General features: G+C 43.0%; 1 protein-coding gene across 5 annotated transcripts; it reads right to left on the bottom strand.

The window, feature by feature from the left end:
* Window positions 1-1,729: 1,729 nt before the first annotated feature.
* Window positions 1,730-100,941, bottom strand: LOC117402051 (mitochondrial adenyl nucleotide antiporter SLC25A23-like). Of its 5 annotated transcripts, none has more exons than XM_059008235.1 (10): window positions 100,069-100,933; window positions 65,744-65,867; window positions 64,284-64,371; window positions 63,517-63,628; window positions 60,577-60,735; window positions 24,458-24,610; window positions 24,011-24,118; window positions 23,606-23,773; window positions 22,001-22,151; window positions 1,730-2,519 (listed from the first exon to the last, which is right to left on the bottom strand). In XM_059008235.1, exons 1-10 carry the CDS (start codon window positions 100,309-100,311, stop codon window positions 2,335-2,337), a joined length of 1,491 nt encoding a protein of 496 aa, XP_058864218.1. In that variant the 5' UTR covers window positions 100,312-100,933; the 3' UTR covers window positions 1,730-2,334. The 5 variants fall into 5 exon arrangements, with proteins under 5 accessions (XP_058864218.1, XP_058864217.1, XP_058864220.1 ...); XM_059008234.1 differs by having other exon boundaries at window positions 65,744-65,870; window positions 100,069-100,932; XM_059008237.1 differs by lacking the exon at window positions 100,069-100,933 and adding an exon at window positions 71,505-71,778 and having other exon boundaries at window positions 65,744-65,870.
* Window positions 100,942-112,997: the final 12,056 nt, after the last annotated feature.

Genomic DNA, 112,997 nt, shown 5'->3' with positions numbered 1-112,997 from the left:
TATGTGCTAGTGATGCATGTGCTAGTGATGCATGTGCTTGTAATTTATGTGCTAGTGTACGAGTAATGCATGTGCTAATAATGTATGTGCTAGTGATATATATGCTAGTGATTCATGTGCTAGTGATGTATGGGCTAGTACCTTCACCTGCATCTGAGTGTTACTGGACACAACTAGGTTCATACTTCTGAGTCTAAAACATTTTTCATAAATGTTTAAAAACATTGAAATATATATTTTAGCATATGTTCACACACAACAGTATCTCTACAATCCAGGCCGATTCATTTACAGTCTTTTCCATATAGTATGCAATGCTGTACACATTCAGTCTTGTAGTTTAAATGTGTTTAAACATTTAGGAAAGTGAACAGAAGCCAGCACCACTAGAGAGCACTACAGCATGTAAGACTTTCTCTACTGCTCTCTTAACCCTGATATGAACCCTGACACAGCAGAAGCAGAAGGGGCAGAGACAACGGCCAGATGAGACCAAATCCTGAGCAAGAATAACTCATGCAGCTGTGATGATCTGAGAGCACTGTGCACTATTTCTCTAGTGACCAGTGGGTGATGCCAGAGAGCTTCCGCCACACTGTAGAATTCATATCTAGCACATTCATAACTACTAAACACTCAATAGTGCTGAATTTAGAAATACTAAAAGAAACAATGTATTTGAAACATGTAGACACTGAGAAAGTCTTTTCAGTTTCTTTTAGGATTTATATTTCTCTATCACAGATCCCCTTACACTGTATCTGAATTGTATTCAGTGAGTCATTTAAGTAAGTCACCTAGTCCTAATTAATAACTAACTATACACAGTTCAAGGATGATTGCATGATTTAAGAGTCTTAAATTAGCATTTAAGAATATCATAAACAGAGAGCTCCCCACCTAGTGGTCACTGTAAAAACAGAAACTTTGCCAATGTAATTAACAGCTCCCCCTTGTGGTAAATCACAGTATAGTAACACAGCTGCTTATTAAAAATTTGAAAACACGTCTTACCTGTGTGTACATGATATGAATTACATGATATGAATTAATACACTGCTTGCTAAGGATAGAAATGTATTTGAATAATCAATAGATATTTACATATTCCCACATGATTCTTGCCACACACCGGTTTGAAACATGTTTCTAACCGGACACATGCTGCAAGCACTCTATTATAACACACACATACTGCATATACACACAAAACCTGAGACAATAAAATAATGCCTGTCTCTGTGTTAATTTGCACTGGGTCTGGTCAGGATTTTGCAGCATTGAAGATTTTTTTTGCTGTAGACACCAGATTTGTTTTTCACACAATGCACCGTTTGGAACTTAACAAAATCAACAAATAAATAAATAAACATACCGTTAAGGATCTGCTCCTAGTGGCTGATGAGTTAATGACACTAAACCAGTGCAAGACACATGCTTCTCCACTGCAGAGCTGGCTCTTTAGGATTGGCAAGATGTTCATTTTTTAACCGCCAAATATGGCTTCCTCTCCCCATTATTATTTTTGTTGGGGGGTGTTGCATGCTGGGAGTTGTAGTTCCAAGTCGTAGCCTCCATCTTGGTCAGAGTGGTTAGGGACTTTCAAATATAGCACAGTCCAATAAATCGAATGTAACTCAGCAGATCAAATCGGATCCATTTTTACACACACACACACATTATATATATATATATATATATATATATATATATATATATATTTTTTTTTTTTTTTTACAGTCTATACAGTGAATCAGTATCATTTTGTTCATATTTCACTAGTTTGATTAACAGTACATTCTACAGCTATGACCAAAAGTTTTCCATCACCCTATATAATTAACTTTTGCTTGATAAAGTCAAAATGAATCCTGCTGAATAATGTTACATTAACATATTGAATTACATACCGCTTTGCCCATATATTTAACAAAAAACGGACAAATTGAAAAATGTGACATTTCAAAATCTAACACAAAATACTGTACTACTATTACGGCTCCCCGCTAGTTTCTTTGACTACACAATGTTAAATACAATATCTAAATTATGTTAATTTCTTCAATCCTAAAATCCCAGGTGATGCAAAACATTTGGTCATAGCTGTGCTTTAAGTCCTATGGTTTATGTATAAGAGCCCTTCACTGATTCACTGTTTCCAGTATAGTAAAATAAATAACTCTTTACTAAAAAAATTGAGTGTGGTTGTGCGCTTCGGTTTGATAAAGCTGAGAAACTGTCTCCCTGTGTCGGCCATGTTGGCTCCAGGTCTCCTATAGCTCCCCACACAGCTCCTCCACCGAACTGCAGCCTGAATGGAGCCGGTTTCCTCTTTCACTTGGAGGCCACCCCCAGCACCCTCTTCATGTTCTCGTAAACCACGTAGCTGATGCTGACGGCTGGGATGACCTTCATAAAGTTGGGGGCAATGCCCCTGTAGAGCCCTGGTACCCCCTCTCTGGAGACTATGTGTTGGAACAGAGCAAACATGGAGAGCTGGGGTGCCCCCTCCACTGTGGCTGCAATGCACAGAGGGGTACAGGTCAGTACAGGGCCGCCGAGAGCCGTCACGGGCCTCGGGGAAGGATTGGTTTGTCCCACTGCCGCCCCCGCACCCCCCCCCCCCCACCCCCCACAGGACTACATTCATCCGACTTTGTAGTATACTGTAGTCTAAACCAAGCTTCTAAACCAAGCAATGATACTTGCAACCTTAGCAGTGTCTGAGGAAGATCATTTCAACCGATACAGTATTTTGATAATGGATTTGAATTTTGAAAAAAATACGTAAAAATTGCTATGCCTTTTTTTCAGCTTTTTGGTGTAGTAAAATATGAAATGCGAAAGTTCAAATCATTGTGTGGCGTTGGGCCCCGGGGAAATTTCCCCGTCCTCCCCGCCATCTCGATGGGCCTGGGTCAGTATAGAGAGAGAGAGAGAGACACACACAGGGGGGTACAGTTCAGTATAGAGAGAGAGACACACAGGGGGGTACAGGTCAGTATAGAGAGAGAAACACAGGGGGGTACAGGTCAGTATAGAGAGAGAGACACACAGGGGGGGTACAGGTCAGTATAGAGAGAGAGACACACAGGGGGGTACAGGTCAGTATAGAGAGAGAGGCACACAGAGGGGTACATGTCAGTATAGAGAGAGACACACAGGGGGGTACAGGTCAGTATAGAGAGAGAGACACACAGGAGGGTACAGGTCAGTATATAGAGAGAGAGACACACAGGGGGGTCAGTATATAAGAACACAAGAACCTAAGAACATAAGAAAGTTTACAAACGAGAGGAGGCCATTTAGCCCATCTTTCTCGTTTGGTTGTTAGTAGCTTATTGATCCCAGAATCTCATCAAGCAGCTTCTTGAAGGATCCCAGGGTGTCAGCTTCAACAACATTACTGGGGAGTGGTTCCAGACCCTCACAATTCTCTGTGTAAAAAAGTGCCTGTGACGGGGTACTGCCCCGTCTTTATGATCATGGTTGGGACTGGCAGGGAGGGGGTTAAAATTCCTCCCTGCTAGAAAAACATGTGAGAATGTGGCTGGAGCCCTAATTGACTAATCAGCAATTATTGAATAATTGGGCTCCAGCCACAGGGGATAAAAGCCAGGGGAGAGGCCCTGGCTAGGAGAGAGAGTAGGGGAAGGAGAATTCTAGAAGCAGGAGTGTGTTTGTATGGGCTGTTTTTCTGTTCCAGTGAAGGCAACGCCCAGCCTGGAAACTTTATTTTGTAAGTTTTTGTTTTGTGTTTGTATTTTGTGTTTGAAACCTTTTTGATTGGCCCTTGTGCTGGTTTTTTTGTATTTTTGTTTATTAAAAACTTTATTTTTGAACTTTATACTGTCTCTGAGTCTCAAACCTCGGTCCATCCTGTCACAGTTGGTGTCAGAAACGGGATAGCGCCACCTGGAGGCTCAGAGCAGTATCTTTTTTTTTTTCTTGAATTTTGGGAGGTTTTTTTTGTTTTTTTTTTGGTAAATGGGGAAGAAGAGCAGACAGCGGCAAAGGCAGGAGATGCAGCAGCCGAAGAAATGTAGGCTGCTGCAACAACAGCCACCCCAGCTGGAGGACCCAGCGAGCCTCTTCCCGTGGTGTTCCTGGTGCGGGAAGGAGGATCATCGGTGGAGGTCCTGTCCAGATGGGCTACCAGCTGACTGGTGTGGGTACTGTGAGGTGGATGGCCACAACTGGGCAGGATGCCCCCACAATCGGGACCAGGAGCAGCTGCAAACCCCGTCCTCGGCAGCCACCCCACCACTTCCTACATCACCGCCTTCACCACCATCCCAGGAAATATGGGACTGGTTGATGCACCCTGAGGCGGACCTCTTCCACGACCTCCCCATAGTTATCAACACGCTGTGGTGTCGAGATGGGGGGAGGTGGGAAAAGTGGGAGGAACAGCATCACCCGGCGTCCTTCGCAGAGCTGGCCCTGATGGTCGTTAATTACCTGGCGGTAGATATGGGAGATGCCCCAGTCATTCCAATAAAGAAGGTGGAGCTGCCGTCCCGAGAGCCAGAAGGGGAGGAGCTGCCGTCCCGAGAGCCAGAGAGGGGTGAGCTGTCGTCCCGAGAGCCAGAGAGGGGTGAGCTGTCGTCCCGAGAGCCAGAGAGGGGTGAGCTGTCGTGCCGAGAGCCAGAGAGGGGTGAGCTGTCGTCCCGAGAGCCAGAGAGGGAGCAGCCGTTGTCCCGAGAGCCAGAGAGGGGTGAGCCGCTGTCCCGAGAGCCAGAAGGGGAGGAGCCGCTGTCCCGAGAGCCAAAAGGGGAGGAGCCGCTGTCCCGAGAGCCAGAAGGGAAGGAGCCGGCGTCCCGAGAGCCAGAAGGGATGGAGCCGGTGTCCCGAGAGCCAGAAGGGGAGGAGCTGCCGTCCCGAGAGCCAGAAAGGGAGGAGCTGCCGTCCCGAGAGCCAGAAGGGGAGGAGCTGCCGTCCCGAGAGCCAGAAGGGGAGGAGCTGCCATCCCGAGAGCCAGAATGGGGGCCGCTGCCGTCGCCCAGAGAGGGGGAGCCCGAATGTCCACAGCCCGAGAGGGAGGAGCCCGAACGTCCACAGCCCGAGAGGGAGGAGCCCGAACGTCCACAGCCCGAGAGGGAGGAGCCCGAACGTCCACAGCCCGAGAGGGAGGAGCCCGAACGTCCACAGCCCGAGAGGGAGGAGCCCGAACGTCCACAGCCCGAGGGGGAGGAGCCCGAGCGGGAGGAGTCGGTGCGTCCACGGCCCGAGCGGGAGGAGTCGGTGCGTCCACGGCCCGAGCGGGAGGAGTCAGTGCGTCCACGGCCCGAGCGTGAGGAGTCGGTGCGTCCACGGCCCGAGAAGGGGAAGCCCACAGGCCTAGGGCTGAAGGGACCTGTAGGGGAAGAATACAGGCTGTTTCCGCCTCCGCCCGCAGAGGGAGACGAGCCGCCGTTACCGCCTCCGCCCGCAGAGGGAGACGAGCCGCCGTTCCCGCCTCCGCCAGCAGAGGGAGACGAGCCGCCGTTCCCGCCTCCGCCAGCAGAGGGAGACGAGCCGCCGTTCCCGCCTCCGCCAGCAGAGGGAGACGAGCCGCCGTTCCCGCCTCCGCCAGCAGAGGGAGACGAGCCGCCGTTCCCGCCTCCGCCAGCAGAGGGAGACGAGCCGCCGTTCCCGCCTCCGCCAGCAGAGGGAGACGAGCCGCCGTTCCCGCCTCCGCCAGCAGAGGGAGACGAGCCGCCGTTCCCGCCTCCGCCAGCAGAGGGAGACGAGCCGCCGTTCCCGCCTCCGCCAGCAGAGGGAGACGAGCCGCTGTTCCCGCCTCCGCCAGCAGAGGGAGACGAGCCGCTGTTCCCGCCTCCGCCAGCAGAGGGAGACGAGCCGTTGTTCCCGTCTCCGCCAGCAGAGGGAGCCGGGCCGCCGTTCCCGCCTCCGCCGCCAGAGGGAGCCGGGCCGCCGTTCCCGCCTCCGCCGCCAGAGGGAGCCGGGCCGCCGTTCCCGCCTCCGCCGCCAGAGGGAGCCAGGCCGCCGTTCCCGCCTCCGCCGCCAGAGGGAGCCGGGCCGCCGTTCCTGCCTCCGCCGCCAGAGGGAGCCGGGCCGCCGTTCCCGTCTCCGCCTCCCGAGGGTCCGCTGCTGCTGCCGTCGCCTCCCGAGGGTCCGCTGCTGCTGCCGTCGCCTCCCGAGGGTCCGCTGCTGCTGCCGTCGCCTCCCGAGGGTCCGCTGCTGCTGCCGTCGCCTCCCGAGGGGTACTGCCCCGTCTTTATGATCATGGTTGGGACTGGCAGGGAGGGGGTTAAAATTCCTCCCTGCCAGAAAAACATGTGAGAATGTGGCTGGAGCCCTAATTGACTAATCAGCAATTATTGAATAATTGGGCTCCAGCCACAGGGGATAAAAGCCAGGGGAGAGGCCCTGGCTAGGAGAGAGAGTAGGGGAAGGAGAATTCTAGAAGCAGGAGTGTGTTTGTATGGGCTGTTTTTCTGTTCCAGTGAAGGCAACGCCCAGCCTGGAAACTTTATTTTGTAAGTTTTTGTTTTGTGTTTGTATTTTGTGCTTGAAACCTTTTTGTTTGGCCCTTGTGCTGGTTTTTTTGTATTTTTGTTTATTAAAAACTTTATTTTTGAACTTTATACTGTCTCTGAGTCTCAAACCTCGGTCCATCCTGTCACAGTTGGTGTCAGAAACGGGATAGCGCCACCTGGAGGCTCAGAGCAGTATTTTTTTTTTTTCTTGAATTTTGGGAGTTTTTTTTTTTTTTTGGTAAATGGGGAAGAAGAGCAGACAGCGGCAAAGGCAGGAGATGCAGCAGCCGAAGAAATGTAGGCTGCTGCAACAACAGCCACCCCAGCTGGAGGACCCAGCGAGCCTCTTCCCGTGGTGTTCCTGGTGCGGGAAGGAGGATCATCGGTGGAGGTCCTGTCCAGATGGGCTACCAGCTGACTGGTGTGGGTACTGTGAGGTGGATGGCCACAACTGGGCAGGATGCCCCCACAATCGGGACCAGGAGCAGCTGCAAACCCCGTCCTCGGCAGCCACCCCACCACTTCCTACATCACCGCCTTCACCACCATCCCAGGAAATATGGGACTGGTTGATGCACCCTGAGGCGGACCTCTTCCACGACCTCCCCATAGTTATCAACACGCTGTGGCGTCGAGATGGGGGGAGGTGGGAAAAGTGGGAGGAACAGCATCACCCGGCGTCCTTCGCAGAGCTGGCCCTGATGGTCGTTAATTACCTGGCGGTAGATATGGGAGATGCCCCAGTCATTCCAATAAAGAAGGTGGAGCTGCCGTCCCGAGAGCCAGAAGGGGAGGAGCTGCCGTCCCGAGAGCCAGAGAGGGGTGAGCTGTCGTCCCGAGAGCCAGAGAGGGGTGAGCTGTCGTGCCGAGAGCCAGAGAGGGGTGAGCTGTCGTCCCGAGAGCCAGAGAGGGAGCAGCCGTTGTCCCGAGAGCCAGAGAGGGGTGAGCCGCTGTCCCGAGAGCCAGAAGGGGAGGAGCCGCTGTCCCGAGAGCCAGAAGGGGAGGAGCCGCTGTCCCGAGAGCCAGAAGGGAAGGAGCCGGCGTCCCGAGAGCCAGAAGGGATGGAGCCGGTGTCCCGAGAGCCAGAAGGGGAGGAGCTGCCGTCCCGAGAGCCAGAAAGGGAGGAGCTGCCATCCCGAGAGCCAGAATGGGGGCCGCTGCCGTCGCCCAGAGAGGGGGAGCCCGAATGTCCACAGCCCGAGAGGGAGGAGCCCGAACGTCCACAGCCCGAGAGGGAGGAGCCCGAACGTCCACAGCCCGAGAGGGAGGAGCCCGAACGTCCACAGCCCGAGAGGGAGGAGCCCGAACGTCCACAGCCCGAGAGGGAGGAGCCCGAACGTCCACAGCCCGAGGGGGAGGAGCCCGAGCGGGAGGAGTCGGTGCGTCCACGGCCCGAGCGGGAGGAGTCGGTGCGTCCACGGCCCGAGCGGGAGGAGTCAGTGCGTCCACGGCCCGAGCGTGAGGAGTCGGTGCGTCCACGGCCCGAGAAGGGGAAGCCCACAGGCCTAGGGCTGAAGGGACCTGTAGGGGAAGAATACAGGCTGTTTCCGCCTCCGCCCGCAGAGGGAGACGAGCCGCCGTTCCCGCCTCCGCCCGCAGAGGGAGACGAGCCGCCGTTCCCGCCTCCGCCAGCAGAGGGAGACGAGCCGCCGTTCCCGCCTCCGCCAGCAGAGGGAGACGAGCCGCCGTTCCCGCCTCCGCCAGCAGAGGGAGACGAGCCGCCGTTCCCGCCTCCGCCAGCAGAGGGAGACGAGCCGCCGTTCCCGCCTCCGCCAGCAGAGGGAGACGAGCCGCCGTTCCCGCCTCCGCCAGCAGAGGGAGACGAGCCGCCGTTCCCGCCTCCGCCAGCAGAGGGAGACGAGCCGCCGTTCCCGCCTCCGCCAGCAGAGGGAGACGAGCCGCTGTTCCCGCCTCCGCCAGCAGAGGGAGACGAGCCGTTGTTCCCGTCTCCGCCAGCAGAGGGAGCCGGGCCGCCGTTCCCGCCTCCGCCGCCAGAGGGAGCCGGGCCGCCGTTCCCGCCTCCGCCGCCAGAGGGAGCCGGGCCGCCGTTCCCGCCTCCGCCGCCAGAGGGAGCCGGGCCGCCGTTCCCGCCTCCGCCGCCAGAGGGAGCCGGGCCGCCGTTCCTGCCTCCGCCGCCAGAGGGAGCCGGGCCGCCGTTCCCGTCTCCGCCTCCCGAGGGTCCGCTGCTGCTGCCGTCGCCTCCCGAGGGTCCGCTGCTGCTGCCGTCGCCTCCCGAGGGTCCGCTGCTGCTGCCGTCGCCTCCCGAGGGGTACTGCCCCGTCTTTATGATCATGGTTGGGACTGGCAGGGAGGGGGTTAAAATTCCTCCCTGCCAGAAAAACATGTGAGAATGTGGCTGGAGCCCTAATTGACTAATCAGCAATTATTGAATAATTGGGCTCCAGCCACAGGGGATAAAAGCCAGGGGAGAGGCCCTGGCTAGGAGAGAGAGTAGGGGAAGGAGAATTCTAGAAGCAGGAGTGTGTTTGTATGGGCTGTTTTTCTGTTCCAGTGAAGGCAACGCCCAGCCTGGAAACTTTATTTTGTAAGTTTTTGTTTTGTGTTTGTATTTTGTGTTTGAAACCTTTTTGTTTGGCCCTTGTGCTGGTTTTTTTGTATTTTTGTTTATTAAAAACTTTATTTTTGAACTTTATACTGTCTCTGAGTCTCAAACCTCGGTCCATCCTGTCACAGTTGGTGTCAGAAACGGGATAGCGCCACCTGGAGGCTCAGAGCAGTATTTTTTTTTTTTCTTGAATTTTGGGAGTTTTTTTTTTTTTTTTTTTTGGTAAATGGGGAAGAAGAGCAGACAGCGGCAAAGGCAGGAGATGCAGCAGCCGAAGAAATGTAGGCTGCTGCAACAACAGCCACCCCAGCTGGAGGACCCAGCGAGCCTCTTCCCGTGGTGTTCCTGGTGCGGGAAGGAGGATCATCGGTGGAGGTCCTGTCCAGATGGGCTACCAGCTGACTGGTGTGGGTACTGTGAGGTGGATGGCCACAACTGGGCAGGATGCCCCCACAATCGGGACCAGGAGCAGCTGCAAACCCCGTCCTCGGCAGCCACCCCACCACTTCCTACATCACCGCCTTCACCACCATCCCAGGAAATATGGGACTGGTTGATGCACCCTGAGGCGGACCTCTTCCACGACCTCCCCATAGTTATCAACACGCTGTGGCGTCGAGATGGGGGGAGGTGGGAAAAGTGGGAGGAACAGCATCACCCGGCGTCCTTCGCAGAGCTGGCCCTGATGGTCGTTAATTACCTGGCGGTAGATATGGGAGATGCCCCAGTCATTCCAATAAAGAAGGTGGAGCTGCCGTCCCGAGAGCCAGAAGGGGAGGAGCTGCCGTCCCGAGAGCCAGAGAGGGGTGAGCTGTCGTCCCGAGAGCCAGAGAGGGGTGAGCTGTCGTGCCGAGAGCCAGAGAGGGGTGAGCTGTCGTCCCGAGAGCCAGAGAGGGAGCAGCCGTTGTCCCGAGAGCCAGAGAGGGGTGAGCCGCTGTCCCGAGAGCCAGAAGGGGAGGAGCCGCTGTCCCGAGAGCCAGAAGGGGAGGAGCCGCTGTCCCGAGAGCCAGAAGGGAAGGAGCCGGCGTCCCGAGAGCCAGAAGGGATGGAGCCGGTGTCCCGAGAGCCAGAAGGGGAGGAGCTGCCGTCCCGAGAGCCAGAAAGGGAGGAGCTGCCGTCCCGAGAGCCAGAAGGGGAGGAGCTGCCGTCCCGAGAGCCAGAAGGGGAGGAGCTGCCATCCCGAGAGCCAGAATGGGGGCCGCTGCCGTCGCCCAGAGAGGGGGAGCCCGAATGTCCACAGCCCGAGAGGGAGGAGCCCGAACGTCCACAGCCCGAGAGGGAGGAGCCCGAACGTCCACAGCCCGAGAGGGAGGAGCCCGAACGTCCACAGCCCGAGAGGGAGGAGCCCGAACGTCCACAGCTCGAGAGGGAGGAGCCCGAACATCCACAGCCCGAGGGGGAGGAGCCCGAGCGGGAGGAGTCGGTGCGTCCACGGCCCGAGCGGGAGGAGTCGGTGCGTCCACGGCCCGAGCGGGAGGAGTCAGTGTGTCCACGGCCCGAGCGTGAGGAGTCGGTGCGTCCACGGCCCGAGAAGGGGAAGCCCACAGGCCTAGGGCTGAAGGGACCTGTAGGGGAAGAATACAGGCTGTTTCCGCCTCCGCCCGCAGAGGGAGACGAGCTGCCGTTTCCGCCTCCGCCCGCAGAGGGAGACGAGCCGCCGTTTCCGCCTCCGCCCGCAGAGGGAGACGAGCCGCCGTTCCCGCCTCCGCCAGCAGAGGGAGACGAGCCGCCGTTCCCGCCTCCGCCAGCAGAGGGAGACGAGCCGCCGTTCCCGCCTCCGCCAGCAGAGGGAGACGAGCCGCCGTTCCCGCCTCCGCCAGCAGAGGGAGACGAGCCGCCGTTCCCGCCTCCGCCAGCAGAGGGAGACGAGCCGCCGTTCCCGCCTCCGCCAGCAGAGGGAGACGAGCCGCCGTTCCCGCCTCCGCCAGCAGAGGGAGACGAGCCGTTGTTCCCGTCTCCGCCAGCAGAGGGAGCCGGGCCGCCGTTCCCGCCTCCGCCGCCAGAGGGAGCCGGGCCGCCGTTCCCGCCTCCGCCGCCAGAGGGAGCCGGGCCGCCGTTCCCGCCTCCGCCGCCAGAGGGAGCCGGGCCGTCGTTCCCGCCTCCGCCGCCAGAGGGAGCCGGGCCGCCGTTCCCGCCTCCGCCGCCAGAGGGAGCCGGGCCGCCGTTCCCGCCTCCGCCGCCAGAGGGAGCCGGGCCGCCGTTCCCGCCTCCGCCGCCAGAGGGAGCCGGGCCGCCGTTCCCGCCTCCGCCGCCAGAGGGAGCCGGGCCGCCGTTCCCGCCTCCGCCGCCAGAGGGAGCCGGGCCGCCGTTCCCGCCTCCGCCGCCAGAGGGAGCCGGGCCGCCGTTCCCGCCTCCGCCGCCAGAGGGAGCCGGGCCGCCGTTCCCGTCTCCGCCTCCCGAGGGTCCGCTGCTGCTGCCGTCGCCTCCCGAGGGTCCGCTGCTGCTGCCGTCGCCTCCCGAGGGTCCGCTGCTGCTGCCGTCGCCTCCCGAGGGTCCGCTGCTGCTGCCGTCGCCTCCCGAGGGTCCGCTGCTGCTGCCGTCGCCTCCCGAGGGTCCGCTGCTGCTGCCGTCGCTTGGGGTCTTCGGGGATCCTGCTTCGCCTGGGGTCGCTACACTGTGGCCGGAGCCCCACGGAGGGGAGTTGCTGACCATGAAGAGGGGGAGGGAGGTCAGGAGACCAGCTCCCCCAGCTGCACTTTCGCGGCAAGATGGTGTGTGGCCGGAGCCCCGGAAGAGGGAGCTGCTGGCCACGAAGAATTGGGTGGTGCCGGACGTCCCACCATGGCCACCCCCATGGACACTGTGCTTCCCCCTCTTCTGGGACTGAGACTGAGGGGGGAGGTGGCCATTTAGGCCATGTTGTGCTTGGCACAAGGGGGGGGATATGTGATGGGGTACTGCCCCGTCTTTATGATCATGGTTGGGACTGGCAGGGAGGGGGTTAAAATTCCTCCCTGCCAGAAAAACATGTGAGAATGTGGCTGGAGCCCTAATTGACTAATCAGCAATTATTGAATAATTGGGCTCCAGCCACAGGGGATAAAAGCCAGGGGAGAGGCCCTGGCTAGGAGAGAGAGTAGGGGAAGGAGAATTCTAGAAGCAGGAGTGTGTTTGTATGGGCTGTTTTTCTGTTCCAGTGAAGGCAACGCCCAGCCTGGAAACTTTATTTTGTAAGTTTTTGTTTTGTGTTTGTATTTTGTGTTTGAAACCTTTTTGTTTGGCCCTTGTGCTGGTTTTTTTGTATTTTTGTTTATTAAAAACTTTATTTTTGAACTTTATACTGTCTCTGAGTCTCAAACCTCGGTCCATCCTGTCACAGTGCCTCCTATTTTCTGTTCTAAATGCCCCTTTATCTAATCTCCATTTGTGACCCCTGGTCCTTTTTTCTTTTTTCAAGTCAAAGTCGTCCCACGGGTTGACATTGTCTATACCTTTTAGGATTTTGAATGTTTGAATCAGATCGCCGCGTAGTCTTCTTTGTTCAAGACTGAATAGATTCAATTCTTTTAGCCTGTCTGCATATGACATGCCTTTTAAACCCGGGATAATTCTGGTTGCTCTTCTTTGCACTCTTTCTAGAGCAGCAATATCCTTTTTGTAACGAGGTGACCGGAACTGAACACAATATTCTAGGTGAGGTCTACATTACTTCCCTTGATTTAAATTCAACACTTCTCACAATATATCCGAGCATCTTGTTAGCCTTTTTTATAGCTTCCCCACATTGTCTAGATGAAGACATTTCTGAGTCAACATAAACTCCTAGGTCTTTTTCATAGTTCCCTTCTTCAATTTCACTGTCTCCCATATGATATTTATAATGCACATTTTTATTGCCCGCATGCAATACTTTACACTTTTCTCTATTAAATTTCATTTGCCATGTGTCTGCCCAATTTTGAATGCTGTCTAGATCATTTTGAATGACCTTTGCTGCTTCAACAGTGTTTGCCACTCCTCCTATTTTTGTGTCGTCTGCAAATTTAACGAGTTACAGAGAGAGAGACACGCAGGGGGGTACAGGTCAGTATAGAGAGAGAGAGACACACAGGGGGGGTACGGGTCAGTATTGAGAGAGAGAGGCACACAGGAGGGTACAGGTCAGTATATAGAGAGAGAGACACACAGGGGGGTACAGGTCAGTATAGAGAGAGAGACACTTAGGGGTACAGGTCAGTATAGACACGCACGCACACGTGCACACACACACAGATATAGTTGACATGTGATCGTGGAGATTTAGTTATATATTAAATTATTTTACACGTCAAAATGTTGTCAATCTTTAATCAAAATTAAAATGCTTCAGTAATATAATCTAATGACATGCTGCATCCATAATATTAGTATGACAAGGTCGTATTTTTACATTTTAATATTAGCATAGCTGTAACTTTATTACAGTTTAGACATGGCAAAACGTACGCCTACCACTGTCAGTTTAAAAAAAAAAGTATAGGCCCTATACAGTACATTGTTTTGTGTGCATGTCTTAAGCATTAACATTTATTGTTACACATACAATTATGTTTATTTAAAAAAGGTTTAAAAGTGTTTTTTTAATTGGGATAGGGTGAAGAAAATTAACCAGAAATGGCCAGACAAAAGTTTAGTTCAATATACTGTATCTCTTTCTCATTTTATGGTTGTGCACTATGGGAATTTACCATTTTTAAAATCATGCTGATATACAGTAGCCTACATACACTGTATGATCTCTCTTTCTTACAATAGCTAGGTTGGTTGGTATTGAACTACAGGTACCTCTTTCTTACAATAGCTAGGTTGGTTAGTATTGAACTACAGGTACCTCTTTCTTCCAATAGCTAGGTTGGTTGGTATTGAACTACAGGTATTTACCACAGTTTAGCAAAGGCATTAACTCTTTAGTTTTTATCTCATTCATGTATTGTTTCTTCCCAAACTTGTAATTGAAATACATGCATGATGATAACCAGTCTCCTGTTCGTTTTCTGTCCTAATTATACAAAGTACTGTATGTAAAAATAAATGAAACAACAAAGCACATAATACAAAATAATAATAATACTGTATAAGCAACACTTTTCAAGTACATCGTGTGATTGATCTGCACCGTGGCCTAGTTAGTAACGGCAGCATGGGGGGCTCCCGAGTGGCGCATCCAGTAAAAGCACTCGCTAGAGTGCAGGATGCGCTTTATAGCCTGCACGTCGCCGGTTCGAGTCCAGGCTATTCCACAGCCGACCGTGGACGGGAGCTCCCAGGCGGCGGCGCTCAATTGGCCGAGCGTCGCCCGGGGGGAGGGAGGGTTAGGTTGGCCAGGGTGTCCTCGGCTCACCGCGCACCAGCGACCCCTGTAGTCTGGCCAGGCGCCTGCGGGCTTGCCTGGAAGCTGCCCAGAGCTTCGTTCTCCTCCGACGCTGTAGCTCTGAGGCGGCTGCACGGTGAGTCTGCAGAGTGTAAAGAAGCGGGCGGCTGACAGCACACGCTTCGGAGGACAGCGTGTATTCATCTTCGCCCCTCCCGAGTCATCGCAGGGGTGGTAGCGGTGAGCTAAGCCTAAAAATAATTGGGCATTTCAAATTGGGGAGAAAATAATAAAAACTAATTGGCAACGACTACATTTAAAAAAAAAAAAAGTAATGGCAGCATGGAGCTCAATTTTTTCCATGACTGGAAAATCACTCGTATACCTGTCCATACTAGTTAACGTTTATTACACAAACAGAAATACACATTAATATCACAGGCTACTTACAAATTTAATTTTAAATGATGTATTTGTTGCTAATATATATTACATTCCCTTATCTAGCGTCATACTGTCGAATATATCCAATCTACTTACTAATATAAATGATACTTACAAAATTTATTTGAAATTATTTATTTTTTGTTAGGCTATTATATATCTGATCTACAGGGATATTCAAATTCTCTCTAGGGTCATACTCTCGAAGAACTCATTTATAGAAATTATACTTACAAAACTCATTTAAAATTATTTATTGTCTGTTAATATATCCGATCAATTTATTTCCTGGGCTCGATTCACTTATTTCCCAGCTTAAACTCGTAGACATTAGAAATAATGGAGCCTCCCCTTTAAATTCTAGTGCTTGATCAGCTTATTTCTCAGGACACCGGCAGGATCAGAGTCGGATCAGCGCTTGATCTAATGATGTTTTAAAACGGAGGCATTATTTGAAGACGAAGACCAGAGCGTGTGTTTCGTGATCGATAAAATCAGATTTACTGATTTTTTGTATGCATGTTTGCATCACATCCTGTTGCAGATTAGGACTATTGTAATATTAATTTTTATAAAAATAAAAAAAAAACACCAGTTTGGTACAATTTAAAAACACACTGCTAAACGAGCCAAACAGCGAAGCGCCAAAATATGTAACAGTTCTAAAGAAATAATTGAATCCATATTTTTTTAAAGCTTTGTTTTAATTTTTTTTTCTTCGTCAGTAAAAATATATACTGGAATTAATTTAATTCAGTTGCCCCTAATACACAAATACATGTTATCTTGTTCCATTACGATGACAACAGTGATGTAACTGAACCACGAGGATTGTGTTGTAACAGCTATGTGAAAGACATACCGATGTCCCAGGAAATAAGTTGATCGGGAAATAAGTTGATCAAGCTCTAGAATTTAAAGGGGAGGTTCCATTGTTTCTAATGTAAACAAACCTAGGCCAGGAAATAAGTAGATCGAGCCAGGAAATAAGTTGATCGGATATATTAATGAACAATAAATAATTTAAAATTAATTTTTGTAAGTATAATTTATATCAATTAGTAGATCGGATTTATTCAGCAGTATGCTGCTAGATAAGATGATGTGAATATTGCTTTAGATCTGATATTAGCCTAAGAAAAATGCATAATTTAAAATGACTTTTTGTCACACGGCTGGCTGAGTGGTGACGTCAGAACCAGGAAATGAATAACACAGACAGATGAAATGAAATGATGAAAGCGCATGCTTGCGTCGGTTTATTATAAAATAAAAAGGTTTTAACAAAACACAGGACACGGCACTTGAGCCAAAATAAATAGACGAACAAAATGATAAAGCAGTAAACGAACAGACAAACAAACATGGTGAGTGAAATAATACTTCTTCTTCTTATTATTATTATCTTGGTTTCTTTTCCTTTCTCCTTCTCCACACCCGTTCTCCACTCACCGAACACACAACCCCGAGTGAGTAAAACGTGCATCTATATATACTGTTGTGCTGGGATTCAATTACTAATTAATTATTCACTTGAATCCCAGCACGTGAATTAATTACGTGCAACCTCGTGCTCACATATTAAATACTTTAAATGCACGTGAAGTGATGTGCAATCCCGTGCCTAAATACAACTATACATTTTAAATAATTTGTGCTGCACACACCCATTTATATCCTGTGCAGCCATCTCTATACGCCAACATTAACACACCACACACAACATATAACACAGAAATGCACACAGGGGCGGAGCACATTGCCACACTTTTGTACGTATAGTACTGTGCAAAAGTTTTAGGCAGGTGTGAAAAAATGCTGTAAAGTAAGAATGCTTTCAAAAATAGACATGTTAATAGTTTATATTTATCAATTAACAAAATGCAAAGTGAGTGAACAGAAGAAAAATCTACACCAAATCAATATTTGGTGTGACCCACCCTTTGACTTCAAAACAGCATCAATTCTTCTAGGTACACTTGCACACAGTTTTTGAAGGAACTCGGCAAGTAGGTTGGCCCAAACATCTTGGAGAACTAACCACAGTTCTTCTGTGGATTTAGGTAGCCTCAGTTGCTTCTCTCTCTTCATGTAATCCCAGACAGACTCGATGATGTTGAGATCAGGGCTCTGTGGGGGCCATACCATCACTTCCAGGACTCCTTGTTCTTCTTTACGCTGAAGATAGTTCTTAATGACTTTCGCTGTATGTTTGGGGTCGTTGTCATGCTGCAGAATAAATTTGGGGCCAATCAGATGCCTCCCTGATGGTATTGCATGATGGATAAGTATCTGCCTGTACTTCTCAGCATTGAGGAGACCATTAATTCTGACCAAATCCCCAACTCCATTTGCAGAAATGCAGACCCAAACTTGCAAGGAACCTCCACCATGCTTCACTGTTGCCTGCAGACACTCATTCGTGTACCGCTCTCCAGTCCTTCGGCGAACAAATTGCCTTCTGCTACAGCCAAATATTTCAAATTTTGACTCATCAGTCCAGAGCACATGCTGCCATTTTTCTGCACTCCAGTTCCTGTGTTTTCGTGCATAGTTGAGTCACTTGGCCTTGTTTCCAAGTCTTCCATGAAGGCCACTTCTGACCAGACTTCTCCGGACAGTAGATGGGTGTACCAGGGTCCCACAGTTTTCTGCCAATTCTGAGCTGATGGCACTGCTGGACATCTTCCGATTGCGAAGGGAAGTAAGCATGATGTGTCTTTCATCTGCTGCAGTAAGTTTCCTTGGCCGACCACTGCGTCTACGGTCCTCAATGTTGCCCGTTTCTTTGTGCTTCTTCAAAAGAGCTTGGACAGCACATCTGGAAACCCCTGTCTGCCTTGAAATTTCTGCCTGGGAGAGACCTTGCTGATGCAGTATAACTACCTTGTGTCTTGTTGCTGTGCTCAGTCTTGCCATGGTGTATGACTTTTGACAGTAAACTGTCTTTAGCAACCTCACCTTGTTAGCTGAGTTTGATTGTTCCTCACCCAGTTTTATTCCTCCTACACAGCTGTTTCTGTTTCAGTTAATGATTGTGTTTCAACCTACATATTGAATTGATGATCATTAGCACCTGTTTGGTATAATTGTTTAATCATACACCTGACTATATGCCTACAAAATCCCTGACTTTGTGCAGGTGTACCTAGAAGAATTGATGCTGTTTGAAGGCAAAGGGTGGTCACACCAAATATGGATTTGATTTAGATTTTTCTTCTGTTCACTCACTTTGCATTTAGTTAATTGATAAATATAATCTATTAACATGTCTATTTTTGAAAGCATTCTTACTTTACAGCACTTTTTCACAACTTTTGCACAGTACTGTATAATTTACATTAACATGTAGATCGGATATATTCGACAGTATTATGCTAGATAAGGGAATGTGGATATCGCTGTAATATATATTAGCAGCAAATAAATAATTTCAAATGAATTGTATGATTGTACATTTCTGATTGTGTATTTCTGTTTGTGTAACAAACGTTAAACTAGCAAAATGTGTTACGTATTAATGTTATTTTGCATTTTTGGAGGTGTTTTTGTTTTGGGAAGCACTACAGTATGGACAGCAGGTAGTAAGGTTACAGCTATACTAATATTAAAATGTATAAAATACGACTTGCCCTGCTAATAATATGATGGATGCAGCATGTCATTATATTACTGAAACATTTTAATTTTGATTAAAGATTGACAACATTTTGACGTGTAAAATCATTTAATATATAAATAAATCTCCGTGATCACACAAACTACATCAGACTGATACTGATGTTATAGAAGCATAAAAAGACAGAGGTTTAAAACAGTTTACCATAAAAACAGTCGTCGATTGCACATTTTAACACACTTTAAAGTTCATACGAAAAGACAGTGGCACGAACAGAAACTCCAAGGACTGCCTGTGGGGTGTTTCTGTGTGAATGGGGTTTAGTGTCTCTGTGTGAGTGGGGTTTAGTGTCTCTGTGTGAATGGGGTTTTAGTGTCTCTGTGTCAATGGGGTTTAGTGTCTCTGTGTCAATGGGGTTTAGTGTCTCTGTGTGAATGGGGTTTTAGTGTCTCTGTGTGAGTGGGGTTTAGTGTCTCTGTGTGAATGGGGTTTTAGTGTCTCTGTGTGAGTGGGGTTTTAGTGTCTCTGTGTGAATGGGGTTTTAGTGTCTCTGTGTGAATGGGGTTTTAGTGTCTCTGTGTGAGTGGGGGTTTAGTGTCTCTGTGTGAATGGGGTTTTAGTGTCTCTGTGTGAATGAGGTTTTAGTGTCTCTGTGTGAGTGGGGGTTTAGTGTCTCTGTGTGAATGGGGTTTTAGTGTCTCTGTGTGAATGAGGTTTTAGTGTCTCTGTGTGAATGAGGTTTTAGTGTCTCTGTGTGAATGGGGTTTTAGTGTCTCTGTGTGAATGGGGTTTAGTGTCTCTGTGTGAATGGGGTTTTAGTGACTCTGTGTGAATGGGGTTTAGTGTCTCTGTGTGAATGGGGTTAGTGTCTCTGTGTGAATGGGGTTTAGTGTCTCTGTGTGAATGGGGTTTTAGTGACTCTGTGTGAATGAGGTTTTAGTGTCTCTGTGTGAATGAGGTTTTAGTGTCTCTGTGTGAATGAGGTTTAGTGTCTCTGTGTGAATGGGGGTTTAGTGTCTCTGTGTGAGTGGGGTTTTAGTGTCTCTGTGTGAATGAGGTTTTAGTGACTCTGTGTGAATGGGGTTTTAGTGGACTCTGTGTGAATGGGGTTTTAGTGACTCTGTGTGAATGGGGTTTTAGTGACTCTGTGTGAATGGGGTATTAGTGTCTGTGTGTGCAGAGAAATGTGATGATCAACTATACTAAGTGGACCAGTAACTGGGGTGGCAGAGTTTTATAGCTCTGGGTGGAACATATCATAAGGTGACCGCTGGGTGAAGCACAATGACCTGTACTTAACCTGTGGTATATATCATAAGGTGACCGCTGGGTGAAGCACAATGACCTGTACTTAACCTGTGGTATATATCATAAGGTGACCGCTGGGTGAAGCACAATGACCTGTACTTAACCTGTGGTATATATCATAAGGTGACCGCTGGGTGAAGCACAATGACCTGTACATAACCTGTGGTATATATCATAAGGTGACCGCTGGGTGAAGCATGATGAGCTGTACTTAACCTGTGGTATATATCATAAGGTGACCGCTGGGTGAAGCACAATGACCTGTACTTAACCTGTGGTATATATCATAAGGTGACCGCTGGGTGAAGCACAATGACCTGTACTTAACCTGTGGTATATATCATAAGGTGACCGCTGGGTGAAGCACAATGACCTGTACTTAACCTGTGGTATATATCATAAGGTGACCGCTGGGTGAAGCACAATGACCTGTACTTAACCTGTGGTATATATCATAAGGTGACCGCTGGGTGAAGCACAATGACCTGTACTTAACCTGTGGTATATATCATAAGGTGACCGCTGGGTGAAGCACAATGACCTGTACTTAACCTGTGGTATATATCATAAGGTGACCGCTGGGTGAAGCATGATGAGCTGTTTGATGGAAATTGTTTTATGGCCAATTTCATAAGAATAGATAAAAGGTAACAGTTAAGGGGCTGTGACAGAGAGCAAATGAATCAGAGTCAACAATCCTGACCTGTGAGGGCACGGTATAACAGGAACAGTGTGCCCCGGACTGGATAGTTTGATAGTTCATTCCAGGGTCAGTCGGAAGTCGGCCATCCAAAAAGGGGAAGATAACGAAATGGTGAGTGTTTCTATTTGTTTTGTTAATCACTCCATTTGTATTTAGTAGACGGCTAACAACTGGGAGCTTTCGCTGTTCCAGCCAGCATTAAAAACCCAGATTCCAAATACTGCACTAGTCACAAAATGTATTCACCATCAGCACTGGAGCACCGCGAGAAAGGACGCAGAGCCGTGCCTGTATTCTTGTGTTATTATTTCAGGACTGAAACCCTGTTTTGCTTACCTGTGCAACTACACATTGCTTTGTAGTTCCCAGCATTATTATTTAACTTTGCCAAACCATGAAAACAATTAAAGAACTGTTGGGACCGTGAACACTGTTTGTTGTTGTTTGAGCACTGCATCACCTGCGCACTACAAGGTTAGTATATGGTCAGCCAGTCAGGGTAGTTATGAGACACGCTGAGCTCCTATCCACCACCTGAAGGAGTCATATACCGATGCCTGGTTAACTTTCAATTATGAGTCATTTGAGTCTTACTCATACTTTATTAATAATCATTGATAATGACAACCGAATTAATGTTGTAATTGTAAGAGATTGAGTTTCATAACACGTGTCTCAGTGTGTGTATGTCAGTGTCTCTGCGTCTGTGTGTCAGTGTCTCTGTGTCTGTGTGTGCGTCTGTATGCCAGCGTCTGTGTGTCTGTCTCTGCATGTCTGTCTGTGTGTCAGTGTGTGCCTCAGTGTCTGTGTCTCAGTGAGTCAGTGTCTGTGTCTCAGTGTCAGTGAGTCAGTGTCTAAATATCTGTGTCTCAGTGTCAGTGTCTCTATGTCTCAGTGTCAGTGAGTCAGTGTCTCTGTGTCTCTCTCAGTATATGTGTCTTAGTGTCTCTGTGTCCATAGGCGGCGAGTTATATGTGCCTGTGGTGCCCGTGCTCCACCAATATTGAGGTACCTCGTTACAAAGGATATTGCTGCTCTAAAAAGAGTGCAAAGAAGAGCAACCAGAATTATCCCGGGTTTAAAAGGCATGTCGTATGCAGACAGGCTAAAAGAATTGAATCTATTCAGTCTTGAACAAGGAAGACTACGCGGCGATCTGATTCAAACATTCAAAATCCTAAAAGGTATAGACAATGTTGACCCAGGGGACTTTTTTGACCTGAAAAAAGAAACAAGGACCAGGGGTCACAAATGGGAGACTAGATAAAGGGGCATTCAGAACAGAAAATAGGAGGCACTTATTTACACAGAATTGTGGGAGTCTGGAACCAACTCCCCAGTAACGTTGTTGAAACTGACACCATGGGATCCTTCAAGAAGCTGCTTGATGAGATTCTGGGATCAATAAGCTACTAACAACCAAACGAGCAAGATGGGCTGAATGGTCTCCTCTCGTTTGTAAACTTTCTTGTGTTCTTATGTGTCTGTGTCTCAGTGTCTCCGTGTCTGTCTCAGTGTCTGTGTCAGTCTCAGTATCTGTGTCTGTGTCTCAGTGTCTTTGCGTCTCAGTGTCTGTGTCCCTGCTCACCTTGCGCCTGCATCCTGGTGCGGATCAGTGCGAGGGGGTAGCTTGCGAGCTGTCCGCAGGTACTGGAGGTCGTTCCACAGGCTAACAGAACCAGGATCCCTGGGTCAGGAGAGTTGTGGCTGTAGTTCTGAAGCCAGGCATTCTTTAGGGTCTGAGAGAGAGAGAGAGAGTGAGAGTGAGAGTGAGAGTGAGAGTGAGAGAGAGAGAAAGAGAGAGAGAGAGAGAGAGAGAGAGAGAGAGAGAGAGAGGTGTTAGTCCAATGGATGACTTGGGCCCTGCAGGGCCAACTATTTTAAAAAGCTTTTACTCAGTCTTTAAGTACTGCTTTAAAAAAAAATAGTATAATGTCTCACAAAGGTTGAACCAAACAGCTAAATTAAATATTGTTTCAAGTCCTCTTAAAACACTCTGCATGTGTTTTGTTTCTTAGCATCAACATGATTTTTTTTCCTTCCTTCCAAGAAATTCCTTTAAAAAATAGAAATCGCTTTTAAAATATTGCCCATATGTCGCACTGAGCTCCCCAATGAGACTATTTTGCATTAGGAGTGCAGTATCCCATTTAAATGAGTGCTGTATCCCATTGAAGTGAGTGCTGTATCCCATTGAAGTGAGTGCTGTATCCCATTAATGTGAGTGCTGTATCCCATTGAAGTGAGTGCAGTATCCCATTGAAGTGAGTGCAGTATCCCACTGAAGTGAGTGCTGTATCCCATTGAAGTGAGTGCTGTATCCCATTGAAGTGAGTGCTGTATCCCACTGTAGTGCAGTATCCCACTGAAGTGAGTGCAGTATCCCATTGAAGAACATAAGAAAGTTTACAAATGAGAGGAGGCCATTCAGCCCATCTTGCTCGTTTGGTTGTTAGTAGCTTATTGATCCCAGAATTTCATCAAGCAGCTTCTTGAAGGATCCCAGGGTGTCAGCTTCAACAACATTACTGGGGAGTTGGTTCCAGACCCTCACAATTCTCTGTGTAAAAAGTGCCTCCTATTTTCTGTTCTAAATGCCCCTTTATCTAATCTCCATTTGTGACCCCTGGTCCTTGTTTCTTTTTTCAGGTCAAAGAAGTCCCCTGGGTTGACATTGTCTATACCTTTTAGGATTTTGAATGTTTGAATCAGATCACTGCATAGTCTTCTTTGTTCAAGACTGAATAGATTGAATTCTTTTAGCCTGTCTGCATACGACATGCCTTTTAAACCCGGGATAATTCTGGTTGCTCTTCTTTGCACTCTTTCTAGAGCAGCAATATCCTTTTTGTAACGAGGTGACCAGAACTAAACACAATATTCTAGGTGAGGTCTTACTAATGCATTGAAGGCTCTCAATAGGTTTGATGAGACCACCAGGGGCTACTCTTTGGTAGAAGACAGTACAAATAAGCAAAGAGCAAATAAACTGTTCAAGCATACACAACTGGAGCTGTGTTGTGTACAGTCTGTATAACCCTCGCTCTCTTTCCTTTTTAATGTCTTTGCTGCTATGCAGTCAGCTTACTTAATTTTAGCAAACCAAACTTATTTTATGTTACCAGTCTTACTCTTTGCATGTATTTTTTTGTACAATTCTATACGGTCTCCCTGTAGGGGTTTTGGGGCGCACCTCATACACGGCCAGGTCGATGCCTGCGTAGGGGATGATGCCCAGCATGTTGGGGACATACCCCTTATAGAACGCCCGCACCCCCTCTTTGCGCAGGATCTGTCGAGCACAGTCCCACATGCCAGAGTACTGGCCAGTCTTACGCAGGGTCAGACGTGTCTTCAACACCTGGGAGAGGACAGGGAAACCAGCAATTATTAACAGCCATTATAGCAATAACTAACAAATATTACCGATGACTAACAATGATTAACAATAAATAAGATGCTTACCATTTACAGCATTTATATGCACTAGAAATTCGTCCTTTTGTAATTGACAGACAAGACAAAGTTATCTCTCTATCCTCCATGGGGTAGATGATAGACAGATAGACAGACACAAGGCTGGCTGCCTCTCTCTTACCTCCATGGGGTAGATGATGGTCTGTGCTGTGGCCCCTGCCAGGGACCCCGCAACAAAGCGCTCCTGCACCCGCAGCGTCCCCTCGTTGCCTCTGATCGCTCTCTTGATCTGCACAGAGAAACATGCAGAGACACAGAGAGCTCAGAATAGCACAGGGACACAATACAACACAACACACCACAGCACAGCACAACACAACACACTCCTGCCCTGCCCTGCCCTGTAGCACAGGAGCATCTTACAGTGTGTTCGTTTAAGATTATTTATACAGATCCTAAAAAAGCCTCTGTAAACTCAATGACAAACATTTTGACTTTAAAAGTCTTTCCTCAATGTGCTCAACAACTTTCTTTTATAACCCTGTATAACATCACTCTGTTTCACTCATTGGGTTAATTCAGGGTCTGTGAACCCCCGGGAGCTGCAGCTCTGTCGAGGGCCACTCACCTGCTCGTAGGCCATGAACTTGATGGCGGACTCGGGTGCGATTTTGAGAACGTTGATTCCGTTCCCCCGCCACAGCGAGCGTAAGCCCCCCTCCGCAACCATCCCCCGCAGACCCCTCAGCACATGCAGGCTGCGATCCCTCGAACCGTGAACCTGGAGAGGAGGGGGAGCAGTGTAAACGAGTCACTACAGGAGTCAGAAGAAATTCTAATTCAAATAGTCTTCATGGCATGACAAGTCATACAAGCATTGCAAGAGTTATGGTAGCAAATGTACAGAAATATTAGACATTATATACACAGTGCCGTGAAAAAGTATTTGCCCCGTCTGATTTTCTGCATTTTTGCATATTTTTGACACTGAATGTTATCAGATCTTCAACCAAAACCTAATATTAGATAAATGGGACCCTGAGTGAACAAATAACACAAAAATTTGATACAAGAAAGTTATGCAACGCCCCAGTGAGAAAAAGTAATCGCCCCCTTAGACTCAGTAACTGGTTACTCCACCTTTAGCAGCAATAACTGCAACCAAACACTTCCTGTAGTTATTGATTAGTCTCTCACAGCGGCGTGGAGGAATTTTGGCCCACTCCTCCATGCAAAACTGCTTCAACTCAGTGACATTTGTGGGTTTTCGAGCATGAACTGCTCGTTTCAGGTCCTGCCACAACATCTCAACATCTTTAGGTCTGGACTTTGACTAGGCCATTCCAAAACTTTAAATTTCTTGTTCTTCAACCATTCTGATGTAGACTTGCTTGTGTGATTGGGATCATTGTCTTGCTGCATGACCCAGCTGCGCTTCAGCTTCAGCTCACGGACGGATGGCCTGACATTCTCCTGTAGAATTCTCTGATACAGAGCAGAATTCATGGTTCCTTCAATGATGGCAAGGCATCCAGGTCCTGATGCAGCAAAGCATCCCCAAACCATGATACTACCACCACCATGCTTGACCGATGATATGAGGTTCTTACTGTGGAATGCAGTGTTTGGTTTTCACCAGAAATAACGGGGCCCATGTCGGCCAAAAAGTTCCACTTTTGACTCATCTGTCCATAGAACATTGTTCCAGAACTCTTGAGGATCATCCAGGTGCTTTTTGGCAAACTTGAGACGAGCATTCCTATTCCTGGGCTGGGACTGTGAACCGGGACTTTGGGGACTAAGAGGGGAGGTGGCCGAAAAGGCCATGCATGCTGCGCACAAGGGGGGGCATGTGTGGCGGAGTGTCCCGCCCCAATATATATATTTGGCACTGTTTTGTTATTGTTTGTATTATTGTTTTTTTTTTCGTATTTGTTTTTGTTTTTAAATTTTATGCATCCTTACTAAACTCGTACAGACTGTGGCCGAGGGGTAATAAGATAATTAACAGCTGTAGAATATAAAAGCCTCCAGCTGTCCGCGCTAAATAGGAGAGTGTACAGAGGAGAGTACGGGAGAGCGAGCAAGGAGAGCAAAAAAACAACTGTCAAAAACAATTGCTATATTTAAATATACGTCTTTCTGTTTATTTGTTTGGCCAATGTGCCTTTTTGTTTTGTAGTGTTTCGTTTTGTTTAAATCTTTTGTTTTGCTATAACTTAATAAAAACACTGAGCGCCGTAGCACGGCAGTTTCATCTGCCATTCATTGTTTGGTTTCTGTTACTTCCTGGTTCGTGACGTCACCTCACACGCCACTCAACTGCACTCAGCCACAGGGGGGCAATAACTTTTTCACACCTGAAGATTGCATGTTTGATTACCTTGCACACCAAACAAATGAAAGAAGCACCAAACTTTGGTGTCATTTTCCTCTCAGACTCCCTCTATATACTACTAAAACCCACAAAAAAATCTGACCAAATACAATGTGAAAAAATGCAGAAAATCAGACAGGGGGCAAATACTGTGTGTGTGTGTGTGTATATATATATATATATATATATATATATATATATATATATATATATATATATATATATTAGTGACTTTGCCACTTTCTGGGATCTTGACCGCTGTCTTCTAGTGTAAATGAGATTGGATAATGTTTTGTTGGGCAATTTTTTGTTGTGCACAGTTTCCTAGTAACTGAAAACATTGTATTCTGGGAAATGTAGTTGTTAGTGGAAGTTTTAGGGGAGGCAGACAAACTGTGCAGCAAAATTGCTATTTTTACATTTTTTAACGTGTAAAAACGGCAGGTACGCCTCTTATCTGGACCGTTGCATGCGAGTACACACTTATGAAGATGAAATTTTGCAAATCAAAGGTACACAAACAGTGTGTAACGTGCGTACGGCTGCGGTGCGAATGACCGAATCTATCAGGTGAGATACATAATTCAACAATGGAAATTTATCAGGCTAATAAGTTTGTTTCTGTCAACCCAGTCATATACAATTACTCTATGTCAATAGATGATTACCATATACTTCTGCCCTTCTCTGCACAACAAAAAATATTAAAACTAGTTCTAATTTTCAAGTTTCAAACTTGCACCTAGCAGTGTCTTACTGTAGTTGTTGTAATATTGTTTTGGTTGTTGTTAAGGAGGTATCACATTCATTTTTAGCTGTCGAAATCCACCCAAGGAGGACAACGCAGCTCTCGGGCAACTTACAGGCAAGCCCGCAGGCGCCTGGCCAGACTACAGGGATTGCTGGTGCGCGGTGAGCCAAGGACACCCTGGCCGACTTAACCCTCCCTCCCCCCGGGCGACGCTCGGCCAATTGTGCGCTGCCCCCTGGGAGCTCCCGTCCACGGCCGGCTGTGGAATAGCAAGGACTCGAACCGGCGAAGTCCAGCCTATAGAGCGCATCCTGCACTCCACGCAGAGCGCCTTTACCAGATGCGCCACTTGGGAGCCCCATAATTATATTATAATTATGTTATATGACTATAGTAATTGCTATTTACACATATTGTGCACTCAGCCGTGGTGTTCGTTAAGTCCCTCAGCGGCCTTGTGTTCACTCTCAGGCTGCTAGCTTCGTTGAAGTTGAAAATAAAAATATATTTTTTATTATGAAAATTATAAATAATTACAGTAATCAAGTGTTTACTGTTTTGTGTGAGTGTAACAGGGAGAGACCTGGACTGGCCGTCTGACGCATGCACGATGCTGCAGGAAGAGGGCGGCAGTCCCGTGGGGTCTGCCTGCCAGTCATAGCGGTGACACGGAGAGGTGGGAAAGAGGGTGTGTGTGCTTTTCCCCTCTCTGAGTGGCTGGGAGGCGGACTTTAATGGGATTGTTAACCTATAAAGTAACACTCTGTTGTTTCCTCAGATCTGCCCCTTTAAACTGGAACAGCGAGCAAGGCGGTCTCGCGTTGACTACCGAAAGACGGGAGGATAACAAACGCCCGGAAAGAAAAATCAAAGAAAATAATTTTAAAGAAAGAAAGGGAAAAGTGGTGGATCGTTGGGCAGCCCCAGTGTTGTTGTGCAGTGAGTTGGAGACAGCAGAGTGTAGGACGGAGTCCCGGGTCGTACGGGTAGCGGCGACTGGGGAGATTCACGCTGCGAAGTGCAGCACATTTATTTTGTAGTTTTTCCTTACTGTGTTTTATTTTCCCTGTTTCTTTTTGCCTTTTCGTTTTTTATAATTTGTGAGCACCTGCGAGTGCCGGACTGTACCTGAGTACCCTGCCGTGGTATTCTCCGTTGGTTCTGGATACCATAGCTGGTAGCCAGACCACGGACCACAAGCGCCCTCTACGGGCTCAAAGAAATCAGTGCACCAGAGAACAAAAGAAAAATAATAAAACCGAGCACCTGTGTGGTGTTATCAAATACCATTTCTGTCTCCCGTGTCAGTGAATACCCGCACCCTCCCACAGTGAGAAAAAATAGTTTTTCGGTGTGTATTTTTCTGTTTCTTTTCACAGAAATTTTAGTGCACCTGTTGGACCGGGACGAGCACTTCGGGTTAAAACTGCTTGCAGTTTTCTCCCTCAGTGTCTCGTTGCCACATTAGTTCTGCTTGCAGTTTTCTCCCTCAGTGGCCCTGTCCACACTATGCCTTTAAACCGTATTAGTTGCATTTAAGCCGGCTTAAAAGTGCTAAATACGGTTTGCGTCCACACTACGCAGCATTTAATACCGTACTCGAGAACCGGACTCGAGACCACCTCAGGAGGCAGTCTCGAGTCTGGTTCTAATTAGATCCCATCAGGTAGTGCGGTTTTATCAGAAGTGTGGACGCTCTAACACCCAACTACACTTTGGCGAAATACTCAGAGCAGGCGCCTGAAGGACTTGCTACCAGTGTACACGCCGCACTAGGTATTCATTTTTCTGCTTCAAAAAATCTGTCAGGACATCTCTGTTAAACTAGTGGGGAAAATAACAAAAACACAATGTTAAATTAGGCGACAGCAAAAATGAAATGCGAGTTAAAAGTAGGATCGGGGAGGAACAAATTACGAAATTTGTCAACTCTGTTTGAAATAAAATTAAGAGGACCAGAATTAGGCTCGGGCAAGATATGAAGGTAAAAACAAAGATTGTTTTGTAATTAACAGCTCTTTCTGAGTTTAATTATAAAATAGAATCAGCTCAATTTGTTTAAAGGGATGTCACCTGATTAAAAATAAAACCTGAAAACTTCAAACCCTACTTGTGTGCGTGTTTGCATTTACTTTTTCCACAATACTTGTTATATTTCATTTATGCAATATGGACCTCTGTTAATATGGGGCATTAGGAGGCTGTGTGGTCCAGTGGTTAAAGAAAAGGGCTTGTAACCAGGAGGTCCCCGGTTCCCTGACTCATTGTGTGACCCTGAACAAGTCACTTAACCTCCTTGTGCTCAGTCTTTCGGGTGAGACGTAATTGTAAGTGACTCTGCAGCTGATGCAGAGTTCACACACCCTAGTCTCTGTAAGTTGCTTTGGATAAAGGCGTCTGCTAAATAAACAAATAATAATAATAACACCACATTATTTTAAAATAAAATACAGTGCATGGTGGGATACCATCGTTTTAATTTCCACGGTTCGATGAGCTGCTGGGAATTGTAACTGAACCATTCTAATGGTGTGTGGACACATTAAGCCTGAAGACTATTCGAGCTCTAATAGTAGGTTTCCTCAGTTTTTGGACTTTTGGATTAACCAAGAGCGCTGCAGGTGGGCATCCCTATAGATCGCTCCCATGGTAACTGTGGGTCCAGACCTGCTCCCGTTCCCACCGGTGCATAATACATCGAATGAGGTTACCATCCCAATTCACTAGCAGGTGCTGGGCTCAGCTCTGCTTCGTGTCTGGCTGTCCGCAGCCCCTCGTATAGTGTTGCATTGCCACCCTTGTCTCTGCGTGCAGTGCCATTGCAAAGGCTGTCACAGCTCTGACAGCAGATTTTCCCCAGTCTTAGGACTGTGGGAAAATGGATTGCTTGTCTCTCAGTTCACTTTATTGTTTTAGTTTAATGTGTCGCTTATTTTTCAGTATGTTGTCAATGCAGCAGTATCTGCAATGCTATGCATTCTCATCTGACCCACTTCTGCTATTTTTCCTTTTTTTTTATCATCTAAGAAGTATCGCCAAATTGAGAAATATTCTTTCCCACTCAGATACTGAGAGATTGATGCATGCTTTTGTATCTTTTATAATTAATTATTGTAATGCCCTATTCTCTGGTACTAGCCATGTTATATCTCGAATGCAACTTATACAAAATGCTGCAGCTAGAATTTTAACCAGGACTACGAGGTGAGATCACATTACTCCTGTGCTAACATCTCTGAAGTCTAGTAGCTCTCCATCTACATTCTAGTTTGCGACACATCTCCAGGGCCAGTTCCAGAACTTGTATTAAGCAATTCCTCCCACCCAACACCGCCTCGTAGTAGATGAGGGTCCATCTGCACCCAAACAAGGGAGAAAAACTATTGATGAACTACAGCAAGAAGTACTGGAGCTGGAGAAGAGAAGAAGACAGCAAGCTGAAATAACTAAATTAACACATGAGACAAAGAAGTATATGCTGGAAAATATAAAACTTCAATTCGGGTTAAAGCAGATGGGCACAGACATCGAATTCCACAGTGAGGTCTGAGGAAGAGGGTCATTTTGTATGTTTTAATTTTTGAGATAAGAACATAAGAAAGTTTACAAACGAGAGGAGGCCATTCAGCCCATCTTTCTCGTTTGGTTGTTAGTAGCTTATTGATCCCAGAATCCCATCAAGCAGCTTCTTGAAGGATCCCAGGGTGTCAGCTTCAACAACATTACTGGGGAGTTGGTTCCAGACCCTCACAATTCTCTGTGTAAAAAAGTGCCTCCTATTTTCTGTTCTGAATGCCCCTTTATCTAATCTCCATTTATGACCCCTGGTACTTCTGTCTTTTTTCAAGTCAAAGAAGTCCCCCGGGTTGACATTGTCTATACCTTTTAGGATTTTGAATGTTTGAATCAGACCACCGCGTAGTCTTCTTTGTTCAAGACTGAATAGATTCAATTCTTTTAGCCTGTCTGCATACGACATGCCTTTTAAACCCGGGATAATTCTGGTTGCTCTTCTTTGCACTCTTTCTAGAGCAGCAATATCCTTTTTGTAACGAGGTGACCAGAACTGAACACAGTATTCTAGGTGAGGTCTTACTAATGCATTGTAGAGTTTTAACATTACTTCCCTTGATTTAAATTCAACACTTCTCACAATATATCCGAGAATCTTGTTAGCCTTTTTTATAGCTTCCCCACATTGTCTAGATGAAGACATTTCTGAGTCAACATAAACTCCTAGGTCTTTTTCATAGTTCCCTTCTTCAATTTCACTGTCTCCCATATGATATTTATAATGCACATTTTTATTGCCCGCATGTAATACTTTACACTTTTCTCAATTAAATTTCATTTGCCATGTGTCTGCCCAATTCTGAATGCTGTCTAGATCATTTTGAATGACCTTTGCTGCTTCAACAGTGTTTGCCACTCCTCCTATTTTTGTGTCGTCTGCAAATTTAACGAGTTTGCTTACTATACCGGAATCTAAATCATTAATGTAGATTAGGAATAGCAGAGGACCTAATACTGATCCCTGTGGTACTCCACTGGTTACCTCACTCCATTTTGAGGTTTCTCCTCTAATCAGTACTTTCTGTTTTCTACCTGTTAACCACTCCCTAATCCATGTGCATGCATTTCCTTGAATCCCTACTGCGTTCAGTTTCAGAATTAATCTTTTATGCAGGACTATGTCAAAAGCTTTCTGGAAATCTAAATAGACCATGTCGTATGCTTTGCAGTTATCCATTTTCAATGTTGCATCCTCAAAAAAGTCAAGTAGGTTAGTTAGACATGATCTCCCTTTCCTAAAACCATGCTGGCTGTCTCCCAGGATATTGTTACCATATAGGTAATTTTCCATTTTGGATCTTATTATAGTTTCCATAAGTTTACATATAATAGAAGTCAGGCTTACTGGTCTGTAGTTACCTGGTTCGGTTTTGTCTCCCTTTTTGTGGATTGGTATTACGTTTGCTATTTTCCAGTCTGTCGGTACAACCCCTGTGTCAAGAGACTGTTGCATGATCTTGGTTAGCGGTTTGTAAATAACTTCTTTCATTTCTTTGAGTACTATTGGGAGGATCTCATCTGGCCCAGGGGATTTGTTTATTTTAAGAGCTCCTAGTCCCTTTAACACTTCTGCCTCTGTTATGCTAAAGTTATTTAAAATTGGATAGGAACAGGGCGACATGTGGGGCATGTTGTCTGTGTCCTCCTTTGTAAAAACCTGTGAAAAGTAATCATTTAATATATTTGCTATTTTTTTTTCTTCATCTATGATTTTGCCATTTGTGTCTCTTAGACATTTAACCTCCTCTTTGAATGCTCTCTTGCTGTTGTAATATTGGAAAAACATTTTGGAATTGGTTTTAGCCCCCTTAGCAATATTGATTTCTGTCTCTCTCTTGGCCTTTCTAACTTCCTTTTTGACTTGTGTTTGCAGCTCCAAGTACTCTTTCTGTGTGCTTTGTTTTTGGTCCCTTTTAAACGCTCTGTAAAGAGCCTTTTTTCGCTGAATATTTTTTTTAATTGATCTATTAAACCATTTTGGCCATTTTGTTTTAGATTTAGATTTGTCTACTTTTGGGATGTAATTGTTTTGTGCCTCTAGTACTACAGCCATCCTTTTTCTGTGGATGTTTTCTCTATTTTACTCCAATCTACATCTATTAGTCTCCGTTTCATACCTTCGTAGTTTGCTTTTCTAAAATTGTAAACCTTAGCTTTATTCATTAATTTTGGGATTTTAAAAAATATTTCAAATGAGACCATGTTGTGGTCTGAGTTTGCCAATGGCTCTCTGACCTCTGTTTTAGTTATTCTGTCTTCATTATTTGAAAAGACTAAGTCAAGGCATGCCTCCCCTCTAGTCAGTGCCTTGACAAATTGCGTTAGGAAGCAGTCATTTGTCATTTCCACCATTTCAATTTCGTCCGTAGTGCCCCCCATCGGGTTTTCCCATTTTATACAGGGGAAGTTGAAATCCCCCATTAGTATGGCTTCTCCTTTTCTACACGCATTTCGAATGTCATTGTACAAAAGATTATTTTGTTCAGCGTCTGAATTTGGCGATCTATAGCATGCTCCTATTATTATGCTCTTTGAATTTGCGTCCATTATTCTGACCCATATTGATTCTGCATTGTTTTCTTTGTCCTGATTTAACACCTGGGCTTCAAGACTATTTCTTATGTATAGTGCTACCCCTCCGCCTCTTCTGTCCTGCCTGTCTTTCCTATATAGTGTGTACCCACTAATATTATATTCGTCTCCATCACTCTCAGACAACCAAGTTTCTGTAACACCTATCACATCGTAGTTACTTGTTAGTGCAGTAGCTTCAAGTTTAACATTTTGTTTATGAGACTTCTAGCATTAAGATAAATACATTTAATAGTGGTCTTACCTGAGTTGTTGCCCTTGTTTAGATGTGGTCCCCCTTCTGTTTTTTTGTTTTCTCCCCCCTTCCTTTCTAGTTTAAATGCTTCTGGACCGCCTGAAGGATCCTTTCTCCGAGTAGATTGGTTCCCTTTCTGTTTAAGTGCAGTCCATCCCACGTGTATAGATTGTCCTTGTTGTAGAAAGTGCTCCAATGTTCAAGAAAGGTGAAGCCTTCCTGTGTGCACCACGATTTCAGCCATGCATTTTGATTTTGTATTTCCAGCTGTCCATATGGTCCTTTGCAAGGCGCCGGCAGTATCCCAGAAAATACTACAGTTTTGGTCTTGTCTTTTAATTTCCTTCCTAGCTCTCTGAATTTGTTTTGCAGGGATCTTGGTCTATCTCTTCCAATGTTGTTTGTACCAATGTGGACGACTACTACCGGGTCGTCTCCTGTTCGCTGTAGGAGCCTGTCCACATTCTCAGTGATGTGCTTGACTGAGGCTCCTGGAAGGCAGCACACTGTTGTAGTAAGGGGGTCCAAACTGCGAACTGAACTTGCTGTGTTTCTCAGTATGGAGTCCCCAACAATCATGACCTCCCTTCTTTTTGCTGCCTGGCCAGCACTGTTTATTAGTGTCCTGGATGTTGTTTCTTTCATTCTCTTGATGTTGGTTTTGGTCATCTAAATGTTGAAGAAGCTCAAATTTGTTGGATGTTTGGATTTCTGGTGGTTGTGTTTGACGAAGTTTCTTTTTTTCCCTGCTTCTGCCTATCTGAACCCAGATGTTTTGACTCTCTTCCATCTCCCTGGTGGCTTTCAGTCTGCTAGGGGTGCAGACTTCCATAAATTGTGGGTGTGTCAGTTTCAAGCTCCTGTTGCTGTCTCATTTCCTCCAGCTCCTTTTCTAGCAGGCTTAATCGCTGAAGCAAGTCCTGGATCGTGCGGCACTTTACACAAACTTGGTTGAGCTCTGTTGGGTTTTCTCGGATTTCCCACATCATGCAGTTGTCACAGATTACTGGCTTGAAGACCATTTTTTTTTTATTTATTTTTTTTTTTTAAGTTTAGTGTAGCTTCTGCAGCTATCAACCTGCTTTCAACTGCTTCTAACTGCGTTGTACTTGTCCACTCGTACTTCTCACACGATGTCACTTCCACACGCTGTCGCTGGGAAGCCTGTCTGCCTTTGTTTGTTTTTGTGCTGCGGGCTCCGATGAGCTGTATTCACATGGTATTTACTAAAGGACGTTAATTTTAGTGTGCACATTAAAGAAGTGATCATATATCAGTGCGTATGGAAACCAGGCTTTAACCACTGATAGGCTCGCTATTTAAACCTCTTTTTCTGGCCTGAAAACTAGTGATGTGCAGTTTGATTCTTTTTACTAACTCGATTTGTTTAATTCATTCAGCTTAGTGAATCAATTCAACAGATTTGTTCGTCTGATTCACCAACGCAAAATAAACACATCTTGCTGAATTACTTGGTTATAAAAATGTGTTTGAATGGAAAAACCTGGCAGCAAGGGCCATGTAAGTTAAAACTGTTCACTGGATGGGCCGCACCGTAAAAATAAATAAATAAATAAATTATATATATATATATATATATATATATATATATATATATATATATATAGCTCAAAGAGCCAGCTGCCCAACGTTTCGATATGTTGTACATACCTTTCTCAAGGGAGCCTGTCTATATATATACTGTATATACATACTGATATTGTAACGTGTCTATATAAATTGTATGTAGGCCAATATACTCGAATATACTACTTTACACAAAACATATTACCCCCACTGGATGATTCCTAGTCATCAATAAGTATGCAGGCACGGTTTCAATCAATTAATCAACATATCACTTAATGTATTTTATAATACAGAAATAGGCAGATATAACTAGAAGCAGCTTTCTTAGCTTTCTTGTGAACTCAATATCACAAATGTACTATAATGGAGGAAATAGAATAGTATTTTACTTTCAATGGAAATCTCAAACAGTAAAAAAAAAAAAAAGATGTCACAGTATATAATGCTAAGTCTCAATATTTAACTTATATTCCAAAATATAACGTTTTTAACAGCACTGAAAAAAAGATACTGACCAGCTGTGAACATGCGAAATAGTAAACAGTACCATTATGAAATGTGCCTTTTTATGACTTCTGGCGGGACACTTGATAACAATGCTCATTACGTGTTCTAATCATGCCACTTTTCCACATAATGACTGTTGATGCAGAATCCAGTGTAAGAAAATTGGTACTTCTGCATTTCTTTCTTTTTTTAAACTTGTGTTTATTAAATTTTTGCTTTTAAGCAATTCAAACAGAACAAAATATATATAACATTAACATTGAGATACAAAAGGGGTTATGAATGACAGTACTTAAATAATATCAGAATAGCAATACTGTAGACTCAATCAAAGTGAAAAATAAAATAGTAAAATTATAAATATAAAAAAAGAAAAATATATATATATTATATATATATATATATATATACACATACATATAACCCTCAAAAATAAAAAAAACTGGGATTACAAGGAAAATAAAACTTCTTATAGAGTGACTCATGAATTATTCAAACTGTTTAGACCGTTTAGACCGAAGGGCAATCCTAAGTACCCTCCTTAGTATACTTTCTTTTCCAAATCAACTGTTATGTGCGATCATACAGGTCCTACTGTCATGACATTAGCAGGCTTCTAGTTAGTACACAAGTAATGCAATACATGAATAATATAACACGCAGACATCAGGATCTCTATAAATAGCTGATAATATGTGTCTTTACTCACTCAAAGGATCAGCATAATTTCTGCAACTCTAAAATTGTATAAAAGGTTCCCAAATATCCTGAAAGCATCCTGATTTCCCCTTTATTATGCATGTTAATTTTCCCATTGCAAGACATAAGGACAGTTCCCTTAATCATCGGTCCACTCTTGGTCTATTCGTATCCCTCCAATGCAAGGCAATCATTCGCCTGGTGTGGAGTAAACATAGGTCAATCATTTTCCTCTCATTGGGAGCCAGATTACAGCCCTCAGGGTAAGCACCCAGTATACAGAGTTTAGAGGTAAAAGGCAGCCTCTTAGAAAACATTTGAGATAAATAATCAATAACCTCACACCAGAACCTCTGAATATCAGGACAAGCCCACAAACAATGGACCAAAGTGCCCCTCTCCAGCCCGCATTTCACACAGCTATCAGGAATACCTGAATTAAAATGATGGAGTTTGGAAGGGGTAATATATGTCCTCATAATCCAATTGTATTGCAGCAGTTTATATTGGGTATTAATCGTTTGGGATTGGGCTTTAGAACAGATCTCACTCCACTCTATTATGGAAATGTCTACAGATAAGTCCTCACTCCAAGCAATTTGTCTGGACTCTGAGGACTCCTCCGATTTAGCAACCAGTATGTTATATATCTTAGAAACCTGCCCCTTCCCATGACGCTGACCAGAGGCGACGGTCTCCAAAGCTGACAATGCAGGCTGGAGAAGGGAGTGGCTCTGTCTAGAGTAAACGAAACTACAGAGTTGTAGATATTTAAAGAAATGTTTGCGTGTGATTTCAAATTTGTCTATTAGCTCTTCAAAGGACATTAGAATATCATTCTTAAACAAGTCAGCAATTTTTTCAATCCCCCTGTTGGCCCAAAGTTTAAATCCTGAATCAGATTTTCTGGATATAAAATCATCATTCCTCCAAATTGGAGTGAAACGTGACAGCTGCGACTCTTCACCTAGATATTTCTGTACCTCATGCCAAACACTGATTGTGGTCCTGACAAAAGGGTTCGAGGTTTGTTTTTTCAGTTTCTTAACATTGGCTGAGTAAAGGTACCTATATAGAGGCATGTCTGAAACAGAGTGCATTTCATTGATACCCAGGGCAAAGGTTCATTAAGTGAAAACCAGCACATAGCAGCTCTCAGCTGTGCTGCCCAGTAATACCATTGTAAATTAGGGCGTTGTAGCCCCCCCTGTCATATGTCAAATATAATAGAGTTAAGCGGAGCCTAGAACGCTTTTTATTCCAAATAAAATTTACTAATAGGCTCATTTTGGAGAAAAAGAGTGGAGGGGGAGAGGGGAATAGATTGGAAAAGGTATAGAAATTTGGGAAGGATGCTCATCTTAATTACAGTATATTTATGCGACCAATCAGGGAGATAGGCATTTCAGACCCTTTGTCTAGTGATTTAGTTATTGATGAAACAAGGGGATTATAGTTGGCTAGAATAATTTTATTTATTTCAGGAGTGATTTTTCCAAAATTAGATGCAAGTTCTGACAGGACATCAATAGAATCAGACAAATTTGACAGGAACAAAATAACATCATCAGCACAAAGTGCTATACGGTGTTCTAAGTGACCTATTTTTATACCTGTTATGTTCGGGTGATTATGTATGGCAATAGCTAAGGGTTCAATCGCTAGGACAAAGAGTAAAGGTGAGAGTGGACACCCCTGGCGGGTGCCTCTTGACAGTTGAAATGGGCTGGATATTATATTATTTGTTACAACTTCTGCCAAAGGGTCAGAGTAGAGAACCCGTATCCACTGAAGAAAATTATTGCCAAATCCAAATTGTGAAACTGCATGGAATAAGTAACCCTGTCGAAGGCTTTTTCTGCGTCCAGCAACAAAACAGCTTTGTCTGGCGCCCCTACGTTTTCATAAACAACATTAATTACTCTTCTAATATTGTGAAATCCCTGTTGGCCCTGAATAAACCCATTCTGATCATTGTCTATTAATTGTGGGAGTAAAGATTCCATTCTGCTACTCAACACCTTTGCAAGGACCTTAGTGTCTGAGTTCACGAGCGATATTGGTCTACACGAGCCACAAATTAATGGATTTTTTCCAGATTTAGGAATTAATGTGATCATAGCACATCTCAAAGAAGCCGGGAGCAGTTTATTTTCAAATGATTCCTCATACATGGCTAAGAGAGGATCCACTAGTTTGTCCTTAAATATTTTATATAGGTTAATTGGGAGAATATCAGGACCAGCAGCTTTACCACCTTTCATATTAGATATGGCATTTATTACTTCAGATTTCTCAAATTTTTTATCTAAATTAGAGGTCTGATCTTTGGAAATAAATGGAATCTGAAGATTACCCAGTTTTGCAGTTTTACCGAGTCTCTGTCAGTCTCTGATTTGTATAGAGTTTCATAATAGGATTTAAAGGTACTATTAATTTCCTTAGGGTCTGTTGACACAGAGTCATTCTTTAATTCTATTGCATTCATTGCTCTTTCAGACTGAAGAGCTTTAATGCGCCAGGCCAGAAGCTTTCCAGCCTTTTCCCCCTGATCATAATACGTTTGTTTTAGCCTTGTCATACTAGAAATTACTTTATTAATAGAAAGTTTGTTGTACTGTGCTCTCAAGGAAACAAGATCTTTTTGAGCTTTTGAAGTATTATACAGAAGAACTTCCTTTTCCAAAGCTTTAATTTTATTTTCTAATTCACTCATTTTGAGTTTAAAAGCTTTCGTTTTAGAACTAGTATAACTAATGATCTGTCCTCTGATAAATGCTTTAAAGGCTTCCCATCTCAGGCTGTGGTCTGGGTTGTGTTAATTTCAAAATATAAATCAATTTGTTCTCCTACAAATCCTAGAAACTCTGAATCCTTAAACCACTCTGAGTGCACACGCCACTTTGGGGGGTCAGCGATCAGTTTAGAATCAATATAAGATAGTGAAATTGGTGCATGATCAGATATAACAATACAGTCATATTTACAATCCAAGATTTGGGGAATAAGTGACTAGAGATTAAAAAATAATCTATTCGAGAATAAGATTGATGAGTGCTTGAATAGCAGGAGTACTCTTTTTTGTTGGATTAATCTTTCTCCAGACCTTGCACAAATTAAGATCCGAAATGGATTCCAGTAATATTTTCCTACTTTGCGTGTGAGATGTCTTTGAGTTTGCAGAACGATCAAGAAGTGATCGTTCTGCAGAGTACAAATAATAATATGACCTGGGAGGTATGGGAGAGATAAAAAAAAATGACTGAAAAACTTGGGGTTCTCTGTATTAGGCCCTGTGGCAATGTGCCCCGCCCCTGTGTGTATTTTTATTTTGTATGTTGCGTGTGTTAATGTTTGTCTATTGTAGTTGGTACACGGGATATAATGCGGGTAATGAGCACGTTTAAAATGTATAATTGTATTTAGGCACGGGGATTGCACTTCACTTCACGTGCATTTAAAGTACTTAATATGTGAGCACAAGGTTGCACAGATTTAGTTCACGTGCTGGGATTCAAGTGAATAATTAATTGGTAATTGAATCCCAGCACAGCTGTTTATATATAGATGCACGTTTTACTCCCTCGGGGTTCGGTGAGTAGAGAACGGGAGAGAGGAGAGTAAAATAAACTAAAATAATAAGTATTTGTTTTGACTCACCGTGTTTGCTTGTTTGTCTGTTAGTCCACTGTTCGTTTAAGTGTTAGTCTGTTTTGCTTGTCTATTTATTTTGGCTGCAAGTGCTGTGTGCTGTTTTTGTTTAAAACCTTTTTTATTTTGTTCATTATTAAACGCGCAACAGCGCAATTCACATTTCACTTTGCAGTACTGTGTGTTTCTTCCGGGTCTGGCGTCACCACTACAGCCTGCTTGTCACACCTGGTGTCAGAACCGGGACAACAGTGCCTCCAAGCGCCAGACCAGGGATACTGCGAGTGAATTTGTTTTTGTTTTTGAAAAAAAAAAAAAAAAAATGGGAAAGAACAGCAGAAGGCAGCAGCCACAACACCAGCTGGAGGAACAGCAGCCCGGGTGTTACTGCTGCACTGAGCCTGGGCATTCCAGCACAAACTGTCCCTGGTAACCCCTCAGACAGCTACCCCAACTATGCCCCATCTGCGGAGACCCGCTGCCCTGTCCATCAGGAGAGTGAGGACCAGGGGTTGCCTCAGTCTCCACCACCAGCAGGGGGAGGTAGACTGCTGCTCCCACCACCCCAACAACAACTGCAACAGCGGCCAGAGGAGCCAGAGAACCTGTTCCCCTGGTGCACCTGGTGCGGAAAGGTGGATCATCGCTGGAGGGACTGCTCCAAGGTGCCACAGAGCTGGTGCGGGCGATATGAGGAAGGGGGACACGACTGGTCAGGATGCCCCTATGCCAGCTCGCCAGCGCCCAGACGGAGTGGAGCCATTGCTGGTTTTGCCTTCTGAGCTAGAGGGAGAGCCGCACCAGTCCCCTGCAATAGGGGGAGAGCTGCACCAGTCCTCTGCAATAGGGGGAGAGCCGCACCAGTCCCCTGCAACAGGGAGAGACTACATGCTGCTTCCACCTTCGTCGCCAGGAGACTACACGCACCTACCACCTTCCTCGCCAGGAGACTACACGCTGCTCCCACCTCCACCGCCAGGAGCAGAGCAGCAGGAGCTGCCTCTGCCTCTGCCACCTTCACCGGCAGGAGCAGAGCAGCAGGAGCTGCCTCTACCTCCGCCACTTCCACCAGCAGAGGGTGAATGCCTGGTGGGTCCACTTCCACCAGCAGAGGGTGAATGCCTGGTGGGTCCACTTCCACCAGCAGAGGGTGAATGCCTGCTGGGTCCACTTCCACCAGCAGAGGGTGAATGCCTGCTGGGTCCCTTTCCACCAGCAGAGGGTGAAAGCCTGCTGGTATCACTTCCCCGACCGCCATTATCACCCCCAAGAGGAGAGAAGCAGGAGTTACCTCTGCCTCCATCCCCACCAGGGGGAGAGGTGCAGGAGCTGCCTCTCCCTTCACCAGAAGAAGTACCAGGACGTGATGCTGGCATTCCTCAGCAACCACTGCATAGTCTGCTGAGGGGAGCACAGCGGAAAACAGCCCGGCCCCAGCGGCTACGAAGAGGGCCAGCACCGACGCAGCCACTGCCACAGTGGCCAACCACAGCACCAAGACTGGTCCTGACTCCAGCACTGCCCAAGGATGCCTGCCCCGTACCGCCCAAGGATGCCTGTTTCGCACCGTCCAAGGATGCCTGCCTCACACCGCCCAAGATGCTTGCGTCACACCGCCCAAGGATGCCTGCTTCGCACCGACCAAGTATGCCTGCCTCGCACCGACCAAGTATGCCTGCCTCGCCTCATCGGCTGCCTGTTGCTCCGCATCGCCTGGGGAGACCAGCTCGCTATTGCCGGGAGATACCTGCCCTGGAGGTAGTTTGCTGCTGGTCTCCAGGGATTTGCTGGGGTGGAGGAGCCAGCCTTAGAGCTGCCAGCACGTCTGCTGTCAGCCTCACTGTTGTCAGCATTTCCGCTGCCAGTGGTGCAACGGGAGGAGTCAACTTTGGTGCGGTCAGCAAGTCAGTTGACCTCCTCACCATTAGCAGCTGTTCTGCTGCCAGGACTGCCCCGGCTGAAGGAAGCCTGAGAACTGTCAGCAGGTCTGCTGACAGCATTGCACCTGGCAGTCTTTCTGCTGCCAGAGGTGCTACGGGAGGAAGCAGCCTTTCCACTGCTGCAGTGTGCCACCCTGCTGTCAACAGTTACGCTGACAGCATTGCCAGTAGCAGCCTGGCTACTGGCAACATTGCCACCTGTGAACCCCTTGAAGTCTCTGTTCTTGGCCCGGGACTTTGAGCGAGACTTTTGGGATTTTAAGGGGGGAGGTGGCCATTGAGGCCATGTGTGCTGTGCACAAGGGGGGGGGGGGGGGGTATATGTGGCAATGTGCCCCGCCTCTGTGTGTATTTTTATGTTTTATGTTGCATGTTGCATGTGTTAATGTTGGTCTATTGTAGTTGGTACACGGGATATAATGTGGGTAATGAGCACGACTGTTTAAAATGTATAATTGTATTTAGGCACGGGGATTGCACTTCACTTCACGTGCATTTAAAGTACTTAATATGTGAGCACAGGGTTGCACAGATTTAGTTCACGTGCTGGGATTCAAGTGAATAATTAATTGGTAATTGAATCCCACCACAATTGTATATATATAGATGTATTTTTCACGCACTCAGGGTTGTGTGTTCGTGAGTGGAGAACGGGTGTGGAGAAGGAGTAAATAAAAGCAGAATAAAGTAAATATAAGTTATTTGTACTCAGCGTTTGTTTGTCTGTTCATCCACAGTTTGTTTAAGTGTTAGTCCGTTTTATTTGTGTATTTATTTTGGTGTAAAGTGCCGTGTGTTGTTTTTGTTTAAATCTTATTTGTTTCATTAAAACACTGAGCGCTGCCGTGACTCAGTTTCAACACACTCCACTATTGTCTCTGTGTATTCCTTTCTGGTCTGAAGTCATCCACTACAGCCTGCTTGTCACACAGGCCCATATACATTTAATAAATTAATATTTTTGAAAAGCAATGACCCTAGAACAAGATGAGTGATTTATTTTAAATGGAACGGATTTATGTATAAGAATCATTACTCCTCATGCATGCGTAGAATATGATGCCGATATTACTTGTCCTGGCCGTCTTTTTGGAATTGTTATTATTTAATCTTGCATTAGGTGTGTTTCTTGCAAAAACACACTTCATTGCTTCAGCCTGGTAAGTACTTTACTGCTGAAGTGGATGCATGGGGAGCACAAGATTTTGCCAAACTGGGATCGAGTCACAGTTGTTCTCAGTTTCTGTTGTAGTTTGTTTACTAAGCACAATAAAAAGCGCGCGGTTCTGAACACGAGTCCAATAGTAAATAAAAGAATGGTCACTATGCACGAAACACCCAAGTATTGAACCCCCCCGTCTATTATTAAATTTCCCGGTCAGTCTCCCCAAAAGAGACCTTTTTACCCACACAGATCTTTTACTGTTTTCCACATAGATCTGACCCCCCCCCCCCCCCCCCATCCCATCCCATCCCATCCCACTAAACACGAGAAAGCAGCTATGCAAACTGATCCACTTTGCTGAGGAGCAGTCTAACCCTAAACACCAGTTCGGTATCGCAATACCTGCTCTGCTAACAGTTACTGTAAAGAAACAAAACAAAATGAAATAATTCAAACACGCCCCCTATACAGTAAGCAGAGAAAGCCTAATAACCCCCTCCATCCCTGCTAGTAGCTTCCTCTATATTTTAGAAAATATATATTAAAAAAAAAAAAAAAAAAGGATAACACACTCTCAGCAGGTTACGAATAAAAAAAATTTAAAAAAGGGGTTGGAGAAGGGGACAGACATAACTCACTACTGTACTTATCTAGAAAGAAAAGTCTCTTGTTTAATGTTGAGTCCTCATTAGTGAGTTGGATAGGATTTTCAAACGTCTATTCGCTTTATCTTCTTAAGGAACACCTCAGCTGCCAAAGGAGATTAAAAAATGTGAGTGGCCTTTGAAGGTAACACATAGCCTTGCAGGGAATATAAATCCGTAGCGGATGTCCATGGCCCTCAGATCTTGTTTAATTCCGTCGAGTTGTCGTCGCTGTTTATGTAGATCTACCGACGGGTCCAGGAAAAACATGACATGATGATTTTCGTACATCACCCTGCCCTTGTTCCTGGCAATGTACAGCACTCGTTCTTTATCTCTGGAATTGAGAAACTTCATAATGAGAGCTCTTGGGAGAGCATTTGGAGCGGGTTTTGGTCCTGTCAGTCTATGCGCTCTTTCGATAATCAGGGGTGACGGACAGTTTGCAGAGCCCAGAACCACCGGCAGCCATGTCTCCAAAAAGAGTGCTGCATCCCTGCCCTCCGTACCCTCGGGGAGACCAATTAGTCTTAAGTTAGATTGGCGGTTACGATTTTCCAATTCGTCCACTTTTAGGATGAGAGCTGTCAGGTCTTTATCCACGCGGCCTGTTTTCGATTGTAGAGTAGTTATGTTGTCTTAAGCATCGCTAATTCGAGTTTTGGCCTGTGTCAGCCTCCCGGAAATGTCTCTTATGTCCCCTTTAATAGAGTCCACCGCCTCTAACAAACCGTTCAAGTTCAAGGAGAAGTCCTCTTTCATTAAACGGATTTCATTCAGTATTTTACCAGAGAGACGGTCCCGGCCATTACCTTGAATAGCATCGGCATCGGGATTGCTAGTCCACGGTGAGGGTGGATCACAGGCCTCCGTCTCGATCGAGCTCTCATTTATTAAATCAGCTCTTTTTGACTTATTATTTTTAGGCATTTTTAGGAAGATAATCAAGTTGTATATCCACAGAGATCAGAATGAGTTGAAACTCGTGTTTTCTTGAAGAATTGTAAAGGATAAGAAGTGGTAAACAGCACAGCAGATTTTTGTGTCCTTTCAGCAGCAAGCCATAGCCACGCCACGCATTTCTTTTAATTTTTTTTTCAGCACTGCTAGCCAGTCCACTCTTTTGTCCAGTCATATGTGGTGCACCCTCTGTTGTTATCCAAGTTAGTTTCTTCCAAGGTAATTCTGCACTTTTCATAACTTCTTGAAGTTGAAAAAGTAATTTCCTGTGTTGTTCATGGCATCCACAGCAATTTCATTTTTTCTTCTCATTTTCAAAAAACCTTTCATTGAGAGAACTTAGTTTCTTTCATTTCCAGTCAACTCAAAATACGTTGCTTTGTGCAGTGTGTCATAGTGACGTTGTATGTTATAATCTTTCATAACTGCACCTGTTGCAATGCAAATCAGACATATTGCCTGCAGTGAAAACTTATTCAGTGAATAAATAATCATCTGCCAACGATTTTGGAATCTTCTGTGTTCCGCCTCCACGAAACTACTCCAGCTACTTTTGGCTACTGATTTTAAATTTTACACAAAGTGAAATAAACCAACCTTCGTATCCTAATCAAAATTATGTGTTCTGTGCTGTTACATGTATGCGTGAGGAAACGCATTCTGTGTGCTATTTGATTGGATATTTTACTACCTCTGAGCTGTGACTGGTTTAATGGGAATGTCACTCATACAATGCAGACTGCACATGTTGAATATGTATATAATATTTAAGAGGCAGGTTGTTTTAAAGAATTCCAAAATGATATAGTACATCAATGCAATTTTAGAAACTAATGGGTGGGCTGCCAAAAATTGCCCCGCGCACCGTATGTTTGACACCCCTGCTTTAGAGTATGAACTATTTATTTTAAACTATGTTGCTAAGCTTTAACTGCAACCTATTTAATAAACTGCAATTTACAACAAACAAAAAAAGCCCTGCTAAAGCTCACAGGGAATTATATTACATTTTCTACACAGAGGCCAGGTTTACAGGATGTGTGCTATTGATTGGACTCACATAGCACTGTCACCCCGATCCATGGAGCCTGCACTGCAGGGTCGCAATGCTGACAAGGAAGAGAATTAAGGGTATGTCTCATAAGAACATAAGAAAGTTTACAAACGAGAGGAGGCCATTCAGCTCATCTTGCTCGTTTGGTTGTTAGTAGCTTATTGATCCCAGAATCTCATCAAGCAGCTTCTTGAAGGATCCCAAGGTGTCAGCTTCAACATTACTGGGGAATTGGTTCCAGACCCTCACAATTCTTTGTGTAAAAAAAAATGCCTGCTACTTTCTGTTCTGAATGCCCCTTTATCTAATCTCCATTTGTGACCCCTGGTCCTTGTTTCTTTTTTCAGGTCAAAAAAGTCCCCTGGGTCGACACTGTCTATACCTTTTAGGATTTTGAAAGCTTGAATCAGATCGCCGCGTAGTCTTCTTTGTTCAAGACTGAATAGATTCAATTCTTTTAGCCTGTCTGCATACGACATGCCTTTTAAACCCAGGATAATTCTGGTTGCTCTTCTTTGCACTCTTTCTAGAGCAGCAATATCCTTTATGTAATGAGGTGACCAGAACTGAACACAATATTTTAAGTGAGGTCTTACTAATGCATTGTAAAGTTTTAACATTACTTCCCTTGATTTAAATTCAACACTTCTCACAATATATCAATATTTCTCGAGTAAGCAGAGCAAAAAGAAAAATATGCCATTGCACAACATGACTTTTATTGTATATGCATTAAAGGAGAAAGGAAAAAGGCATTTACTCATTTTTTACATCAGGCAAGGAACACATGTTAAAATTAAAAGGTAAGCAGTGCAGTTTCACTTTAGGTTGCCTCTGCGGAGTGCTGTGACTGTTGATCTCTCATTTTCGGTCAACGTAAGCCACCTCCACCTTCACAATAAGCTACTGAACAAAAGATACGCCTGGACTGTTGGGGCTTTTGATATCACGGTGGTCATGGGTAAGTCTCTGACATTATCGTGCACATTAATCGCTTACAATACATGTAGTGTGCACGGTATGGTATGTAAATTAGCCAAATACTGTGCATGTATTTTCATGTGTTCTCTGTTAGTAAATGGGGCAGTAAATTTAGATTTACCACGCATGTTAGGCTCACTACATTACGTGCATGCTCACTCCAAATTTAGTGCCCTTTCGTAAATGAGGCCCAAGAAACAATAAATGAAATATGCATACTGTACCAAAGTACTGTCTGTAAAGGTGAACTTGTACACAAATCAGCACGAGAGACACTACACGAGACCCACAAGATAACTTCTGTTCAAACAGGGCTGTACATGTGTTTTTTATTTTCTCTGGCAAGGAAGTCCAAACAGTCCAGGTCATACACAGTTTACAAGGTTTGCAAAGTTCAGGTTTCTCTCTCTCAAATACACACAGCATGCTGTGTCTCCTCCAACTCTCTCTATGATTTGGCCAAGATAAGCCTGTGACAGAGACCTGTGAGGGCGCTAAGTAAAGGGAACAGGAGTACTCTGGACTATTTGGCCTGACACTTTGTTCAGAGCGTTAAAAGGAAGTCGGTCATGTAGAAAAGAGACTGAGCTTCGGTACACTAACTCATTGACCCGGAGGGGAAATGGTGTGGCAGCTGCAGATCATAAAAAGCAGCTGCAATCGTTTACCAAGGGGTCATGAGTGACGGTATAAATAGGGGTCGAAGCAATGTTATCTGTTCCTTCATTTCAGAGGCCAGCACAAACCCAGAACAGCACTTCACTTGTACCACTGTAAAACTGTATTGCACCACAATCACTAATTCACGCACTAACCGGACTTGTGTATATGTATTGTGTCTAATGTAGTGATACAAGAACGGGACTATTATTTCGGGACCAGCTTGGGGGATTATAAATGTAAGTAATACACGCCTGTTTGTTTTGCCGTCAGTCACTGGACAAAAACAAATAATAAAAATAAACCTTTTTCACCTGGATCTGTTCTTTAGAACATAAGAACATAAGAAAGTTTACAAACGAGAGGAGGCCATTCAGCCCATCTTGCTCGTTTGGTTGTTAGTAGCTTATTGATCCCGTCTTCTTTGTTCAAGACTGAATAGATTCAATTCTTTTAGCCTGTCTGCATACGACATGCCTTTTAAACCCAGGATAATTCTGGTTGCTCTTCTTTGCACTCTTTCTAGAGCAGCAATATCCTTTATGTAATGAGGTGACCAGAACTGAACACAATATTTTAAGTGAGGTCTTACTAATGCATTGTAAAGTTTTAACATTACTTCCCTTGATTTAAATTCAACACTTCTCACAATATATCCAAGCATCTTGTTAGCCTTTTTTATAGCTTCCCCACATTGTCTAGATGAAGACATTTCTGAGTCAACATAAACTCCTAGGTCTTTTTCATAGTTCCCTTCTTCAATTTCACTATCTCCCATATGATATTTATAATGCACATTTTTATTGCCTGCATGCAATACGTTACACTTTTCTCTATTAAATTTCATTTGCCATGTGTCTGCCCAATTTTGAATGCTGTCTAGATCATTTTGAATGACCTTTGCTGCTTCAACAGTGTCTGCCACTCCTCCTGCACCTGTACACTATTAACCACTTTGCCAGAAAGCCCTATTTATGTGATTTGGCCACACCCCGTGCAGGTACGCTGACCCGCACCCTGTGCAGGTACGCTGACCCCCACCCCGTGCAGGTACGCTGACCCCCACCCCGTGCAGGTACGCTGACCCCCACCCCGTGCAGGTACGCTGACCCCCACCCCGTGCAGGTACGCTGACCGCACCCCGTAGCTTCACCCAGGATTCTGGTAATTGCAGTTCTCCCGGGTGACCATTTTGTCTCTTGTAAGTGCTCTGGTGTCGGACATTTTGAACGAGGGCACAACACTGTTAAAATATCTGCCCTGACATATCTCCCATTGATCACCCTGCCCCTTGGTCTGTCACAATATCTTGATACAAATTAACTTTGCATGATAACTGCTACTGAATATTTTCACTTTTGTTTCCATTACAATTCATATATTATGATTATTTTGAAAATAAAACTATATACAATTTCAATATCGAGTAGTACAACTATATACAACTACATTTAAACTGGGCAAATGTGGCTGGTCACTGCATTCCATTGCAGGATTGACAGGTTCAGATCAATCAAATAATTAACCTGTTGATCCTGAAATGGAATAGACTGGAAGAGCTGCATTTACCAGGGCTGTATGAGGGAGTGTCCCAGCAAAAGAATCACACGCGTGAGGATTCTCCTTGCTGCAATCCCATCACTAAAAGCAGGGCCCTCATAATTAAACTGGGCACCCTCGTCTGTAACTTCTACTTCATCAGCTGCATCTATTTCCTCTATATCGAGGAATTTTCCTCTTTCTGACAATGTTGTGCAGAATGATGGTAGCTGTAATGGCATTTGCTGCTCTTTCTGGACATAGGCGCAATTCGTCATGTAAGCATTTCATATGCCTGCCTATACATCTCTCCACAATTCATCTCATAGTACTGTGTGCCCTACTCTACTCTTCTTCTGCACCACTCACTGGGTTGATATATGGGGTCATGAGGAAAGACCTACGGTGGTATCCACTGTCCCCTAGTAAAAATCCACGCCCCAGGTCACCTGTTACAGGAAAAGCACAGCAAGGTATAAAAGTATAGTTTGTGTATATACAATTGCACATTAAAATGGGACTGGGGAAAGACCGGTTACTACGCTTCCCATATTAAAAGAAATATGTCAAGGACATGTTATTTGAATATCAAAATTATATACATACACTGTTTATAGATTAGCTTTTATAGATTCGCTTTTACAAATTCACTTTTTTAACCTAACTTAGATATAAAGTTGCTGGTTCCTATTTTTATCTGCTAATTTTTTTTTTAAATTTTATCTATCATTCTTATTTATTTCCTTGTATTTTTTACTTATTTCCTGTGTTTTTATAATGGTCTTATCTAGATATTTACTATGTTATTTATTGCTATTATTAATACAATTGTATGTTGTTCATTTTGTGGTTTACTGTTTGTTTGGGTTTTTTGATGATGATGATGATGATGATGATGATGATGATGATGATGCATACTTACGGTAAAGCGCTTTGAGATACCATGGTGTGAAAGGCACTATACAAATACAATAAATAAATAAATAAATAAATAAATAAACTAGAAGCTGCAGGCAACTTGAAGGCTTCCAGGCCTTTACAGCAGAACAAGATACGGTTTGAGACTCGTGAAAATGGAAATCAGACGAACATGTTGTTAATTGGAAAGCATCATTTTATCGTGTGTGTTTTTTGCAGGATAACGGTTAGTATTTTATAAATGTTGATTTATTATTCATTTTGATAACTACTTGTGATTTGTTGTGGGAGTGCAATTCGTGCTGTGGAACTTTCAGCTGCATATTTGAAATACCCCGGCTGTCAATTTTCTGTACACCCCAAGATTGAAGTAATTTTATGAATAAAAATTCAAATATAAAAAATGTCAATTTTACACTGTTAAAAAATAAACTGGGCACAGTATTTTTTTAACCATTATATAATTTACTGTTAGATGTGATAATAGTATTAAGCAGTATATGCTTTTCATGGTCATAAGCGCACTCTTGTGGTCAGATTTTCCAAAGCAGTCTTTGTCGCCACAGACTGTTGTACAGTTCGCCACAAGAGGGCAACCTTGTACTACCCTGTAGTTAAAGGCCAAACTTTGTTTTTTTTTTCTGCTTGTTAATGTAAAAACAGTGATACTTCGTTTTTTGTTCTAATAGTGGGATACTACAGGTAAGAAGATAAAGTTAAATAGGTATAAGATTATGGCTATGACCAATTATAAAATAACACAGTTATAGAGCAAGCGATTCTTAACCGTTGTGTATATACTTTTATTTAAATGAAATAACCAGTTAATTAAAGCTACGCTTGCAAAGTACACCCCCCCCCCCCAAACTATCAGATACAACTCAAAAGTTTTATTTATGAACATCATATCTAACATTTGCACAGCAGAAACATCGTATTTAAATGAAAAAATAAATATAAAAGGCTTTATTTTCAAAATTAGCGCATATAGGGCCATATAGCGCATTGTAGGTTATATTAATAATAAAAGCATGTCTTGTAACAAGCCGTCAAAATCACTACTTTTGGCGGTTCTAGGTAGAAGTGCTCTGAACTTTTTTTATTTTTGCAATTGTGACTTTCAAACGTCGTCAGCATATTCAATACATGTATTTCGGAAAAGTCAAGAACAGACAACCGTGGATCTTTAACACACGCATAGTAATTTAAATTGTAAAAGTGAAAACCGTCAAAATGACTACCCTGGCGGTTCTAGTGTTAAAAAGAATAGTGCAGGTGTTGTTTTTTTTTTTTTTTTTTGGCTTCTGCCTGCATGTCCACGAGGTTACTTTTAACATTATAGCAGAGAAGCTGGTCAGCTGGTATTTATTTAACTGAAATAACCAGTTAATGAAAGATACACTTCAAAGTGCCCCCCCCCCCCGATTTTTAAGTAAACTGTATTCGTGTGACTTGTAAAGCTCATGTATTAAATATATTAGTATTACGATTGTGTGCTGGTTTAAAAATAAGTGCGTTTTTTTTGTGATAACATAATTACACAAGTACACGGCAGGCTTAGTTCATCACTGCTGCCTGCTTCACGTCTTTACGCTGTCTGACAGCACGAGTGTCAGAGAGCACTGCAGTTCTAAAGGGACAGACAGAGCGTGATGCGCTTTTGAAGTTCTGCTCGTTGTAGTTTTATTTATTTTTATTTATTTATTTTTATTTACTAGCTCGACATAACTACAACACGCATGTTTCCCTGCGGTTGCCTGGCTACACTTGCATGTCCACGTGGTTATTTTAAGTAAACAAAGCACATTACAGCAGCACATGCTGATCAGCTCCTATTACAGTAAAATGACAGCTGTTTTGGGGAGGGATTCTCTGTGAATAACCATGCGAGCTTCGTCCTTACAATTGTATTTAATAGAGCAAGCGATTTTGAACAGTTTTGTCTATGGCACTCATTACTTTGCAAGCGTGTCTTTCAAGTCGACCCCCCCTCCCCCCCTCCAAAGCGTCTTTTCAATGGCTTACACGCGCGGCTTTTTTTGTAGCAGATTCCGGATTTGTGACTGTTGTAAAAATAATTATATGACGATTTTTAAGCAAACTGTATTCGTGTGACTTGTAAAGCGCATGTATTAAACATATTAGTATTACGATTGTGTTGTGGTTTAAAAATACGTGCCGATTTTTTTTTTTTGCCTGCTGTTGTTACAACAGCGTTTTAAAAAAAAGAAAAAATGATTAAAAGACATTTCTATACAGCACGAGATGTTTCAGTATGTCTACAGTTCTGTATATCTCTGCATGTCCACAAGGTTATTTTAAATAAATAAACACTAGGGCAGAGATTAGTCATTAGTCTCGTATTTCGTGAGCGCGCGTGGTGCATTTCTTTCCCCAGCGTTGCTGCAGCTGCAACAGTTCTTAAAAAAAATAAGTTCTTAGTTACAGTATGTGGCATTGTACACTGTACAGTGTGTATGTGTAATATAATACTAGCATTTCCTGTGTAATTACTGTGTTTTAAGTTACACGAGTTAGTAAAACGGTTCTTGCCAGACACCAGCAAAAAAAATTGCTGCTTTTTTTCCCTAGACCTTGCTCACGGTTTCCATGACAACAGCTGTCCCTAGTGGTGGGAATGTATCATTTCAGGGTATTTTTTGGGCAAAAATGCCACATCACCCACATTGATTGGCTTATGGCAGCCATGTCTGTTCATGTAGGAACTTTTCCTGAATAACTTTTTTAGAGGACACTACAAAGATAACGTATACGCAAGATTCACGTCAATCGGCCAAAGGGTTCATGAGGAGATGTCGTTTAAGCGTATTACGCAAAATGGCACATAGTTTCCACACCATGTGACCGATCAACTTTTCCTTAAGTAGAATCAATCCTGGACATGAGCGCACTATGTACAAAAATTCACAGCTGTACTATTTATCATTCATGAGACGAAGACATCTGAAAATTTACCAAAATTTTCATTAAATCCAAGATGGCTGCCACACCATGTGACCAAAAGCCGCCATATTGACCATCGCACAACATCCCATAGTCCTCTACATCCGTGCCAAATTTCGTGAGTTTTGGTGCAGCCATTTAAAAGTTATAGGCTTTTGTAATTTGGGAGGGAGGAAGAAAAAAAAAAAAATATATATAATAATAATAATAATAATAATAATAATAATAATAATAATAATAATAATAATAATAATAATAAAAATCTTTACAACAATAGGCTTCCCGGCCATTCTGGCCTGGAAGCCTAATAAATAAATAGAAATATATTTACTTGTACAAACAATATATTCCATAATTTGAGTAATCACAAATGTGCATACATATTTATGAAAGTGTACAGTACTGTGCAAAAGTTTTAGGCAGGTGTGAAAAAATGCTGTAAAGTAAGGAATAAAACTGGGTGAGGAACAGCCAAACTCAGCTAACAAGGTGAGGTTGCTGAAGACAGTTTACTGTCAAAAGTCATACACCACGGCAAGACTGAGCACAGCAACAAGACACAAGGTAGTTATACTGCATCAGCAAGGTCTCTCCCAGGCAGAAATTTCAAGGCAGACAGGGGTTTCCAGATGTGCTGTCCAAGCTCTTTTGAAGAAGCACAAAGAAACAGACAACGTTGAGGACCGTAGACGCAGTGGTCGGCCAAGGAAACTTACTGCAGCAGATGAAAGACACATCATGCTTACTTCCCTTCGCAATCGGAAGATGTCCAGCAGTGCCATCAGCTCAGAATTGGCAGAAAACAGTGGGACCCTGGTACACCCATCTACTGTCTGGAGAAGTCTGGTCAGAAGTGGCCTTCATGGAAGACTTGCAGCCAAAAAGCCATACCTCCGACGTGGAAACAAGGCCAAGCGACTCAACTATGCACGAAAACACAGGAACTGGGGTGCAGAAAAATGGCAGCAGGTGCTCTGGACTGATGAGTCAAAATTTGAAATATTTGGCTGTAGCAGAAGGCAGTTTGTTCGCCGAAGGGCTGGAGAGCGGTACACGAATGAGTGTCTGCAGGCAACAGTGAAGCATGGTGGAGGTTCCTTGCAAGTTTGGGTCTGCATTTCTGCAAATGGAGTTGGGGATTTGGTCAGAATTAATGGTCTCCTCAATGCTGAGAAGTACAGGCAGATACTTATCCATCATGCAATACCATCAGGAAGGCATCTGATTGGCCCCAAAATTATTCTGCAGCATGACAACGACCCCAAACATACAGCGAAAGTCATTAAGAACTATCTTCAGCGTAAAGAAGAACAAGGAGTCCTGGAAGTGATGGTATGGCCCCCACAGAGCACTGATCTCAACATCATCGAGTCTGTCTGGGATTACATGAAGAGAGAGAAGCAACTGAGGCTACCTAAATCCACAGAAGAACTGTGGTTAGTTCTCCAAGATGTTTGGGCCAACCTACCTGCCGAGTTCCTTCAAAAACTGTGTGCAAGTGTACCTAGAAGAATTGATGCTGTTTTGAAGGCAAAGGGTGGTCACACCAAATATTGATTTGTTGTAGATTTTTCTTCTGTTCACTCACTTTGCATTTTGTTAATTGATAAATATAAACTATTAACATGTCTATTTTTGAAAGCATTCTTACTTTACAGCATTTTTTCACACCTGCCTAAAACTTTTGCACAATACTTTATATCAACACTACATGAAAGATAAAACATAAACTATCCCACCTTGCGGTTCCGAATGTATATGTACCCTCATGTGCTCTGAACTGTACCGGCGCATGCCCAGTGAAGCGTTGTATAAGCTATATTACCTCTGTGTGGAAACACACTAGTCTGTGTGACAAACATGGTCCGTCTAATTTTCCATAAGGAAGGAACTTGTACCTGCTTTCATTTTGGGTAGTAGACGTCTTTCACACTGGACATGTTTCCATCGCATGTTGTATTTTGATGTATTATTAGGATTAATGTTGTGTTCAATAATAATAATAATAATAATAAAAAACACATCTGTGCTGTCTAAGTGGTTGTGGGGAGAAGAAAACCAATATGGAGTTGTTCTCATTTCCAACTAATGAAGGGACCTACCCACATTTATAGCAGCACTGTGTTATTTCAATGTAAAAGGAACCAATCTACTCGGAGAAAGGATCCTTGAGGAGGTCCAGAAGCATTTAAACTAGAAAGGAAGGGGGGAGAAAACAAAAAAACAGAAGGGAGACTACATCAAAACAAGGGCAACAACTCAGGTAAGACCACTATTAAATGTATTTATCTTAATGCTAGAAGTCTCAGAAACAAAATGTTAGAACTTGAAGCTACTGCACTAACAAGTAACTACGATGTGATAGGTGTTACAGAAACTTGGTTGTCTGAGAGTGATGGAGACGAATATAACATTAGTGGGTACACACTGTATAGGAAAGACAGGCAGGACAGAAGAGGCAGAGGGGTAGCGTTATACATAAGAAATAGTCTTGAAGCCCAGGTGTTAAATCAGGACAAAGAAAACAATGCAGAATCAATATGGGTCAGAATAATGGACAAAAATTCAAAGGGCATAATAATAGGAGCATGCTATAGACCGCCAAATTCAGACGCTGAGCAAAATAATCTGTTATACAATGACATTTGAAATCTGTGTAGAAAAGGAGAAGCCATACTAATTTTCAACTTCCCCTGTATAAAATGGGAGAACCCGGTGGGGAGCACGATGGACGAAATTGAAATGGTGGAAATGACAAATGACTGCTTCCTAACGCAATTTGTCAAGGCACCGACTAGAGGGGAGGCATGCCTTGATTTAGTCTTTTCAAGCAATGAAGACAGAATAACTAAAACAGAGGTCAGAGAGCCATTGGCAGACTCAGACCACAACATGGTCTCATTTGAAGTATTTTTTAAAACCCCAAAAGTAATGACTAAAGCTAAGGTTTATAATTTTAGAAAAGCAAACCATGAAGGTATGAAACAGAGACTAACAGAAGTAGATTGGAGTAAAATACAGAAAACATCCACAGAAAAAGGATGGCTGTTTTTTAAAAATGTAGTACTAGAGGCACAAAACAATTACATCCCAAAAGTAGACAAATCTAAATCTAAAACAAAATGGCCAAAAAGGTTTAACAGATCAATTAAAAAAAATATTCAGCGAAAAAAGGCACTTTACAGAGCGTTTAAAAGGGACCAAAAACAAAGTACACAGAAAGAGTACTTGGAACTGCAAACACAAGTCAAAAAGGAAGTTAGAAAGGCCAAGAGAGAGAGAGAGAGAAATTAATATTGCTAAGGGGGCTAAAACCAATTCCAAAATGTTTTTCCAATATTATAACAGCAAGAGAACATTCAAAGAGGAGGTTAAATGTCTAAGAGACACAAATGGCAAAATCATAGATGAAGAAAAAAAAAAATAGCAAATATATTAAATGATTACTTTTCACAGGTTTTTACAAAGGAGGACACGGACAACATGCCTCACTGTTCCTATCCAATTTTAAATAACTTTAGGCAGAAGTGTTAAAGGGACTAGGAGCTCTTAAAATAAACAAATCCCCTGGGCCAAATGAGATCCTCCCAATAGTACTCAAAGAAATGAAAGAAGTTATTTACAAACCGCTAACCAAGATCATGCAACGGTCTCTTGACACAGGGGTTGTACCGACAGACTGGAAAATAGCAAACGTAACACCGATCCACAAAAAGGAGACAAAACCGAACCAGGTAACTACAGACCAATAAGCTTGACTTCTATTACATGTAAACTTAAGGAAACTATAATAAGATCTAAAATGGAAAATTACCTATATGGTAACAATATCCTGGGAGACAGTCAGCATGGTTTTAGGAAAGGGAGATCGTGTCTAACTAACCTACTTGACTTTTTTGAGGATGCAACATTGAAAATGCATAATTGCAAAGCATACAACATAGTTTATTTAGATTTCCAGAAAGCTTTTGACAAAGTCCAGCATAAAAGATTAATTCTCAAACTGAACACAGTAGGGATTCAAGGAAATGCATGCACATGGATTAGGGAGTGGTTAGCAGGTAGAAAACAGAAAGTACTGATTAGAGGAGAAACCTCAAAATGGAGCGAGGTAACTAGTGGTGTACCACAGGGATCAGTATTAGGTACTCTGCTATTCCTAATCTACAATAATGATTTAGATTCTGGTATAGTAAGCAAACTCGTTAAATTTGCAGATGACACAAAAATAGGAGAAGTAGCAAACACTGTTGCAGCAGCAAAGCTCATTCAAAATGATCTAGACAGCATTCAGAACTGGGCAGACACATGGCAAATGAAATTTAATAGAGAAAAGTGTAAAGTATTGCATGCAGGCAATAAAAATGTGCATTATAAATATCATATGGGAGATACTGAAATTGACGAAGGGAACTATGAAAAAGACCTAGGAGTTTATGTTGACTCAGAAATGTCTTCCTCTAGACAATGTGGGGAAGCAATAAAAAAGGCCAACAAGATTCTCGGATATATTGTGAGGAGTGTTGAATTTAAATCAAGGGAAGTAATGTTAAAACTTTATAATGCATTAGTAAGACCTCCCCTAGAATATTGTGTTCAGTTCTGGTCACCCCGTTACAAAAAGGATATTGCTGCTCTAGAAAGAGTGCAAAGAAGAACAACCAGAATTATCCCGGGTTTAAAAGGCATGTCGTATGCAGACAGGCTAAAAGAACTGAATCTATTCAGTCTTGAACAAAGAAGACTATGCGGCGATCCTAAAAGGTATAGACAATGTTGACCCAGGGGACTTTGACCTGAAAAAAGAAACAAGGACCAGGGGTCACAAATGGAGACTAGATAAAGGAGCATTCAGAACAGAAAATAGGAGGCACTTTTTTTTTTACACAGAGAATTGTGAGGGTCTGGAACCAACTCCCCAATAATGTTGTTGAAGATGACACCCTGGGATCCTTCAAGCAGCTGCTTGATGAGATTCTGGGATCAATAAGCTACTAACAACCAAACGAGCAAGATGAGCTGAATGGCCTCCTCTCGTTTGTAAACTTTCTTATGTTCTTATGTTTCGGATTTGACTACAGAGGACATTTGAGCATCAAAGGAGAGGTTACTATCCAGAAGTACACCAAGGCTTCGTACAGTGGGGGAAGACAGCAGCAGACAGTTTCTAAGGTTCAAGGCAGCAATATTGAGATTCTTGAGTTGAGTTTTTGATCCTACTATAATATATTTATATATAATAATATTTAATTATTCAATGTAATTAATACAAGAGACTACAAAATTAATCTGCATTAACCTCTGGCAGCAGGCGCAGCGGTCTGTGCCGGTCTTTGAGGCTGCTGGGGCCGAGGGCGCCGGTTTGGAGGTGGTCACTTGAGAAGCAGGCGAGCCAGCTCCTTCGCGGATTCCCACTCGCAGTGACAGCGCTGCAGCATCTCATCCGCTGCGGGACCAAACGTATGCCCTGCAGTGGTCGGGGCGTCCAACAGTGGTGCTTTGTCCCTGTCAGGCACGCATGCCAGGGAAAGCCAAGCTGCCTACGTGCAGCTACCAGGCACTGTTTGTTAGGGCAGGCAACACTTAGGCGCACTAAATTTCTTATGTTCTTATGTACTATTAGTGTTTGCTTCTCATTGTTTGTATAAAGTTATTGAAGGGTCTTGTACTTTAAGCTTTATTGACAAAACCAGGCAGTGAGTTGAGCTGAGCGGTTGGTAAACAATGTGTACAGTGTGTGAGCTGCAGTAATAACACTGGAACATTGGAATCTGTCTGCATCCAGCTGAATTACTGATATAATAGTTATTTCCTCACCACATCCTAAACCCAACATTACAGTATGACAGATACGTGGGAGGTAATGGGACATAAAACAAAATATTTCTTTCAATTCTCGGATTCAAAATGCATTCAAATTGCCTGAATCCTAATGTGGACATCCTCACTTCAACATAGTAAGTTAACGTTTGTTTATGTATTGGTAAAACACACATGCAATTTATAGAAACTGAAAATGTACTGTATGTCTTTGAGTGGTGTTTATTTTTAATAACCGAAAAAACACCAGTGAACTCAACAAAAAATAAAAACTGAAAAATTAAAGCCATATATATATGTGCCTATAGTAAGTATTCACCACCCTTGGACATTTTCACAGTTTGTTGTGTTACAACCTGAAATCTTGATGCATTTAAATGGTATTTTTTTTCCTTTGATTAACATAACCTACTCAACACTTTGAAAGAGGCAAGATCATTTTTATTGTGAAACAACAGTTAATGAAAAATAAAAAAACTGAAATGTCTTTGTTAGATAAGTATTCACCCCCCTGAGTCAATATTTGGTAGAACCACCTTTGGCAGCAATTACAGCTGTGAGTCTTTTGGGGTAAGTCTCTACCAGGTTTGCACATCTGGATCATGCAATATTCGCCCATTCTTCTTGGCAAAATTGTTCAAGCTCTGTCAAGTTGGATGGGGATCGTTGGTGGACAGCAATCTTCAAGTCTTGCCACAGATTCTCAATCGGATTCAAGTCCGGGCTTTGACTGGGCCACTCTAGGACATTCACTTTCTTGTTTTTAAGCCACTCCAGTGTCGCTTTGGCTGTGTGCTTAGGGTCATTGTCCTGCTGAAAGGTGAATCTCTATCCCAGTCTTAGGTCTTTTGAAGACTGAAGCAGGTTTTCCTCAAGGATTCGCCTGTATTTAGCTCTATCCATTTTGCCGTCTACCCTGACAAGCTTCCCAGTCCCTGCCGATGAAAAGCATCCCCATAGCATGATGCTGCCACCACCATGCTTCAAAGTAGGGATGGTGTTACCTGGTTGATGTGCTGTGTTGGGTTTGCGCCAGACATAACACTTTGCATTTAGCCCAGATAGTTCAATTTTTGTTTAATCAGACCACAGAATCTTTTGCCACATCTTTTCAGAGTCTCCCATATGCCTTTTTGCAAATTCCAAATGAGATTTTACATGGGCTTCCTTCTTGCCACTCTTCCATACAGGCCAGATGTGTGGAGTACCTGAGCTATTGTTGACACATGGACATCTCTGCCATGGAAGGCTGTAGGTCTTTCAGAGTTGTCATTGGCCTCTTGCTGGCTTCTCTGACCAATGCCCTTCTTACCCGACTGCTCAGTTTGGGAAGACGGCCTGCTCTAAGCAGATTCTGGGTGGTGCTGTATACCTTCCACTTCTTAATGATCGACTTGATTGTGCTCCAAGGGATATTCAATGCCTTTGAAATCTTTTTATACCCCTCCCCTGATCTGTGCCTTTCCACAACTTTATCCTGGAATTGTTTTGAAAGCTCCTTGATCTTTGCTTTGAAAGCACCACCCAACTGTGGGACCTTACAGAGACAGGTGTATTTAATATGAAATCATGTGAACCACTTTTATTGCACACAGATGGACTCTATTTAACTTACTGTGTGAATTCTGAATGCAATTGGCTGCATCTGAGCTTATTTAGGAGTGTCATAGCAAAGGGGGTGAATACTTATCTAATGAAGACTTTTCAGGTTTTTATTTTTAATTGATTTTTTTTTCACCCCCCACCCAGGAAAAAAATCCAATTGAAATGCATCAAGATTCCAGGTTAGAACACAACAAACTGTGAAAACGCCCAAGGGGTGAATACTTACTATAGGCACTGTATGTGTGTGTGTGTGTATATACATATACAGTACATATATATATTATATATATATACACACATATACATATACACACACACACATATTTAATAAAATAACAGTTTAACAGTACTAGTAGATGTATTGAAAGGTCTCTACTCAGTACTTCCAATGAGGAGGCTGCAGGCTGCAATATATTGTTACCTCCTTCTTTCCCCCCCAAAAAGATTTTCAGTCATTCCTCTTTTCTCTCTACCCCACCCCTCCCTCTTGTCTCCTCTCCTCTAACCCTCTCCCTCTAGTACCTGCAAGAACACTTTGAGTCGGTCAAGTGGAGCAGTGCCAGTTCTGGACACAACTCCTGCCATCCCCCCTGCCACCAGCTGCTTCCACCACATCCCTGTGCGCTTCTCCTGCTCCGAAAATTCATCCGGGACCGTGAGACACTCCCCGATATCCAGGACCTGCCAGAGGGAGGGAGGGGTGGGTGAGAGAGAGAGAGAGGGGTGAGGGGGAATTCATTTCAATATCTCCCTGGTTGGATATTTCTCTGTAACAGTCTTGTATCTCAACGGGACATTCGTCGCTATGGTTACCTATCAGCTCAGGGAGCACATCAAATCGTCCCTGCGATAATTGGTCCCCGCGATAATTGGTCCCAAAGACAATTGTTCCCCGCGATAATTGGTCCCAATGACAATTCGTCCCCAAAAGATATTCTCCATGTGAACATTTGTAACCACATGCAAGTGTTCAAAGATGTTGGACAATAATTGCAAACTGTAAGAATTAATTGTGAACCGCTTGTGTGAACGGGGCGTGTTGGGAAACATGGGTTGTGTATGGTTTGTCTCTTTGTCCCTCCCTGCTGTGCGTGATCAGCCGCTATGCGTAGCATGCTGGTCTGAGTTCACGTGGTCTGGTTGGGAATATGCAAATTGAGATGAGTATGAGCCAATAAGTGTGTCCGCTACAACACTTTTATGATTAATGTATTTGTGTCTGTTGTTGTTATTGTTGTTTTTAATCGCTTACCTCAATAGGTTTCCTTGCAAAACTTTCAAAATGTTCTCTTTAATAAGCTGGCTGCTAACAGGAGTTAAAACAAATATTATTAGTTTTCCTACTGAAGCGCTGTGCTGTAGAGGTTAAGATAACTGCGCTGCAACGGAGGAGTAGTAGATTCGATCCCCACCGAGCAAAGTTTTTTTTTCCCTTCAAATAATATTATTTATTTAATAGCACGTTAATTATTAAAAGTGACATTCCTACACGTTTGAGTTATCACATCGTCACAGAGTGGGCTATGTTGTGGCACTGTTACAACACATAACAACAACAACAATAAAAATAAAACAATAATAATAATTCTTCATTGAATCAATAACATAAGTCATTTTTTACATTTGTACAGAAAGTTAACCGGAACTACTGAGTTTAATTTAGTCAGTTTAATGTGTAAAGAAAGGTAAGTTTTCTAGTGATTTTCGTAGTAAAAAATGACTTATGTTATTGATTCAATAAATAATTATTATTCCCGTCACATATGCTTATCACCGCGCTGCTGCAAGCTTTATAAAAGCTCTGACACCAGCTTCTCTCTGCCATCACAATAAAAAAGAGAGACAGGCAGGCAGAAAAACAGACAGATAGACAGACAAGCAGAGAGAGAGACAGACAGTAAGATATACAGACAGTAAGGCAGGTCTAGCACCCTTATTTCTGTTTCTGATCGTCTTGTTAGCTGAGCCAGACAGACCCGAGGCACATAGGCTGCTCTCTCCCGTCTCCCAGTCTCCCCAGGATGGGGTGTGTGTGTGCAGTAGCTGGTTGCAGGAGCAGACTGTACATCACAATACAGTTTGGGGATTACTGAAGCTAAATGCAGATGCAGGATCTATGATAGTAAAACAACTAAAGGATTTACTGTAATTGCACCTTCAACTTGACTTGTGTGTCCCTCTCTCTTTCTCTTACAGTAGCAGACCGTCAGCTTGATTTAAAATCTCTCTCATTCTCTTTCACTAAGACTGGAGTTTAATCTAACCACCTTCAACTTGACTGTCTGTCTCTCCCACTCCCTCATTCTCCCTTACAAAAGTTTCCTATAGTAAAAGCATAGCAGTTTAATAAAGCACAGCGAACGCATGGTAAAGCATAAGCAAAAATGGAAATAAAACTCCCACTGCATAGCAGTTTTACCCATTCCAGGTTTTACTACGAGCTTGATCAGACACAGTTTATAGGTAACCAGCTCAGGTGCGTCTTATTGAACTCATAGTAAAACCGGGACTGGCTCAAACTGCTCTGCAATGGGAGTCTTATTCCCATCCCTGATAGGTAAGCATTGTGAAGCCCAGAGAGGAATGGTGAAGCATATTAAAAACAAACCATGATAAACTACAGTAAATGCATAATGTAACCATGGGAAAAGCATTACGGTGCAAATTTACTGTGGTCAACTTTTACAGGCTGAGAAGGGGATGGTGCGTGGACTCAGTGCCTGCCCTGTGCATCACAGGATACTGGCTAGCAGCCCAGCATCTCTCAAAATAAAAACACATCATGTGAAAAGGATTCCTCTCAATCCCGCCCGACAACACAGCCAGCCCTGCTGTCTCGATTCCACTTCCGATTGGCAGAGAGCTGCTGAGTTAACCAATTATATTTTCTTGTACTGGTTTGTGAGTGGAGAGACTCAGCTACCACTGAAAGATTAGGCAGTGAGCTGAATGGGTGCAAACTGATGAAGTTTCTCCTGATGGGCTGTGGTGTGTGTGGGTTGTGGTGTGTTTGGCTTGTGGTGTGTGGGTTGTGGTGTGGGTTATGGTGTGTGTGTGTGTTGTGTCTGTTGTGTGTGGGTTGTGGTGTGTGGTGTGTGTGGGTTATGGTGCATGTGGGTTGTGGTGTGTGGGGGTCGTGTTGTGTGTGGGTTATGGTGTAATACAGTATTGTATTACTTGTATTGTAACACTTGAAATGTATTTGCTTACGATTGTAAGTCGCCCTGGATAAGGGCGTCTGCTAAGAAATAAATAAATAATAATAATAATAATAATGGTGCATGTGGGTTGTGGTGTGTTTGGGTTGTGGTGTGTTGTGGTGTTGTTATGTGTGGGTTATGGTGCGTGTGGGTTGTGGTGAGTGCGGTTTGTGGTGAGTGTGGGTTGTGGGTTGTGGTGTGTGGGGGTCGTGGTGTGTTTGAATTGTGGTGTGTGTGTGGTTGTGTCTGGGTCAGTACTCACCACAGAGTGTTTCCAGTAATATGCGATGTCCTCCATGTTGGTGATGGGGTTGAACAGGAAGTGGTCTCTCCACTCGTTCCAGTCTACAGTCATCGTCCCGTCCTTATCCATACTGGGAACATTGGGGCAGAGAGACACAGTCAGGACAGGGCTGAAAACGTAACATACGGCCAGAGCCTGTACTGTGTTGTTTTTGTTACGTGTTTTGTTTTGTATTTTGCAGAGGAGGATTACAGAGGCAGGTGCTGACGCTGCTGAGCCAGCACGCACCCCTGAGCACTCCCCTCAGTGCACAGCACAGACACTCGCCACAATCCCTGGATTTGAAGAGCACTGTTTCATGCACGAGGACGTGGGTTGAAGATTATCGTGCACTTTTTGTTTGGGTTTGTAAACCCTCCGTCTACCCCCCGATACCTTTGCTGGTAGAGGGGCTGCTTATTTTGAGTTTGTTTAATAAAACAGACATTTTTGGGAGAACTACTATCTGGACATTCACTAGCACCCGTCCACACCATGGTTGGTGAATACAAAGATAACCTATTGTAGAGCGAATCATGCGTGATGTATGCAATCGTTGCCTGTCCGCCATCTTCACACAAACTGTAACCAGGCAATGGCCGTCAGTTGGCAACTGCAAACAGTGCATTGAGAAAAGCATGAAACATATGAAGCAATCTACGCTGGATATTTTTTCAAGAGAAAGGACACACACACACACACACAGAGACACACACACACAAAGAGACACACACACACGATCTCACCTGAGCAGTATCTTCTCTGCCTCCACGTAGGATACACACACCCCCAGACTGTGCAGAGACTGCTGGATCTCAGACACATCGATCTCTCCTGCAGACAGATAGACAAACAGAAAGGTTAAAAAAAAAACATTTACAATTTCTATAACGTCATACTATACGTCTACATAGTCATAATATAGCTTCTGAAATCTTAATATAACTCTTATCAGGCTCACATTTATCTGTGTGTAAGGTGTGTGTGTGTAAGGTGCCTGTATCTGTGTGTAAGGTTTGTGTAAGGTGTGTGTGTATAGGTGTCTGTGTATTTGTGTGTGTGTATCTGTGTGTAAGGTGTGTGTAAGGTATGTGTGTATAGGTGTCTGTGTAACTGTGTCTGTATCTGTGTGTAAGGTGTGTGTGTGTGTATCTGTCTAAGTAAGATGTCTGTGTGTGTAAGATGTCTGTATCTGTGTGTAAGGTGTTTGTGTGTGTATCTGTCTATGTAAGATGTGTGTGTGTAAGGTGCCTATCTGTGTGTAAGGTGTGTGTGTGTAAGGTGTGTATCTGTGTCTAAGGTGTGTGTGTGTGTGTGTGTGTGTGTGTATCTGTCTATGTAAGATGTCTGTGTGTGTAAGGTGTCTGTATCTGTGTGTAAGGTGTGTATGGTGTCTGTATCTGTGTATAAGATGTGTATCTGTGTGTAAGGTGTGTATCTGTGTGTAGGGTGTGTGTAAGGTGTCTGTATCTGTGTCTAAGGTGTGTGTATCTGTCTATGTAAGATGTCTGTGTGTGTAAGGTGTCTGTATCTGTGTGTAAGGTGTGTATGGTGTCTGTATCTGTGTGTAAGGTGTGTATCTGTGTGTAAGGTGTGTATCTGTGTGTAAGGTGTCTGTATCTGTGTGTAAGGTGTGTATGGTGTCTGTATCTGTGTATAAGATGTGTATCTGTGTGTAAGGTGTGTATGGTGTCTGTATCTGTGTATAAGATGTGTATCTGTGTGTAAGGTGTGTAAGGTGTCTGTATCTGTGTGTAAGGTGTGTATGGTGTCTGTATCTGTGTATAAGATGTGTATCTGTGTGTAAGGTGTGTATCTGTGTGTAAGGTGTGTATGGTGTCTGTATCTGTGTATAAGATGTGTATCTGTGTGTAAGGTGTGTATGGTGTCTGTATCTGTGTATAAGATATGTATCTGTGTGTAAGGTGTGTAAGGTGTCTGTATCTGTGTGTAAGGTGTGTATGGTGTCTGTATCTGTGTGTAAGATGTGTATCTGTGTATAAGATGTGTATCTGTGTGTAAGGTGTGTAAGGTGTCTGTATCTGTGTGTAAGATGTGTATCTGTGTGTAAGGTGTGTAAGGTGTCTGTATCTGTGTATAAGATGTGTATGGTGTCTGTATCTGTGTATAAGATGTGTATCTGTGTGTAAGGTGTGTATCTGTGTGTAAGGTGTGTAAGGTGCGTGTGTGTCTGGACACCCCTCACCGTCGTTGTTCTTGTCCAGGCTTCGGAACATGAGTCTGAGCTCCTTCTCATGCTCCCGCAGGTACCGACTGAATTCCTCGAAATCCAGCTGCCCGTCCAGGTTAGTGTCCCCTGCCCGCAGGATCTGCTACAGCACAAAAACACACTTTGAGTTGAATGGCTGTACTCCGACTACACTAACACAGGAGACAAGAGGATAAAAAACAACCTCATCTTCCACACTGAACACCCCAAAACCTGGCACGCTGCTATATGTAGCAAGCACGGAAACATTAAAAGAAGAGGGATCTAGCACACAAGACAAATTGTTGTGGGAGAGGACTCAGTCCTAACTATAAACATATACCACAATGGGACTGTGGTGATCCAGGGAAATGAGGCCAGCCTCGACTTCTTTGAGGAATCCTTTCAACCCCTGAAAGAAGAGGTAGAGATGGAAAAAATACACTCGGCAACCACCGACCCCAACCATGAAAACACAGCACCAATCGCAGATGACACACCCGACACCAGCCAGCTGCTCAGCTGCACCCAGCACTTGCGGGAAAGCCTGGCCCAGCTGGAGCTGGAGTTTGCTGAGTTCAGGGAGCTCACCCTAGCTAGCTTGTCCGACGCCAGCCTCACCCAGCAGCTGCGAGATGAGGTGAGCCAGATGAAGAGAGAGAGCAGGGTGGCCGTCAGCAAACTGATTACTGAGGTGAGAAACTTGCAGCTGGAGAACGAAGACCTGAGAGCCCAGCTGGCCAGTGTCATGGAGGACATGAAGCGCAGAGAGAGGACCCACACCAAGGAGCTTCAGGGGCTGAGGGAGCAGCTCCACAGACACACAGCCCTCCCCCCACACACAGCACAGCCCTGACACTGCCCCCCCCACTGACACACAGCCCCTCCCAAACACACCAGCCATAAAGAAGACCAAAGCAGAAGTGGCCCTTCTCATTGACTCCAGTGGGAAATACCTTGACACGCGGAGGCTGTTCCCCGGCCGTCAGGTGAACAAGATCAGTTGTGTGAACACAGAGCGAGCCCTGCAGCTGCTGGACCGCCACACGCTGGGGAGCACACTGGCAGAGCCATGAAGAGGGTGGCAAAGAGAGTCTCATTGGAGTTACCCGACTCCAGAGTGGTCATCTCCACATTGCTACCACAAGCTGACACCCCCTCCACACATCATCGACGCCATCAACACAGAGCTAGCCGGGGGCTGCGCCACCCTGCCCAATGTGCACCTGGCACACCATCCTGCTGTGAGCCCCTGGCACCTGTACGACAAGGTGCACCTCAACAAGAAGGGGGTGGGGGTCTTCACCAGGACCCTGAAGGATGCAGCCCAAGGCGATGGTCCAACCAGCCCCCGTCTCAACACCCCCAACATAGTCCAGCGCAGGAAGAAACCCCCGGGTGCCACACCCTCCATGCAGCACTCCCCCTCCCCCAGACCTACCCCTGCCAGGCACAACGCCCCCCAGCAGCACCTTAGCTACGCCACAGCCCTGGCCCAGCCACCCCCCCCCCCCCCCCCCCAATGAGCTGGACGAGATCAGGCAGCTCCTCAGAATGCTCTGCAAATACATGTATAGATAAGTACCAAAAACTATTTTGTGTTGTTGTTGTTTGCATTCTATTTCATTATGATTAATTAGTATAAAAAATAAAAATAAAAGCTAAACATGAGATCTTTTTCAATCAGTTGCTGGAACATACAGGGTTTGTATTCCTCGGCTTTCGGGCCGAAGAGCAGAGACCCTGAGTTTATTAAAAATGTAAATAACTTAGACGTTGTCATTTTGTTAGAGCCGTGGTGCCGCACAGACGTGATCACTCACTGTCCCTCAGGCTACAGGGAAGTCATAGTGCCTTCCATAAAACTCAGCACAGTCAAGCGCGGCAGGGACTCCAGGGTAATTATAGTGTGGTACAGAGGGGAGCTGGCTAACTACATCAGCCCAGTCAAACAACACACACATGGCTCAGAATAAATAAGGGCATAGCCCTGTGTAACAAAGATATATATCTATGTGCAGCCTACACCCCACCTTCTGAATCCCCCTATTACAATAAGAAATACTTTAACACCCTCCATACAGAGATCGGACACTTCCAGGCCCTGGGAAATGTGCTGCTCTGTGGGGATTTCAACCCAGGATAGACACAGAGCCTGACTGTATTAGTACACAGGGTAACAGCCATGTATTTTGACAGACCCCGCTGTACCTCACACCCACCACAATACAGAGAAACAAGCCTGACCGTGCTGAAAACAAAAATGGGAGAGAGTTAGTGCATCTCTGTCAAGCCCTGGGTCTGTACATTGTTAATGGCATGATCAGAGGGGACTCTTTAGGGGGGTTCACCTACTGCTCAGCTCTTGGGACAAGTGTAGTTGACTATGCCATCACTGACATGGACCCCTACTCTATCAACGCATTTACTGTCAGGCCACAATCCCCATCAGACCACAGTCAAATCACTGTGTTCCTGAAAAGAATTGGACAACCCAGAAACACGCACACACAGCCCGGAAAGCTGAACAACTTAAACCAGACATACAGATGGGCAGCAAACAGCACAGACGAATTTACCAAAGCAATTAGTTCCACCAAAGTCATTAACCTTATTAATATTTTCAATATAACACAATACCAACATAACAAGACAGGTGTAAATCTGGATCTTGAATGCATAAATGAAATATTCCAAAAAGTAGCAATTAAGGCAAAAAATAAACAAGAAAAAAAAATTAGAAACCCAAACCCAAAGAAAATGGTTTGATGATGAATGCAAAACAAGGAAAAAAAACTAAGGCAATGATCTAATCAGAAACAACCACACAACCCAGATTTACAGCTGCAGTACTGTGAAAACAATACAAACACATCCTCAAACAGAAAAAACAAAAACACATCCACAAAACTCTTACCGAAATTGAAGAATCCATCGATCAAAATCAGTTCTGGGAAATGTGGAATAATTTAGACACAACAAAACCACAGGAATTGTTTATTCAAAATGGAGCTATTTGGAAAGAATACTTTGAAAACCTCTATAAAGAAATTCCCCAAAAAAGATTTAAAATTGGAACAAAAATGTATGGAAGAAAAATAAAAAATGCTCGAGTCATAAATTAAAAACAGCCAAAACCCACTAGACACCCGAATCACCCTGCAAGAGTTAACAAAGAAGCTCAGAACACTTAAATGCAGAAAAGCCTGTGGCCCTGACAGCATCAGAACTGAGATGCTCAAATACAGCAACCCTGAGCTGCAGAAGGCCTTGCTTAAATTATTCAACCTGGTACTGAATACAGGCTGTTTCCCTGACTTCTGGAACCAAGGGCTTGTATCCCCAATTTACAAGAATGAAGACAAATTCGACCCCAACAACTACAGGGGCATCTATGTGAGCAGTAACCTGGGGAAGGTATTCTGCAGTATTCTAAACGCCCGAATACTGGCCTTTCTTACCGAACACAATGTCCTGAATATGAGTCAGATTGGGTTTCTACCAAAACTCCACCCTACACCCTTATTAATAAACACACCCAACAAAAAATAAGGGCAAAATGTTTGCATGCTTCATTGATTTTAAAAAAGCATTTGATTCTATTTGGCACAAGGGTTTATATTATAAAATTCTCCAAAGCGGAGTAGGGGGTAAAGTTTATGATATAATTAAATCAATGTATTCGGAAAACAAGTGCGGAATAAAAATTGACAACAAAAGAACAGAGTTCTTCTCACAGGGACGTGGAGTGAGACAGGGCTGCAGCCTGAGCCCAACGCTGTTCAATATTTACATCAATGAGTTAGCGGTGATGTTGGAACAGTCTACAGCTCCTGGCCTCTCTAAACGTGACATGGAAGTCAAATTCCTGCTCTATGCAGACGACCTGGTCTTGCTGTCGCCCACTGAACAGGGGCTGCAGCAGAGCCTGGCTCTGCTAGAGCAGTTCTGTCAAACCTGGGCCCTTGCAGTGAATTTGAAAAAACAAAACAAAATCATGATCTTCCAAAAAAAAAAAGGTCAGATCTCAGGAAAACATATACTACTTTACTCTAGGCAACACCGCCCTAGAACACACACTGAATTACAGTTACCTCGGACTAACAAGCAATGCCTCAGGGAGCTTTGACCTGGCAGTGAATGCATTAAAAGAAAAAGCTTGCAGAGCTTTCTATGCCATCAAAAGAAGGCTATATAAAATAAATATACCCATTAGAATCTGGTCCAAAATTTTTGACATATATGCGCTACATGGAAGTGAGGTCCACTCAGTCAGCAGAACTACACAAAATGGGACAAGCATCCTGCAGAAACCCTGCATGCAGAATTCTGCAAAAATATATTACAAGTACAGAGGAAAACACCTAATCATGCATGCAGGGCTGAATTAGGCTGTTACCCACTGCTCATCCACATCCAAAAAAGAGCACTCAAATTCTGGATGCATCTCCACACAAGCCCCCCAGACTCACTACAATATAAGACCCTGCAAACCCAAGGGCTGAGCCCAGAAAAGAGTCCCATCAGTCAGCTGGCCCTGAAGCTCACTGCACTAACCTCCATAACACTGCTAACCAGCTACCAATGAAACTAAATCCCAAAATAAACTTAATTGCTATCGGGCCCTAAACAGAAACTACACCCTTGCAGAGTATCTCTTCACTGTCAGAGATACAAGGCAGACAGATCCTGACAAAGAACAGGCTCAGTGCCCACAGCCTGGCCATATAAAAAGGTAGACACAGAAAAACCTGGCTGCCCAGAGAAGATTGGCTGTGTGGTCACTGTGAGACAGGAGAGGTAGAGACAGAGATGCACTTTCTCCTAAATTGCAATAAATACTCCCAAACAAGGACAAATTATTTTGAAAAATGTACAATATCCCTTCCCCATTTTCCAAAAATGACCAACCCAGAAAAACTATCTGTCCTCCTGGGGGAGGGACACACAGCCCAGCTGGCTGCCCAGTATGTGGCCGCCTGTCACAGCCTGAGGGACACTGGATGAGCGCTCTGCACTAAGACACCACTGGGGTTCATATTCTGTTAAATCTCACTGAACTGTTGTTATTATTGATATTATTATTTACTGTTACTGTAAATACAACTGTATTTTTCCATACTTTTATTTTTATTCTATCTCATTGTGCAAAACTGATAATTATAATATAGGAACTGCTACAGCACACACACACACTGAGTTATAACACTGCACAGCATCTGCTGCAGCACACACACACTGAGTTATAACACAGCATCTGCTACAGCACACACACTGAGTTATAACATTACACAGCATCTGCTACAGCACACACACACACTGAGTTACACAACAATGCACAGCATCTGCTGCAGCACACACACACTGAGTTATAACACAGCATCTGCTACAGCACACACACTGAGTTATAACATTGCACACCATCTGCTACAGCACACACACACACGGAGTTACACAACAATGCACAGCATCTGCTGCAGCACACACACACTGAGTTATAACACAGCATCTGCTACAGCACACACACTGAGTTATAACATTACACAGCATCTGCTACAGGCAGCACACACACAGAGTTATAACACTGCACAGCATCTTCTACAGCACACACATGCGAACGATTATAGATATATGCTATTTGAAAGAAAAAAGTACATCACCACAGAAAGCCAATTCCTACATTCGCGCATAACACAATAATTTATATCAAGTAATACTATAGTCACTCATAGTTTGTTATATTAGTACTGCAAAATACCATACAGCAGGTGTGGCCAATTCGTATCGCCAGACGCCCGGGACAACAAGATTTGTAGGACGGACAAGAAGTTTTGCCGTTATACTTTGCCCGTTGGATAAGTAGTTTTTATTTATTTTTCCAGTGTTCGCTCTGTTGCTAGAAAGTCACTCAGGTTATATTTGTAGAGAGCCAAGCAAGTTTCTGAAAACTAAATTAGGGAAAACTAGCACCTACACATAACATTTTAAAAATGTTTACGTCCCACCCCTATTACTTCTGATTGGCTAGCAGTTGAAGAAGCTGATCTTCTATTGGTTACAAACACACCCAGAAATGGTTGCCTAAAGATGCGCGCCTCTGTCAAGACACACGACACGTTCATCTCTTAAACTTAAGGTATTATTTACGTTTTTTGTAAATGAGCAAATAAGTTATACTGCTTTTTTAACATAAATCTGACATTTAAATGCAGCAATCTAGCAAAGTTACAAAACAAAAAACACCATAGTCGCTGCAGTATTAGCGGATTTGAAAAAATCGTGTTGTGTAATTTAACACCTCGTGGTCAAGCCCGGTGTAGTTGTTGGGAATAGGTTTTTAAAAAACCGTAACGTTTACTGTTTAGAACAAGCAAAAAATGTAATTTTTTTTTCTTTCCATTTTAGTGTTGATGACCTAGTTCGCTATTTACCATGTCTACATATTTTTTATATTTAAATGCTATATGGCGAGAGTCAGGTGGTTAAGACATCGCGTGTAGTAATGTAAATACTGTCGAAAAATATTAAAATATCCAGTGTTAAAAATTAATGAAGAGTCAGTTACACAAAACGACGGCTGATACCAACTGAAAGGAGTAACACTGAGTATCTGACTGAAGTTACAGCAAATGACTGGTATGTACTACAAATAAAATACCAAAACAGCGTCTTGTTTAAAATGGCAACCTGGTTCGTCTCTTCGATGAGAGCAGGTATTCTGACAGGCGTGTTCTTTGATTTTGGTGGCACAGACTGCTCAGTGATACGTGGTTAGCACAGGTGCAGTGATTTGTCTTTGTTCGTAAGTAGTTCCTAATCGTGACATTTTACTGGATACTGTAACGGCTTGGAACACTGATGGACCAATCAGCATGCAGCATTCTAACAATCCGTTTTATAATTATAAGTATAGTGTAGTACTATTAAGTAAAATAAATATATCTAGAAATAAACAAAAGAAAAAAAAAATATTTTATGTCTGCAATATTTGATGGAACCTACTGTAAATGTGCATTTTGGTAGAAAAACAGTAAAAAAAAAAAATCATCAGAGAAACTTAACTTGACAGATTATACACACTTACTTTATAAATCTGGGGTTCAGCAGTTATAAAACTATTTACAGTACAACATTAAGAAAATTGCTTATTATAGTTGTACTCTTAGTATGTTACATAAATGTATGAGCAAATGTGTTCCAAACTGCACATAAATTTGTTGATGTCAGGTTGGGTCACAGGGAACCTTTTTTTTTTTTTTTTTTACTTTAGTGGTCGCCAATTTTGTTTTTATTGTTTTCTCCCCATTTTTTAAGCTCAGCTCACCGTTACCACCCCAGCGCTGACTCGGGAGCGGCGAAGATGAACACACGCTGTCCTCCGAAGCGTGTGCCGTCAGCCGACCGCTTTTTTTACACATTGCAGACTCACCATGTAGCCACCTAGAGCGACAGGGTCGGAGGACAATGCAGCCCTGGGCAGCTTACTGGCAAGCCCGCAGGTGCCCGACCAGACCACAGGGGTCACTGGTGCGCGGTGAGCCAAGGATACCTTGGCCGACCTAGCCCTCCCTCCTCCCGGGCGGCGCTTGGCCAATTGAGCACCGCCCCCTGGGAGCTTCCCTTCTCGGTGGGCAAAGGAATAGTCTGGACTCGAACTCGCGACGTCCAGACTATAGGGCACATCCTGCACTCCACACTGAGCGCCTTTACTGGATGCGCCACTCGGGAGCCCCTTGGGGAACCTTTTGTGTGTCTTGAATAATTTAGTTAACCAGTCAAGCTACAAGGCTAGATCCGCCCCTGTTAATCACTAATTGATTGATTGTGTTTACTGTTAAATTAAACCAAAATCCTACAAGTTATATTCTATTTATTTTGTGTGTGTTTTGTGCAACGGGGAGGGAGCAAGTATTTTTAAGAAGGACAAATAGACTTTTAAGAACGTGTTACAGGATGGAGTGTGTGAAGACGTCAGGCCAGAGCAGGAACTGAAACAGATGCTGCAGGTAAGAACATAAGAAGTTCTGAATGATGTCTAGATCATTTTGAATGACCTTTTCTGCTGCAACAGTGTTTGCCACTCCTCCTGTTTTTGTGTCTGCAAATTTAACAAGCTTGCTTACTATACCAGAATCTAAATCATTAATGTAGATTAGGAATAGCAGAGGACCTAATACTGATCCCTGTGGTACACCACTGGTTACCTCGCTCCATTTTGAGGTTTCTCCTCTAATCAGTGCTTTCTGTTTTCTACATGTTAACCACTCCCTAATCCATGTGCATGCATTTCCTTGAATCCCTACTGTGTTCAGTTTGAGAATTAATCTTTTATGTGGACTTTGTCAAAAGCTTTCTGGAAATCTAAATAAACCATGTCGTATGCTTTGCAATTATCCATTTTCAATGTTGCATCCTCAAAAAAAAATCAAGCAGGTTAGTTAGACACGATCTCCCTTTCCTAAAACCATGCTGACTGCCTCCCAGGATATTGTTACCATATAGGTAATATTCCATTTTAGATCTTATTATAGAAGTCAGGCTTATTGGTCTGTACTTACTTGGTTCAGTTTTGTCTCCCTTTTTGTGGATCGGTATTACGTTTGCTATTTTCCAGTCTGTGTCGGTACAACCCTTGTGTCAAGAGACATGATCTTGGTTAGCGGTTTGTAAATAACTTCTTTCATTTCTTTGAGTACTATTGGGAGGATCTCATCCGGCCCAGGGGATTTGTTTATTTTAAGAGCTCCTAGTCCCTTTAACACTTCTGCCTCTTGTTATGCTAAAGTTATTTAAAATTGGATAGGAAGAGGTTGACATGTCGGGCATGTTGTCCGTGTCCTCCTTTGTAAAAACCTGTGAAAAGTAATCATTTAATATATTTGCTATTTTTGCGATTTTGCCATTTGTGTCTCTTAGACATTTAACCTCCTCTTTGAATGTTCTCTTGCTGTTATAATATTGGAAAAACATTTTGGAATTGGTTTTAGCCCCCTTAGGAATATTGATTTCTATCTCTCTCTTGGCCTTTCTAACTTCCTTTTTGACTTGTGTTTGCAGTTCCAAGTACTCTTTCTGTGTACTTTGTTTTTTGTCCCTTTTAAATCCTCTGTAAAGTGCCTTTTTTTGCTGAATATTTTTTTTAATTGATCTATTAACCCTTTGCGGTCCATTTATTAATCGCGCGTCAGGCACGCCAGGTCTAATTAATTTTCACATGCGCAGTTAATTTTAGACGCGCTGTTTAAAAGTATTTTTTTTCAGTCAAACGGGTTTAAATGGCCCTGCATATCAACAAAGCACACACTAGGCATCTCCAGCCCCGCCCCACCCTTTCGTTCGCTATAGCTTTCACCTATGTAAGAAATAAATAATAATAATAATAATAGTCGTACATGCCGATCGATCATCTCCGGATCACTCGTTTTATCACCAAACTCCTCAATAATGCAATCCAAGTCATTATTTTATTACTATAACATCTCAAAAAAGCTCTGAAAATGTCAGTGTTTTCTGTGCGCTGATTCAGTCAGCCAACTTGTTTACTTCAGACCGCCCCCTGTTATCTGATACCTGATACCATGTATGACTAATCATGAGATACGCCTTTATTTATTTATTTTTTTTTTTTCGACTTGTCTCGGCTCCTGTCGCTCCCACTCGGCAATTCTCCCATTTTATACGGGGGAAGTTGAAGTCCCCCATTAGTATGGCTTCTCCTTTTCTACATGCATTTCGAATGTCATTGTATAACAGATTATTTTGCTCAGCGTCTGAATTTGGCGGTCTATAGCATGCTCCTATTATTATGCCCTTTGAGTTTTTGTCCATTATTCTGACCCATATTGATTCTGCATTGTTTTCTTTGTCCTGATTTAACACCTGGGCTTCAAGACTATTTCTTATGTATAGCGCTACCCCTCCGCCTCTTCTGCCCTGCCTGTCTTTCCTATACAGTGTGTACCCACTAATATTATATTCGTCTCCATCACTCTCAGACAACCAAGTTTCTGTAACACCTATCACATCGTAGTTACTTGTTAGTGCAGTAGCTTCAAGTTCTAACATTTTGTTTCTGAGACTTCTAGCATGAACTTAAATACATTTAATAGTCGTCTTACCTGAGTTGTTGCCCTTGTTTTGATGTGGTCTCCCTTCTGTTTTTTTGTTTTCTCCCCCCTTCCTTTCTATTTTAAATGCTTCTGGACCTCCTCAAGGATCCTTTCTCCGAGTAGATTGGTTCCCTTTCTGTTTAAGTGCCGTTCGTCCCACCTATATAGATAGTCCTTGTTGTAGAATGTGTTCCAATATTCAAGACAGGTAAAGCCTTCCTGTGTGCACCATGATTTCAGCCATGCATTTTGATTTTGTATTTCCAGCTGTCCATATGGTCCTTTGCAAGGTGCCAGCAGTATCCCAGAAAATACCACAGTTTTGGTCTTGTCTTTTAATTTCCTTCCTAGCTCTCTGAATTTATTTTGCAGGGGTCTGTCTCTTCCAATGTTGTTTGTACTGATGTGGACGACTACTACCGGGTCATCTCCTGTTCGTTCTAGGTGCCTGTCCACGTTCTCAGTGATGTGCTTGACAGAGGCTTTGGAAGGCAGCACACTGTTGTAGTAAGGGGGTCCAAACTGCGAACTGAACTTACTGTGTTTCTCAATATGGAGTCCCAACAATCGTGACCTCCCTTCTTTTTGCTGCCTGGCCAGCACTGTTTACAGGGTCCTGGATGTTGTTCCCTTCATTCTCTTGATGTTGGTTTTGGTCATCTAAATGTTGAAGTGGCTCAGACTGTTGGATGTTTGGATTTCTGGTGGTTGTGTTTGACGAAGTTTCTTTTTTTCCCTGCTTCTGCCTATCTGAACCCAGCTGTTTCGACTCTCTTCCATCTCCCTGGTGGCTTTCAGTCTGCTAGGGGTGCAGACTTCCATGAATTGTGGGTGTGCCAGCTCCTCAAGCTCCTGTTGCTGTCTCATTTCCTGCATCTCCATTTCTAGCACACTTACTCGTTGAAGCAACTCCTGGATCGTACGGCACTTTACACAAACTTAGTTGAGCTCTGTTGGGAGTCTAGGTTGGGTGCAATGGCGTTTGCGCTGTCTTTATTTTAAATACAAAAATAAAGTAAAAGATTTAAACAAAAAAACACTGCTCACAGAGCAAAATAAATATTTAAGCAAAACAAAAATCACAAACACAAAAATCTACAGCCAATACAGGTCAGGCTGGGGAAATGCCTTCACTGATCCTATATGTTTTGTTTTGTTTTGTTTATTTTCGCTCTTACTCTCGGAACCAGCAGGTATTCACCCTCTGCTGGTGGAGGTGGGAGGGGCAAGCAGTCCTCCCACGACGGTGAAGGTGGAACCAGCAGGTATTCACCCTCTGCTGGTGGAGGTGGGAGGGGCAAGCAGTCCTCCTACGACGGTGAAGGTGGAACCAGCAGGTATTCACCCTCTGCTGGTGGAGGTGGGAGGGGTAAGCAGACCTCCCATGACGGTGGAGGCGGAACCAGCAGGTATTCAACCACTGCTGGTGGAGGAGGCAGAGGCAGCTCCTACTGCTCTGCTCCTGCCAGTGGAGGTGATAGAAGCAGAGGTAGCTCTTGCTGCTCTGCTCCTGGTGGAGGTGGTGGAGGCAGAGGCAGCTCCTGCTGCTCTGCTCCTAGTGGCGGAAGCGGTGGAGGTGGGAGCAGCGTGTAGTCTCCTGGCGACAGAGGAGGGAGCAGCGTGTAGTCTCCTGGCGACGGAGGTGGGAGCAGCGTGTTGTCTCCCCCTGTTGCAGGGGACTGGTGCGGCTCTGCCTCACTTGCAGGGGACTGGTGCGGCTCGCCCTCTCTTGTAGGGACTGGTGCGGGTCTCCCTCTCTTGCAGGGGACGGGTGCGGCTCTGAAGGCGCAACCAGCAGGCACTTTTCCTCTGCTGGTGGAGATGGGGACAGCAGGCACTCTTCCTCTGCTGGTGGACATGGGGACAGCAGGCAACCGCTGCTGGTGGACATGGGGACAGCAGGCACTCCTCCGCTGCTGGTGGACATGGGGACAGCAGGCACTCCTCCGCTGCTGGTGGACATGGGGACAGCAGGCACTCCTCCTCTGCTGCTGGAGATGGGAACAGCTGCCTCTCTGGCTTTGGATTCCCCCCGTCTGGGCGCTAGTTCCTCCTTCTCCTCCACCTCCTGGAGAGCGGGGCAGCCAACCACCCAGTGGCCCCGTTCCCAGCAGGTAGGGCACAGGTTCTCGGCCTCGAGCACACTGAGGCAAGCCTTCCAGCTGCCCTCCGGCCGCCCCTCCTCCTTTCCTGGCAGGAGCAGTTGAGGATCGAATGGCCCTTCTCCTCACAAAGCGGGCACCAACTTGCCGTGTCCACCAGGCGGTAGCACTCATCCCAGCGGCCCTGGGGAGGTTGTTGGTGCCTTCTGCCCATCTTCCTCTTTCCTCTGTCCTTCACATCCTGGTCCTCTATTCAAAATTGACTTTTTAAAAAAGAAAGAAAAATCCTGCAGTACCTTTCTCTGGCCTGAGTTGGAGGCTGTGGTGGATCCCACGAAGACACCACGTGTGACAGGATGGCATGTGTGATGACGTCAGGCCAGAAGCAGGAACTGAAACAGATACCGCAGGTAGGGTGCAATGGCGTTTGCGCTGTCTTTGTTTTAAATACAAAAATAAAGTAAAAGATTTAAACAAAAAAACACTGCTCACAGAGCAGAAGGGGTTTTAACCCCATACCCACCTACTACACATTACAAGACCGGCTCTCTTGCCGGTCTCAAACAGCAAATAATAAAAGACGGACGGTGCTCGCCCGCCCTCACATAAACACAATAATGGATTAGGACGGACGGCTTTGTCCGCCCGCCTACAAATACAATAATAATAATAATAATAATAATAATAATAATAATAATAATAATAATACAAAACATACATATATGGGCAGTTGACAAAAAGTCATGTCCGGAAATTGAAAAAAAAAAAAATTCTCATATTGATTATGAAAATCATATAGTTGCATTACATTGAGTCTGAAGTTCTCAAACAAATATGTCGTAACATTGGATTTGACATTTCACTCCAATTTTATGAACCTTTTAATGCATCAGTGTCTTGAATTTGTCTTGCGGTGTGACACCATAAAATATGTATATGTAACATCTCAGATAATCTTGTTTTGATAACAAAATTGTTTCTTCATTCTTGACTACTCCTATTTCTAGATCATTGACTGTCTTTTGATTATCAAGTGAAATGAGATAGAATTTGCTGTTATAATGGTGAAACCCGGGTGTCTCCCACTAAATTTTGAGTAAGATTTGCTGCGATTTTTCTGCACATTGTTAAAAATCCATGAATTTACTTGTGTGGTATATAATGACATTACCTGCCACATACTCCTACAATTATTTTCATATTTTTCTTTGGGCTCAACCTTTCTTACCCTCATTTATAAGCGTCACCCCAAAGGACACCAGTCACACCAAAGGAAGAAACAAGGAGCAGTGAGAGTTTTCCCTTTCAAAAATAAATTTTATGAAACTTTCAAAAGTGTGTGAACGCCATACAGTCTATTAAATGTAACAATTCAACAAAATAACTTGAAATGTGTTTAACACAAGCTTTAGAAATGTGCCAGCTCTATGAAACTTGAGGTTTAACAGGCATAACAAGGAATTATTTGCTAATGTTTGTTTGAAAAATAATTAGTTTGCATAAAATGTACCCCACATCACTTAAAATGTTCAACATGATATTCAATTGGTGAAAATAACTCTGTAAAACACCATTTACACTGGTTTATTATGAGAACATGTCCACTGGTGTGACAGCTGTGTCCTCTGGAGTGACATGAAAATGGTGTCACACCAGTGGACATATCTGACACACCAATGGACTTCTCATGATGTTTGGCCATTTTGGTGCCTTATGGTGATTCTCAAGCATTCCATTTTAACTCACTGGCTCTTTTCTCATTGGTTTTCATAGTTTAATGATTAATGATTAACTTTTTAGTTTAATGATTAATGATTAACTTTTTTTGCATTCTTGTTTAAAAGGTGTCACACCAAAGGATGTAACAGATGGACACAAAGGCCACACCATTTTCTCCAGTGATGTCGTCTATACTTCTGATTGAGGAAGGACCCTCTTCACCGCAATGGTGTCCAAGTAAATGCACATTTTAAAATCACATTATGGTGTCACACCGCGGGACATCCTCTTTGCGGACAACACATAACATATCATAAGTATTTAAAAATGTCCTGTATAGACTTGAGGAATATCATTCTTATAAATACACTTCTGTGTTGACATGCCAGAAATTTGAGAGTGGACTTTTACTAATTATTCTTAATTTATCAATGTTTTTCAATTTTGCAGCCCTTCATAACAGTCACACCAGTGGACATTGATCATGTTTAGTTCAAAACTCCCCCAAAAATTGTTGTGCATTTTGCAACTTTTCATATAGTTTAGATTAAATACAAAGCCTTTTAGTATATGACACAGTTTTAATAAAAATAAAATTAAGTTATAATTGTTTTTGCTCCGAGATCGAAATCAATATTGCTAAGGGGGCTAAAACCAATTCCAAAATGTTTTTCCAATATTATAACAGCAAGAGAACATTCAAAGAGGAGGTTAAATGGCAAATGGCAAAATCATAAACGAAGAAAAAAAATAGCAAATATATTAAATGATTACTTTTCACAGGTTTTTACAATGGAGGACACGGACAACATGCCCCACATGTCGACCTGTTCCTATCCAGTTTTAAATAACTTTAGCATAACAGAGGCAGAAGTGTTAAAGGGACTAGGAGCTGTTAAAATAAACAAATCCCCTGGGCCGGATGAGATCCTCCCAATAGTACTCAAAGAAATGAAAGAAGTTATTTACAAACCGCTAACCAAGATCATGCAACAGTCTCTTGACACAGGGGTTGTATTGACAGACTGGAAAATTGCAAACGTAATACTGATCCACAAAAAGGGAGACAAAACTGAACCAGGTAACTACAGACCAATAAGCCTGACTTCTATTATATGTAAACTTATGGAAACTATAATAAGATCCAAAATTGGAAAAATTACCTATATGGTAACAATATCCTGGGAGACAGTCAGCATGGTTTTAGGAAAAGGAGATTGTGTCTAACTAACCTGCTTGATTTTTTTTGAGGATGCAATATCGACAATGGATACAGTACAACGTTGCATATCCGACCCCTTGTGGACTGGGGTATAGGCGGATATGTGAAAGTCAGGTTTGTGAACATCTATAGAAAAAGCATTTACACATCCATAAATAGGTTAGTGAACAAAAACAACACGCAAACTGCTTTAAACATGGGGACGTTTTTGCTTTAAAAGTAAGCAAACGTAAACGAGATTAATTTGGCTACAATACACAGTGTTGCTATGCGGTTTACTATAAGCCATCTCCATGCAAAGCTTTTTAAAATAAATAAATAAATAAATAAATACAAAACAAACAGTAAATGTACAGTAACCTGCAACTGATGGCTTCTTTCTTAACTCGAAGTCCCTGCCTCCTTGGTTCTGCTTTTTTAATATCTCTGTCACGGTACTTTGCGCTCTTTCTTGATATTGCCAACAGCCGAATATCGGTTTAAATATTGCTTTGGCTATATTAAACAAACGGCCAGTAAGCATTGCGTTTATGAAGCTTGCTTTGTTTAATTCAAATGCATTTAAAAGCTACAACAACACTCTGCCAATATCTGCAAGCGTGCGCTCCATCATATAAACACATTGGACAAAAAAAAAAAGAGTAAAACACAAAGCTTTGTCAGCTGGTGTATTGAAACGTCGCTGCTATACACATCTCTGACTGACACACGCACATAGCCAGTCTCTCTTAAAGGGGAACGCACCAAAAGGCTGATTTGCTATAACACCTTCTTTCTGTTTCCATCGCGGACGCTGCATTTGCTGCCAATGCCATTACTCTCGTAGCTTAAGTTTAATATTTATTTATTTATTTATTTATTTATTTATTTAGCGAGGCGGTTAATTGATCAGGGTGGTTATGTGACGTTCCACTGTAATTGCAAAGCATACAACATGGTTTATTTAGATTTCCAGAAAGCTTTTGATAAAGTCCCGCATAAAAGATTAATTCTCAAACTGAACGCAGTAGGGATTCAAGGAAATGCATGCACATGGATTAGGGAGTGGTTAACATCTAGAAAACAGAAAGTACTGATTAGAGGAGAAACCTCAAAATGGAGCGAGGTAACCAGTGGTGTACCACAGGGATCAGTATTAGGTCCTCTGCCATTCCTAATCTACATTAATGATTTAGATTCTGGTATAGTAAGCAAACTTGTTAAATTTGCAGACGACACAAAAATAGGAGGAGTGGCAAACTCTGTTGCAGCAGCAAAGGTCATTCAAAATGATCTAGACAGCATTCAGAACAGGGCAGACACATGGCAAATTACATTTAATAGAGAAAAGTGTAAAGTACTGCACGCAGGCAATAAAAATGTGCATTATAAATATCATATGGGAGATACTGAAATTGAAGAAGGAATCTATGAAAAAGACCTAGGGGTTTATGTTGACTCAGAAATGTCTTTATCTAGACAATGTGGGGAAGCTATAAAAAAGGCCAACAAGATGCTCGGATATATTGTGAGTTGTGTTGAATTTAAATCAAGGGAAGTAATGTTAAAACTTTACAATGCATTAGTAAGACCTCACCTAGAATATTGTATTTAGTTCTGGTCACCTTGTTACAAAAAGGATATTGCTGCTCTAGAAAGAGTGCAAAGAAGAGCAACCAGAATTATCCCGGGTTTAAAAGGCATGTCGTATGCAGACAGGCTAAAAGAATTGAATCTATTCAGTCTTGAACAAAGAAGACTACGCGGCGATCTGATTCAAACATTCAAAATCCTAAAAGGTATAGACAATGTCGACCCAGGGGACTTTTTTGAACTGAAAAAAGAAACAAGGACCAGGGGTCACAAATGGAGATTAGATAAAGGGGCTTTCAGAACAGAAAATAGGAGGCACTTTGTTACACAGAGAATTGTGAGGGTCTGGAACCAACTCCCCAGTAATGTTGTTGCTGCTTGATGAGATTCTGGGATCAATAAGCTACTAACAACCAAACAAGCAAGATGGGCTGAATGGCCTCCTCTCGTTTGTAAACTTTCTTATGTTCTTATACCTTTTTTCGCACAGAAATATTTAAGTTAGCACTCCCCTTCATTACTACTGTTTCCAATACTTTCCTTCAGAAAACCGTCCATTTTAAAATAAAACTCTTTGAACTGCAAATATAATCCCTTCACAACAAATATATTCAACACTTGATTTAACACTATAGAAGTGCATTCCGCGGATTAGCCGACATGCAAGAATGGTCCAGGAGTGTGTTCTAAACTTATGTACGCTTAAAAATATGGCTTTATTTGGTACTGGGTCTGCACGCCACAGGTGCACATTGCTAAGCTTTAAAAGTTGCCTGTTGTCCTGTGTTGGTAATTTTGTTATCGGTAATTTTATAAGAAATATAGGAGATAATCACAGAAAATGCTCCCATAATAAACCTGATTTAAGTTTTTATCTGCAAAAAAACCAAGAGCTTCCAGTGGTCTAGCAGCCCCTGGACCTCCGCTTAAAGTTCCCCCCCCCCCCCTCTGAAATCTGAAATGGTGCCCCTGGGTTCAACCAGACTTTCAGGGGAGGTGGAAGCAAGGCTGGATTTAGGTATCTTTGCCCCCAGGACATTATAGCAGAAAAGCCCCCCCCCAAAATACACAACCCTTGCTGCCAGGTCGCACCCGAATGCAAACATATTGTAGCGATCCTGGGGGAAGGGGGAAGAATCGGGATAGTGTAGAGGGTGTGTACGCGTGGAAGGGGTTGCATAGTGGTGTGTGTGTGCAGGGGTTGCATGTGTGTATGCATTCAGGGGTTGCATGGTGGTGTGTGCATGCAGGGGGTTGCATGTTGTGTGTGCGTGCAGAGGTTGCATGGTGGTGTGTGTGCAGGGTTTGCATGTTGTGTGTATGCGTGCAGGGGTTGCATGTTGTGTGTGCATGCAGGGGTTGCATGTTGTGTATGTGTGGTGTGTGCGTGCAGGGGTTGCATATTGTGTGTGCGTGCAGGGGTTGCATTGTGGTGTGTGCGTGCAGGGGTTGCATGTTGTGTGTTGTGTGTGGTGTGTGTGCGTGCAGGGGTTGCATGTTGTGTGTGCATGCAGGGGTTGCATGTTGCGTGCAGGGGTTGCATGGTGGTGTGTGCGTGCAGGGGTTGCATGTTGTGTGTAGTGTGTGCATGCAGGGGGTTGCATGTTGTGTGTGCGTGCAGGGGTTGCATGTGGTGTGTGCGTGCAGGGGTTGCATGGTGATGTGTGCGTGCAGGGTGTTGCATGTTGTGTATGCTTGCAGAGGTTACATGTGTATGCGTGCAGGGGTTGCATGTTGTGTGTGCACGCAGGGGGTTGCATGTTGTGTGTGTGTGTGCAGGGGGTTGCATGTTGTATGTGTGCGTGCAGGGGTTGCATGTTGTGTGTGGATGTGTGTGTAGGGTAATTGGCGTGTAGGTTTTGCATGAAAGATGTGGGGACAGGGGCTGGAGTAAAGGGCAAGGGGATATAAGGGGGTGCGTGGAAAAGACCAGGAGATTGGGGGAGACAAGAGTGTGAGAGAAGGCTGTGTTTAGGAGAGATGGGAAAGGGAAAGATTAAGGCCACAGAAAAACAAACACAACATGTAAATCCTTTTATTTTCATTTTCGTCTTTCAATTCCCTTCCCTTACTTTATCTTCAACTGCATCCAGCCTCAGTTTCATTTCTATCCCAAGAACCCGAAAACACTAATATATGGTGAAAATACTGTAGAATACTAACCGAAAATATACAGTACTTAACAATCAAATGTACGCTAAGCAACGGCTAGATACACACTACAGTACAAGCCACGTAAATGCCTATTGCACTAAACATATACAAAAAAAACAGTTTTTTAAAAAAGTGCAACACTAATGTTAACTTCTATCTTGATCTTAATTTGACTGGGACACTTTAAACAAGGTATACTGAAATCTGATCGATCAAACAGAAAGAAACTTAGTGACTTATAATTTGTGCTTCTGTTTTTCAGGTTTTATTAATTGTATTTTTTGGTGCTATTTTCGAGTTTTATTAGATCATTTTTTTCGGGGCTTTCGTTTTTGATATACTGTATGAAATTTGTGTTTTCGGTTACTTTCCAAAATGCTTGAGCGTTTTTGTTTTTTTTTCTGTCAAAATATGTATAGTACTAACGACAGTACTTGCACAGTTAAGTTGTACCTCCATTGCCGTCTTCCACAACGAAATCCCTACGGTCACATTCTTCTGGGGTTTTTGTGTCTAGGCATTTTTGTACATTTTGCCACAATTCTGTTTAAATCCTCTGTGTCTTAACCATAATACAGCTTGAAATCCCGCTACCAAGCCTCCATCCTGATTGTAATCTTGTTTTAAATCTCGCAAGCGGTGTCTCCAGTAGAAATGTAGGAATGTGCTGTCACTCAGTAGTTGGGGCGGGTTTAAAGTATTCAGAACGAATCAATGATAGATACAAGTCAGGAAGGCAGGACATTGTCCAGTAGCACTGGGAAATGTATTTATTATTATTTTTGTAGTAGGTTTTATTTTTTAATGGGTAAAGGGTAAAGTCAATGTAAATTGATTAACCATTTCCACAGTTTTTCCGGTGTTTATTGGCTATCCACCGATTTCATTTTTTTTTTTGTATCAACAAACATTTCAACTTCTGATTTCATGAAAAGGCACACAAAAGACAAAAAAATATTTGTTATTTGTTTTCTATTAGTTTCTGAATTAATATTAGGAACTTTTCAGCAACACAATTAATTTCAACTAAATAGCACAGTATTGTAATACTCCAAATACAGTGGGTTCCAGGTACTGCATTACATTACAGTGCACTGTGAAAGCAATATGAAACGCTACCTACTGCATAGTCTTCTTGTTTTCGTCCTTTCAAAGTCTTTGATGTCGGAGTAATCCAATTTTCTCAAAATGCCACTCCTTTTGACAGTGGAGTCGATCCTGGCCCATGGTGGCTCTCAAATCATTCTTACGGAGTCCCATGGTTAAAGCCCTTTTCTTTAACCACTGGACCACACAGCTTCAATGATCTGTCGCAGTCGGTGCTAAACCATTCTCTTGCAAAGATTTAAACCCAAAATTTGTCGACTTCAGTATTTTCTGTAAGCAAACATTTTTCGCTTGTTTGCTTTTTTGAGTTTAGCCGCATCACTCCGTTTCTGCGTTTAGCCACACCACTCAGTTTGTAGCGCTTTCCTGGTTGAATCACTGTGAAGTCAGGCTGTACGATGTGCAATGGGAGAGGGGGAGTGGGCTAGTTCAGCACGAGCATGATGGGAATGTACGGGAGTTTTCATCTATGTCAGACGGGGAAAAGTTGAATGACAAAATTTGTGTGGTCCCTGTCTGACATCAGGAAGCATAAGCCGTTTACCCAACTAAACAAATACAAATCAAAACAGTTCATACGTCCGTCCCCCCCCCCCGGAAATACACATATACTATGACTACTTTACTTATTTGCACACTATAATACTGGAACAAACAGGTCTCTTACTCGCTCTTTGGTTTGATTTCTTTCTCTTCTGCTTCCGCAGCACTTCCACTTCCTTACTCCTCTATACCCCCATCACAAAGCTATCAGCTAAGCCCTTTTGTCACTAACTTTAACAAGCAGTTAACCAATTGACCATTATCCTTAATTAGTTAAAGAACAACTATGGATTTTCTGGAGGCGTGCATACATGCGGGACTCATGACATCCAGTGGTCAACCCATTACAATGCAGGGAACAAAGATCTTATTCTCAAACTAACATACTGATTCTGCAGCACTTCACCACAGTAATCAAAGAATCAACCACTTATAAGAATAAAACCGTCCGGGTTGGATGTGATTCTTGTAAACAGAGTGCACTATATTAAACTTGATTTTTGTATTTCTGAACAAACACATCAGCAACGCTAGGTGGCAGTATCCTATATGTTATTACGTTGGGGTGGGTCTCCCAGTAAAGCTCTATCGTAGTTGCCTAGTTTATCGTTTTGTGTTTTTGTTATTATTATTATTATTATTATTATTATTATTATTTATTTCTTAGCAGACGCCCTTATCCAGGGCGACTTACAGTCGTAAACAAATACATTTCAAGAATCACAGTACAAGTAATAATACAATTAAGAGCAAGATAAATACAATGACTTTGGTTCTAGCAAGTAGAAGTATGACAAAATATGATTCAATAATGGAGCAGATAACAGTGTCAGTGATAGTTGCATCAGGATATAATTAAATACAAAATACTACAGAATAAATAACACCTGACAGATTACAGTACTCTAATGTACAGAATTAAATGCAGTAAAATAGAGGGCAGATAAGAGCAAGTAAAGCGCATTTAAGGAAGAGTGATAAGTGTCCAGGGTGAAAAACAGAGGAGTTCTACAGGTGCTGTCTGAAGAGGTGAGTCTTGAGGAGGCGCCGGAAGGTGGTCAGGGACTGGGCAGTCCTGACACCTGTAGGAAGGTCATTCCACCACTGCGGGGCGAGGGTGGAGAAGGAGCGGGCTCTGGAGGCAGTGGAGCGTAAAGGAGGTAGAGCCAGTCTTCTAGTGCAGGAGGAGCGGAGAGGTCGAGTGGGGGTGTAGGGAGAGATGAGGGTCTGGAGGAAGCTGGGTGCAGTCTGGTCAAGGCATCTGTAGGCTAGTACAAGAGTCTTGAACTGGATGCGAGTGGTGATCGGGAGCCATTGGAGTGAGCGGAGCAGTGGAGTTGCATTGGAGAAGCGAGGCAGAGAGAACACCAGGCAAGCAGCAGAGTTCTGGATGAGCTGGAGTGGACGGGTGGCGGACGCAGGGAGGCCAGCCAGGAGGGAGTTGCAGTAGTCTAGGCGGAAGAGTACCAAGGCCTGGACCAGGAGCTGGGTAGCATAGTTGGTGAGGAAGGGTCGGATTCATCGGATGTTGCTCAGGAAGAATCGGCAAGTTCCTGCCAGAGTGGAGATGTGCTGGGAATAAGATAGGCAGGGGTCCAGGGTGACTCCGAGGTTCTTAGCAGAGGAAGATGGAGAGAGTGTGGTAGATTCCAGAGGAACAGAGATAGAGAGATCAGATGAGGGGGAGGAGGAGGGAAAGAAAAGGAGGTCAGATTTAGAGAGGTTGAGTTTGAGGTGATGCGAGTGCATCCAGGAGGAAATAGCAGACAGACAGGTAGAGATATGGGACGAGATGGTGGAGTCAGAGGTGGGGAAGGAGAGGAAAATCTGAGCATCATCAGCATAGAAATGGTATGGGAAACCATAGGAATCGATGAGGGGGCCCAGGGAGCAGGTGTAGAGAGAGAACAGGAGAGGACCTAAGACTGACCCTTGGGGAAATCCTGTTGAGAGAGGGCGAGGTGTGGAGGTTGCTCCACGCCAGGTTACCTGGTAAGTGCGGTTGGAGAGGTAGGAGGAGAACCAGGCCAGAGCAGTGCCAGAGATTCCCAAATCAGCGAGAGAGGATAGTAGAATAGAGTGATCAACAGTGTCAAAGGCAGCAGAGAGGTCGAGGAGAATTAGGACAGAGGAGAGAGAGGCAGCTTGGGCAGAGTTTAGTGAGTTGGTGACAGACAGGAGGGTGGTTTCAGTGGAGCGAGCAGAGCGGAAGCCAGATTGGAGAGGGTCGAGCGGAGAGTGGTTGGACACGAAAGCAGAGAGCTGGCGGTGTACAGCCCGCTCGAGGGTTTTGGAGAGGAAGGGTAGGAGGGAGACAGGACGGTAGCTCTGGAGGGAGGTGGGGTCGAGGGTAGGTTTTTTGAGGAAGGGAGTGATAGAGGCTTGTTTGAAGGCAGAGGGAAAGAGACCAGAAAGGAGAGAGGTGTTGAGAAGGGAGATGAAGGGAAGTAGAGCAGGAGCAGCAGCTCAAAAGAGGTGAGTGGGGAGGGGGTCCAGGGCACACGTGGTGGGTTTGTGACCCTGGAGCAGGGAGGAGAGGTCAGAGTCTGAGAGGGGCGAGAAGGTGTAGAAGGAGGGTGAGTTAGTAGGGGATGCAGTGAGTGTAGGGGTTGGAGCAGGAGGGGGTGCGGGGGAGGGAGAGGTGTTAAAGAGTTTGCGGATATCTGAGATTTTAGAAAAGAAGAAAGGCAAAGTCATCAGAGGAGATAGAGGAGGGAGGAGGAGGGGGGAGGGTTTAGGAGGGAGGAGAAGGTAGAGAATAGTTTACATGGGTTGTTAGTGGAGGCTTGGATTACAGATTGGAAATAAGTACATTTAGCAGAAGAGAGAGTGGAGGAGAAGGCGGAGAGCAGAGTGCGGTAGAAGTCTAGGGCAGCAGGGAGTTTGGGTCTCTTCCATTTTTTTTCAGCAGACTGCAGTGTGATTCTTGCGGGGCGCAGAGGAGAGCCAGGGATGGGGAGGGGAGGGGCAAGCAGGTCGGGAGGTGAGGGGACAGAGGGAGTCGAGGGAGGAGGTGAGGGAGGAGAAGAGGGTGGAGGTAGCAGAGTCTACAGAGAGTTGTGAAGGAGTCGATAGGAGGGAGGTGAGAGAGCAGTGGAGGCAAGGACAGAGGGGGGGAGAGAGAGCGGAGGTTACGGCGAGAGGTGACAGTGGGGTTAGGAGGAGCAGGGAGAGAGGGGAGAGACAGAGCAAACAAGATGAAATAGTGATCAGAGCGGTCCAGGGGGGTGACAGAGAGGGTGGAGGGGCAGCAGGCCCTGGAGAAGGTGAGGTCCAGTTGACGGCCAGCTTTGTGGGTAGGGGGGGATGGAGAGAGACAGTAGTTATTATTTTCTCTCGTTTAACAGAGCATAAATTACCCAGTACAGAGTAGCAAGTCCATCATTTAAAATCTCATTGATTTCTAGCAAAGATAAAAATAATCTTAAACCCAGTCTTTAATTTGTAGTTTTCTCTTTATTTGGATGCAGAGACAGCTTAACAAAGACTAATGAACATTTAGCATTAACAAAGGGAGGTAGAGATTTGGAAAATAAAAACTGAAACATCAAGCCCTAGCAATATTTAACGGGGACTTTCGAGAAAGTTCGGCAGCTTGATTGACACAAATTATAATAAGAGGTGGTCTCTGTAATGATTGACACGGAGTACGTGCAGTATCCACAAGGCAGGTTTTCAGCTTTGACCCCATAAGTACTTGGGGCCAAATATTCAAACGCCTTGGGTGTGTCGCAAGGGGAGTTGTAGAGATTTTTTTTCGCTTTTGAGTGAGATTCAAAATAGATCCTGCGTTGGAAAAAAATGGATTTGTGGGTTGTTCTCTCGCAAGTGCTTTTCCCTCAAATTTGGGGGAGGTGTCATGAATAATCCCTAAAGTTCACCACCACAAGCTAAATTTAAAAGTTAATTTGCTCGCAAATCACAATGTTGCATTGAAATCACTTAAGACTGGTTACACTCCTTTTAGTTATTTAGCAGGAAGTATTTCAGGACAATCTATGTTCCTAGTTAGAGTGAACATGGCCTTCAGACAGCTATATTTGCAAATGCTAGCAGAGCAACAGGAAAAAAGGGAATATCGCGCAGGCAGAATATACAGACAACGTATAACATTCCTTGACTTGTCTACTGAAGAAGCCCTTAGTCAATTTATACTTGGATTAAGCATAATAACATTTTGGTTTATTTCCAACTCATACATTTAATTTATTTGAGGTTTATTTTAAACAATACTTATTACCAGTGCTTAATTTGTAAAGAAAAAGGTGCCGGGTCGCAAGAAATGACAATAATACCGACCCTAAGAAGCGCACATTCAAAATCATCACAAGTTTATTTGAAAGAGTATTGTACGTACTACTATTAGATTTTATAATCACTGTTCTACATCATATATGCAAAACAGTAGAATGTGCAGAAAAATAAATTAAAGGCAAATGCAGGACTATATATATACAGTATATATATATATATATATATATATATATATATATATATATATATATATATATATATATATATATATATATGCCTGTATACATAGGCACGTAACCCGTAGGGCAGTGCCACACCCTATTATTCTATGTTTTGCTGTGGTTTGGCATTTAAAAGGTTTAAAATGAAATAAAGTGGAAAGGCATTCAGATGACTCCAGAAGGCTGACATTAATAAAAAAAAAAAAAAACACACACACGCACCCTACACAAACATGGTCCGCACTGTAGTAATATCTAGCTATATCTAACATTATCGGCGCTGTGAATGCAACAGAACCCGCAGTTTGTGAAGACTGCAAAAAATAAATAAATAAATACATTTCTGTTTATAGTTGTTTAGATTGGTTTGTTTTTATTCTCTATTAATTAAATTCTATTCATTGAAAAAAGAAAAGAGAGAACCAGACCGTTCTTATTGTTTTTATGTATTGTTTGAATAGTGGATGTTAGCAGGGCAATGTTCCTGCGTGGGGGTAGGGGGACAGGCAGGCATGAACGTGTTTAAGTTCAACACTAACCCCAAATAAAATGTTGTTCCTGTTATTAAGCAGTAGTATAATCAGAAGCAGTGGTATTTAAAAGTAACAGAAGCCAGTTTTCACTTTAGTGAAGTAGGCTACAACATTTGTTTTCATTAAAAACTTGTTGTTTATTGAAATTAATGTTCAGCTTTCATATTGAAGCTTGTTGTGTACTACTCATCCAATCCAAGCATTCACTTCAAACCAAGCAGTGTAGGAATTTGCTTGTATTGTTCAAATCAAATAAGCTTATTTCATTTGTGTATAAAAAACGACAATAGAGTCGCAGTCCTTCTTTCGCAGCCAGTCATCTTCATGACACGTAAATGGTAACGTAATTAAATGTCCCTGGCAGTGGACTGTCTCTGTTTAGCGCACGCAAGAACTTGCAGAATGGATAAAACTGTGTTGAGAATTGTAAGAAAACGCATTTGAGAGCAAAATATTTAATGACATTTTTAACTTTCACAGCTGAAGAGGTGCTGCGGCTATGCCTCGTCAAGCACAAATATGCGTCTTCATTTTGCAAAAACTTGCGATGGTTATATACCGAGAGAGAGAGAGAGTTGTGGTTGATTTCCTGTGTTAATTCATGTTAATTTATTAATTTATGCAGCGCTGCAATAATTGCAGTTTCTCCACAACTCTTAGATTTTACTTACTTGCGATTTTACGCAAAACATTCGTAACGCAAGCAGAGTTGTGAGAAAGATGAGAACATTCACAAGACCTTTGAATATTTGCCCCTTAGTGATTAACACGGGCGGGTCTAGCCTTGCAGCTTGACTGGTTCACTAAATTCTTCAAGATACACAAAAGGTTCCCTTTGACCCCACCTCACCTCAACAAATATATAACATACTTTAAGGAAATGTACCTTCTGTGTAGTTTGGAACACATTTGCAGTAAATTTAAGTAACTTACTAAGAGTACAACTATAATAAGCAATACTTGGGAGTTATTCAATTATAAAAATATCTTCCTTTTTTCTACTTTCTCTGTAAGCTGAGTCAAACTCCTGATGTACAAGTGTTTTTAGTTCGTTGCATCACAGATACAAAACCATTGCCAACTATTACTGCTGCTTTGTGGAATTCTGATTTGTCTTGACGTTCTTTCAGTTTTGTAACTGCGGAACACCAGATTTTTAAAGGACTTGTGTATAACCTGTCAAGTTTCTCTGCATTTTTTACTGTTTTTCTTCCAAAATGCATGCAATATTTACAGTAGGCTCCATCAAAATCTACAAACAAAATATTTGTTTTCTTTTGTTTATTTCTTATTAGTTAAACAGTACAACATATTACAGCTATCATCTAGCATCTTGTCACATGATGGCTAACTGGAACACTGTGGAAGCGACATCGTGGGACAAGTACGAGTGGACAAGTACAACGCAGTTAGAAGCAGTTTGAAAGCAGGTTGACAGCTGCAGAAACTAAACTTAAAAAAAAGGTCTTCAAGCCAGTAATCTGTTACAACTGCATGATGTGGGAAATCCGAGAAAACCCAACAGAGCTCAACCAAGTTTGTGTAAAGTGCCGCACCATCCAGGACTTGCTTCAGCGATTAAGCCTGCTAGAAAAGGAGCTGGAGGAAATGAGACAGCAACAGGAACTTGAGGAGCTGACCCACCCACAATTCATGGAAGTCTGCACCCCTAGCAGACTGAAAGGGAGATGGAAGAGAGTCGAAACAGCTGGGTTCAGATAGGCAGAAGCAGGGAAAAAAAGAAACTTCGTCAAACACAACCACCAGAAATCCAGACATCCAACAAATTTGAGCCACTTCAACATTTAGATGACCAAAACTAACATCAAGAGAATGAAAGAAACAACACCCAGGACCCTATAAACAGTGCTGGCCAGGCAGCAAAAAGAAGGGAGGTCATGATTGTTGGGGACTACATATTGAGAAACACAGCAAGTTCAATTCGCAGTTTGGACTCCCTTACTACAACAGTGTGCCTCAGTCCAGGAGCCTCAGTCAAGCACATCACTCAGAATGTGGACAGGCTCCTAGAACGAACAGGAGACGACCCGGTAGTAGTCATCCACATCGGTACAAACAACATTGGAAGAGATCCCTGCAAAACAAATTCAGAGAGCTAGGAAGGAAATTAAAAGACAAGACCAAAACTGTGGTATTTTCTGGGATACTGCCGGCGCCTTGCAAAGGACCATATGGACACCTGGAAATACAAAATCAAAATGCATGGCTGAAATCGTGGTGCACACAGGAAGGCTTCACCTTTCTTGAACATTGGAGCACTTTCTACAAGGACAATCTATACACGTGGGACGGACTGCACTTAAACAGGAAGGGAACCAATCTACTCGGAGAAAGGATCCTTCAAGAGGTCCAGAAGCATTTAAACTAGAAAGGAAGGGGGGAGAAAACAAAAAAACAGAAGGGAGACCACATCAAAACAAGGAAAACAACTCGGGTAAGACCACTATTAAATGTATTTATCTTAATGCTAGAAGTCTCAGAAACAAAATCTTAGAACTTGAAGCTACTGCACTAACAAGTAACTACAATGTGATAGGTGTTACAGAAACTTGGTTGTCTGAGAGTGATGGAGATGAATATATTATTAGTGGGTACACACTGTATAGGAAAGACAGGCAGGACAGAAGAGGCGGAGGGGTAGCGCTATACATAAGAAATAGTCTTGAAGCCCAGGTGTTAAATCAGGACAAAGAAAACAATGCAGAATCATTATGGGTTAGAATAATGGACACAAATTCAAAGGGCATAATAATAGGAGCATGCTATAGACCGCCAAATTCAGACGCTGAGCAAAATAATCTGTTGTACAATGACATTCGAAATGCGTGTAGAAAAGGAGAAGCCATACTAATGGGGGACTTCAACTTCCCCTGTATAAAATGGGAAAACCCGATGGGGGGCACGACGGACGAAATTGAAATGGTGGAAATGACAAATGACTGCTTCCTAACGCAATTTGTCAAGGCACCGACTAGAGGGGAGGCATGCCTTGATTTGGTCTTATCAAATAATGAAGACAGAATAACTAAAACAGAGGTCAGAGAGCCATTGGCAAACTCAGACCACAACATGGTCTCATTTGAAATATTTTTTAACCCTTTGCGGTCCTATGTCGGACCTGGTCCGACATCGCGAAAATTCCATTCCAGTCCATTGTCGGACTCAGTCCGACATTGCCGAAAACCATGATCTAACACAGCCTATGTTGCGTTTAAGCCGGAAAAAACCGAGACAAGGTGTTCCCTAATCGTCTTTGATCGGAAAGAAGGCGGAGACAGCCGAATAGACTATATACAGGCTGAACAAAGCCGAATTGAACAGACGTAGAAAAGACGCACAAAGTGATAATGGCGCAGAGGAGACAGAGAAAAGCAATGCAGCCTGAAGAGCTTGCACAGATGATGGAGCAAGAAGAAAGTACAGATGAAAGCAGTTTGGAGGATGATTTTGAAGAATCTAGTGACGAGGAAGTACATTTTTCTCTTACTGAGGACTCTGATGAATCTCAGGAATTGGAGGAAAGTGACCAAGAACCAGACGCACAACCGGAGGGCGAATGGAGACGCGCATCTGTAGGGGCAGATGCTTTCACAAAAATCCCTTTTACTGTGAGAAATAAGGGATTTCAAGGTAGTAATACGTTGAGAACTGCACTGGAGTTTTTTCAACTTTTTTTTTACTGACATTTTGTTTACTGAAATTGTGAATGAGACGAATAGATATGCGAATGTAAAGCTAACAGGACCGCGGCGTCACAATTCTATTTGGAACACCTGGAAACCTGTTACATTACCTGAGATGAAGGCATTTTTTGGTGTTGTGCTGAATATGGGACTGAATGTAAAAACAGACATAAAAGAATATTTCTCTGAGGAATGGACCGACAGAATGCCGTTTTTCAAAGATGTATCCAAGAGATCGCGTTTCTTGCAGATCTTTTGGATGCTGCACCTTTCCCCTCCCCCCACCCAGGTGCCTCGGACTGCTTTTGTTAGCAGAGGACAAAAGGTGAGGAATGTGGTCAGCTACATAGACCCAAAATGCCTTGAGCTATTCTTTCCAGGCAGAGACATTTGCATAGATGAGAGCACCGTTGGCTTCAAAGGAAGGATTATCTTCAAATGCTACAATCCTCAGAAGCCTACCAAGTGGGGGATGCGTGTGTTTGTTTTAGCTGACTGTGAAACTGGTTATGTCTCTGCTATTGTTCCTTACTTTGGTAGCCCAACAACAGACTCCCTGCTGAGACCAGACATGCCGTTTTCATCAAGGATTTTTCTTCACCTGTGTGAAACATTGCTGCAGACAACAAATGGACATGGCTTTCATTTGTTTACAGACAGGTTTTACACAGGTTACGACCTGGCCATGGAACTGCTCAAAATCAAAATCCATCTTACTGGAACAGTAATGGCCAATAGAAGAGGATTGCCAGCACCAGTGAAGCAAGGCCTCAAACTGAAAAAAAATGAGTCGGTTTCATTCAGCAAGGACAACAATGTCATGGTGGTAGGATGGAAGGACAAACGGCTAGTGCTCATGTTGAGCACCTTCCATGGCAGTGACTGTGAGAAGGTACAACGCACCATCAAGCGAGGAGAAATTCAAGAGCTGGAGAAGCCTTCAGTGATCTGCGATTACACCAGCAAGATGGGTGCAGTGGACCGGGCGGATCATTACTGTGCCAGCTATGCTTTTACAAGGAAATCTCTGAAGTGGTGGAGGAAGATGTTCTTTTGGCTGCTGGAGGTTGCAATTGTGAACAGTGCTATCCTGTTCAATTTGATGAAGGTGGAATCAGGACAGCTACCTGTTCGCCATAAAACCTTCAGGAAAGCCTTACTGGTACAACTGGTGGGAAATGTGCGCAACCCTGGCTCCAGAAAACGTGGTCGTCCATCATCCACAGACAGAGGAAAGACTGAATGAAAAGCCACATTTCATTGCAAAAAATGAAGGAAAGAGCACCAAAGACTGTGCAGTGTGCAGTGACAGAAAGACAAAAGGGGGGAGGAGAGAGACTATATGGTTCTGCAGAACCTGCTCAAGGCAGCCAGGGTTGCACCCAGGTGACTGCTTTGAAAGGTACCATACCATGGACACATACAGATCATTTCTGTCAGTGTAAATGCTTTTTTGTTTGCAGACCTCGCCTGATATAAATAGTTAAAAATTGTTGAAAAATAGTTTTTAGTTATTTTATTTTTGTTTTTTTGTTTGGCAATAGTGTGTAATTGATTTGTAAAAAGTGTTGCACCTGTCTGATTATTCTAAAGGTACTATAATCAAGCAGAAACAAAAATTTTGTGAAATTGTTACTTTTCTTTTCAATGTTCGCCTGATTATATATATATATATATAAATATATAAAAATAATAAAAAACATGTTTTTTGTTCAAAATTTTGCTACTGGTGTCTTTGTATAGGGTACCCTTTGGATTTGCACTGCTTTATTCCTTGTTTTACGCAAATAAAGTCACTTTATTTCAATTTAAACTGCACGTGGTCTGAAATTTTATTTTGTTCATAAAAATTAATTGGACCTGACCAGCCTGACAGCCGCACAATAAATGGACTGCAAAGGGTTAAAACCCCAAAAGTAATGACTAAAGCTAAGGTTTACAATTTTAGAAAAGCAAACTATGAAGGTATGAAATGGAGACTAACAGAAGGAGATTGGAGTAAAATAGAGAAAACATCCACAGAAAAAGGGTGGCTGTTTTTTAAAAATGTAGTACTAGAGGCACAAAACAATTACATCCCAAAAGCAGACAAATCTAAATCTAAAACAAAATGGCCCAAATGGTTTAACAGATCAATTAAAAACAATATTCAGCGAAAAAAGGCACTTTACAGAGCATTTAAAAGGGACCAAAAACAAAGTAGACAGAAAGAGTACTTGGAACTGCAAACACAAGTCAAAAAGGAAGTTAGAAAGGCCAAGAGAGAGATAGAAATCAATATTGCTAAGGGGGCTAAAACCAATTCCAAAATATTTTTCCAATATTATAACAGCAAGAGAACATTCAAAGAGGAGGTTAAATGTCTAAGAGACACAAATGGCAAAATCATAGATGAAGAAAAAAAATAGCAAATATATTAAATTATTACTTTTCACAGGTTTTTACAAAGGAGGACACGGACAACATGCCCGACATGTCGACCTGTTCCTGTCCAATTTTAAATAACTTTAGCATAACAGAGGCAGAAGTGTTAAAGGGACTAGGAATTTAAATCAAGGGAAGTAATGTTAAAACTCTACAATGCATTAGTAAGACCTCACCTAGAATATTGTGTTCAGTTCTGGTCACCTCGTTACAAAAAGAATATTGCTGCTCTAGAAAGAGTGCAAAGAAGAGCAACCAGAATTATCCTGGGTTTAAAAGGCATGTTGTATGCAGACAGGCTAAAAGAATTGAATCTATTCAGTCTTGAACACAGAAGACTATGCGGTGATCCGATTCAAACATTCAGAATCCTAAAAGGTATAGACAACCCAGGGGACTTCTTTGACTTGAAAAATGAAACAAGGACCAGGGGTCACAAATGGAAATTAGATAAAGGGGCATTCAGAACAGAAAATAGGAGGCACTTTTTTACACAGAGAATTGTGAGGGTCTGGAACCAACTCCCCAGTAATGTTGTTGAAGCTGACACCCTGGGATCCTTCAAGAAGCTGCTTGATGAGATTCTGGGATCAAAAAGCTACTAACAACCAAACGAGCAAGATGGACAGAATGGCCTCCTCTCGTTTGTAAACTTTCTTATGTTCTTAAAGTACTCAAACAGCTGACCCTAATTATCCCTTTAATTGGGTTGAGTTAATTAGGGGGGGCAATAACTTTTTCACACTTGAAGATTGCATGTTTGATTACCTTGCACACCAAACAAATGAAAGAAGCACCAAACTTTGGTGTCATTTTTTCTCTCAGACTCCCTCTCTATACTACTACAACCCACAAAAAAATCTGACCAAATACAATGTGAAAAATGTGCAAAAATGCAGAAAATCAGATGGGGGGGCAAATATTTTTTCATGGCACTGTGTGTGTGTGTGTGTGTGTGTGTGTGTGTGTGTGTGTGTGTGTATTCTATATATAATATCGTACAGATAATCACTGAAGCATTTCATTTTTATCATTATAAACATATTTGTCAGTCTTCGTGTTTTAATAGTTTCACAAATCGATGGATTGTGCATGTCCAATAAATAACTAATATCGCCTCTCTTCAAATCTAGTAAAAAAAAAAAAAAAACATATTAAATATATACAAAGTAGGTTGCAACACTAAAATCGAAAGACAAAAAAAAATATTACATTTTTGCCAGGGAAAGTTTGTCTTGAAATGCTTCTAACAGTAAACTTTTTTTTTTTTTTTGTGAACACCCCAACAAGTACATTGACCACGAAGTGTTATAAATTACACAACACGATTTATTTCTAATCCGTTAATACTTCAGCGACTATGGTGTTTGTTTGTTTGTTTTTTGTTATTTTGTTTTTTCTTTGTAGCTTTACTGGATTGCAGCATTTAAATGTTAGGTTTGTGTATTATGAAAGCAGCATCACTTGGTAATACTACGTTAATAATACGTAGTCGCTGTCCTTACAAAGGTAATACGAAATTGTCCTGTCAGGACACTGCACTCTGATTCATTGGCTATCATATTATATGAACATAAGAACATTTTGCAAACGAGAGGCCCATCTTGCTCGTTTGGTTGTTAGTAGCTTGTTAGTTGTTATTGTTAATAAAACAACGAATAATCTTCTCCCTACATCGAAACCCTATCCTTAAGGTCAGTATCCTATACTGCAGTCATTACACATCTAAAGTAGTTCATGTTTGGCAGTGAATAGGCGTTTTTGTTACTTTAAAAAAAAGTGACCAGAGGTGCTGACTTCTTCATTTGTCCTGACAGGAACATTTCTGGTACCTTTCTAAGCACTGCAAATTAGTCTGCCTTGCAAGAGGCTCTCTTGGCAGCCATTTCTGGGTTTCTATATAACCAATAGACGATCAGGTTCTTCCATATCTGGCCAATCAGAAGTGATAGGGGTGGGACGTAAACATTTCTTAAAATGTTTATGTTTTGGTGCTAGACTTCCGCAATTCAGTTTTCAGAAACTTGCGTGGTTCTCTACAAATATAACGCGAGTGCCTTTCTAGCAACAAAACGAACATAGAAAAAATAAATAAATAAAAATTACTTGTCCAACAGACAAAGTATAACGGCAAAACTTGTTGTCCGTCACACAAATCTTGTTGTCTGGGGCGTCGGGCGATACGAATTGCACAGCTCTGCACAGGGTACAACACTTCAATATTTTCAGCTTGCTTGTTGTGGTGAATTTGGTTATAATTTATCAGTTATTTTTAAGGCTTATTTTGTGTTTAAATATGTATCGTGTAGCGATATCTATACATTTATTTATTATTTGCCACTCAAATTGTCTTTAATATTTACGTGTTTTTACGGCTGTGCATATGAGTAGCTGCACTTTTTTTGTTGTTTTAGAATTGAACCCCTGACTGCAAGAACGTATCCTGACAGCCGGAGGCACGTCCACCTCCATTTGAGAGCACAGACAGCTCTACCTCACAGGCAGCAACTGTGTTGTTAGACTTCCCTTCTCCGGCGACACGTCTCACATAATACTACGCGATTGTTTTAAAGAAACAAAACATCACACGCCAAACAAGATTTATTTCACATATGTTATTTACAGTATTAATATTTATCATGTTGTGGGGGTGCTTACCTCCTCCGCGTCATGCCTTGGTAACATTCCCCAGGCGGCCAGCCCCAGCCGTAGTTCGTGGACGTCGACTCGCCCATCTTTATTCAGGTCCAGCTGGTCGAAAAGTTCGGCCCATCTCTTCTCCCGCTCCAGGTCGATAACGTTATTATCATTATTAATAATAATATTTTTGTTATTGTCCTGACAGAACGCCCGGCCGGTTGGCCAAGGCAGCACAAACCGACCACCACAATGTTCCTTCATATTATTATTATTATTATTATTATTATTATTATTAATATTATTATTTATAACAGAAATTCTAATTTCCAGGAAATAGCTATGATAATGCTAAAAATAAAATCCATCCGGCCTCTTGTGTGACGGTGGTGCTGTATTTAAAATAAGAAGATCACAGCGACATCAGTCCTTGTATTTCCTCAAGTCCAATTTCGGTACTTAACCCCGTTACCGGATATATAAACTTCTGATCCATACTGATAGAGATACAGGTGGTGGTGTTGTTTGTTAGTACAGTCTAGCGTTGTGCAAACGCAGCGTTTTGTGCTGTCATGTCACGGAGTATCTGACACTAACACGCGTACATTCCTTGGCTCAGTTGCAGACTTCTGTATTCTTCAAGCACTGGCCTATTACGAGAAAAGTTAGTCTCTGTTCAAGATTAAATGTGATAGCGAGTGTCCCACCGTCCCCCTTGGCGCTTTTTTGTTTTTACTGCGAGAGGGAGAATGAGTCAGTCTTGATTGCGCAACTAGTCGTAGTTTCTCAAGGTAGTATTGCACAGTGCTACAAGTCTATAATAATATGTTCCGGCTCACGCCCGCAGTGTTTTTTGTGTTCATTATTTTATTTATTTAATTATAAACCCCGCTATCCAGTGAGGTTACTCTGTCCATGTAGCTTACATTTGACAGCCTTATACAATTAGCAATCATAATCGGTTTAGTGTGCTGCGCAATGGACATAGGCTTTTAGTTATAAAACTGGCCAGTCATCAAAACAATACATTTATTTAAGATCTGAGATTCATAGGTTCTCTCTCTCCCCCTCTCCCTCTCTCACCCCCTCTCCCTCTCCCTCTCTCTCTCTCTCTCTCTCTCTCTCTCTCTCTCTCTCTCTCTCTCTCTCTCTCTCTCTCTCTCATTTTTATGCTTAAAAAAAAATCTGTCAGGACATCCCTGTTAAACTAGTGGGGAAAATAACAAAAGCACAACGTTAAATTAGGTGACTAAAAGTAGGATTCTGTGGCCTGCGGTCTGGACCACTCAACACTGTGACGTCACAGTGGTCCGGACCACTGGGCCCACTCGCTGCTGCTGTTATATTCTGATTTCACAGTTGTATATTGTTCGTTTTCTTTATGGCTAATTATTGTTTCATCGTCTCATACTTGCTTTACAATGGCTGCTTTACACATTATAATGTTGCAATCAAGCAGCTCTTATTTTTTCCATTGGGTGAATATGACCTTTTAAAACCTAACTTGCTGCTTATAAAAGGGTCGTATTTCCATCACGAAAGCTAATAATAATAATAATGTTTAATATAGACGTGAAAGGTTGGCTTTAATGGGTTTGTCATATATGTGTAATGATAGCCTTAAATACAAAATACAACTACTACTACTATTTCTTATTTATTATTATGTGTTTATTTAGCAGATGCCTTTATCCAAGGTGACTTAGAGACTAGGGTGTGTGAACTATGCATCAGCTGCAGAGTCACTTACAACTACGTCTCACCCGAAAGACGGAGCACAAGGAGGTTAAGTGACTTCCTCAGGGTCACACAATGAGTTAGTGGATGAGGTGGGATTTGAACCGGGGACCTCCTGGTTACATGCCCTTTTCTTTAACCACTGGACCGAATTTTCTGTAGAGTTTCATAGAGATATAAGCCTAGTTTGTCAAAGAGATATTTTAACCACAGACACACACGTCTATTATTGAATGGTTTGTAAATTGTTAAAAAGTCTGAAGTATCTGAAAGAACAGATCAAGCCTTGGGTATTCGATACAACTTGTTTTTAAATCAATATACAAACCTCTCACATTTATGAATATTTCTGCAAAGGTAATTTACATAAAATCAGCGATTAAAAAAAGAAAAACAAACACAAACATGTTAAGAATTACTAGAAAATGTAAAATGAATGGTCAATATTGTGGTTGCACAGTTGTGCTGTCCTGCTATTCTGTCTTTTATAACTTTATTATGCATTGCTCAGCTATGTGACAGTATATGTTAATTGTCGCATGTCACTTATATAATGTGTCTGAGAAATTATTGTGTATGGCACTGATATTGCTGTAATGGATGAGGTGGTGATATCATTATTGTGCATGGCACTGATATTGCTGTAATGGATGAGGTGGTGATATCATTATTGTGTATGGCACTGATATTGCTGTAATGGATGAGGTGGTGATATCATTATTGTGCATGGCACTGATATTGCTGTAATGGATGAGGTGGTGATATTATTGTGCATGGCACTGATATTGCTGTAATGGATGAGGTGGTGATATCATTATTGTGTATGGCACTGATATTGCTGTAATGGATGAGGTGGTGACATCATTATTGTACATGGCACTGATATTGCTGTAATGGATGAGGTGGTGATATATTTATTGTACATGGCACTGATATTGCTGTAATGGATGAGGTGGTGATATCATTATTGTGCATGGCACTGATATTGCTGTAATGGATGAGGTGGTGATATCATTATTGTGTATGGCACTGATATTGCTGTAATGGATGAGGTGGTGATATCATTATTGTGCATGGCACTGATATTGCTGTAATGGATGAGGTGGTGATATCATTATTGTGCATGGCACTGATATTGCTGTAATGGATGAGGTGGTGATATCATTATTGTGTATGGCACTGATATTGCTGTAATGGATGAGGTGGTGATATCATTATTGTGCATGGCACTGATATTGCTGTAATGGATGAGGTGGTGATATCATTATTGTGCATGGCACTGATATTGCTGTAATGGATGAGGTGGTGATATCATTATTGTGCATGGCACTGATATTGCTGTAATGGATGAGGTGGTGATATCATTATTGTGCATGGCACTGATATTGCTGTAATGGATGAGGTGGTGATATCATTTTCCTCTACTCCAGGCTTAGGCCAAGTATGCATGCTGCTGTATTAACCACATACTTACCTTCAATCGTGCACAAGGTCCATGAAATTGCAGGTTAGGGGATAGAATGGTACTGCACCAACTAATTATATTAAATCATTTTGCAGTGTTTTTATTTCAATCACAGTATATTTAAGATCTTTCATATTAGACCTGCCGATGCTAATGCCACTTCTGACTGAAATCTGCAAAATCCTCCTTGCGTTTCTAAAATTATGATTACGATCTAAAAATAAAATAATCAATATTCAGTAAATTAAGTATATTATATGTAAACAATTCCAGTTTATTATGCAAATAGTTTTAACAGATCATTAATAATAAAATCATTTTTTATTGAAGAAATTAAGTTAGTTTTCACTTTATTTTAATAAAAACAATGATCCTTAAATTAAATTATAGAGATTTATAATCCTAGCAGTATTCAAAATGCCACATTTAGCAAAATCCAATGTAACACAGCTATATACTGCAGATGTGGATCTGAATAAGATTTAAAATATTTTTCTACTGTATTACTGTCATTCACATACAGAGATTACTTTTTTATATTTGTTTTTATAAGCATATGATAACCAAATCAAACCTTTCAAACTGGTAGGGACTGGACAGGTTGCAACCACAATTGAAAGTTTTCTATTTCTTGAAATCCTCAGGGTTTACACCTGCACAGTCTGTGTGAAGCCAACCCTTGCATGTATCACATTGCATCCATTCAAAGGTTTTCACATATTTTGGTGATCCTGGTCTTGTAATGGAGATGGAGGTGTGGATGGCAGTGAGGTACCTGATCCTGGTCTTGTAATGGAGATGGAGGTGTGTATGGCAGTGAGGTACCTGATCCTGATCTTGTAATGGAGATGGAGGTGTGTATGGCAGTGAGGTATGTGTTCTCTGCAGATGAATGCATTCCAGTCCTGGATTTCCACTTCTTTATAGCAAGGGCCATAAACTCCATACAATGCTCAGAGTCACAGTCAGTGACCTGTGCAGTGATAGATTTGCGGATATGGATTGGTGCCCTTTGTCCACTTTTTTCTTTTGCAGTCAAATATATACCATTTATTAGATCAACACAATTAATTAGGATCCTTTGGTGATGCATAGCATGACGTCGCAAAGATGCATGACTTCCAAACCTTGCTTTGCAGGTATTGCATTGCAGTGGTTTATCTTGTGTGACGGGTGTGGTTTTTACTCCAGGACTGGTTTTGGTGGCTATAGGTTCATTTCTCTTTGGATCTGGTGTTTCTAATAAAAGGAATGCACAGTCTTTAATGATGATACACAATGTATGGCAATATATGTTGGGGTGCTCTACTCACATGATTGAAATTACAATGTGCTTATTTTATCAGATCCTGTCTTACATTTTTAGTACTGTATTCGCTAGTAACTGTTTTCTAATAATCATTGAGGAGTTGAACATTTGATTTCAAGTATGTTCTGGAAGGTTTAAACATCTTTTGCATATTCTGTGAGAAATGTGGTGCTCGACTAAGTAACAGAGCACAGATGTCAAGATGTTTGAGCTTGGTGACACTCATTGAGCCCTCAACTCACAAGTGAAAGAAAATATGCATTCCTGACATAGCTGTTAATGGTCAGAAGTCCATATGACCAAAACCATTACATAGAAAACACCTTTTGGTAAACAGATGCACATCAATGTTTGCGATCAAGTAGAATGAAAGTGAAAGACAAGATTACATTGGCTCAAGAACCAATCAAATTAAAATGACTTGTTATGATGATCAATCTTGGCAGGATTTCAGCCTACAGATGAAGTACATGCTGCTGCAGATATTTGGTGAAATACTGCAGTTAATGCAAAAGGAGTATTATAATCACCTATCAAACCTTATGTGGCAGGGCAGAAAACCCCTGCATGCAAATAGGGGGCAGGGCAAAGCCCTGCTGATTTTAAATGTATTGTGTTTTATTATTTATTTAAAAGGAAATGTATTGTTTGTTTATTGTAGAATGGGTGAATTTGTGTGTGTATTTAAAATAATGATTTGTGTATTGTTTTAGTTATGATTTGATTGCATTTTGTGTTGATTTAAAAAAACGACTGTTTTTGTTATTGTGTGGCAGCGTGGCTGGGGTTAAAAGCCCATCCACTAAACTCGTGCAGAATGTGAGTATCTCCAAACTGATTAATTTACTGTTAATCCAGAGGTGGTCACATGTATAAAAACCTGCAGCTTCTGTGCTCGGGGTGGGTGTTCAAGAGGACGAACGTGAGAGTGAGAGTGAGACGTAAAAACTAAACTGAAAGTAAAGGAATGTAAGCAATTGCTACTCGTGCTGGGCAGACCAGCACGAGTGCATGAGCGCTTTTCACCTGAGTACCTGCCTGTGTGTTTTCTGTCAACTTCCGTGTCTGGTCTGGGGTCGTCCTCATCTATTCGGCTACCCTGTCACACCTTATTAATAAAATATAAATGTGGGGGCTCCCCAGTGGCGCATCCGGTAAAGGATGCGCTCTATAGCCTGGACGTCGCCGGTTCGAGTCCAGGCTATTCCACAGCCGACCGGACCGTGGACGGGAGCTCCCAGGGGACAGCGCACAATTGGCAGAGTGTCGTCCGGGAGGGGGGGGGGGGGGGGGGTTAGGTCGACCACAGTGTCCTCGGCTCACCGCGCACCAGCGACCCCTGTAGTCTGGCCGGGCGCCTGTGGGCTTGCCTGTAAGCTGCCTGAGAGCTGCATTGTCTTCCGACACTGTAGCTCTTGGGTGGCTGCATGGTGAGTCCGCAGTGTGAAGAAAAGCGGTCGGCTGACGGCACACGTTTCGGAGGACAGCGTGTTTGTCTTCGCCCTCCCGAGTCAGCGCAGGGGTGGTAGCGGTGAGCTGAGCCTAAAAATAATTGGCCATTCCAAATTGGGAGAAAATAATAAAACATTAATTGGCAACTACTAAATTAAAAATAAATAAATAAATAAAATAAAATAGAAATGTTAAAATACTAAGATACTATCGGTATTACATTTATTTAAATAACGGATTGGTGAAAAAACACAGGCAAAGTAAGCTTACCTGTGATGTCCATTAGAACATAAGAACATAAGAAAGTTTACAAACGAGAGGAGGCCATTCAGCCCCTCTTGCTCGTTTGGTTGTTAGTAGCTTATTGATCCCAGAATCTCATCAAGGAGCTTCTTGAAGGATCCCAGGGTGTCAGCTTCAACAACATTACTGGGGAGTTGGTTCCAGACCCTCACAATTCTCTGTGTAAAAAAGTGCCTCTTATTTTCTGTTCTGGATGCCCCTTTACCTAATCTCCATTTGTGACCCCTGGTCCTTGTTTCTTTTTTCAGGTCAAAAAAGTCCCCTGGGTCGACATTGTCGATACCTTTTAGGATTTTGAATGTCTGAATCAGATCGCCGCGTAGTCTACTTTGTTCAAGACTGAATAGATTCAATTCTTTTAGCCTGTCTGCATACGACATGCCTTTTAAACCCGGGATAATTCTGGTTGCTCTTCTTTGCACTCTTTCTAGAGCAGCAATATCCTTTTTGTAACAAGGTGACCAGAACTGAACACAATATTCTAGGTGAGGTATACTAATGCATTGTAAAGTTTTAACATTACTTCCCTTGATTTAAATTCAACACTTCTCACAATATATCCGAGCATCTTGTTGGCCTTTTTTTATAGCTTCCCCACATTGTCTAGAGGAAGACATTTCTGAGTCAACATAAACTCCTAGGTCTTTTTCATAGTTACCTTCTTCAATTTCAGTATCTCCCATTTGATATTTATAATGCACATTTTTATTGCCTGCATGCAATACTTTACACTTTTCTCTATTAAATGTCATTTGACATGTGTCTGCCCAGTTCTGAATGCTGTCTAGATCACTTTGAATGACCTTTGCTGCTGCAACAGTGTTTGCCACTCCTCCTATTTTTGTGTTGTCTGCAAATTTAACAAGTTTGCTTACTATACCAGAATCTAAATCATTAAATGTAGATTAGGAACAGCAGATGACCTAATACTGATCCCTGTGGTACTGCATTGGTTACCTTGCTCTATTTTGAGGTTTCTCCTCTAATCAGTACTTTCTGTTTTCTACATGTTAACCACTCCCTAATCCGTGTGCATGCCTCCCCTCTAGTCGGTGCCTTGACGAATTGCGTTAAGAAGCAGTCATTTGTCATTTCCACCATTTCAATTTCGTCCGTCGTGCTCCCCACTGGGTTCTCCCATTTTATATGGGGAAGTTGAAATTCCCCATTAGTATGGCTTCTCCTTTTCTACACACATTTCTAATGTCATTGTATAACAGATTATTTTGCTTGGCGTCTGAATTTGGCGGTCTATAGCATGCTCCTATTATGCCCTTTGAATTTTTGTCCATTATTCTGACCCATATTGATTCAGCGTTGTTTTCTTTGTCCAGATTTAACACCTGGGCTTCAAGACCCTCCGCCTCTTCTGTCCTGCCTGTCTTTCCTATATAGTGTGTACCCACTAATATTATATTCGTCTCCATCACTCTCAGACAACCAAGTTTCTGTAACACCTATCACATCGTAGTTACTTGTTAGTGCAGTAGCTTCAAGTTCTAACATTTTGTTTCTGAGACTTCTAGCATTAAGATAAATACATTTAATAGTGGTCTTACCTGAGTTGTTGCCCTTGTTTTGATGTGGTCTCCCTTCTGTTAGTTTGTTTTCTCCCCCCTTCCTTTCTAGTTTAAATGCTTCTGGACCTCCTCAAGGATCCTTTCTCTGAGTAGATTGGTTCCCTTTCTGTTTAAGTGCAGTCCGTCCCACCTGTATAGATAGTCCTTGTTGTAGAAAGTGCTCCAATGTTCAAGAAAGGTGAAGCCTTCCTGTGTGCACCATGATTTCAGCCATGCATTTTGATTTTGTATTTCCAGCTGCCCATATGGTCCTTTGCAAGGCGCCGGCAGTATCCCAGAAAATACCACAGTTTTGGTCTTGTCTTTTAATTTCCTTCCTAGCTCTCTGAATTTGTTTTGCAGGGATCTTGGCCTGTCTCTTCCAATGTTGTTTGTACCGATGTGGACGACTACTACCAGGTCGTCTCCTGTTCGTTGTAGGAGCCTGTCCACATTCTCAGTGATGTGCTTGACTAAGGCTCCTGGAAGGCAGCACACTGTTGTAGTAAGGGGGTCCAAACTGCGAACTGAACTTGCTGTGTTTCTCAGTATGGAGTCCCCAACAATCATGACCTCCCTTCTTTTTGCTACCTGGCCAGCACTGTTTATAGAGTCCTGGGTGTTGTTTCTTTCATTCTCTTGATGTTGGTTTTGGTCATCTAAATGTTGAAGTGGCTCAGATTTGTTGGATGTCTGGATTTCTGGTGGTTGTGTTTGACGAAGTTTCTTTTTTTCCCTGCTTCTGCCTATCTGAACCCAGCTGTTTTGACTCTCTTCCATCTCCCTGGTGGCTTTCAGTCTGCTAGGGGTGCAGACTTCCATGAATTGTGGGTGTGTCAGCTCCTCAAGCTGAAGAGGGTGGAGGTAGTAGAGTCCACAGAGAGTTGGGAGAAGGAGTTGATAGGAGGGAGGTGAGAGAGAGTGGTGGAGGCAAGGACAGAAGGGGAGAGAGAGCGGAGGTAAAGGCAGGAGGTGACAGTGGAGGTAGGTGGAGTAGGGAGAGACAGAGAAAAAGAGATGAAATAGTGATCAGAGAGGTCCAGAGGGGTGACAGAGAGGGTGGAGGGGCAGCAGGCCCTGGAGAAGGTGAGGTCCAGTTGACAGCCAGTTTTGTGGGTAGGAGGGGATGGAGAGAGAGAGAGAGAGGAGGAAGGAATCCGGCAGAGTGGGTGGGGTTGGAGAGATGGATATTGAAATCACCTAAGAGGACAGTTGGGGTAGACAGAGAGGGGAGGGAGAAGAGGAGATAGTCGAGTTCATCGAGAAAGTGTGCGAGAGGTCCAGGGGGACGGTACAGTGCAATTAGAAGGTGTTGACATGAAGAGGTTAGTTGGACAGCGTGAAATTCAAAGGTGTTAACAGAGAGTGAGGAGAGGTCAGAGGGGACAGAAAAGAGTAAGGAGGGAGAGAGGAGAAGACCAGTTCCACTTCCCCGTCGAGTGAGGTGCGGAGTATGGGACAGGACATAGAGAGAGGACAGGGCAGCAGGAGTTAGTGTTATCAGGAGAGAGCCAAGGTTTCAGTGAGAGCAAGGAAATCGAGAGAGGTGGGAGGCAAAGGCAGAGATGAAATCAGCTTTGTTAGCAGAAGAGTGACAGTTTCAGAGGGCACCAGAGAATAGTGCGGGAGGGGAGAGAGTTGGAGGGGGGGAGAGGCAGAGGGATGAGGTTAGGGGAGCAGCGGCGGAGAGAGGACAGAGGACGGGAGTGAGAGGACAGAATAACAGGGATGTGAGAGACAGTCATAGCAGGACAGGTGAGGCAGAGAGGTACAGACTGCCCTTGGACTTGTGGCCCTTAGACTGGCTGGCACTTAGAACAGCTGGCATTCTAAGACACTGATTTATACTATAACACTGCCAATTTATACTATCCTGTAGGCCTGGAGCCGTATACTGTGGAACACACATATAGAAAACCATATGTGCTTGTAACAGGGCGAGGAGCCCTGTACATGTATTTGTTTATTTTTAGAACGAGGTCTCCCCCTCTGCCCCTGTGTCTTATTTGTGTTATTTTGTATTTGTTTTGTAGTATTATTATTATTATTATTATTATTATTATTATTATTATTATTATTGTTATGGTTTATTTATTTATAAAGGATGGCGAATTGCCGAGTAGGTTGTGGATTTGAATGGGTGTTGTGTATTTAAAAATACGATGTTTTCTTTGTTATTGTTTGGATGTGTTCTGGCAGATGCGATGGTAGCAGCTCGTATCTGCCAGACATCTCGTGAGAATGTGGATGGTGCTGTTTATTGATTTATTGTTTGTAATTTATTTTTTAAAGTAACGGTATATAAGCCTGCAGTTCTCCCTGCTCTGTGTGGGTGTTCGGAGGAGTGAGTGGGAGAGGAGAGTAAAAATAAAAGAAAAAAAAACTAAACTAGGAAGGCTACTGCCCAGCCGTACCTTAGGGGTTATTGTGTTTGTGACTTGTTTTGTTTATTGTTTTATTTTGCTCTGTGAGTAATGTTTTTGATCAACTATTTAATTTATTCTTTTGTTCAATAAACGGCGCACGGCGCGTTTGTTTTGCAACTGCAGTATTTTTGAGTTTGTTTTCTTTCCTGCGTCTGGCCTGACGTCACCACTCGTCATCCTGTCACAGTGCTCTATCCAAAAATGACCTTGCCTGTGACCTTTGACCTCTCAAGTTAAAATGTAAAATTAGCTTATAACTCCTTACACTGGGTAGATAGAGTGATTGTTACTATGATGTTTAAAGTTATAAAGCAGGGTTCTTCAATAGGCGGCCCTCGGGCCAAATCCGGCCCGCGAGAGCCTTTCTTTTGGCCCGTCAAGCGTCAGCTGTCCTTCATTACAAAAACTGAAATTGCTGATACGCAAGATTATAAAATCACGGTTATCTACAGGGTATTTGCTTCCCCTAACAATCAGGTTTTTTTTGGCAGCCTAATACAAGAACAAGTCAGCTGATTGGCCAAGCTTTATTTCTGATGAGCTATCACTTTGGCATGCGTCACAAATCTCTGCCCATTTGCTTAGTTTTAGTGCCTCATTGGTTGAGCAATGAGAGAAGGCTTTGTGCAATATGAAAACAGCGGTAGTAATATTATTTTCTTCAGTGCGGTGAAACTATCTGAATATTCTTACAAACATTGCTGCACATTAATTTGAAGCCAAAAATCGACGTCTGTGTCTAAAATGGCAAGTGATGTGTGAGATTAACATAAAAACCAACAACAACAAAGTGATGCTTCAGATCTGGCAAGCGAGTCAGAATCGAGGGATACAGACCGCTGCAGGTAATGCACATCGCTCGAAAGTGCTTCACACTTTCCAGACACTGGGCAAACTAGCAAGGTAAATGCTGCGTATAGTGATCAGTGTTTTGTTTTGTTGTGATCCTATTTTCTGTTATGAGGAGAGTAATAAACGAAAATGTTTTGGTTTTTTTTGTACAACGCCGCCTTTTCCACATATATTTTTTTAAGCGTTTATTTAAGTTACATTTGACAGTTTTCACTTGCATGCACAGCTTAAAAAAAAAAGTAAACCCCAGTAATGCTGTTACTTCATGAAAATGTGTCATTTGCCACTTTGTTTATTGCGAAGAAACTACAATGGCAGGGATAAAAATGAAAGAAAGAAAGAAAAAACGATATTTACTTATGTACTGTTTCTGCCTGAAATACACACGTGAAAAGTGTATAATTTTAAATTTGACATCCTCTGCTTTATAGTTAATCCAGTGGAGCAAAGTAAAGCCTTCACAACCTATTCTGGAATAGTACAGTTTTACATATTATTTTAGGATAAATAGTGTTGGAAATTGCTTTAATTTTGTAAGATTTAGCTGGGAATTGTGCAGCATGTGATTGGAACAGGAAGGTGAAAGTAGTTTTTGTATTAATTTAACTTAAATACGTTAGTACTTTAGCTTAGGTATTGTATTAAGTTATATGATTGATTAACCTATTACGTTTATGTTGTCAGAGCAATAACATAACATAATCTTCCAAAACACCAGATGTTTGTCTCCAGTTTATTGTAGAAAGTCTTGGGAAGTTCAGCGGGGCTGCTGTATGTTTAAAATGAGAAACAGTTTGGTTTTATTGTAGAAATACATGAAAAAAACTTAAGTGCACATGTCTATATTTCTTATATTTTGCATATGATAAACTAAGTATTGTTAGGAAAATTAGCAATGGGGCCACCAGTAAGTGTCAGTCACAGGAAATTCGCCGAAGAAACCGAGCCTGTCAAAGATCTTTTATTTGGGCTTAAAAATACCTGTTTGGCGACAGTAAGAAATGCACCTGCCGCACGCCTCTCAAAGATGGCACGGTGGATAGGCACTGAAGCTTATTCCCCCCCTGTTTACTGTCATGCCATGTATTTAATTTAGAAACTTTTCCTTTACATTTAAACACACTGGAGCTAGAACATGCATATTTAGACACCGTGCTACACTTTTAATCAGGCGCTTAGTAAGATGCTTATACAACAGAAGAGCTTGCGTTAGTTAACTTGAATGCTTGCTGTGCAGTAATTGTCAGAACATTTTCTAGTTTTAATAGAATTAAAATGAATAACATGCTGTTTTAATAGCTTTACAGTGAGATTTGTATAATTTGCCAACAGGTAAGAACATAAGAAAGTTTACAAACGAGAGGAGTCCATTCAGCCCATCTTGCTCATTTGGTTGTTAGTGGCTTATTGATCCCAGAATCTCATCAAGCAGCTTCTTGAAGGATCCCAGGGTGTCAGTTTCAACAACATTACTGGGGAGTTGGTTCCAGACCCTCACAATTCTCTGTGTAAAAAAAGTGCCTCCTATTTTCTGTTCTGAATGCCCCTTTATCTAATCTCCATTTGTGACCCCTGGTCCTTGTTTCTTTTTTCAGGTTGAAAAAAATCCCCTGGGTCGACATTGTCTATACCTTTTATGATTTTGAATGCTTGAGTCATGTCCTAGTGAGGTCAGTATTTTGTAAGGTGTCCATCGTGTATGGATATGGATATGATATGTTATTTAAGTTGAATTACCGCAATTCTATCTGTGGCAAAAAGATTTCCAGTACCCTACAGAATTATTAATTTTATTTATTTATTTATTGCATTCATATAATTCTTTTTATATAAAAGTATCGCAAAGC

Source organism: Acipenser ruthenus, chromosome 36 (genome assembly GCF_902713425.1).
Source record: "Acipenser ruthenus chromosome 36, fAciRut3.2 maternal haplotype, whole genome shotgun sequence".
NCBI classification, from domain to species: domain Eukaryota; kingdom Metazoa; phylum Chordata; class Actinopteri; order Acipenseriformes; family Acipenseridae; genus Acipenser; species Acipenser ruthenus.
This window is presented reverse-complemented; position numbering and strand designations above follow the sequence as displayed.

Coding starts and splice junctions, on each gene's coding strand:
- LOC117402051 (XM_059008234.1), bottom strand. CDS start 100,311: ATGAAGGAACATTGTGGTGGTCGGTTTGTGCTGCCTTGGCCAACCGGC. Junction 60,736..63,516: donor ATTACTGGAAACACTCTGTG/GTGAGTACTGAC, acceptor TCCCTCTGGCAG/GTCCTGGATATCGGGGAGTG. Junction 24,611..60,576: donor GACTCAAAGTGTTCTTGCAG/GTACTAGAGGGA, acceptor CCTCCTCTCCAG/GTTCACGGTTCGAGGGATCG.